Source organism: Cyprinodon tularosa, unplaced genomic scaffold (genome assembly GCF_016077235.1).
Source record: "Cyprinodon tularosa strain WSP-4 unplaced genomic scaffold, ASM1607723v1 ctg531, whole genome shotgun sequence".
Lineage (NCBI taxonomy): Eukaryota > Metazoa > Chordata > Actinopteri > Cyprinodontiformes > Cyprinodontidae > Cyprinodon > Cyprinodon tularosa.
In genome coordinates this window covers 1,031,483-1,175,661 of record NW_024039265.1, presented here as the reverse complement: position 1 = coordinate 1,175,661, position 144,179 = coordinate 1,031,483, and the positions used below count along the sequence as shown (strand labels likewise).

At 39.9% G+C, this 144,179-nt stretch overlaps 4 protein-coding genes across 9 annotated transcripts; 3 read left to right on the top strand and 1 right to left on the bottom strand.

Annotated features, from left to right (window-relative positions):
* Positions 1-31,913: 31,913 nt before the first annotated feature.
* Positions 31,914-43,226, bottom strand: dhrs7cb (dehydrogenase/reductase (SDR family) member 7Cb). The gene is made up of 7 exons (XM_038304314.1): positions 43,069-43,226; positions 38,334-38,490; positions 36,647-36,759; positions 34,275-34,485; positions 34,092-34,184; positions 32,547-32,708; positions 31,914-32,449 (listed from the first exon to the last, which is right to left on the bottom strand). The coding sequence occupies exons 2-7, from the start codon at positions 38,485-38,487 to the stop codon at positions 32,241-32,243; spliced, it is 942 nt and encodes a 313-aa protein (XP_038160242.1). The 5' UTR covers positions 38,488-38,490; positions 43,069-43,226; the 3' UTR covers positions 31,914-32,240.
* A 2,059-nt stretch (positions 43,227-45,285) lies between these two features.
* LOC119796019 lies at positions 45,286-50,615 on the top strand. Its single transcript, XM_038304316.1, has 4 exons — positions 45,286-45,524; positions 45,696-45,978; positions 46,134-46,435; positions 50,519-50,615. Exons 1-4 carry the CDS (start codon positions 45,286-45,288, stop codon positions 50,613-50,615), a joined length of 921 nt encoding a protein of 306 aa, XP_038160244.1.
* Positions 50,004-112,646, top strand: LOC119796028 (myosin phosphatase Rho interacting protein). 4 transcript variants are annotated; one of them, XM_038304336.1, is made up of 25 exons: positions 50,004-50,929; positions 63,283-63,360; positions 63,477-63,542; positions 73,222-73,373; positions 73,475-73,559; positions 73,650-73,827; positions 74,072-74,504; positions 79,187-79,313; positions 80,086-80,190; positions 85,103-85,159; positions 85,444-85,512; positions 85,587-85,676; positions 85,752-85,861; positions 86,602-87,157; positions 88,414-88,551; positions 90,481-93,027; positions 104,065-104,212; positions 104,316-104,433; positions 107,764-107,923; positions 108,030-108,143; positions 108,231-108,317; positions 108,432-108,591; positions 108,679-108,764; positions 111,098-111,159; positions 111,703-112,646. In XM_038304336.1, exons 1-24 carry the CDS (start codon positions 50,807-50,809, stop codon positions 111,128-111,130), a joined length of 5,820 nt encoding a protein of 1,939 aa, XP_038160264.1. In that variant the 5' UTR covers positions 50,004-50,806; the 3' UTR covers positions 111,131-111,159; positions 111,703-112,646. The 4 variants fall into 4 exon arrangements, with proteins under 4 accessions (XP_038160264.1, XP_038160263.1, XP_038160265.1 ...); XM_038304335.1 differs by lacking the exon at positions 111,098-111,159; XM_038304337.1 differs by lacking the exon at positions 111,098-111,159 and having other exon boundaries at positions 50,008-50,929; positions 90,481-90,540.
* Positions 112,647-114,614: 1,968 nt separating this feature from the next.
* si:dkey-94l16.4 (retinoic acid-induced protein 1) lies at positions 114,615-130,508 on the top strand. 3 transcript variants are annotated; one of them, XR_005282407.1, is made up of 7 exons: positions 114,626-114,813; positions 117,809-120,345; positions 123,522-123,615; positions 124,683-124,732; positions 124,835-124,904; positions 127,982-128,043; positions 128,312-130,508. XR_005282407.1 is itself a non-coding variant. In XM_038304334.1 (6 exons), exons 2-5 carry the CDS (start codon positions 117,814-117,816, stop codon positions 124,880-124,882), a joined length of 2,724 nt encoding a protein of 907 aa, XP_038160262.1. In that variant the 5' UTR covers positions 114,615-114,667; positions 117,809-117,813; the 3' UTR covers positions 124,883-124,904; positions 128,312-130,508. The 3 variants fall into 3 exon arrangements, 2 of the variants coding, with proteins under 2 accessions (XP_038160262.1, XP_038160261.1); XM_038304334.1 differs by lacking the exon at positions 127,982-128,043 and having other exon boundaries at positions 114,615-114,667; XM_038304333.1 differs by lacking the exon at positions 127,982-128,043.
* The last annotated feature ends 13,671 nt before the right edge of the window (positions 130,509-144,179 follow it).

Sequence of the window (144,179 nt, the reverse complement as noted above, 5' to 3'; positions counted from 1 at the left end):
CATTTTGTCCCGTAACGCTCGCCGTACTGTTGGGGGGGAGAAGCGGTGGGGGGGGAGATGTTCATGTTGCTGCGGTCTGTAGTCTGGACGTTAGATGTCGCTGAAAATTACACACTGTAGCTTTAATGCTGATACTTACATTTTTTAGTTTATAAATCTAAATATAACTGTTAACTAGGCTTTTTATCGTTCTAACTTTACTTTTTTTTATTAACTTTTTACCTTTATCTTCTTGACTTTTTAACTTTTGACTTTTTTTTCTTGATTTTTTAATTAACTTTTTCCGTTTTTTTCTTGACTTTTTAACTTTTTAATTAATTTTTTACCTTTTTTTCTTGACTTTTTAAATTTTTACCTTTTTTCTTGACTTTTTAATTAACTTTTTACCATTTAAACTTGACTTTTTAACTTTTTAGTGAACTTTTAACCTTTTTTTCTGGGCTTGTTAACTTTTTTCCCAACTTAATTTACAGTAGGTAAATATTCATTCATAATAAGATTTCCAGTCATGTAGCAGTATCTTTGCAGAATGGCTGGATATAGATATTTTGCTTCTGGACCTCACTGAGGGGAAGAAATCCCTTTGTAAGGGGTATGCAAGTGATCAAAAATGGTAATTTGCGCTATAAAGGGTTAAACCTGCTTTCTCCCAGTTGTCAGTGGCAGATTCTGCAAGCCTATGGCGAGAGTTCTCTAGCGTACCTGTTTGTGTTCTGATTTCCTGTCCTTTGGACCTCTAAGCCTGTCTGTTTATGTTTTGATCTATTTGCCTGACCTGTCTTCAGACACCTGCTGGATTCTGCTTGTGTACTGAACCTAGACCTGCTTCCTGACACCGACCTGGATTGCCCTTCAGTACCTCTTTGGATCTCTGATCTTCTGGCTTGGACTCCTGTAAACCTCTTGGACACTAGCTCTGACTTTGCCCTCTGGAAAGTCCTGCCTTCCTTCATCTGCTTGGATCTGCTCGTCATCCAGTTCTGCAGTCTTCAAGGCTTTAGCGTCTGGAACTCTCTGGGCGTCGTTTGCCACCTGCGGTTGGCAGCCATTCGCCTGGAATCCACTCCTTCCTCTGGGCACAGACTGAACTTTAAGACCAGCTTAGTGACTCACACATTCGTAATCATCCTCTGTTAGATTGTTATGGTCATTAACCTGAGTTTTCCCTCTGCAGATTTTCCTGCCTTAGACGCCCTAGCTGCTGAACTGCAGATCTCATGTTTTTTACTAAAAGCTTTTAAGAAATCTGCCATTCTGTTTGCCTTGAATTCTGGATCCTCTGTTCTGAGCCTTGACATCACCTGAATGAGGTTTAGGTAGAACTTATATTGACCATAATATTCACCTATATCAAGCCCCAGGGAAGTTAAGATATATTTTTGCAACCCCGAATCAGGGTTAAATCGGAAGCAGTCAGACGTTCACTCAGTATTCGGTTCAATTCAGTATATTTTAATGGCGCCAACTCAAAACACATCATCTCATGGTACATTGCAGAAACAATTCAATCACTTCATACAGTCAGATTGTTTCAAAGTTTACAATCTAAGAAAAAACAAGCTGGCTGCATCAAATGAATAGCCACTGTGTCGCAGTGAATGAAAATGTGCTCGCATCCCTGCCACAGACACTGTGCTGCACCTCTCCAAAATTTTAGTTGACCGCAGCCAGGAGGCCTCTAATTGGTCAAATCTACATCCGCTCTACATTATGCATACTTCCTGTTTGGTACCTTACCGGCTTGTTTTGTTTGTATGACCGCCAATACAGTAAACGACTCGTGAAGTTGGACCAGCTAGAAGAGCGAGGTGCGCGAGAACGCTGGGACCCTTTCTCCACCTGGATCCCCGCTCTTTTTCACCCTCATGTCCCTCCATTGTCACACAAACTTGCCCCCACTTCCTCACCACCTCGGCCGTATCAGGACCCATAGCTAGTTCCTGATTGTCCCTCTTACGTTGGTGCGTGGAATAACATAGCAAAGACCACCCTTCAATATTGGGCATAATACCAGTGACAAGCTCACTGCGACACACTGCTGCGGGAGGATAACCAGTCCTTAAGAGTGTCATGGGAAATATAAATCTGCACAATTACCGCCCCAATGATGCAATATAAGGGTTTCGACCTTCGGCCCTTGCCAGATGTTGTTAATTCACCGTAATGGACAAAAAAGAGAGACTACCAGTTCGGAGATCGAGGTTCTGCTGACTGTGAGCTGAACAGCAGCATTAAATGACCAGTTAAAGCCAAGCAGTGTGAAATAAATGACAAAAGATCAAATGATGCATCACCTGTTAGTTGCACTGTTACAAAAGTTAAAATAAATTCTGATATGATCCAAAAATGATGTCAAAAACATGTCTAGCAAAAGTAAGACAACCAATGAAACCTAGTTGTGGAGGCAAAAGGTGCAACGTATGATGTAAATGCTTCTTATGAGTTCACCATCAACCAACATGACAATACCAAACATGCCAGCGACAGGTGACCCAGTGGCGGCCGGCCCATAGGGGGCGCTGGGGCACCGCCCTCCCTGATAAGAAGAGAGAAACGTAAAATATATTTTTAGAAATTAACTCATAAATGTCAGTTTTACTCTCTAGACTGTGTAACTATAAGCAAAACAAATTATATAAACAACATTTCGCTATCTACTGTCATTAATTTGTGGATTTCCACAGACAGACTCCTACCGTCTCTGTTCTGGGGGCGCTGATCAGACTGACCCACATTTGCAGAGAATCTGTCAATCATGTACTATTGCTAGATGAATTTAATGGCCAATCAGCGTCTCGGAACTTTATGGTCTTGGGGCGCTGAAAATACTGCACTTTTACAGGCTTCTGAACCCAAGCGCAGGTGCAGACAATTAGAGGGAAGATGGCGAATGTAACGAACGAGATACAGCTTCCACCAAATTCGGTGAGATCCTTATTTATCTACCCGTTTGCCAGAAGAACATCCCTGTTGTAGGATGGTCATGGTTATTGTGACTGTGACGAATCCACCTCGTCGCTTAAAACATCCTCTAACTTTGCGCGCCACACACACATTCCTGTTATGCTGTGTTTGTGAGGACCAATACACTCGCGCTGAGACCGGTAGCTCCATGAACTTAAAACACACAAGCTATTCCTGGTTACCTGCTGGCATATTGAGGGTGCACACTTAATATTTCAGTGGGGTTAGCCGTGTGTGTGTGTGGTATGTGGGGGGTGTGGGTGTGTGGGTGTGTGGTGGGTGTGTACGTGTTTATGCTATGGGGACTTGTCATCTTCAGTCTGGCTGCGTCTTTGCTGGGTTCAAACCCAGTTTGGTGTAATTGAATAAGTCAATGAATCTGTGTAAAAGAATTAAGTTGTAAAAATTATTTGTTTTTGTAAATCAATTGTTTGTGGAGGTAATATATGGACAAAACTGATTAATGAGAAGAAATCAGAAATAAGAGAGCCTGAGGTGAGGGGCTTAAACTATTTAATGAGGGCTGTGGGAAGAAAAGCGGCAATTTTTGTTTTCCGTTTCTTTGTTACATTGCTGGTAACTGGAGGGAGGCTGAGGCCCAGAGTATCTTGTATATGTTTAGTTTCTTTTGCACCCTGTTTTGATTTTTTGAGCTCAATAAATCACCAACACCGGTAACCAGACTGAGCCTGGATTCTTGGAGGCCAAAGAACCCCGTCACAGTGACCCAAATCATCACTGTTACTGTTATTATATAGTAAATTAAATCATTACTGTTAAATTGTATGTATTGTCCAATTGTTTAATCGAATTCTTATTCCGGATTAGTTGGAGACATACACTAGGCTATATCAGCCCCACCAAAAATATTTTTCACCAGCCGCCACTGAGGTGACCCATAGTTCTGTCATCAGTAAATATAAATGTAATTTATAATTTCCGAGTTGCATAATATATAATGCTGAAGCCGAATAAGTTGTGTTGTTTCTATGACTGAGAATTTGTACAAGCGATGCATTCAGGGGATAAACAGTTAAGTGTAAGGTTTACCTTCCTGGAATAGCGATGAGAGAATGCTGCAAGTCTATTGGTTGTAGTAAAAATGGAAGCAGGAAGTAATGCAGCAGCACTGCCATGAGAGTTGCAATGACTTAGCTGGAGCGCTGTGTGAGTGAGATGGGGTCACAGCCCGGACACGAGGATAATCCTTCTTCAAATTGTCAATGACCGAGTCATACCAGTTCACATGCGCCCGACATCATGAATGCGGAGTCTGCTTAAAGTCTTTTCAAGACCTTGCCAGGACCTGGCAAATACTTTATTTCAATACAATTGTAGGATCATCACCCTGAGGGAACAATGTCACACATTTTAAACAGTTTTATTAATATATCTTTACAATAAATCAGTTATTATTCTTATAAAATCAGGTTTGTTTATTGCCTAATTGCAGAAATATTATGACTAATAAAGTCAATTATGACTTGAGGCTACTGCTTAGCACATAAGATAGTTAAAAGGTGAATATAATTAATAAAAGCAAGAGGTGAGCTGATATTGAACCTTAGAAACACTGCATGTCTATAATCGATAGAATTCAATGAGTGATAAAACTGAAAATATGCCTAAAATCGGGATTTGTGTGGCTAAGCTAAAAGTTTCACAGTGTTTAAGATTTGAATAGTTACTTCTGTACTTTTCTCTTTTTTTCATTTTTTAAGACAACAGCAAAAACATGATGTGGTTGAAGATTTCTTACATAATTTTCTATGAGCTAAACCTAACAAACCAAAAACAACAGAAACAGGCATGACTGCAGAACAGACTAAAACAGAAAGGCTGATAGAGCCCAGGAGATGATTAATAGAACCAGGATGGGTGAGTTTAATTACAGAATGCATGGTCGTGAGGTGGTCGTGAGAGGCTGATCACCCCCTCGTTACACCCTGTACACTAAACCACGCACTACGCACGATCAGGCTGAAAGTCGGCCCGATTGAAAAATCGTACAACTGGAAAGTCGCCCTTAAAAGGGCAAACATTCATACAGTGTATGCCCGGCTTAAGGTAAAAGAAACAAAGGTTAAGTAAACTCTCTCTGTGGAACAGAAGTTTCCCTGATTTCAGGTTTAGAAAACTTTTTAGTAAACCTGCTTAGTGAAATGCACCCCTGATCAAACTATGATGGTATTAGTATGGTTTCAAAAAAATACAGTTTTGGGTGGTAAAGCTATTTATAAAACAAAAAGTTTAAAATTTGTTGCAGCATCATTAATTAGGGGGGCCACATGCCGAAGGCATGGCCCACCTACTACTATCTCACATATTTATTCCGCGTATTATACTAGCTTATAGTTCTCCTCGCCACCAAAACTTCGGCACCTAACTAGTCCCGCACGGTTTGGCGGATCGGGCCCAAAGTTGGCACACGCGTCGGGACCAATGGTGCGATGCGTGCTTGTATAAAACTTTCTCATTAGTCCGAAGGTTCGCGAATTATTAGCGAAAACGTCGCAAAAAAAATCCCATAGGAAATGAATGGGGAGAGGGAAAAAAAAGCATAAAAAACAGCACTTCACTGTGTCGGCATACATTCATGTAGAAAAACAGTTTAAAGCTCAGTTTGTAGATAAATCCTTCGTCTATTTAAAACTGAAGACGGCATGTTGATAACTGCTACAGTTTTTGTATAATCAGACCTCAAGCGCCACAAAGTTTTAGCAAAATCCACCCTTCTAGAGTGGAGAGACTGAAAAGCTAGAGTGTGAGGCAGCCGTTTTTTTAAGACCAAAAAACATTTTAAACTCGCCCTCACGGCCACATATTTATAGCTAGAGTCACCATTTTTGGTCAGTTTGTAGACTGAAATCTCTGGACCCACACAATGTCTTCGGAATTACGGTAGGATTAATACTTTTCCTTAAAAACCCTCCAGACCGACCTAAAGTCGATCAAAATCAGAGCCGTTTTTCATTGGTTTTGGAGCAGCAGTGGGGAGAAAAACGAATGACATTATGTGTTTTCAACTCGTCATAAATATTTTTCTGAAAGACACACATACACCAAAGTTGGCATAGTTGGAGTCGAAGGATGGCTGACGCTCACGGTGAAAGAATTTTTTGAATAACTCATACGGTTTTTGCTCAGCAGTCGTTTGTTCGGAGGACATTTTAAGCACCAGAAAGCTGGGTGACAGTGAGCTGCTGTAGCTAGCTCAGTTAGAAGCTAAGGACTGAGGACCCGTTTTTTCTTATTCTTTCTCTTCCCATTCAGGTTGTAGATGACCTACAGCCATGAAAGTTACTCCAATTGAAGACAAGATATAGCTGTCGCTTAGATAAAAAGAATTTTTCAGATATCATTTATGGTTTTTACTCAGCAGTCGTTTGTTCGGAGGGGTGCTTTAGCAGCAAAAAGATGAGAGAGGAGCTGCTGCAGTTAAACCAATGGTAGGAGCAGGTGGGACCCACCATTTTGTTTGTGCTTCGTTTTGGGTTGTGAAAGACCTACAGATATGAAGGTTACCCCAGTCTGAGACAAAGGATAGATGTTTCTTTCACTGAAAGAATTTTTCAAATACCTTTTACGGTTTTTGCTCAGCAGTCGTTTGTTTGGAGGGTAAGCACCTGGAAGCTAGCTGACAGTTAGCTTCTGCAGCAGCCTGCTAGTGTGCAGCTGCTGACATCTTAGTGTGAGGCGGCCGTTTTTTTAAGATAAAAGATTTTGTTCTTGCCTCACGGCCACATATTTGGAGCTACAGTCACCATTTTTGGTCAGTTTGTAGGCTGAAACCTCTGGACTCACACAATGTCTTCGGAATTACGGTAGGATTAATACTTTTCCTTAAAAACCCTCCAGACCAACCTAAAGTCGATCAAAATCAGAGCCGTTTTTCATTGGTTTTGGAGCAGCAGTGGGGAGAAAAACGAATGACATTATGTGTTTTCAACTCGTCATAAATATTGTTCTGAAAGACACACATACACCAAAGTTGGCATAGTTGGAGTCGAAGGATTGCTGACGCTCACGGTGAAGAAATTTTTTGAATAACTCATACGGTTTTTGCTAAGCAGTCGTTTGTTCGGAGCTGTTGCTCCCATTCAAAAAAGCCTGAGAGCTAAGGAACGATAGTGCTGCGCTTTTCTCTCTGTCACTGACAGGCTCGTTAAGCGTTGTCAAGGTAACCCGTGCTTCAAAGAGATTTTACCTCTGCTATTTTAAACAGCACATATTAATCTAATGGAGGGTGAAAGCACTGATTTAACATTGGGAAATGGATACTATATGACTGCTGTCCATGACACTTCCCTTGCCACTCAACACTGATAGACTTTCAAAATAAGACTCCAGGGACCCTACAAAATAAAAGCCTCTATATTTTTTACATATATTTATTGCCCTATATGGCTCAACATTATGACCCAAACTCAATCCCATTTTAGAGAATAGACTCTAGGAGACTGTTTAAAACACAACCTAAGGCAAATTTCAAAATAAAAGCCTCCCATTTCATCTTCATCTACTGCCCTAATAACATGGAAAAAGAGTGATTTAACGATTGGAAAGTCATCAACTATCATTGCTGGGTCTGAACATTTTCTCTAAACACAACTCTGTTGGACTTTCAAAATAAGACTACAGGGACCCTACAAAATAAAAGCCTCTAGATTATACTAATGCAATAATTGATGCAAATGGCTCAACATTATGACCCAAACTCTTCCAGGTTGTTTTTATTAGACTCTAGTGACCTTTTCAAAACACACCCCAGAGCAAATTTCACAATAAAAGTCTCCCATTTACTCTGTAATACAGCAGCTATTCACCTAATAACATGGAAAACCAGTGATTTAACATTTGGAAATGGATTCTATATCACTGCTGGGCATGACCCATCTTTTGATGCACATCCATGATAGACTTTCAAAATAACACTACAGGGACTCTACAGAATAAAAGCCTCTTCCTTATACACACTCATACATTCTGGCATATTGCTCATAGCCATTGGTGATTTCATCACTGCAATGGCTCTTAGAAGGCGGGCGAAGCCCGCCATTGGTGATTTCATCACTGCAATGGCTCTTAGCAGGCGGGCAGAGCCCGCCATTGGTGATTTTTTTCATCGTTGCAAGGGCTCCTAGCAGGCGGGCGGAGCCCGCCAACTGCGCTTTACCCACTGCGGTTCAATATGGACAACCCATATTACCCTTGTGCATCATATGCTGTGCACGTCTATTTCCCAGATTTCAGCACAAGTGGCACACAGCTCTCTTTGCCCATGACCTAGCCCTCTTTCCTTCCCTCAGCAGCCCTCAAAGGCGTAAGCAGTTGGTCTGGGGAGCCCCAATGTCACTTGCCAGGGCCGTATTGGCCCAGTTACCCAGACGGGCAGTAGGTGGCCCCCCTCAAAATTTCTTTAGAAATTTTCTAGTTACTGAGTGCAAACTGGCCTTTCAAATTAGCGAAGGCTATGAATGTCATAGTTTTCAGTATTTGTTTATACTTCACGCTTGTCCATGTGAAAATAAACAATAATGAAAGGAAGTGACATACTCACCCAGTATGGCATCTGAACACCACTGTTCTCCAGCCAACAGATGAGTGCTGGGACTGGCTCCAAGTCCATCCAGCATACTTAGGGACACCAGTTCAGAATCACTACTGAACTAAGATGCATGTTTTTGGACATAGTGAGATAAACTGAGCACTTAGACAGAGGCGATCACAGTCAACAGGTTCTCCATTGATCGCAGAAGTCCCAGGGGTCTCCATAGCTACTGTTAGTGTTTCTGAGGTCATCACAAGCAGTGCCCTGATCCGATCTGATCACACCCCTAAATTGATCAAATAATGGTGCTAATCCAGCCGCACATAATGTATTTTCTTACCCAGAAAAACACAAAATCGATTCAACCACAGTTCAAATAGGGGATCCTATGAAGCTCAAATTTCTGACAATCTTCTCTGAAGCGTTAAATCCTCTCCGCACACAACCAGAATATTATCACAGTAGGGCAAAACCAACCTATGTAAAAAAAAATAAATAAAATAAAAAATGGTTCTCTTCCACTCTTTTTATGCTTTATTTATTATATGTATATTAAATGTACTAGAAAACTTGTAGCTCTAAAGAAATCAATGAAATGTTTGCAACATATTCTTCCCCCAGAAATGCTTCAAATCATCAGTGTGGAAAGGCTTCAAATGAATTTATTTTTCTTACCAAGTGTGTTGCTTTTAACATGGATTTCAATGTAGGGCTAGTTTTTTCTTTCCACATGACAATGTTAGACTGAAGCCCTTTGATTAAAAAGATAATTTTAAAAAATTGAAGTTCGTGAAATTTAAATTAAATCTCTTTAATTGGAATCTCAAAGTTCCATGTTTTACTCTTTGGAAACAGGTGAAAATATTTGTGTGGACTATAAATCTTCCAGTTTGCTAACCCAATGGAGGAGATCTTCTTCCCTGTCTGCTTTACTCTAGACTATGGAAACTATTCCTTGATTGTATTTATGCTAATATTTCTACTATTCTGACAAGAGCATTTGTATAAAGAAACTGGATTATTTATTTCTGTTTTCCTTAATTATACAGCTTGAATTGTATTATGTTGTCTTGTATTGTATTGTATAGAATTTCATTTATCGCATAAAATAAAAACCATCTTGTACTGATTCCAATACTTTTGGGGGGTTCTCTGTCTTTTTTATTATTATTCGCAGCTTTCAGTTTGAGTCATTTTTCTTTTTTCTGTTCCTGTCCTCTGGATGTTTATAAGAACTCTGATTAAAAAAATAAATAAATAAAAAACATGGTGACAGGAATCCAATTTGTAATATTATCTAAGCTCTTTTATATGGTGCTAGATTGGTCTCAGTTTTCACAAATACACATATGTGATTCATACATGCACAGAACAAATCACACAAGCACAAAAAAATCCACACACACTACAATTAAGACCGATCTAACTCTGTGTTTTACTCCCCCATTCAGAAACTTGAAGATTTTAGCTTTTAAATAACGTATCACACATGTGATTTAGGCTTAGAGTTTATCAGTTATTAGCTTTTCTATCTAGGTATGCAAAATAGGCGAATTTCCCAAAAATGAGGAGGTAATTAAGAGGTTAAATAGGTCCAGCCTGACAAACAATCAAGGCTTCACATTCAAGACGGATTTTGTGGATACTAGGAAGTGACCGAAATCCAGCTCAACACCAATTGCATCTCCACACCTTGTCAAGTACGAGCACAAGCTAATAAAACGAGCAGAGGTGCGCTGCAGTTCTATGTTTTGGCCACAGGTGGCAGTATCATTAGAAAACGCTTTTCTATATATAGATAGATATATATATATTAGTGCTGTCAATCGATTAAATTTTTTTAATCGCGATTAATCGCATCAATGCCTGAGTTAACTCGCGATTAATCGCATTTTAATCGCAAATTTTTTTTCTGATTGAAAATCATTTAAATACTCTCGATGACATACAAAAAATACATACAGGCTAGGTTTGTGCCAATGTTCTTTTTTTAAAATGAAAACAGGTCACAGATACTGATTTATGCCATAGAAACATATGGCAAGGAGATGGGGAGGCATGTAGCAAAAAATAACAAATATGTAGCCAAAATAAAGGCCCTGAAAACAGGCTGATGTAAAAGACAGTCTTTACAGTCAATACAGTCTTTTGGACAAAGACAAGCATTTTACCCTATTGCTATAAAATGTAGTACAGTTAACATTAGATGTTAATTAACCAAGATAATAATGAACAATTTTCAATCAATACATCAAAATAGTCTATGCTCTAGAAAGTTACTTTTCAGCCTCTTAACAAAAATGAGAACACACACACACCCACTCACCCACACACAGACACACTCACCCACACACACACGATACCGACCTGTAGCGTACACAGACAGCAGGAGGGCCGTAGCAGATTCCATTTCACCTCAGTAATCAGTTTTCTCAGCGTATTTCAGGTTGCTACTAGTTACCAGACACTCAACTTGTTTGTTGGTGGTGGGGCTTAAAGAAAAGGCACTAGCGTCACCCAGTGTATGAGCGTCTTTTTCCCTTGAGGTGCTCCGCTCTCGAAGCCTATGAGAAATGCATACACTGGGGGAAAATAGCCCCGCCTTCCCGCAGGCTGCAGCGGGATGTACTTGGGAAATTGTACCATAAAACCACATAGAGTTAATCTCACGTTAAAAAAATTATCGCCGTTAAAATGGCCTCGCGTTAACGCGATAATAACGCGATAATTTTGACAGCACTAATATATATATATGTATATATATATGTATATATGTATATGTATATATGTATATATATATGTATATATATATGTATATATATATATATATATATATATATATATGTATATATATACATATATATATGTGTGTATATATACCTATATGTATATCTAAACTTTATTTACAAATACAGAATATACAATTGCAAACAGTCCTATGCTCAAGGTGCTGGGATAACAAATCCACAGGATCCCGTGACAAAAAAAGAGAGAGAGAGAAAAAAAAAACAGTTTAAAAATTAACTGCTTCACTTAGGGTTGTAAGTTTTACAGCTTTAGAGTTTGTTCCAATTTTTAAGGAGTCCAAAAAACATCTTACACAAGCTCTAAAAACAGTGAGGTTGGGTTTGTTTCTAGCAAATTTACAGCCGTGGAACTTCGGCAACAGAATAGAAAAGTTTGTAAGATATTCTTTCTCGGACACACTGTTATCGGAAATACCAAAGTAAACATGTTAGACATTTAAAGGAATAAGTATGTTAAATTCCCAAATAAAGAAAAAGTTGAAGTCACAAAAACATTTTACTGAAAGAGCATTCCCAATATAGGTGACACGGTGACGTGACAAAAGGAACAGTGAGGATAAATATTTGGAAAATATCTATTCAATTTTGAATTAACAGGGTAACACCTGTGTAGAATTTTAAGGGAACCTCTTTACTTTATTTGAGAGAAAAAAACACTCTTGGCAACTCATTAGAAAACTGTCATCCTTTTCACATATAGTGACACAGGAAGTGTTTAGTTTAACGCATGTTAGTTTGTAAAAAAAAAAAAATGACCTGGTCAAAGTTCAGCCGCTCCATTTAACCTAAAACAATTTAAGCCAACTTTCAAATTTTAATGTCCACAGAATCTGCCTCTATAAGGCTACAAAGTCTAATTTTAAATAAGATAAAAATCTGTCTACCTGTTTTTGTGCCTTGCATGATAAAGTTTGGCTTCAGAAAGCTTAAATCACATCCTATTTGATCGGTTACATCAGTATCCTGTATCTGGTAACACAGATTACCCAACAGTCTGCATGTCCTCCAATCAAAAATCCCAAATAACTCGTCCTGCATGCAGCCAGAGCACAGCCAATCAGAAGGTGACGTTTCACTAGCAGAAACGCGTTTACCAGCCGTTCTTTTCAGAACTAGTGATCCGAGACCTGTTAGTGTCCACATAAGAGAGGCACATTTGCACAAACACAGGACCTTTCATTGAGCACGGATAAACAATGCTGTGAGGCCTACGCAGCAGAAAAAACTCCTCCTTAAAAGAACATTAGGATCTCTGCCTCTGCTTTTCTCTACATCCCTTCATACCTTTTTGTCCTCCCTCTCCTTCTGATCGCCCACATGCAAAAGAAGAGAAACAGACCAGCTAAAGTTTAAGCAAGGCTTAGGGTGAAAGTGTTAAAAGGTGTGATTGAAAGAAACACCTGAGGCTTTGATTACACCAAATGTATCTATAGGAGTTAAGGCGAGTAGAGTGTGTAAATTGGGTATGACATGTAATCTGGGTGCCATAAAAAGCCATTTCAGCCTCTGTCCTGATGAGCTGCTTCAGTGAAGACTTGTTTTACGGATGCTATTTTGCTTTAATGTTTCCCCTGCCAACCCTAAGCTCTCCACATAGCGAACAGGGGGCCCTTCTTATTGACAGCCTTTATCAGTTCCTAGTATATTACGTGCTTCTTGTCTCAGGGATGGTCGCTGGATTTCTGAAAGCCTCTATTTCACCACATAACCTTCAACTGGATTTCCTCTTTGTAGATTAAAATGGTTCAATTTCCCAGAGGAGGACGGATGTTGCTCTGCAACTTTTTATTTGTTTATTCATTTTTCTATTTAATCTCTAAATTCTAACTTTTATAAAAAACGTGTAAAGTGGGTTGTTTCAAGGAGATATAGTGTTTGTGTGTTTAAATGTTATGTAAAGGAGCACAACACGCCGCCTAAGTGCTTATAAACTCTAGTTTATAAATGCTAAACTTGCTTTTGTTTCGGTTGAAAGGCAGGTTTTTGTATGTTTATAGATATATTAAGAAGGCCGTGCAGCTGTTCTGTTTTCTTTGACAGTAAGAGCTTTTGACAACAAAAGCTTATGAAGGCTAAACAGAAAATATTTTCCAAATCATCCATAACCTGAATGTGATGCAGATGCCTCTTCTGTCCATGCATGCTTAAAACCACCAGATGAGTGCCCACTGATGCTCAATTTGGATTTTTTGGTGAAATGGATGCATGGATGGTAGTATCTGCACGCATCTAACGATCTTTTCCAACCATAAAAACTCAATCTTTTCACAAATACTGCTCTCCACATCACCATCTGCCATGGTTGTTGTTTATCTTGCCGCTTCTGCGTAGCAAGACGCAGAATATTGACCTTTGACGGGTATTAATGACATTCAGGTCTGATGAATCCGACCTGGCCGTCCGGACACAGGTCGCATTTGAAAAGATCAGATTTGTATTGGATACAGGACCACAAAGCTAAGTGGCCTGTGTTGCATTGGAAAAAATTGGATGTGTGTTGTTCAGAATGCCATGAAAAGATCAGATCCAGGTCGCATATATGCAAAGAAAATCGGATTTGGGTCACTTCAGGCTGCAGTGTGAATGTAGCCAAATAATTGAAGGAATACTAGGACTCTGAAGAGCCTGGAATGTAAAGATGTAATTCAGCCATTTTGCATTTTGCACCATATTTATTTTGCATTGCACTGAAGCTTTCTATAATATTACCATTTGCACCATTATTCTTTTAAGCAAGTTTCCTTTACTCCTATACTGTTTACATGCCGATCATTGCTGCACTTTAAATGTGAGTATTCATTTCTCTGTTGTAAGCTGTAAGCAACCTAATTTCGCTTTGTATACACTGGGTGTAAACAAAATGACAACAAAGTCTAAGGCCATTTCTCAATATGTGTACTTGTGCGTTCTGATGTGCTTGTGTGCTTGTGAAACATCATCAGCCTCAGCCTTAGCACTGTTCCAATTCACAAGAACAAGAAGACTGAGAAAGGACAAAGTGCTGGGATGTTGTTCTCGCCCCTCCGTCTTTATCCAGCATGCATCAGAGCTGACTTGTCCATTCTTGAGATTGACAGCTGTCCCAGCATGCACTGCGGCAGCAGCAGCTTTCAATGGAGCGCTGACAGAGTTCAGAGTATTAAGTTAAAAGTTCACTTTTCTGTTGCCGTTGTTTAATAAAAGTACATTTTTAGACCATTTGAGGCGAGAACATTATACTTTTAAGCTTCACAATATGGACCATTTATTTATTTAGTGTGTAATTTGAAAAAAAAACCTTCAGAGGAGGGCTAATGGCAGCCAGGGCTAATTTTATCCCATCTGCAGCAGCACTCTCTCAGCTTATTGTTTGTGAAGTACCGCTGGCTCTGATGGCGATTCTTTTTGTTTTGTTTAACAAAGGTTAATTTCATTTGTGTTTATTTGACTGTGTTAATTATTATTCCCAGACTAAATGGAAAAAGAAGAAAATGTATTATTATCTAGAGCAGGGGTGCTTAAGTCCAGTCCTAAAGAGCTACGATCCTGCAACTTTTTGATGCACACCATTTTTAACACACCTGAATCAAATGAGTGGCTCGTTATCATGCTTCTGCTGGGCTAGATGAGGGGACTAAGCCTTTCGATTCAGGTGTGTTAGGCTACGTTCACACTGCAGGTCTTGATGCTCATTCCAATTGTTTTGTAAAATCCGATTTTTTTTTGTATTGCCATTCACATTTCCAAATGCGACTTCAATGTTCTCCTGTGTGAACTGCAGTCATGAAACGCAAGTGTCCCGCATGCACGGTAGATGACGCAATGACATCACAGGCCAGCGTGCTCTGTGTTTATGGAAGTAAACATGGATGGTAGTGCCGGAACGCATCTAGTGATCTTTCCCAACCATAAAAACTCAAACTTTTCAAGATGGTTAAACATAAATACTCTTCTTCGCATCATCGTCCACCATTGTTGTTATTTTTCTTGTATAGCAAGACCCAGAATAGTGACCTTTGTCAGGTATTAATGACATTCAGGTCGGATAAATGCGACCTGGTCATTCAGACACAGGTCGCATTTGAAAAGATCAGATTCGTATCAGATTCAGGACCACATAGCCAAGTGGCCTGGTCGCATTGGATAAATTAGGATCTGTTTTGTTCAGACTGCCATGAAAAGATCAGATCAGGTTGCATATCGGCTAAAAAAAATGGATTTGGGTCACTTCAGGCGGCAGTGTGAACGTAGCCTTAGAGAAGAGGTGCATCTAAAAGTTACAGGATGGTAGCTCTTGAGCACTCCTGATTTAATAGGATGTGAAAAGCAGCTCCAGATGAGCCCAGTGTGTAATAATGTGACGATCACGCTTCTGTTCCACTTGACCCATATTTATGCTGCACGCTCCCATTCTCTCCAAGTCCATACTTTTCTGTGTTCTTCTCAAGAACAAACTTGGCGAGGACACCAGTTTGTACTCTCGTTCTTGTGAATTGAGAAACAGCCCAAGACTAAGCCATTTGATTTGGGTGTGCTAAACAAAGAAAACATCTCGAAGCTGTAGTATAGAGTTGCTCGACCCTCCCTTAGCCAAAATGTTCAGTTTTGGCTAAACCCCATTACATTTACCTATGTGTTTAATGCAGTGGCAGCTGGTGGAGTTTTCTCCAGGGGGGAGGCTATAAATTAAAAAAAGACGTATACAAAAAACCAATTAAACGTATGCTAAGTATATTTATATGAATGCCAGCAACAAAAAACAATATTTTAAAACCACTTTATAAACACAAAATTATAATTTCATGTACAGGTTTATTGGTTGGACATGAATTTGCCCATTTGTTGTTGAGAAAAGCAAAGTTCTCAATGACTCTATGGTTGAAGTTCGTCTCCATAGAAAGCGTGGCCAGGGCACTAAGACGATCCTGTTACATGGTGTTCCTGAGGAAGGTCTTGATCCTCTTCAGGGCTGAAAAGCACCTCTCAGATTCAGCTGTGGTCATGGGGGTTGTGATGAAGATCTTCAGCAGAGCCCCAGTCTCTGAGAAGGTGAATATTGTTGCCCATGAAGAGCTGGTAAAGAGCCACAGCACTGCCACTGCAGCTCTTGAACTCGTCATTTCTATAGATGAGAGCCAGCTCATTTTTTCAGCTTGTTCATGTTGAGCAGTGGGTAAGCCTCCATGGTGGTGTTGAGTGCAGCTTCAGGGAACTGGCTGCGTTACTCCTGGAATCTGTCTGCCTGCAGCAGTGTAGCACTGATCAGATGCTTTGTGAAGGCAAAGCTTTTTGCAATGTTTTTTGCAAAATTGTGTCACAAACCTAAAAAAAATAATGTACCAGTTTAATAAAAAAAAAACAAGCTATTAGTCAGATATATATTTTTGTTATATATAAAAACTATTCATTTTCTGAGAATGTGTTTAGTTTAAGAGCAACTCTGCAAATAAACAAAGAAACACAACAAAGAACACAACAAATTATTTTCCATGTTCATTTCATGTTCATTCTTCTTTGCCTTTTCTAAAAAGTGCTTTAAATCAGTCCTATCTGTCTTTATCCATGCTGGGTCAGATCCTGACATTTGAAAAAGGAGGCAGGGAAAGCAGAATAAAGCGTTAGACTTGCTGCATGCAGTTAGTCAAGCCTTGTAGCTAAACCAGGTCCTGGAAAAAGCTTGAGTGTACCGTTTCATCTATCTTTGGACCGCTGATTATTTTGATGTTCAGCTTATCAGCTCTTTCACCTTTCACCTCCAGCTTCTCTTGTTAAGTTTGCTTTAAGGGACTTAATTTAAATTTTCTTGCGCTATTTCTCTTTCTCTCTCTCTCTCTCTCTCTCCAATCATCTCCAACTTCTGCAACTCAAGCTGTCAAGTCATGCACTACTACTGTGAGGACAGTTCCAGTCAGCTCTCCTATCCTTTTGCATTGCAGAGAAGCTACTGCACATGTACAACCTTTAACGAGAGTCAATGGCCAAAGATTTTTGCGCCCTAGGAAGGAAAGACGTCACCAATCTGACGATAAATGAAACATCTTTATTTATCATTGAAGATTAAATATTTATCTTGCAAATCTAAAAATATATTTATATATTTTTGAAATACTTAAATTTTATAATTTAATTTTAAATTATTTTTCATGTCTAAATCAAGGTCATAGGTTGGGTGAGGTTTCCCCTTAGCGCCCTTTATTGGCCAGTCGCCACTGTTTTTCTGTCCTTTTTTGTCATGACAATTTTTGTCATGTTTTTTTTTTTGTTTTTGAGTTTTCAGTTATAATTTGATTCATGTCTTTCAGTGTTTTCTAGTTTATAGGTTTGATTTCCATTTTGCGTTATTTTAGTTATTTTTAATAGTAATTGAGTTACGGTAATAGGTATTGTTTGCCTTCTGCTGCCCTCTTGTGTCAGTCTCTTTTTTCCCTAGCTCCCTTCTAGACTCCTCTGTCCACACCTGCTCCCAATCTGCTGATTAGTCTGGTCTTTGTTTAGTCTCCCATTCAAACACCTCATATTCAGTCACTGTTTGCTTGTGCTTTGTTGTTGTTAGTTGCTTCCTCGAATCTGGCTCCCCACATGAGTTTTCCCTGAAATTTTCTGTTTTTTATACTGGAAAAACGATCTAGAAATGAGTAAAAATGTCTTAAATTAAGTGTTTTCACCCTTAATTTGAGCAGGTAAATGAGATAGTTTGCCAATGGAATGAGTAATTTTACTCTTAAAATAAGATAATTAGGTAATATGCACTTGAAATAAGACGATGCAATTCTGTTTTCTTATTTTAAGTGTAAATTGTCTTGTTCCATTGGCAAAATGTCTCTTTTACCTCCTCAATTCAAGAACAAATGCACTTATTATAAGAGAAAATGACTTGTCTAGATTTAGATTATTTGCAGTGTAGGTTCTTTGTATTTTTTATTTTTGGATGTTTGCCTCATTTTTCTCCTTAAACAAACAAGAACTCATCTCTGCATTTGGGTCCTCAAGCGACCTAAGGGGGGCCTTGTTGACATTTTGATGGAATCTGTCTCACAAGTTGTTGATTTATCCGGCTTCTCAAGAGGGTCACTAGATAATAAACATGTTCCTATTAAAATTGCATGGTAAAATCCCTATGCAACTTTAACATTACTTTGTATTCACTCTCCCCCCAATTACACACTACTCCCACAGAGAAACATGGTAAGGAAAGCATCATGCTATGGGCATATTTCTTCAGCGGGAAGAGTAAAGAGTTTGCCGAGGAGATAAAAGGAGCTAACTACAGATCAATCCAGGTTCATCTCACATCAGAAAAAAAGACGGCAAACATACACCCAAAGGTATAATATATAGGTTTGGTTAGCGGCTATTAATATGTTTTGAAAATTACAACACATTGGTAAATTAAAGCATATGACGCTAAAGTAATCTCAGTTTACACCAATAAACAAAAGTCATCTTTCCTAATAAAATGATTTGAAAATACATTTTGAATACATGTGTATAGATTTTGGAGTTTTTGGAGCTTTTTTTTTTAGCTTTTTTTTGCAATGTAGTCCTGTTTCTCTTACTGTAATTGTTTATTCTCTCTTTCATTCTCTGACATTATAATTGGCTTGGAGCTTTTCTATTTTGCTGTATCTTTCCTGAACGGGGCCGCCTGTGGAGCTGTTTGACAGCTGCCTTTTGCATCTCTTTGCTTCTTTCTGTATGTCTGCTTCCATCTCAAAACCTGGGTCCGCAGATGGCTGCTCACACTGAGCCTGATTCTGCTGGAGATTTCTTCCTGTAGAAAGGATGTTTTTCTCTCCATTGTCACTGCATGCATGCTCGGTATGAGGGATTGCTGAAGATCCAACAACAAAAAGCAAGTGAAAATCGCCGCCATCCAGGGGGAGGATGTCTTGCAAGTCAAGACCAGATGAAATCACCTGGTTTTCCTCTATAGAAATTTTTACACATCTGACTGAATTTCTCTGTAAAGTGAACTGAGGTGACATGTGTTGTGAATTCATGCTATAAAAACAGTCTGAACTGAATTGAATTTTAGATCCAATCTTTCCATAAAGATTTAAAAAAAAATTATGGAGAGGATGAATTTTGTAGCCTATGTTAAAAAACGTATTAAAAACTAACTCATATAAGCTTGTACTCTGCTCAAGTTATTTTTAACTGCGCCAACACAATAAGAAAATTTCCATATACCACTGGTTGAAAACACAAAAACTTTTCTCGGTTTTTTTTGTGTTTCCTTTTTTACTCAAGTTTCAAGACAAAATCTAATTAAGTTGCTTCTTAAAACTGCAATAAGACATCCTGTACAGGGTTCCCTTAGAAGGTCTTGATCCTGCTTCAGGCTGAAGCACTCTCAGATCAGGCTGGGTCTGGGGTTGGATAGATCTTCAGCAGAGCCCCAGTCTGAGAGGGAATATTGTGCCATGAATGGCTGGTAAAGAGCCCACAGACATGCCAGCAGCTCTTGAACTCGTCATTCTATAGATGAGAGCCCAGTCATTTTTTCAGCTTTCAGTTGACATGGGTAAGCCTCCATGGTGGTGTGAGCGCAGCTTCAGGGAACTGCTGCGTTCTACCCTGGAATCTGTCTGCCTCAGCAGTGTGCAGATTAGATGCTTTGTGAAGCACCAGCTTTCATGTTTTTGCAAGAATGTGTCACAAACTAAAAAATAATGTACCAGTTTAATAAAAAATCTAGTATTAGTCGTATATATGTTTTGTTATAGTTCAAAACTATTCATTTTCGAGTGAATGTGTTTATTTAAGAGCAATCTGCAAATTTAAACAAAGAAACACAACAAAGACACAACAAATATTTTCATGTTCAATTTCATGTTCATTCTTCTTTGCCTTTTCTAAAGTGCTTAAATCAGTCTATCTGTCTTTATCCATGCTGGGTCAGATCCTGACATTTGAAAAAGGAGGCAGGGAAAGCAGAATAAAGCGTTAGACTTGCTGCATGCAGTTAGTCAAGCCTTGTAGCTAAACCAGGTCCTGGAAAAAGCTTGAGTGTACCGTTTCATCTATCTTTGGACCGCTGATTATTTTGATGTTCAGCTTATCAGCTCTTTCACCTTTCACCTCCAGCTTCTCTTGTTAAGTTTGCTTTAAGGGACTTAATTTAAATTTTCTTGCGCTATTTCTCTTTCTCTCTCTCTCTCTCTCTCTCCAATCATCTCCAACTTCTGCAACTCAAGCTGTCAAGTCATGCACTACTACTGTGAGGACAGTTCCAGTCAGCTCTCCTATCCTTTTGCATTGCAGAGAAGCTACTGCACATGTACAACCTTTAACGAGAGTCAATGGCCAAAGATTTTTGCGCCCTAGGAAGGAAAGACGTCACCAATCTGACGATAAATGAAACATCTTTATTTATCATTGAAGATTAAATATTTATCTTGCAAATCTAAAAATATATTTATATATTTTTGAAATACTTAAATTTTATAATTTAATTTTAAATTATTTTTCATGTCTAAATCAAGGTCATAGGTTGGGTGAGGTTTCCCCTTAGCGCCCTTTATTGGCCAGTCGCCACTGTTTTTCTGTCCTTTTTTGTCATGACAATTTTTGTCATGTTTTTTTTTTGTTTTTGAGTTTTCAGTTATAATTTGATTCATGTCTTTCAGTGTTTTCTAGTTTATAGGTTTGATTTCCATTTTGCGTTATTTTAGTTATTTTTAATAGTAATTGAGTTACGGTAATAGGTATTGTTTGCCTTCTGCTGCCCTCTTGTGTCAGTCTCTTTTTTCCCTAGCTCCCTTCTAGACTCCTCTGTCCACACCTGCTCCCAATCTGCTGATTAGTCTGGTCTTTGTTTAGTCTCCCATTCAAACACCTCATATTCAGTCACTGTTTGCTTGTGCTTTGTTGTTGTTAGTTGCTTCCTCGAATCTGGCTCCCCACATGAGTTTTCCCTGAAATTTTCTGTTTTTTATACTGGAAAAACGATCTAGAAATGAGTAAAAATGTCTTAAATTAAGTGTTTTCACCCTTAATTTGAGCAGGTAAATGAGATAGTTTGCCAATGGAATGAGTAATTTTACTCTTAAAATAAGATAATTAGGTAATATGCACTTGAAATAAGACGATGCAATTCTGTTTTCTTATTTTAAGTGTAAATTGTCTTGTTCCATTGGCAAAATGTCTCTTTTACCTCCTCAATTCAAGAACAAATGCACTTATTATAAGAGAAAATGACTTGTCTAGATTTAGATTATTTGCAGTGTAGGTTCTTTGTATTTTTTATTTTTGGATGTTTGCCTCATTTTTCTCCTTAAACAAACAAGAACTCATCTCTGCATTTGGGTCCTCAAGCGACCTAAGGGGGGCCTTGTTGACATTTTGATGGAATCTGTCTCACAAGTTGTTGATTTATCCGGCTTCTCAAGAGGGTCACTAGATAATAAACATGTTCCTATTAAAATTGCATGGTAAAATCCCTATGCAACTTTAACATTACTTTGTATTCACTCTCCCCCCAATTACACACTACTCCCACAGAGAAACATGGTAAGGAAAGCATCATGCTATGGGCATATTTCTTCAGCGGGAAGAGTAAAGAGTTTGCCGAGGAGATAAAAGGAGCTAACTACAGATCAATCCAGGTTCATCTCACATCAGAAAAAAAGACGGCAAACATACACCCAAAGGTATAATATATAGGTTTGGTTAGCGGCTATTAATATGTTTTGAAAATTACAACACATTGGTAAATTAAAGCATATGACGCTAAAGTAATCTCAGTTTACACCAATAAACAAAAGTCATCTTTCCTAATAAAATGATTTGAAAATACATTTTGAATACATGTGTATAGATTTTGGAGTTTTTGGAGCTTTTTTTTTTAGCTTTTTTTTGCAATGTAGTCCTGTTTCTCTTACTGTAATTGTTTATTCTCTCTTTCATTCTCTGACATTATAATTGGCTTGGAGCTTTTCTATTTTGCTGTATCTTTCCTGAACGGGGCCGCCTGTGGAGCTGTTTGACAGCTGCCTTTTGCATCTCTTTGCTTCTTTCTGTATGTCTGCTTCCATCTCAAAACCTGGGTCCGCAGATGGCTGCTCACACTGAGCCTGATTCTGCTGGAGATTTCTTCCTGTAGAAAGGATGTTTTTCTCTCCATTGTCACTGCATGCATGCTCGGTATGAGGGATTGCTGAAGATCCAACAACAAAAAGCAAGTGAAAATCGCCGCCATCCAGGGGGAGGATGTCTTGCAAGTCAAAGACCAGATGAAATCACCTGGTTTTCCTCTATAGAAATTTTTACACATCTGACTGAATTTTCTCTGTAAAGTGAACTGAGGTGACATGTGTTGTGAATTCATGCTATAAAAACAGTCTGAACTGAATTGAATTTTAGATCCAATCTTTCCATAAAGATTTAAAAAAAATTTATGGAGAGGATGAATTTTGTAGCCAGTAAACCGAATTTAAACCTAACTCCATATAAGTTGTCACTCTGCTCAAGTTATTTTACTCGCCAACACCAATAAGAAAATCCAGTATTGCTGCGTTGAAAAAAAAGAACTTTTCTCTGGTTTTTTTTGTTTTTTTTTACTCTTTTCAAGAAAAATCTAATTAAGTCTTCTTAATTAACTCTAAAAAATTCTACAACCCTTAAAGTCTCTCCTGCTTCGGTTTCAGTGGCCTGAGGAGACCAAAGAGGGCAGGACCTGATCTGGGGTCAAGGCATCCAAAGACATCAGGCTTTAGAGGCCTTATTGCCCCGTCTGTTTCATCAGCCACCCATCCTCCTGTTGTCACCCCACTATAATTAAGATGAGCCTCATGGTGGGGGGGAGGTGGGGAAAGTTAGCACAGTTGAGTTTATGTTCTTGTTAGCACATCCTGGTGCATCTGCCCAGAGGGCCACCATCGCTATCATGTAGCTCCTGTGTAAAAAAAAGCACCAGACCTACTGACCCCTCCCTGATTGCACAGTGTCAATATTGTTGCATTTTGACTCCCACAGCTCTAATATAATATGCACAGAGATGGATAGCTCATCAGAACCCAATACCTTAAAGCTCAGTGAGGTGGCTGTGGTTCACAAGCACCAATATCACATTGCACTGTACCAAGCGTTCCTTTCACCTTCGCTTTTCCTGTAATATCTGTGATTTTATGTAAAGGAGGCAGTAGCCACTAAATCCTTTTGCTCTTGATGCAGCTTTAGAAAATCTTTAGCAGATTTTTCGTTGCATTAGTGTATGGCATTTTAGAGTCTTTAAAGTATAGACACCATCTTTATACCAAAATGTCTTTTACTTTGAAAAGTCAGAGGCCTCATTGATAAAGCGTGTCTGTGCACAAAAAAAGGTGGTGTAATGTTTTAGTCGATATAAACGTTTTGAGCTGCTTTGCTGCTTGAAGTTAATTAAAAATAATCTGAAAACTGTGAACTGTGCTGTCTAGAAGCTTCTGAAAAAAAAAGTCGTTATGCCATGTCTCCCATCTGGCTTCAGGGATTGCATAGTAGGACAATCATCAGAAGCATGGATGTATAGAGAAAGTCTACCTTTAAATGTTTAAAAAAGAAAAAAACATAGATTCTGGAGTGGCCTATCAAAGTGTCAACTACTATTCGGATGAACGGCAGTAGCATGATTCTAAACAGGCTGTGAATGCGGAGAAAACCTTCAAAAAGGCTAAATAAAAACAAATCCACAAAAGGAGCAGATCAAGATTTCTATGCAGAAATCTAAAAATTGCTGCTAAAGTTTGCAAACATTTGATAACAGTTGCTTATTCAATAGTGTACAAATCAGTGAGGTTATGGGTCTGATATCAACATTTGTTTGACAATCTGAAACATTGAAATGTGACACTGTGAGAAGTGTAAGTAATTTTGCTGTTATTAATGAAATAGTCTTTCCACGACCCAAATTAAAGTTGTAAGGAAATCATATTAAAATGTCTAATCATTCTTGCTTAAACATATATATAAATGTTGTCTTTATCAGACCATATTGTCCCAAAATGTAGAAAATTTCTATAAAAAAAACAATCCTGTCTTAAAATCTGTTTTGTATTTTTTTCATTATCTTATGCAGACCAGTTAATTATACGTCAGCTTGTAGATCTAAATTCGGTCAATCATATATAAACGGTCATCTGTCTATCAAATTTTTTGGTCATAGCATCTTGATTCATATATTGCATATATTAGTCGCAGCTAATATACGCAACGGTTGAAATAAGAAAGAATCATTTCCTTTCCCATTGAGTTCCGTCCCAGTGTTCACGGGGATGGACGTCTGTGTCTTCAGCAGATGTAGAGCTAAAAGAACTGGCAGCGTTGCGAGGCAACATGTACGGCTGTAAGCCTTCTACACCAAACCAAGCTTCTGCCGCCCTGGCGTCCTCTTCAACAACATCTCCATACCCGCTTTCCTCCTCTAAATAGAAAATGTATGACGGAGGAGACTCATCCACGACCTCCAACACAAAACTCTCCTCCTCTTGCATGTTTCCGCTGTCCATAGCGTTCCTTGACAGTGTCGTTTCTAAGTCACCAATGTAGTGCCACTTGGTCCCAAAGGAATTTCCCATTGGGAACCTACTAGCACTAAGTTGCTAACTGGTTAGCAAGATGCTTTTGACAAACCAGCCACAATCAAAGGTGCTTGCAAACCTTCCGCCACAACAATCCCGCCCTCTTGATAAACAACCAGTCACATTCACTTTATTCACTCGTGTAAAGTTGTGCACCACTCGGGAGAATTCAGGAATGCTACGGTTGTGTCATGATCGGTTTAACGAATCTGACCCAAATGCAGAGAATCCACTCAGAGAGCACGGAAAAAGTTTAACAGGTTTATTGAGGGAGTAATACAGGACTTTGATCTCGAACTCAGTGAGTTGGTGACCCGGAACTGGAAGTGAGAAGGGAAGTTCAGTGGTCAGTTCAGGGACTGTGGGAATCTTGGAAGCACTTAGATTATGCAAGAATGGGACTCACGTTTGAGGGAGGGCCTTGATAGTCCTTGAATCCAGTCTGTGTGGGGAATTCAGAGAATAGTGCAGACGTTGGACGGCGGACAGGTTGACAAGCATTGGACCCGGAGGAATAATGCAGCGGACTGTCACTCGGATTTCCGGTGGGTACTAGAACGGAACATGTGGAGGTTTTCCCATGCTCAGTGTAACTTGGTTTTTCCTTCCAAGGGGGAGAAGGTCCAGGAATCCAGTAACACACAAATGCTTCCTGCCGGGGAGCAAAGACAAAAAACTCATTAGACTCAGCTAAACTCAGCTTGGCTAGGGTACCCAAAACTGGCAAACACTCTGGCCTCGCAGTAGTGACAGCCCACTGCTCAAATACTCCTCCAGATAATGGTCCAACAGGCCGCAGGTGTGAAGGAGGGCCAGCGAGGACAGGGAACCACCTGGTGGTGGAGGGGGAAAAAAACACACAAACAACCACAAAAACAGACCACACAAAACTGGATTCCAACAGGTTGGAACAGCCGCTTCCCTACGACTTTAAGAGTCTTTCCAGGGACATGTTCTGAGCTTTTACTGGGGCAGTGCCACTAAAAATAGAACTTTTACCAAACTCAGGACTCACTGGATGGATGAAGAAAATTAAGGCAAATGATAATAACTTTTGGTTATTAAAGAAGGAGTTGCTGGGATATATTCTGGGTGTATCCCGTTAGAGGGAGACCCAGAACCCTTTGGAGAGAACAAATGTCCCATGAGGCCCAGAGGATACCCTTGGATTCCCTGGGAACAGCTTATAGTTGCTGTGAGGAGAGGTGTTAATCTCCACCATGAGCTAAATAATAGAACCATACGGCTGATGAAGCTGGAATTGAATGCCTCCTTAAGTCTCCTCTTTGATTATCGGTATATTTACATATAGAAAGATGAGTAAACAATTTCTAAGACATTCCGTGCTTGTAAGAGCAAATTCTTTAACATTTTAAACTAAGATACTCTAAACCCAGTAAGGTTTCCTGCATTGCATTAAAATCCTTTTCTTACTAACTAAAGTAAAAAAGGCAACAAAGTTCTTATCTTAAACACGCTGTACAGGATTAAACTGTTCTGTCAAGGAATAAGCACAGCATCACATGTCATCTTGATATTTTTTTGTAGTTGCAGAAGTCTTCCTAATCCTTAATCTGCTGTAAAGATTATACATATTGAATCTTAAGGGAAACTTTTTCCTAATCTCTCACAAATCCTCACATATCACAGATCCACCATGTCTTACGTTCCTTTGCTTAAAATATCTCTTCTTACCACGACAAAAGCATCTACAAGAATAAAACCACACTGCCAGCTGTGTTTTATAAGCTTTAATCCTTAGGTATTTTTCAGTTGGGTTCAAACTAATGTTTCTAATGGCCGAAGGATAGAGAGGATCCTGGGATATATTTATGTAACCTGAGAAATTTGAATCAGCTTTTGTGTCCAAAACTTCCCAAAAAAATCTAACTATTTTAAAATAAGCTTTAATCCTAAACCTTTGTTACTTTTAGGATTATCTGCTGAGGACAGAGCTTAGAGGACTTGTTTGGACTTTATAGCTTTAACAAGCAGATCTCTGTTTGAAAGTGAATATTATTCTCTATCCAATGGGGAGTGTTTATAAAGTTTGAACATCTCCATTGAATGTCCACCCATTATCTGTCTATAATCTTGTAGTCATTGTTTAAAGTCGGGCATTTTTCCCACATGTTGCCTTTTCTTAAAACAAAGTATTTTATCAACCACTGACAAAGAGAGAAATTCACCACCTTATCACTTACTACATATGCATCCTGTACAGCTGACGTATTGGCCTGCATAAGATAACGAAGAAAAAAAACAGAATTTAAGACAGGATTTTTTTTTTAAATAGAAATTTTATCATCTGATAAAGAGTACATTTATATACATGTTTAAGCCAGAATGATTTGACATTTGAATATGAGTTCCCTACGACTTTAATCAGAGTTTCAACCAACTCAAATGCCTGGAACTCCTCTCTTGACCGTTGTCTGAACATCCAGCTCCCTTTTTCAAGAGGGAGGCCAGATTCCTACAAGAAGGGGGTCATTCTGAGACTGTAATCAGTTATGACGATGTATCATTACTGTTGTCAAGAGTCTTGAATGAAATAAAATAGACCAGACCTGCTGAAGCAGGACCCATATTAGACTGTCTATCTAGCTTTTAGTTAATTCTACCAACACTCATGAAAAAAACACAGCATCCGGTTAAGGTAACTATGCGTCTTTTTTTAAGTGAAAATCATGGAAGACGTGGTACAATAAACTGAAACATTTGAACCCAACCATCCTGTAAGATCACCATCTATTAGTCTTCCTGCCCAAAACAATATCCAACTACCGGTATGTCTTATTTTGTGCTCTCCAGCCACAGGAAAGGGATGTCCTCATAAACCTATACAACCATCCTTTAAAAATTAGCATCAAGTGTGCTCCAAAAGATTTAAGTGCTGCAACCAGCATCTTACCTAGATAAACTAGTTATAGATACTAGAACAATAAATGCCCATTGTTAGAGAAAAGTGCAAATTAAGGTATTGAGTCTGATCAAATGATGTAGACATCTGCAAAGGCTATGCTGGCTGACATAAAAGAGAAAGTGTTTGTATCTATGGGTTGCATAGTGGGATACACATTTCCAAAGCAATAAGAAAGGATGGACAAAGGAGACATTACACTAATGCTCACTGGAGCAGTAAAGTCTGCCTCCGTCCAATATTTTGAAACAAGAGTCGGCCCCTCTGGTGTTGTAAGTGAAAGCTTAGGGAATCATTACCATGGCCTCTCCATAACCTCAATAAGTCAGGTTAGTGTCAATAACCCGGCCTTTAAAAATTGATAAGGGTGATCACTTTGCTTATAGTGAGACCGTTTTAGAGCAGCGGACGTCCCTGTGAGGTGATTCCCATTCCTAAGGCATGCCTCGCATTTAGGAAGCATCAGCCCTGAATATTGCTTCAGGACAATCATCTTCACTGTGTTTAGGCATTTATCTACATACTGCTCAACAGAGAGCCACAACAGATGATTGAGAGAAACTATTAGGCTTAGATCATCCACTGATACCGCTGCACACCTCGGTGCTTTTCTGTTTGATTTGCCTTCAAGCAGAAATAAATCTGACAATTTCATGCTTGAGATGATACGGTGTGCTCATCAACTAAGTCCTGTTTAACAATAACTCACATACAGGGCAGCCTCACCGCATCTCACACACACAGTCAGTGGTGACAGTGACATATGTTAAATGTGTCTGATCAAAATGCCAATTTGGAGAATCAGGCCAAGTTCTTTAAAGAAACCTTTTCTGTTTGGCATGTGGAAATGTCACAGACCTGCATTTATTCATGTGGACATTAGAGGCGCATTCCTGTCCCGAGGACCCAGGAGACAAAAGATGTGGAACTCCCCTGAGGAGAGTGACCTGGAGGACACAATCACGCATACCAGCTGGACTTGATTCTCAAACCCAACCCCCTACATATATGAACAGCAGAGGGATCCCTGATTGGCTTTACATTTATGGCTGACCAATCTTTGTGACATGTGTCATCTTGAAGGACTGAATATGTTTTTAAAAGAAATGTATTTATTTTTGATTCACTGCTCCTAAAAAAAAACAAAAAATAAAATAAAATAAAATAAACATATGAATGTTGGCATTTAGCAGAGCAAACCTTGACCAGAAAGGGAATTATCTACAAGGATTAAAAGACCTCTTCAGTTCTTTATATGTATTTTTTCCTAGTAAGTGAGTAAACACACAGACCTTTTGCAGGATGGGAACAGATGAGAGCAGCAGTTATGGCAGTGCTGCTGCCATCTAGTGGACAGATGTGTAAAACACAAGCATTTTTTAGCACCTTAAAAGAGTATTTTAAGTTTTAACTTAGGTTTTTAGCTATAAAAAAGTCGTTTTTTATGGATAAAGTTATATAAAAAAAAAAAAACTTTTAAACATAATACATTTTTGTTAAATGACAATGAAATTTACTGTTTTTTAGAGAAATCAAAGAAAAAATGCTCTTATGAGTCTTATACAGCAGCATTTAACTCTATGCAACTATTTTGCATAATTTGTTTAATAATCAAGTTGCTATATTAAAATCTTGTCATTGGTCTTTTATCTAACAGTTTGGCTTTTAATGCACAAATGAAACAAATGTGATAATATATATTCTTTTTATTGACCACCTTCAAAAGATAAAACCGGTTCCTCCGTAGAAACTCACAACGAGTGGATATATTTGCAAAAAAAATCACCTTTGTTTGACATATTTTTCCTCTATGGCAGGTATTTGGTCAGTGTTATCGCCCTAAATCACACACTGTCAAAATACAATACCTTCAAATTTAGGCAGATACTAGAAAACTGTCTACTGCATCTATAAATGCTGTCCAAACAGGTTCCTATGAAGGCAAAAATCATCAGGATGAAAGAAAATGCAGAAAAAAAAATTCCCCATTTAAGAGAATTATAGACTCCTCAGTACATTATAACTTTTTATATCCTTAATAGTAAACATAACACGCAAGATTATTTAAAAAACCCATATGTTCTATTTTTAAGAAAGGAAAAAACATTCTACGAACCAGACATACCATTTTCGTAACGTTATGGTCATCCATTTGTCATTAGATGAGCTAAACAACAAAGAAATGGTTTGTGTTGTACCTAAATGTATCTTTTTATTTATATTTTCTTTTCCCCAAAAATCACTCCCTCAAAATAAAAGTGTTCATCTGTATTAACCCCTTGCTTGCAGATCAATATGCTTCAATCATAAAATTGTGAACACTTGGCCACACAAAAAACAGGTAGAAGGGCAGGAAGTGGCTCCCAAACCGCACTTTGGCGACACTTCAAATAAATCATATGGGCCTCATGTCTAAAGTGACACAATCAGTCCAGCCAATTTTTTGAAAAGCTTGTAAAATACTACACCTTGAATGTATCTCAAACCATTTTCAAATTAGACTTTTCTATTTTGACTGCTTTAGTTAATGATAGACTTTTAAACAAAGTAAATATTACTAGTTAATATTGTTTTAGTGTGTCACATTAACAGGGGAAATATGAAATATGTGAGACTAAAAAGCAACATGCTTGATTTACATTACTGTATTATATTAAATGAGTTTAAGTTAAGTTTATTCACTATCATGATTTTAAAAAGCTGTGTTTTCCTTGTTGCCCTGACATCACACTCATGCTGTCTATCTGCCTTGAACAATATGGAAACATGCAGTTAAGCCAGTGAACTTAAAGAAAAAGGACCAATGTTTTTTACATTAGAAAGTTATCACAATTAAGACATATATGTTGCATTTGATTCTAAAAGTTCACAGATCTGAATGTTTGACCCAGTTTGCTAGGTTAGGTTATAGAAAACCCTTTTTACAGGATAAAATAGTGAAAAGAACAAATAAATGTAATAAAATAAGATGATGTTTTATTAATCTCAGAGATCTTTTGTTGATCAATTTAGTTCACCTAAGAAAACTAAATTTTTTTCACTTAAAATAATTTAAAATATTTTAACATGATACTCGACATGGATATGTTGTACTTGGTTACCAATACATAACACAGCATTTACTTTCTCAGAACCAACGGGTTACTTTATTTCAAGTCACAAACTCTGCCAGGTACTTTCTAGAACCTTTTTTAGCTTTTACAAAACTGTATCCATAACTTACCAGTAACAGAAAAACATTTTAGATCCTTACCAGTTACTTTAATGTATCTTTTCCAGAATTTACCATATACTCTGCACATACTCCCTGGACCGGTGCCTACCTCCAGCCTATGGGGGAAAGGCAGGGTGCACCTTGGACAGGTCACCAGTTTGTCACCGGGCAACAAAGAAACAGACAGACATACAAGCATTTTTTTAACTGTGGGAGGAAGCAGGAGTACCTGGAGAGAATCCATGCATGCATGTTAGAAGAGCAGAAAGACACCGGGCCAGGTATTAAATCCAGATTCTTCTTGCTGCAAGGCAACACTAATACAAACTGCACGGCCCTAGTTGAAACATTTCTAGTTCATAATGTTTCTTGAATGCTCTGGAAAGTACCTGGCCACTCCATACAGGTGTATAATAACCTCTGGAGAAGAAAGGAAAAGCACTGGAACGTGTAAGTTCCAGCTAAGTTATCGTAAATGCAAACTTTAAAAAGTGAACTCCCAGTTTAGGTAAAGTAACCAGTTTTTTCCAAGACATTTGAAGCAAATTGACGTTCAGGTTTTTTTTTTTAGAGCTATACCAATACAGATACCAGTATCAGGCGGGGCTCCGATCCAGCACTAAAATGGTGGTATCGATATCGGCGAGTACCAACAAATAGGGCACTGATACCATTTTTAGAGCCAAAAGTTTATTCAACTATTGTCACCCATTCCAGGTAAGCAATACGAAGTTCTACTGGATTCACTTTGTATTAGTTTTTTTCCTGTTTCACAAAGGTAGCCAGCAGCTTGACAAAACCATGGTGCAATTATTTTACATCCAAGTAGTATGCAGTTCTTCATATATGCACACACATCAATTTCAAACAGATGGCATCGGTATCGACCAATACTGCACAGCCAGGTATTGGGTATCGGGGCCAAAAAATGGCATCGGCCCAACACTATTTTTTTTTACAAAGATTTTGAGAAAAGCATCTAAGTTATTATGGAAGTTCCGAAAAGTCTCTTGCATGTTGAAGAAAGTTTACGTGTTTTTTTAATACAAATTTTCTAAGATGTTACAATCTAATCCTAATTATGTTTTACTCTTCACCGGGAGGTTTTTCATGTAATCACTCATTCTTCTTTGTCAAGATCAAAAGTTATCTCAGAAACTGTCAGGCTGTAAAATAAAACAGTGTGATGTTCTCAAAGCAACCACGTTCGTGTTTGACAATTCTGAGCTACTTCTATCTTTGTCTACTGCATCTGCTCGCCCAACACGGAGTCCTTCACTCCCGCTGCCAACACTGAGAAGAGAAAGGGAGGAAAGAGGGAGCGGAGGTAGAGGGCCACCCTGGGGATGGGGTGGGCCAGCATAACCTCCTTCCTCTTCCTGTTCACCGTCTGCAGAATCTCATTGGCCAGGACCGAGGGCCGCACGCCATGGCTTAGCTGGCTGCTGATATCTGAAGAAGTACAGATGGATTTAGACCTACCCAAGTATTTTTATTTTAAACATTTGGTAAACCTTATATTTTTATCAATTGGTGACATCACACTCACATTTAGCAAAGAGATTTTGTTTTGGAGCTGTCTTCACCGCAGGTGGAGGTTCAGCGGCATTGATGAAGGTGTGGCTGATGGTGCTAACAAGAATCCCGTACTCCTCCACTTCTGCCCTGAGGCAGTCAAAGAAGGCCTGCGCCGCATGTTTGGAGGCAGCATCTGTCAACAGACAGGAGAAATGTCATAACACAAGCTTGTCTGCAGACAAGTCTCATTCCATTCATTACGCATTCTTTGTGTAATTGTTTTGCACCTCGTTGGCGGAAGCCCTCAGGTCTTAACTCTCTACTTAGAAGGTACACAGTAACTAAAAACTATCAATGAGGAAGTAAACGTTTAAAAACCAATCAAGTCTAGACCGAGATTTTAGAAATAGAACAATCTAAAGACACAACACAATCTCTTTGCTGCTGTATTCAGATTTATTCTCTATAATCTAAGCCATGGAGCGAACAGAGAACATTTGCTGTGGGAATTAAAGAAAGATCCTGGCAAGCAATCTCTGAATGCATAAAATAACAGTTGGCCGATAATATTTCCAGGCCTGGGGGAGAAACGGAAAAGGAAAAACAACTTTTGATTAATGACTTAGTTGTCACAATACAGAGGCATCTGAACAAACTCTGTACACTTCGCAAAGTATAATGACCTTCAGTAAATCTTATGGCGCATTTAGACTGAATGCTGTCTCCGTGGTGATTTCCACCAGCACAGCAGGAAGTTCACAGCTCTGCATCAGATGCACAGTGTTTACACCCTGGATGGTGTCATCAAATTGGAGGAGCTCCAGCTGAAACTGACACCCCACCCACCTGAAAAAACTCACTGAAGACACTGAATGGTTATTATATTAAAGAAAGTTCCGGGTTCGATTCCCAGCCAGGGGTCTTTCTGCATGGAGTTTGCATGTTCACCCTGTGCATGCAGAGGTTCTCTCCGGGTACTCCGGCTTCCTCCCACAGTCCAAAAACATGACTGTTAGGTTAATTGGCTTCTCTAAATTCTCCCTAGGTGTGAGTGTGTGTGTGAATGGCTGTTTTTCCTGTTTGTCTCTTTTTTGCCCTGCGATAGACTGATGACCTGTCCAGGGTGTACGCCGCCTCTCACCCGTAGACAGCTGGATGTAGGCACCAGTACCTCTCGGGACCCCTTTTGGGATAAGCATGACTGGATGGTTAGAAGCATCCAGAAGCATGGATGGATGGTTATTGCATAATTAGTGCAGGTTTGGACAATTAAAATGGAAATTTGATCAAATTAAATAAATGAATAAAAAAAAGATGTGCTACTATTTTTTTAGACATCCATTTTTTTGTCACGCTTATCCCAAGCGGGGTCGCGAGGGGTGCTGGTGCTGCAACTTATTTGTTTATTATGTTTGCTAGCTTAATTTTTTGTGTTTCGTGGCCCGATTTTTGTGTTTGCAAGCTTGATTTTTGTGTTTGCAATATTTTTTTGTATTTGCAAAACATTTATGTATTTGCACCACGTTAATTTATTTGCAGTACTTTTGCACCACTGTAAATTTGGGCTGTAACTTACACGAGCTTCTGAATGGGACTGCCAGTCTGCCCTGGATGCTGTTGACCAGAATAACGTGTCCTGATCTTCTGGACATCATCGCCGGAAGAACACCTGCCACAATTTACTGTTAGATAAAGTCCTCCTTAAAAAAGTGTTAAGACTGATATAATCCACCTTGAAGAGTATTTCTAATTATCTCACCTTTGGTGAGAGTGCTTGGGCCAAAGTAGTTGATGTCCATTATATTTCTGTCCATTTCCAGAGAGACGCTCTGAATGGGGGCTTTAAGTTTCACGCTGCTGTTGCAGATCAGCACATCCACATAGCCATAGCAGTCCATGACCTCAGCCACCACATCCTCCATACTGTCCATGTCACTGAAATCCAGGATCACCAGCTTTGGGGCGAATGTCTAAAACGAGTATATTTAAATTATTTTAAAAGAATTAAACATCAAATTATATCTCAAGAACATGTAGTAAAAAAAAAAGGTTAACCAAACTATCAGTGTAGAAAACATCCTTGTTGTTAAACTGATTTGTTGTCTGACTCCACACCGCTGTCTAAAGGTACTCTTGCTATAGGCTTAATATTCTGTGTAGGAGAAGACACATGAGGACAGCGTGCTGTCAGACAGGATATCCTTCTATTGTGCAGAGCAGAGGAAAGGATATCGGGGAAGTGATGACAAAAACGGGTTTCTGATCAAAACAAGGACAGATTCTGATATTCATGGATGCCTATAATATCAGAAACCTGTTAAAAGGCTAGCAGCAGATCAGTGCCTGGAAAAGGCTACAGATGACTGAAAAACAACTTCATAACAGGATAGGCTCGGGAAGGGTTCCAGTCCATTAAAAGACAGCACAGAGACAAATAGGACAAACAACCATGAATTCACACAAACATACCTCAGATAAATTTACAGAGGACCACTGGAGTTAACACTTTTATGTTTTAATGTGTGAGGAAGCTGGAGCATCCAGAGAGAACAAACTTGAACAGCTTTAGTAAATGAATTTATTCCCAACTCTATGGTTGGTCAAACCAGTGGAGGTTCATGCAAAGATTAACTCATATTTTGTTTAAAGTCATAGGGAAGCGGCTGTTCCAACCGTTGCATTTCCGAATCCTCCCGAGTGGTGCACAACTTTACACTAGTGAATGTGATTGGTCGTTTATCAAGGGACCAGGACTGTTGTGGCGGAAGGTTCGCAAGCAAGTTTGTTTTTATGCCGGTTTCTATGAAGCATCTTGCTAACCAGTTAGCAACTTAGTGCTAGTAGGTTCCCAATGGGAAATTCCATTGGGACCAAGTAGCACTAAGTTGGTGACTTAGATATGACACAGAGGTCATGGATGAGTCTCCTCCATCTTACATTTTCTATTTAAAGGAGGAAAGCGGGGATGAAGATGTTGTGGAAGAGGACACCAGAAGCTTGGTTTGGTGTAGAAGGCTTACAGCAGTCCATGTTTGAGCCCTTGCCTCGCAACGCTGCCAGTTCTGTTAGCTCTACGCCTGCCGAAGACACAGACGTCCATCCCCGTGAACACTGGGACGGAACTCAGTGCTAAAGTAAATTATTCTTATTTCTTATTAGAACCATTGCGTATATTAGCTGCTACATATGGATCAAGATGCTATGACCGAAAAAATTTGAATGACAGATGACTGTTGATATATGATTGGCCGAATTTAGGTGTACAAGCTGACGTATAACTAACGAGAAAAAAACAGATTTTAAGACATGATTTTTTTTCTAACTTTTGGGACGATATAGTCTAATAAAGAGTACATTTATGAACATGTTTAAGCCAGAATTATTTGAAATTTTAATATGACTTCCCTACGACTTTAAGAGCAAGTTACAGATAAGTTATATATTTCATCTGGTGCTGAAAAATGCTTTCTAATGCTGCCCAGAGCAAATGCCTGTACAGCCAATATCAAAAAGCAGTTGGTTCAGCACCAATAAAAGAAATATAATGTTATAATTCAATTCAATTAAGTTTATTTATGTAGCGCCAATTCACAACATATGTCATCTCAAGGCACTTTACAGAGATGCATGCAGATCATACAGTCTGATTGATTTAAAGTTTCTCTGTCTAAGGAAGGTAACTATTACTGTTGCACCGATACTGATACCAGTATCGGGCGGGGCCCTGATCCAGCACGAAAATAGTGGTATCAGTATCGGAGAGTACCAACAAATAGGGCACCGATACCATTTTGAGAGACAAAAGTTTATTCAACTATTGTCACTCATTCCAGGTAGGCAATAAAAAGTGCTACTGGATTCATTTTGTTTTAGTCTTTTTTCTGCTTCACAAAAGTAGGCAGCAGCTTGACAAAGTCATGATGGCGATTATTTTACATCCAAGTAGTATGCAGTTCTTCATATATACACACACGCATCAATTTCAAACAGATGCTATCGGTATCGGCCAATACTGCACAGCCAGGTATCGAGTATCAGAATCGGGGCCAAAAAAATGGCATCGGTCCAACACCAGTAACTATGTACCCAACCTCTTGACACCTACCAGTGATCCTTGTTTCATTTTCTCACCTCTCTTGGGTCAGAGTCAGTAATCAAAGAATCATAGAGTGATTCCAGTTTATCCCAGGTGGCTCCACACAGGATGAGCCTGGCACCGGCCTTATGGAAGAGATGGGCACATTCTGAAGAACCAAGCAAAGACATATCAAAGGGCTGTTTGACATTTGGAAAAATATTAAAATAAAATAAAAAACATCTTGAAAACATTAGTAACTATCTGAGCTAATTTTGAGGCAGTTTAGCGAGATTCATTTTAAAGAAACCTGTTGTAACCCTGGAAAAGGCAAACATGAGGTTTTTATAATAGCACAAAACAACTAGCCTAGAAGATAGCATACTGTAGAATCCATATAATTAAACACTGAAACAATTTGTGAAAATTGTATGTTTTTACTTTTGTTTTTGATTACAAATATATTTTTTAATAAATAAAGTTTAGCATAAAACGTAATGTAAAAACCTTTGTTTAGATTTTTTGTCTTCTAATACCTAAAAGTCTAAAATCTGGCACCAGAAGATTTATATTAGTCCACATGCAGACCAGCTCTGGCTATGCAAGCCACTCCCTTAGGAAGGAGTTGGCTCATCTAAAACAAGAAGAGAAGGGAGTAAGGGAAGGTTTTATGAGTAGAAGGATAGTGTTATCAGATAGCTGCTAGAGTATCTGAGTTATGTCAAGAAAGTTCATGAAGGTCAAAAGACATCAGTGACTGCTAATAGACATTTCATACACCAGGCTGTCGGGTTGTTGATGTCACTAACTTCCCACACCCCTAATAGGCCCACATAAGAGACGTGTATAACACCCTGGACTTTGACCCTCAATCCAAACAAAGGAATTCATTGCACTACTATTTACTATTTATTTGTCATGCTACTGTTACTTATTACTTGACCCCATACAAAAAGACTGCTAGCACTATTATCAGGCTACTGTTAGTTATACTTGAACACACTTGCGCTACTTTAATGCTTGTACACCAGGGTACACTATGTGCCTATCTTTGCTCTGGGTACACTGTGTTTTTACTGTCAGTTTCTATTGGTATGTGTGAATGTTTGATATCTCTCTGTCTTGACCATGTAAATGTCAGAAATGTCTTGTGTACACCATGGAGATGGAGAAAAATGCTGTTTATATGTCCCGTACATGTGAAAGAATTGGCAATAAAATAAAACCAAAGCATTTTAGTACAGACATGGACAGGTGGTTGCATGCATGAGGCACAAGGATGTCTCATTGGCCCAGTGTTGTAAAAAATGGTTATTTGAAGGGATATAAAATCACTGTCATCGCTAACAGCATTGTAAAAGCTTCCTGGATGGGAAGCGAAACGTCTTAAAACTTGGAAAGAAAGTCCAGTGGATTGTTTTTTTTTACTTTTTTGGGAATGACATTGTAAAGAGTCTACCCTACTTTCTGTGCAACCAAACAGCTTCATGCAAACCATCAAAGCAACCTATCATTCAAGTCCAGGTAATGCTTTTTTTTTCCTATGAGCCAACCTCACTGTTTTGATTAATAGTCCAATGCTCCAGCCTGATAACACCATCACTCTACTCATAATGCCGTACCCAAGCAATTGACACCTATCGCAGATGACACTTCGCTAAATCTATATTTAAGTGAAAATAGTCAGAACTGACAGATACATTTTAATAGCAATCAAGTATGGTCAAACGTTCGGAAAACTACCAGTTCCGACTCCAGACACAGCATCGGTGATCGCCACCACTTTGTTGCGCACTAAGCTCTTGGACATGAACTGTATGACCTCATTGTAGATGTAGTAAATCCCTGCTGCAAAGACTACCAGCAGGGGCAGCACCATCACCGAGGGGACGCCCATCTTCTGCAGAGAAGAAAAGAGCAAGGGTCAGTGATATGTGAGGTTGGTAGAACCAACAGTCTGCGCTGATTGGACGGCACTGCCAGGAATGCTCCCTACTACAGAAACACAAACACAAAAAGGCAAGTTTCAATTCCATTGTCTCTATAATAGAGTTTGGGACACAGTCGTCACATACATATAGTTAATTGCTGTACCTATCACTTATTTTTCAGAAGAATTTTTACTTTTACTCCCTTAAATATCTGTGCTTTCTGCTCCATATTTCACCGACTCTTTACGTCTATATATATTAATAATGGCATGGTGCAACAGCTGCAACAAAACAGAGGGAAAATTCCGGGTACAAAGACAATCTTTCCAGTTGGAGCAAATATTGTTTATTGAAAGCAACATGGAGAATGACAGGGGGCCGGGACGCTGCAGATGATGGATCAGTTTGTGATGCACAAAACATTCCTCCTCCATTCATCATTTATTGGATTGTAAATTTACATGTCGATTATATTTCAGTTATGGACAACTTACTTAACTAATAAAAACAAATTAATTTTATTTCCGTTTTAGTGCAGCTTTAATGCTGTGAATACCAGAGCTCTAAAAGTATTCAACTGATTATGGCGTACGTCTGTTCAGTTCAATCTATATGACCCTGTCGGAAATTTTATCTTTGACTATAGACTATTGCTTAATGATCTCTCTACAAACACTGTGAGCAAAATAGGAAAATACATTTTCTGTGCATTTTTAAACAGTTTTTAACATTTATTTTATATCTTTTAAGGGAAAAACGTCCTTTTACTGTTGAGTTTAAGTACAATGCGACCAAACTTTTTCCCTTACAGTTTATACTTTTACCAGAGTCTTTAACTTAAATAAAGAATGTGTAACTTGTTGTCACCTCTGGTCTGGGACAGCCCAATTTTATGTTGACACTGTACCAGGAACCCCTCCACGTCAGTCTGAGGGGGAGATAATACCCCAATTTCCACCAATGGGGGAGGGGTGGTTGATTTCATAGATGTAAACTGGGGGTGGGGATGATGCGGACAGAGGTAAATCAGCGGGTGCCGTGTGGTGAGGTGCTGATGACAAAGATTTTATCAGCTTGCAGGGGTTTTGTCCTGCGACATTTCTAAGGGTCGCGACCCCCATGTTAAAGACCTCTTGTTTAAAACAATCCAATCCTTTAGGTTTGTTGTTTTATCTGAATTCCAACAGAGATAGCATGATAATGCAGTAATGTAAACTCATTGTTTGCTCTAGTAGCTTTTTTTTGTTGTTGTTTTTATTGGTCAACAAAGAGAGGAATGCATTTCATGATATCATTGGACCTTTTAAATACATTGTACTGTTGGTTTTCCAAGCATAATTTGACTCACTGTCTTAAGCTAAATTGGACTCCACTGTTGTATCAGGATGAGCAACGGTTTTCAGCCAGACTGTTTGGCACTTGTGGAACCAAATAAGGTGACCCTTCTCTTTTCTTTTGCTTCAATTCCTATTGAGTGACTTACATTTTTCTATTTCTTTGTGTCACAAGCCTACTTTGATCTCCCTTTGCATCTTTACTTGGGAAATTGATTTTAGAGTTGAACAGAACGCCATTATCCTCTATTGTCCCACAGTTGGGAAATCCAGGTGTTATCAAAAGCCGCTAATGGAAGAAAAAAGACTATTACAAACGACATACTCAGATCAAATGCAATGTTCAACTGAGAAGCATGAATTCCAGAAGGTGCATAATAAGGTGGTAATAACTGCATAAAAACACAGCAGACTAGGAGAAAAGTGGATGACGTCTTGATGATGTTTTTTTTTTTTCATGAATGTTCTCTAAACGACCTCTGAGATCCCGCAAAAGATAATATGATTTATACTGAGATTAAATTACACATCGTTGGGTCCTGATCGCTAATTAGGTGCGCCCTAAAGCCAAGTTATTCGCTTTGATTTAATTTAAGAGTATTAAAGCGAAGGGGCTGATTTCTCTTGTTCCATTTCACGTCACAGATATACGCAGTAGTCTGGTTTTTTTTTTTTTTTTAAAAGAAGGGGGATAGTGGATTTTTTTCTAAGCATCCATAGCCTGATTAATATAGTCTATTGACCTAAAGCAATGTGCATGGTATGGTTGTTACATGTCAGGTACGCCTGTCATTGATCTTGACCAAGGCACCTTTCAGTAGAACTGCAGTCAGTCTCTGGACTGGCATGGCTGTCACTGCCCCTACATAGTTAGGGACTAATTTCCAACTGTGATCAGCTTCATAGTCATGGTAGGACACTTCTTTGATTTTATTTATTTAGCTCAGGCTACTAGTAAGTCCGCAGCCCACCGAATGTTGACAAGGCAACATTATTGCTATTATTGTTAATATATAGTGGAAATTTTACACTTTCAGTAATAAAATGTCACAGGGGACGGTATTGGGGGATGGCCATTAAGGGGGATGATTTTTAAGTTTTTTTTTAAGAAGGGGGATGCAATCCCCCCTCATCCCTCCTCAACTCGAGTACTGGATATTGTCCCCTTTTTTATTTTTTTCAAAAATATCATATATATATATATATATATATATATATATATATATATATATATATATATATATATATATATATATATATATATATATATATATATATATATATATATATATATACACACTTCCATTCAAAAGTTTGGGGTCATATAGAAATGTCCTTATTTTTGAAGAAAAAGCACTGTACTTTTCAATGAAGATAACTTTAAACTAGTCTTAACTTTAAATAAATACACTCTATACATTGCTAATGTGGTAAATGACTATTCTAGCTGCAAATTTCTGGTTTTTGGTGCAATATCTACATAGGTGTATAGAGGCCCATTTCCAGCAACTATCACTCCAGTGTTCTAATGGTACAATGTGTTTGCTCATTGGCTCAGAAGGCTAATTGATGATTAGAAAACCCTTGTGCAATCATGTTCACACATCTGAAAACAGTTTAGCTCGTTACAAAAGCTACAAAACTGACCTTCCTTTGAGTAGATTGAGTTTCTGGAGCATCACATTTGTGGGGTCAATTAAACTCTCAAAATGGCCAAAAAGAGAACTTTCATCTGAAACTCGACAGTATATTCTTATTCTTAGAAATGAAGGCTATTCCATGCGAGAAATTGCTAAGAAATTGACAGTTTACTACAATGGTGTGTACTACTCCCTTTACTACTTTGCTACTGTCTATTTCATTAAATAGTACCCACAGTAGCCTGTTTGTGCTGTCCTCTGAAGGGAGTAGTATACACCGTTGTAGGGAATCTAAGTTAAGACTAGTTTAAAGTTATCTTCATTGAAAAGTACAGTGCTTTTCCTTCAAAAATAAGGACATTTCAATGTGACCCCAAACTTTTGAACGGTAGTGTATATATATATATATATATATATATATATATATATATATATATATATATATATATATATATATATATATATATATATATATATATATATATATATATATTTATTTAAGAAACTCTATTAAAGGATTCTATACAGTCTCAAACTCAAACTCTGCAGCCCTTCCCCTGGTTATATAAATTAGTCTTTCCAACATAATACAAGACGCAACCTCCTTTATCCACATATGCCTGCAGGAGTCCAAAATCACTTAAAGTTGACTTGATTTTAGATAAAGTCAGAACAATTTCTTTTCAATATTTTTTTTATATTTTGGGAAGTCCCATCTGCAGTGATATAAAGTACCCTTTCTTTCCGAACAGATACACACCAGTTTTAATTTTTTTTAAATTATGTATTATAAAAAGAAATAAAGCTAGTGGTAAAGCTAAATTTAAAATCTGGTGAATGCTGGGGGTAACACAGCAGAGTTTCTGATATTCCCATAATAGCCAATAGATAATGTTGGCACTATGAAAGAGTTCCTGTGCGTTTGCTCAGGGCTATATAGGGTAGAATATTTAGGTCAACTCCCTGTCGGAGAACTGACACATTTACATTTCAAAGCAGTTGTTGGACTGTTCAGGAAGTAGAGGATAGCATCATCACAACAGCGCATAGGAAATAGTAAAAGCTCTGTTTTTAAATTCAAACATAGCAGAATTTTTTTTCTCACAATGGGTGGTTTTGATCCTGGTTTATATGCAGTTAAAGGATTTTTCTTCTTGTACTCTTGGCTAAATTTCTACCAGATTTGTTGCTCTCTGTAAGGTGAGGGTTCAGATTTGGACTTCTTGCTCAGACACTTTCCATGTAAAGTGAGTTTGAGGTGAACAGCTAAATATATTTAGACTCCACAGACTGTCATCTTTGGAACACTGTCATTGGACACCCTAAAGGCAGCGGACAGAGAGGCTCACATTCAATGTCCAACCTTTCCTGTCCAATCTAACAACTGAAAACATTAAGATGAAGGTTAATCCATGCTGAAATCTTATGATCGCTCCAGAGATCCAATTCCCCTGCTTAGCTGCCTGTTTAGACTAACACATGATCAAGGTTAGTCCGCTTGTGCGTGCACAACTATAGCAACCGCCTAACAGAGGCAAACACTTGTTATCTGTCTTATTATTGGTTGACTTACAGCATGGACAGGGAGCTAATCCTTCAGCAGGACGGGCTGGCTGTTGTTCTTTAATGGATTCAGTGGGGAAAAGAGGCCCTTCTCTTCCCCCTTGTCCATTCACTCGGCAAGGCTCTTCTGTGTGTCTGATCAAGTGCTGTCCTAAGGAGCCCCCCCCCCTCGCCACACACACACACACACACACCAACCCCCCACATGTAGTACAGTATCTGAAGTATTCTTAAGGCTGGCAGGCAGCTGCAGGCTTGAGCAGAGAACCACAGCTTTATCTTCTGACTTTAACACAGTGGAAAATCAAAATATATTATCCTTTATATTAGAACATTATGTGAATTATTACTGACAGACTATTTTGATCTTACTTTTATTATTTGAAACATTATGATGAATTAAATAGTTTTTTTTAAAGCCAAATCAATGTGGTTTCCATCACAAATTTAATTATTTAATAATTTTAAATTAAATTAGAATTAGAATTTAACTTTCAATGTCATTACACTGTCACAAAGCAACAAAATTAACTCTCTGCCTTTGGCCCATCCCCTTGGGGAGCAGCGGGCTGCCATTTTTACGGAGCCCAGGAAGCAGTGTGGGGTTAAGAGTCTGACTAATCCCTGTGAGGAAAAAAGAGAATAAATAATATATTCTATGTCTATTTAGTGATTTTTGATGCTCCACTCAAATCAGATACATTTTTAACAGTATCTGATTCTATATACATATCTATCTATCTATCTATCTATCTATCTATCTATCTATCTATCTATCTATCTATCTATAAAAAAAGGTTGCTTCACTAATAAACATCTTTTATATATTTTACACCTTCACTTCAATAAAAAAACAACTTTTCAATCAAAGAAAAAAGTATTTGAACTCAGAACTATAGTTGAGAGTCAAATAAATACATTTTGGAGTCTCAAATACTTTTTTTCTATTAAAAAGCTATTTTCTATGATTGAAAACGTGTATCATTTCATTGAAGTGAAATTTTTAATGGATTTTTTGTTTCTTTGTTTGAAGAAAATTCTTTTTTGATTGAATGATAAACACAAATCTCCAACCCATTAAATGGTCCAATCAAAAAACAGCATTACTTCAATTAAAAAAGTTGCTTTAAACGAAAGAAACTCGGCTTCTATCAAAGCAAACATTTTCAATCAAAGAAAAGCAGTGTTCAAATGTATTTTTTTTCAGTCTCAGCTATATTTTTGCATTCAAATACAAACTTTCTTTGATTGATTTGTTTTTCATTGAAGTGAAGGTGTTTTTAATTTGAAATATATTTTTTGATTGAAGCAACCTTTTTTAATTGAATAATAAAGACAAAAATCTACCTTCATATGGTTCTACCATAGACAAAAGGGCGCTGGAACGAATAACAATTAGAATTTCTAAAAAGCAAAATAAGTTAACTTTTAAATTTAGTGGAGAGAAAGTTATTAGTTCCCGACAACAAAATTACTGTTACTGAAGTAAAGATAGACAAAGAAATAACCTAAGTACAGTAATAGAGTTAATGTAGTTTGTTACTTTTCACTAGAGGTGGGCGGATCGCTCCTTGGATGGATACCATTGATACCAACGCTGGTATTGATATTGAACAACATTCATTTAACAAGATGAATGCTTTTTATTCTCTCCTGAAGGCACTAACTGCAGCAGATTCACCAGCCTTTAAACATGTTATCTAAGTGGGATTACATGACTTTATTTATCCCACGACAGGGACATTTATAGAATCAAGGCAAAAGACAAGTGCATACAATACAAACAAGATTACATAAAGATTTAAAGATATAAGAGGTGGATTAGGGAAAAAACACACAATGAACATAACATTATTAATATTATTATTATTTACAGTTTTTCTCGATTGTTTACACACAAATATTGGTACTTGAAACACAATGACCACAAAATGTAACTCATGCACCAACCCCCTGAACCAATTCTGCTAAACTACAAGCACAATTCCTGCTTTACACTCAAATTGCAGTTCTAAAACACACTTTTTCCAAAACTCTACACACAATTGTCATGAAGAAAATCTTTTGTTTTCACAAGGAACACACTGTTATTCAAAACTCTAAAGTTAATTTCCCTACTATGCACACTGACTCCTCACATGGGCAAACACCTAACACACATGTTTCCACTCAGCAATCAGAGCTTTAGCATAGAAGGGCAACAGGTGAGCTCTTCTGTTTTGGAGCAATGGAGGCCAATGTTGTAAACAGAGGCAGAGCCAGAGCCAGAGGAGTGAGAGTAAGAGGAGGACGATGGGGAGGACGAGGAAGGCCAAGGACAATCATTTCTGATGAGATCCGAGCAACTTTGGTTGACCATGTGGTCAACCATGGCCTAACAATGAGGGAGGCTGGGCAAAGAGTACAGCCAAATTTGAGCAGGTACACTGTAGCATCCATCATCCGGACTTTCCGCAATGAGAATAGGTAAGAAATCTACTCTCACTACAAAACTGCAGTACTGCATATCAATACAGTACTCAATGAGTACAGTAGTACAGTATTACCTGTGGACTGTTCTGTAGGACATTGTGTTTCGAGTATTTGGGAAATGTATTCCTACACAGTATTTACAGTATTGCACTCTTTGTATTGCAGAACTGAAAGATTACCAACAAGAGGTGGACGGGGCCGTCTTCTGTCTCCTGAACAGGAAACAGAGATCATGAACATGGTTCTTGAAAATAATGCCATTACCTTACGGCAAATACAAAGAAAAATAATAGAAAACAATGAGATATTTCAAAATATTGATAGGGTAAGTTTATCAACGCTGGACCGTGTCTTGCACAGAAATAAACTGAGGATGAAGCAGGTCTACAGGGTGCCATTTGAGCGCAATTCAGAAAGGGTCAAAGAATTGCGATATAACTATGTGCAAGTACGTCCTATACAGTACATTCCCACCTTTGATGCATACTGTCAACATTGTATAAATCATACATATTTCTTTCTATTATATTGTAATCATAATGATTGTGCTTCACAATAGAGACCGCTCCATGTCTACTTCTGATATTGTCATGTGTGTTTCAGAGAGTCCTTGAGCTGGAGGTGGATGCAGTGGAGCACCAGTTCTTCTTCATTGATGAGGTTGGATTCAACCTCACAAAAAGACGAAGGAGGGGAAGGAATATAATCGGCCAGCGTGCCATTGTTGAAGTCCCTGGCCAGCGCGGAGGGAACATCACAGTGTGTGCAGCGATGACCGACCATGGCATCATCCATCACCATGCTACCCTTGGCCCCTACAACACTGCCCATCGGATCACATTCCTGGACACCCTACACAACACACTCATTCCACCAGATCAGATAGACGGCCCAGAGCAGCTCAGGTACGTTGTCATTTGGGACAACGTAAGCTTCCACCGGGCTGCTCTGGTTCATAACTGGTTCACTGACCACCCACGCTTTTCAGTTGTTTATCTCCCTCCATATTCTCCATTCCTCAATCCTATTGAGGAATTTTTTTCTGCCTGGAGATGGAAAGTGTACAACCTAAATTCAGAAACGCGTATACCCCTTTTCCAAGCTATGGAAGACGCATGTGGAGATATAGCAGTTGATGCTTTTCATGGCTGGATTCGCCATGCTAGGCGATATTTCCCCCGCTGCTTGGCCAGGGAAAACATTGCTTGTGATGTAGATGAGGTGCTGTGGCCAGACCGAAACAGAAGAGAGGATGCAGCATAGTTTATTTTGTTTTGTTTTTTTATTATTACAGTAACTGTATACAGTAAAATCTTCTGCACTGTATGTGCAACTTTGTGTCAGTTGGGATGTACACTGTGTACATTGTTTTGTGGGAAAAATAAAAGATGTTTGTTACAGTATATTTGTGTGTTCTGAGTATAAAAACAATATTCTAAAATATTTTACAACGCACTTATGTATTTAATGTCTGTAGTAAGTGTAACACTGAACAAAAAGTCATTATGATGAATGGAGAATGGTGTTTTACACTGAGCACATCAGTGTTTAAATGCTTTTTTTAATTGTCTGTTCATATGATAGTTTGTGTGTGTCATCTGAACACAAAATGGCCTTTTGTGAAGAGATAAAACTGTTTTGAATGTAAAGTTTCATTTTGCAGGAGAATTGAAGGGTTTTGCCCATTGTGTGTGTGTTTGTTGGATTTGTGTGTAGAGTTCTGAGAATACGAGGCATGTTTTCAGAAATGTGTGTAAACAATCCAGAAAAACTGTAATTGTAACAATAAAAAAAAAATCACAAAATCACTGAAAGGTCAACAGTCCTATGATCCATCAAGTTTTAATTTAGTATTGGTATCGTATCGATACGGCGATACTGACCCTGTATTTACTTGATATCGTATCGATTAAAAATTCCCGGTATTTCCCACCTCTACTTTTCACCACTGCGTTTGTGGCAGATCCGTGTGTTTACTCTCATGCCAATTTTAACATAACTCATTTTTGTCACTTTAAATAATATGCTGCCATCATTTTGCACATCTCTGTATTCTATTCTATTTTTAGCTTTAATATTTTATTATCATTTCCACCCTCTTTCTACAGAAGAGAATTAGGGCCACTGAAAAAAAAAGTTAAGTGATTTTTATATTTTTTTTCAGCTTAATATGGGAAAAAAAGTCAGAATTCTGACTTTAATCTCTGAATTCTGACTGAATTCTGAGAGCTAACACTCATGTTAGCATCAAGCTGTAGCCTTGTCTAGAAACTAACTAGCTCTTTTGTTTTAATCACCTGCTCTTACATTAATGAAATAGGATGAAACCCCTTGGGCACGTAAAAAGTCTTCCCACATGCTCCCACATCTCTTCCTTCATGATGCCCTTTAAGATTAAGATCCAGAATTTGGAGATTAAAGTTAGCATTCTGCGAAAAAAAAGTCAGAATCCTGAGAAAAAAAGTCAGAATTCTGAGGAGTAAAAAGTCAGAATCCCGAGACTAAAGTCAGAATCCTGAGAAAAAAGTCAGAATCCCAAGGAGAAAAAGTCAGAATCCCGAGACTAAAGTCAGAATTATGAGACTTAAGTCAGAATCCTGAAAAAAGCCAGAATTCTGAGAAAAAAAGTCAGAATTCTGAGACTAAAGTCAGAATCCTGAGAAAAAAAAGTCATAATTCGGAGGAGTAAAAAGTCAGAATCCTGAGAAAAAAGTCATAATTCTGAGATCAAAATCAGAATTCTGAGAGAAAAAAAGTCATAATTCTGAGGAGTAAAAAGTCAGAATCCTGAGAAAAAAGTCAGAATTCTGAGATCAAAGTCAGAATCCTGAGAAAAAAGTCTGAATTCTGAGATTAAAGTCAGAATTCTGAGAAAAAAAGTCAGAATTCTGAGATCAAAGTCAGAATCCTGAGAAAAAAGTCAGAATTCTGAGAAAAAAAAGTCAGAATTATGAGATTAAAGTCAGAATTATGAGAAAAAAGTCAGAATACTGAGATTATACTGAGATTAAAGTTAAGTGTTCGAAATAAATGATCAATCAAAATGTCAGAATTCTGAGAAAAAGTCAGAATTCTGAGATTAAAGTCAGAATTCTGAGACTTAAGTCAGAATCCTGAAAAAAGCCAGAATTCGGAGAAAAAAAGTCAGAATTCTGAGACTAAAGTCAGAATCCTGAGAAAAAAAAGTCATAATTCGGAGGAGTAAAAAGTCAGAATCCTGAGAAAAAAGTCATAATTCTGAGATCAAAATCAGAATTCTGAGAGAAAAAAAGTCATAATTCTGAGGAGTAAAAAGTCAGAATCCTGAGAAAAAAGTCAGAATTCTGAGATCAAAGTCAGAATCCTGAGAAAAAAGTCTGAATTCTGAGATTAAAGTCAGAATTCTGAGAAAAAAAGTCAGAATTCTGAGATCAAAGTCAGAATCCTGAGAAAAAAGTCAGAATTCTGAGAAAAAAAAGTCAGAATTATGAGATTAAAGTCAGAATTATGAGAAAAAAGTCAGAATACTGAGATTATACTGAGATTAAAGTTAAGTGTTCGAAATAAATGATCAATCAAAATGTCAGAATTCTGAGAAAAAGTCAGAATTCTGAGATTAAAGTCAGAATTCTGAGACTTAAGTCAGAATCCTGAAAAAAGCCAGAATTCGGAGAAAAAAAGTCAGAATTCTGAGACTAAAGTCAGAATCCTGAGAAAAAAAAAGTAATAATTCGGAGGAGTAAAAAGTCAGAATCCTGAGAAAAAAGTCATAATTCTGAGATCAAAATCAGAATTCTGAGAGAAAAAAAGTCATAATTCTGAGGAGTAAAAAGTCAGAATCCTGAGAAAAAAGTCAGAATTCTGAGATCAAAGTCAGAATCCTGAGAAAAAAGTCTGAATTCTGAGATTAAAGTCAGAATTCTGAGAAAAAAAGTCAGAATTCTGAGATCAAAGTCAGAATCCTGAGAAAAAAGTCAGAATTCTGAGAAAAAAAAGTCAGAATTATGAGATTAAAGTCAGAATTATGAGAAAAAAGTCAGAATACTGAGATTATACTGAGATTAAAGTTAAGTGTTCGAAATAAATGATCAATCAAAATGTCAGAATTCTGAGAAAAAGTCAGAATTCTGAGATTAAAGACAGAATTCTCTGATTAAAGTCAGAATCCTGAGAAAAAAGTCAGAATCCTGATGAGGAAAAGTCAGAATCCTGAGACTTCAGTCAGAATTCTTTTTTTCCCATATTAAACTGAAATAATATTTAAAAGTCAGTTAACTTTTTTTCAGTGAGCCTAATGCTCTTCTGTATCTTTCCATTGTACTTATTTATGTATTAATTTAATATTATGATTTATGTGTGGAAGTAAAAACAAAGTGGTTTGTGGTTGTGAAAAAACAACTCTTTAGTAACCCTATCCTGACTGCGGGTGGCGGCAGCTCCCAGTTATCGCGAGATCCCTCCGGATTCCAGGAGGCTGTGTGTGATCTGCTCTCCTCTCCTCTACTCGTCGCTCCGCTGGGAAAGCAGAAAATAAAGCCGCTGCAGCTACTAAGGAGGCTAGTTATGGAAGCGAACCTTTAAACGCTCATTTCCTCCGCTGGGTTTGAGCAGGAACCGCCTCCCTTCCTTCTATTTTTTTTTCTTTTTACCAGGAAGGAAAGGATTTTAACTTTTGGTTCTCTAAAACCTTCGACGTTATAGTAAAAAAAGGAAACGAAGTGAAGTTGAAGAAGCGAGTGAGGAGAGGATTTCATTAGCTGTGTTTGTGCCTGCTAGCCTCTACCGCTAACCGGAGCACTGGATGGACTTCGCATGGAGCTGCCCCTGCTCATGGAGTTTTATAAATAAGCTTTTATTTATGTTTGAGTCCGTGTTGTTGAATGGGCTCTATCTGCCTGCATCTTAACGGCAGCCGTTGTTCCCATCCCACTATTGAGCTTGAGCTCCTCTGGGAAGCTAACAGGATATTAGCCTCCTTCTCCCCTCTTCTCTTTGTGGTTGGAGGCCAGGGAGTGTAAGGCGTTCATCCCTGGGCTGGCTGCTGGAAAGCCTGGCTTAATGGCAGCTAATATCTCCTCCGGAAAGCTGCAGCTGGATTCAGTCTAAACGAAGGGAAGGAAACGTTTGCAGCAGATGCTGAAGTCCGTAAATTGCGTTTGTTAGTTGGAAATGCGTCGCAGCGCTGGAGCTTATTCCAGGTTGGGATAAGAGGAAAGGGGGGAGAAGAGCGGAAAACCAACATTAAGGTCTTTGGGAAATAAAGCGACTCCCAGCTTTTAGAAAACCTGTAAAATATAATGTCTGCTGCAAAGGAAAACAGCTGTAGGAAATTCCAGGCCAACTTCTTCAACAAGAGTAAATGTCAGAACTGTTTTAAACCGAGAGAGCTGCATCTGCTGACCGACCAGGACCTGACCCAGGTGAGCCAGATTCACACCCTGCTTCATGGCTCTTAGATTCTAAAGGATTTGGGCCACTGAAAAAAAACCAACTGATTTTTAAATACTTCAGTTTATTATGGGGGGAAATAGTCTAAATTCTGACGTTAGTCTCAGAACTCTGACGTTAGTCTCAGGATTCTGACTTTAGTCTCAGGATTCTGACTTTAGTCTCAGGATTCTGACTTTAGTCTCAGGATTCTGACTTTAGTCTCAGGATTCTGACTTAGTCTCAGAACTCTGACTTAGTCTCAAAACTCTGACTTTAGTCTCAGAACTCTGACTTTAGTCTCAGAACTATGACTTTAGTCTCAGAACTCTGACTTTAGTCTCAGAACTGACTTTAGTCTCAGGATTCTGACTTTAGCCCCAGAACTCTGACTTTAGCCCCAGAACTCTGACTTTGGTCTCAGAATCTTGACTTCAATCTCAGAATTCTGACAGCTAACAAACATGTTAGCATCGAGCCTTAGCCTTGTCTTAAGACTAAACTAGCTCTCTTGTTTTAATCCCCTGCTTTTACATTAATGAAATTTCATCACGCCGGACTCCTCACGCACGTAAAAAGTCTCCAAATTCCTTCATTTTCCACCAATGTGTTACTGGCCCTCCCAAACTACTTGCATCTTTATCAGTGAAGCTGAGTGCTCCCACATCTGTTCTGGGTGCCCTTTATAATAAAGATCACAAATTCTGAGATTAAGGTCAGCATTCTGAGAAATAAAGTCAGAACCCTGAGAACTTTTTTCCCATATTAACCTGAAATAATATTTTCAAATTAGTGACACTTTCTTTCGTTTTTTTCAACGACCTCAATCCTCTTCTGTAGTTGAACTATCTATTGTAATGATTTTTTTTTAAATTGGAAATATTGAATTGTCCACAAGCTTAAAAACACCACAGAAGCCAATACTGTGGTACCATGCTTAATTAACAGCTTCTTTTAAAACTTAACATTTAATTAAAATGCAACTGTTATTTTAGGTATTTGCAGCACTTATTGTGAGTCCCAGTTCTTTTTGCGGGATTAACTGGATTATTTTACACTGAGGTGGTAAAGAAACGGCAAGTAATTATTTCATTATCTGGAGAGCTGTAAAATTTAAAACAAATATTTGAAAAATTCTTGCTGAAACTTAAGAATCCGGGCCTGCTTAAAGTTGTAGGGAAGTCATATTTAAATGTCAAATGATTCTGGCTTAAACATGTATATAAATGTACTCTTTTATCAGACGGTACTGTTTCAAAATTTAGAAAATTTCTAAAAAAAAAAATCCTGTCTTAAAATCTGGTTGTTGTTTTTCTTCATTATCTTATGCAGGCCAGTTAGCTATACCTCAGCCTGTACACGTAAATTTGGCCAATCATATGTTTACGATCATCTGTCAATCAAATTTTTTCGGTCATAGCATCTTGATTCATATGTCGCAGCTAATATACGCAACGGTTGAAATAAGAATCATTTCCTTTCCCATTGAGTTCTGTCCCAGTGTTCACGGGGATGGACGTCTGTGTCTTCGGCAGGCGTAGAGCTAACAGAACTGGCAGCGCTGCGAGGCAAGGGCTCAAACATGTATGGCTGTAAGCCTTCTACACCAAGCCAAGCTTCTGCCACCCTGTTGTCCTCTTCCACGACATCTTCATCCCCGCTTTCCTCCCCTAAATAAAAAATGTATGACGGAGGAGACTCATCCACGACCTCCGACACTAAACTCTCCTCCTCTTGAATGTTTCTGCTGTCCATAGCGTTCCTTGAAAGTGTCGTTTCTAAGTCACCAATTTAGCGTTACTTGGTCTCAATTAGGGTTGTCACGATACTAAACTTTTCAACTCGATACCGATACTAAGGAAAATATTCGATACTCGATAGCATTTTCGATACCACAAGGATAAAAACAAAGATTCCAAAATTCAACAGAAATATTTTCATTAATAAATAAAATGCAATAAATAAATAATAATAAACAATAAAAACTATATTTTGAGGTTGTTTGCTGTGCACAATATTAAGCAAGCTTGATAAAAAACTTATAAAATTAAAATTAAGTATTCCTTCCTTGGCTATGCTTTGCACACATAATAATGACACTAGCCAAACCGGTTAAGAAACAAAAATAAATCTCAGCAGCTGCACCTCTTACAAAAAAAAGTCTGAAACTGAACAGTGCACAGAATTATTCAATCACGCAGTGTTCTGAAAGTGCATTGTTCTCTATTCTGCACTTTAGATGAATGATTGCTTAGGTGCCGCTGGTGATGGCACTGTATCGATACTTTTAAAAACGAGTATCGTATCCGGATACAACGTTTCAGTATCGATACTTTTTTGAGTATCGATACTTTTGACAACCCTAGTCTCAATTGAATTTCACATTGGGAACCTACTAGCACTAAGTTGCAAACTGGTTAGCAAGATGCTTTCGACAAACCGGCAACAACCAAACATGCCAGTGAACCTTCCACCACAGCAATCCCGCCCCCTTGATAAACGACCAATCACATTCACTTTATTCACTCGTGTAAAGTCATGCTTCACTCAGGAGAATTCGGAAATGCAACGGTTGGAACAGCCATTTCCCTGTGAATATAAGTTACAGCTGCTACACTGAAGAGTGTTGGTTTGCGAAACCTAAATGTGCATTGTTATGGTGCATTAACTGACAGAATTTTTTTTTGTTTTTTTGGTTTTCATCCAATAGTTGAGGATGTTAGGAAAAGATCGCACAGATCCAGCGACCAGCCAGTTTTATCTTTTTACGTAGAAAACAACTCCTAAGTAACGTTTTCCAAAGTACAAAAATTATTTTTAAGTTTGTCATCAATGTTTAGTGATACAATCCATGTTTGATCTGTAGTACTTTAGCTGATTAGATGATTCCTTATTCATTACAACAAATGGGGTTGCCTTTTAATCAAGGCCAATATAGAAGATAAAACCCTTATTTTGTAAGCAGTTCTAGGGTGAGATGTTTAAGGAAATAGGAACCTCCTGCCCACACACACTTTGACAAGTGCAGCTGTAGGTTTAGAGAGTGAACTGACAGCCACACTCTTTTTGCTTTTAAGAATGAGTAAACAGAAGTGTTGATCAGATGTAAAGTCGAGTTCATCAGCAGGGTGCCTTTACAGATGATGTCTGATGCAATCAGTATTTCAGTTTATTTTCTGTGAGTTAATGAGGATAAAGTTTGGGTTAAGTGTTTTCTTTTTTTTTAAAAGAGCTGTTAACTTCTTGAAGCATTATGTCCTTTTCCTTCTGATGGAATCAGCGATTGAGGAAAACCCACGGATTGTCCGATCTAAATCCGTTCGGTGCTTTAAAGGTCTGTTGGAAGAAGACAAAGTAGATCTCTGCGATTAAAGTATGTTTTCCAGCTTTCTCTCCTGGATCATTAGTTTAGTCTGTGATGCATCCAGTAATTGATCCCAGATGGGCTCCTGAATGCAGCGTAACAATCAAACCACGACGTCAGCATCCTCCTCCTCTGCTGGAAGTGCTGGTGTGCAATGCTCCCATTGGAACTTGTGCATCTCTGTATGTGAGGTTAACCCTTTGAATTCCACAGTCTGGATGGAAGGTTTAGGGTTACATCACTTCCTTTAATCTCCCTTTGACCTGACCACCACTGTCTCCTACATCCTGTTTGAAGGCACCCTGTTCTTCCTCATTGTCCCTGTAGCAAAGAGGATTCTTTTGAAAGTCCTCCCACACTGTCCGCGATCCAAGCAGTCTGCAGGGAGCTCACTCGCACAAAGAAGATCTGTGAGCTTTCCAATTGGGACCAACCTCAGGCCAGTTAGATGATCCAGACTGTTATGTAACCCTATGTAGGCAGGATGCAACCTTTAAGCCTTGATTAACAGATCTAAGGCGAAGGTAGGGATTTGTAAAGTAAAAAAATAAATAAAAAATTCTCCCCAGTGTGCAGGAGAGATGAACCCAATAACCCAGATGAAAGAAAGCTCTTCTAGTTCCTTGTAATGCGGTTATAACGCCATGAATGGGTGATTTAGCTAAGTGAATTTGAGTCCTAAATTAAATAGGAGTTGATCGGTGCTCAGGGGGAGCTGCATGGTTCGCTTTGATATTTGGAGGACAACAACCCAGCGCTAACAGTGTCTCTCTGTTAGGCAGTAGGATAAAAGCTCTGAGGGGGCCGCCGCACTAAAGAGCATGTTCTTTTATTACAGACAGTTTGCTCCATAACGAGTTTGTGTCAGGAGATCAAATCCCAACTGTTCAGGCCAGGCAGGGGTGTGACGAAGAAACTGGGGTGGCAGGAAGAGACAGGAGGCATGTGGTCAGGAACCTGACCATTCAGCTTCACTCAGGACGTTCGACCAAACCAACGCTTCTCAAACTCTGCGATGAAAGTTGGTGGGGATGCTCTAAGGGTGGCGGCTCATGCACATATAGGCTACGTTCACACTGCAGGCCTTAATGCTCAATTCCGATTTTTTTGTGAAATCGGATTTTTTTGCATGTCCGTTCACACTTCCAAGTATATGCGACTTGTATGTGATCTACTGTGTGAACTGAAAGCGTTCAACCGAAGTGTCCCGCATGCGCACTCGAGGACGCGATGACGTCACATGTAGCAAGCGTCCTCAGTGTTTGCGGAAGTAAACATGACTCGTGATACCGCAGCGTATATTGCGTTCTTTAAGTTCTTCTCCAACAGGAGCAGGCACATTACGAACGAAATCTTTTTAAGAAGATCAAAAAGAAAGAGAGCCAGATTTCTTGCAATGGCGTTTTGTGGGGCAGTAATAGCAACGTCCGTACAGAGCTCTCACTGAGCTCTCTATTGACTGCTCTCTGTGTTATCTTCCGCCATGGTTGTTAGTTTTTCCCGCCTCCGCTTAGTAGGACGCAGATTAGTAACATTTAGTAACATTTGTCAAGTATCAATGACGTGTAGGTCGGATGAATGCGACCTGGCCGTACAGACACAGGTCGCATTTGAAAAGATCAGATACGTATCGGATTCAGGACCACATATCCAAGTGGCCTGGGTCGCATTTGAAAAAATCCGATCTGTGTCGTTCAGACTGTCATAAAAAGATAGGATACAGGTCACATATGGGCAAAAAAATCGGAATTGGGTCACTTCAGGCTGCAGTGTGAACGTAGCCATAGTTACTCGACCCAAACGCTTGCATTCGTTTTTTGTATTTTCCAAAAATAAGCTCAAACATATATTTATTGAATGCTTTCCTGTTGTTGAGAACACGAGAGAACTATAATACACTGATATTTATAGGTAGTTAGAGAGAGATGCCTTTTAGTGCATTACATATATAGGGCCCAAAACATTAATGTATATAAAAACAAATCTATCAAAATATATCATGCATCCTTAGAAGTACAATTTCAATTCCATCCATCCATCCGGAAAAAATATGCATATGCTGCATTTTAAATATAGCATAGTATTTTTTTTTTAACTGCTAAAGAACAAGCTATGTTTTCTTATAGCTAGTAATCTGTTGGCATTTTTTAGCTGAAAAGGCTCTATATGTCCAATGAACAGATTCTTCGGTGGCATCTCCAAATAAAAAAACAACTAGTTTCGAAACTTTTACTTTAAATCCGACCGCAATTCAGATGTCTAAAGTGACAGGTCCGAGTATGTTAGACCGGTAGGCAGAACATGGGAGCAGCGTGAGAGAAAAAAAAAAACACTAAATCAAAATTTGGCTAAAGTAAATGAGCTGAAAGGGGGGTGTTACTACCCGATCCGTCCCGGAGGCACGATCTGTTCTGTGCATGCGCTATTTGAGCATCCAGATATACATTCGGGTCGTTTTCAATCTTATTTTGTTAAAAATACGTAAATGATTTTCCCTCCCCAAAAATGGTAAACTTACTAAAATATAATGTGTTAAAGGTTAACAATGTAATTTCTGAGAAATAAAATGCCTTAAAATCCTTTCTGTTTTATCACTCGCCTCTGCCTGATCTGCACCGTAAATGGAATCCTACGCTACTTCCGGGAGCCATCTTTTTCGGCTTTGGGTTTCAACATAAATCTAGTCTTTTTGAGTTTTATGTCTTCGTTTCGTTTTAACCTTATGCTATATAGTGCGTAATCTAAAGAAAGAAACAACTACAATGGAGATAAACATGGTTTAATCATATTTTGCTCTGAGCATGTCTGATGATGATGTCAGAGAAGCAGTTTAACAGAGGCCTGTGCTCAAACTCCAGATGAATTGAATGTAAATCTTCAATTCCTACATGATTTATTATTATTTTTTTTTCAGAAGCTAAATGAGAACTACACTAAGTTGGTGTCATTTTAAAACCTCCCACTGCACAATCAGAAAATTGTCAGGGGGGCTTTTGCTGTATTTTTTTAAATCATGGCTACTATTGTTGGGTAGGATATCCTGTAAGTTTATGGGTTAAGGGCAGATTATACTTCTGCTACCGCACACATCAAATGGGTCTGGTCGCGAACCAGTTTTTGCTGGTATGCTTCTGCACTGTAGGTCTGGAATTTCTAGGGACACACAGCAGTTTCCCACCAAAGTGCCTATTGGAGAACTTCAGCAGATGGTCACGAGAACTTCGGCGGCGCCGGCGGGAGCTTTTATCTAACAAAACAACAATGGCGTGTCTGCAAGAAATCATGGAGATAGACCTAGAGTTGCTAGACATTGAAGAGGAACAGGTTCTGTTAATGGAGTTGGCAAAAAGACAGATTAATCTTTTGTCATAGTTGTCCATTGTAGTTGTTTTTGGGTTTTTAAAAATGGCGCACTCTGGCACCAAATTGAGAAGGATGACCACACAGACAGCTGGAAAGGCATACCAAGGACCAATCACAGCTGCTTTTTGTCTGCGCACTTCCACTTGAGGTCTGCGGGGGTTTGTGACCATCCAACGCATAGTCCGGATTTTTTTTAGGTGCGCCACGACAGTTGGAGAACCTCTGCACAGGGGGCGTGGTCGCGCACAGAGACAGATTCTATGGTTGCAGAGGCTATGCGTCAGAAGCATATATTGACCTTAAGGATCTGCTGACACTTTGGTGCCAGAAACCACAGCGTACCTCAGGGGTCAAGTGAAGTCACTGCCTCAGCAGGTCAGAACTATTCTAGAAGCTGATGTGCTCTATTAGAAGGGTGGTCTTAATGTCTCCTGTTTTTTGTTTTTTAATTTTTGTGACCAATCTCAGTCCAGTTATAAAACATATTAAACTTTTCCTGTTTTCATGCAGAAACTAAACAGGTTTTCTTCCAGAAATAGAAATATTCTCCTACAACAGGTTTGTTTACTGTTGACAATGGAGGGGTCATGGATCCACCTGGTATCACTCAGCGGTCTGCTTTCCTTCCTTACATAGTTAGAGATTATTTGGCAGCGAAAAGTAGAAATGATTAACTTTCTTTAGTTTTTGGACAGAGCACTTCTTTTATCCCATAGTCCTAGTTTAATGAGTCAGTAAAGTCTGGATTATTATTTTTCAGCTTTAGAACATGCATTGTTTTTTCCTCTAGCTACCAGACACAAGTCAGTGTTTCACTGCTGATTTTTCCTCCTCATAACTGCAGTAATTTGCTTTGACATGCTGGTTTCAGCTTTTGCAGGAACTCCTGACTGATAATGAGCTGGTTTCCTGGTGCTTGGAGATGATCACAGTTTGTGGGTTTCTTTTTCTCCCTTGAAGATTTTTTTTTTCACAACTGGCCCCAGGTTCCCAGTGGGGCTGAGATCTGAGGACTTTTCTTTGCCCACAAGCCAAAATGTTAGCGTTTTAAGCTTTGGGCCACTTTATCACTCTGGCATTGTGACGCTCTGCTCCAAAATACTGACAGATACAACGCTGAGTGGCTCCTTGGTTGTGGAAAGACTCTCTTTATTCATTGCAGGAAGTGCTTGGTTGAGAAGTCGCCCCATGCGTGGATTTTATTATGATGTCGGGTTGGGCCTGCGGGCGTAAATCAAGATGTTGTTGGATGATGATGCATTTTCCTTCACTTAGTGTCAAAAGGCCGTTTAGTTACCTAAATCTTCTTCTTTTGCGCGAGGATGAAACCTGCATGACTTAGTTTATTTTTTTTAATGGCTTAAATATAGAGAAAGTGAATACTTTTATTTATTAAACCAGTTTAACAAAAAAATTTTGTTTTTTTATCCGACATGATCATTTTGGCATTTTAAGCCATTTTTTAATCAGATGTGCATGCCGCTGTCTCTTTCTGAAGCCAACAAAGGCTACGTTCACACTGCAGGCCTTGATGCTCAATTCAGATTTTTTGTGTGAAATCCATTTTTTTTTTTTTTTTTTTTTGCCATTCACATTTCCAGATATATGCGACTCATATGTGGTCTCCTGTGTGAACTGCAGTCATACAACGCAAGTGTCCCGCATGCGCTGTAGAGGATGCAGTGACGTCACACGCCAGCGTGCTCTGTGTTTACGGAAGTAAACATTGATGTTAGTGCTGGAGAACATCTAGCGATCTTTCTCAACCATAAAAACACAATCTTTCCAAGATGCTTAAACATAAATACTGCTCTCCTCATCATCGTCCACCGTGGTTGTTTTTCATGTCGCTTCTTTATAGCAAGACCCAGAATAGTGACCTTTGTCAGGTATTAATGGCGTTCAGGTTGGATGAATGCGACCTGGTCGTTCAGACACAGGTCGCTTTGAAAAAATTGGGTCTGTGTTCAGACTGCCATGAAAAGATCAGGTACAGGTCGCATATGGGCCAAAAAATAATCCGATTTGGTTCACTTCAGGCTGCAATGTGAACGTAGCCAAAGTTGGATAAATGCTGCCGTTTGGATGCAATAACTGAAATGATGTAAATGCACTTTTTTTTTTCTTTAACCATTGAAGACGTTGTTTTATTGAACGACTTGTAATTAAAAACAGTTTGACTGCTCCCATCCTCTGCGCTCACATAAATTGTGTTATTAGAGTGGTTGTTGTTGTTTGTGTTAAAGCTATATCAGCGCCTGAATTAGGGCTGAGACAATTAATTGGATTAATAGTGATTAAACGATTATACAAATAATTTAGTAATAAATTAAACGTTAATTGGGGTGTAGAGACCCTAAAACGTTCCTTTAGCTAACAGAGCAAAGAGCTCAGAGCAGTAATTATACCAAATATAAAATTAGTTAGCATTTTGTATTTAAGATAAAAATATTTTTTTTGCCGTCGGTCAATTGGGGAGGGTTGCAAGTATCCGGTTCGATCCCCACAGTCCCACTCTGGGTTCCTGAGCAAAACCCTTAACCCTGATTGTTTCCCGGGTGTCAAACCAATGCAGCCCACTGCTCCCCAAGGGGATGGGTTAAAATTTGGAGAGTGAATTTTGTCATTGTGGGACAATAAAGGGATTTACATTAACAAGATGCTCTGTCCAGAACTCCTCAGGTGGAAAAGTTTTACTTTCACCTGGTTTAATTTCGCATAAAGCCTTCTTTAAGGAACCCTTTGCTATCGGTTATGAATCGATTAATAGAAAAAATAACAGATTAATTGATTTGTAAAATAATCGTCATTTGGAGCCCTAGTCTGAATCTTCAGTTCAATCAGAAAGTGTTTTTTAGACCCATACAGCATTACTTCTAAAGCATTACATTGTACAGTAATCGCTAAAGGGTTGAAGGTTTGCTGTAGAAAATGCTTTCAGTGTTTGAATAGACATTAATTATGATGCTGCTGAAAGCTTCAAGCAGTTGGAAGAGTTTGCCAACCAACCACCACATTGTTTGTGTTTATCGTGTATTTAAACATGGAGAGTGTTGTTACCAGAAACAGTTTTCCTCATCCGAAAACAAAAGAACACCAATCAGAGAGTGTTAGGAAGGGCCATGTGCCAGAAACAGAAATGTCTGTGATAGATTGTTTTTAATGTTGATTCATTTCCTAAATGATTCAGACTGTGGTAAAGCCTTTCAGTTCAGGACTTCTAAAGAACAAATCAGAACAGAAGTATGTCCACTGATTGCATCGTGTTGTTAAGCTCTTACGTGGCATTTCACACCTTATCTAGGGTTGATCTATGCTCTGCTTCCTGTTTACATGATGCACATGCTTGGTGTACTGGAATGGAGAGTATCTGGGGTGGATCCTGTGGCCTAAAACTGACGGGGAATCTACGCTGCAGTGTTTACTTCTGAATCTAGAGATCTGTTTGCTCTTCCTTCTTGTTTCTGGAACAGCTGCTCTCTTATAACCCCTACCCCCAGGCCTAATGACATCAGGGCAGGGTTGAGATGGGTTTTTCCTCCTTTGTAGTGCTCCCAAACCCGTTGATTTATGAGCTTCACAGCGTGTCGTCTCTGCAGAATACGCTTCTTTAATGAGTTCAGCTTATTAAGCGTGCTTTAATAGACACGCTTCTACAAGTTCATCCTGGCACGTACGGATTTACTGCAGGCATGCAGTGACACGGAACAACGATGCAGGCAGCAGCAGAATCCCAGACTTCAAATGGGATCCTTCTGCCTTCCAGCTGGTGCTTGGGTTGTGGGGGGGGGACTAATGGTTAACAGTAAAACCTTCAATATGAGGGTTTAGAGGTGCCCTGCTGCTTACCAAGGACAGGCGCCATGTTTGAATGTTTTCAGTTCTGTTGCTGTTGATTCCCTCATATCTTGGCGATTTAAAAAAAAAAAAAAAAAAAAACAGCAACGTCTGGGATTTATGGATTTTATGTGATAGACCAACACCAGGCGTTACATAATTGTGGAGGAGGAATTTAGGATTCTTGTTGTTCCACAGAAATAAATCATGCATGTGCATCTATTTATTAACCCCCATAAGCTGCACCTTTTAGATTAGTCTCTGCCTTAATGCACCTGATTCAAATAATGGGCTGGAGAGTCCTCCTAAGCAGGACTCTGTAGATTTAAGCCAGGCGTACAACCCCGCGGTTTGGTCGTACAGTGCTCACAGAGTTCAGTTCAGAGTTCACAGCTCACGATGTATGTTGCGATTTTGCATGCTGAAAATAAAGCCCCAAAAATAAAAGGCGACAACGTATTTGGACAAAGACGTGGCTGAGCAAACATGGCTACTACGGTCTGTCAATTTTACAGAAAAAACTACATTTCAATCGCACCCCCGCCTTGATTCTGTGTTTTCCTCTGAAAGGAAGAAGTAGTCTCCTTGTTTGCGCACTGAGTGATTTGCCCAATTTGGCAGACTGAATTTTAAACATGTTTGATTTTCTCCCGGCCTCACAATTCCTGATCGGGAGGTGGTCGGGAGAGGCTGTTCGGCCCTTGTTACCCCCTGTGCACCACAAGACGCACAAGGCACGGTCAAAAAATTCTCGCACCACTGGAAAGTCGGCCCGAAAAGGGTAAAAAAAAAACATACAGTGTAAGCCCAGCTTAAGGACCGATACTCGATACCTGGCTGTGCAGTATCAGCCGATACCGATACCATCTGTTTGAAATTGATGTGTGTGACGTATAATAATTGCCATCATGGCTTTGTTAAGCTGCTGCTTTCCTTTGTGAAGCAGGAAAAAGACTAAAACAAAGGGAATCCAGTAGCACTTTTTATTGCCTATCTGGAATGGGTGATAATACTTGAATAAACTTTTAGCTCTCAAAATGGTATCTGTACCTCATTTGTTGGTACTCACCGATACCGATACCACCATTCTAGTGCTGGATCGGGGCCTCACCAGATACTGGTATCGTATTGGTGCAACACTAGTTTTCTCCCTGATTAGATGTTCTGGGTATTTGACCCACTGGAAGGTAGGCCTCCACACCTATCGTGGTGTTTTGTAGGTTTCCCTCCAGGATTACCTTGTTTTTACCCCCATGCATTTTCCCCTCGACTCTGATTAACTTTCCTGTGAATCCTTACAGCATGAAGCTGGATGTGCTTCAGTAGATTTCTACTTTGAATGCTTGATGCTCATAAGAAAAATCTGTGGTGATTCTTTTTTTTTTTCTTTTAAAATTAAGACTCTTGCCTGAATAAACTAAATTAAACACAGGCAGGTCCTGTTTGCTGATTGGATGGCTTCTGATTGCTTTTATTTAGGAGAATACAACTATCTGCTACTAATATCTCAGATTCGTCTCAGTGGTTCTAATGGAGCAAGATGCGAAACATTTTAGTCAGTTTTTTTGTAGGGTATCAAATAGACTTGATGATCCCAGATGTTAACACACTGGTTGTGTGTGAATGCTGCATGTGCCACAGGAACAGATGAACATCTGGATCCTGCAAAACTTCCTTCAATTAAATTCAACCAGCATCTATCTTACTCTGCTCAAGCTCTGCCTCAGCTTTAATAATGATCGTAATTACTGTTCTTTCCCCCTTTCCCTGTTGTTTTTATAGGCCAAGCCAATTTATGCTGGATGGCTGTGCTTGGCTCCTGAGGGAACCAACTTCGACAATCCAATGCAAAGATCCCGGGTAAGAGCCTCATAGGCCCGCAGACACATTTCCAAGCTGTAATTAAATGAGGGTGAGAACAATAGTTCTGTTCTTTTTGGACCTGTTCTGATAAATGTGTGGTGTTTTTCTCTCAGAAATGGCAGCGGAGATTCTTTGTGCTGTACGAACATGGCTGTCTGCGCTTCGCCTTGGACGAGTCGGTGAGTGGCACCTCAAATGCTCCTTCCTTCCTACTGCTGCATGGAGAGCAGGGAAAAAAGCTGGTTATAGGTTCATTCTGTGCTCTGATGCATTTGATGTGGGGGCGGGGTTAAATCCTATTCCAGGATCCCTGGAAACTAATAATGTTTTTTCAAGTTATAGAGTTTTAGTTAGACTTAATTAGAGAATTGGTAGAAACAGAGGTGGTTAAGCCAGCAGTAATTACACTGAACCTTTATCAGTCTGGTTAACGGCCTTTGACTCTAGCCAGGATCTTGCCGGATCAATCGAAGTGCAGGAGGTAGGACTTACGCGTCACTCTCAGCCCCAGAACCACCCATAATAAAAGTTTTTTAGATTTTACTATGGAGGCGCTCCAAGGCAGCGGCCAAGAACAGCTCCTCTCGACAATTTCGCAAAATATTCCGCTGAATACGATACAAACTAAACATCAAACCCGCATCTATGATCGCCAACGCCTGCTGGAGCTGCAGTCACAAAAAGTTTTAAATACTGACATTTTTGACAGTTTAAAATGCTGCAAAGTGCTATGAACAGATGTAAACAAAAGCGGAAAATAACTGACGGAGAGAAAGAGATGCGCGAGACGCAGAAAGCGAGGCTGCAGAGGGGGGCTAACTGCGAAGCTAAAGAAAGATTCCCACAGACTTCCGCTTCCATCAATCCTGCTCTCCAACGTCTGCTGGTTGGAAAACAAAATGGATAATTTCTGACTGAAACTCTCTTCAAAAAAGGAGATATGTAACTGCTGCGCCATCATTCTGACGGAGTCTTGGCTGCGTGCAGCACTACCGGAGCAGTGTTTTGAAATTTTTTTTTTTTCAAGCTATTATTGTCATTACACTGTCACAAGTACAGAGCAATGAAATGATGTATTTAACCCATCCCCTTGGTGAGCAGTGGGCTGCCATTGTTTGGCACCTGGCGAGCATTGTGGGGTTAAAGAAACCAGGTCATCTGTTTGTGTGTTACAGTTAACGCAGATGTACACCCCCACCCCCTTCCGCAGGCACTCTGCATCACTTCTCCAAAATTGTAGGTGACCGTAGACAGGAGGCCTCTGATTGGTCAGTCCTACATCCACTCTACACTGTGCATATTTCCTGTTTGGTACCTTACCGGCTTGTTTTGTTTGTATGACCGCCATTGTGGAAAACGACTCGTAAAGATGGACCAGCTGGAAGAGCGAGGTGCGCAAGAACGCTGGGACCCTTTCTTTTTCCACTTGGATCCCCGCTCTTTTTCGCCCTCATGTCCTTCAGTTGAGGCATAAACTTGCCCCCACTTCCTCACCACCTCGGCCGTATCGATCCACCGCTAGTTCGTGACTATCCCTCTTGCATTGTGGCGTGGAATAACACACTGCAGACCAAACTTCAATATTGGACATAAATCAAAAATATCTGCGACAAGCTCACTGCGACACACTGCTGCAGGGAGGATAACCAGCCCCTGAGGGTCTTTTCTCAGCCACCCAGAGTGGCAGTCTGTGGATGTGGGGCTCAAATTCAGAACCTCTGTATTCCAAACACAATGCCTTAACCACTAAGCTGCCACTCCTCTATAATGATGTCCTAAGTGAGACTGATCTAACTTTAAAAACCTTAAAAACCAACATCTTAAGTGTCAATTTTTCAAATCTTTCACTGGTATCTTTCATGGACTACAAAATACGTGCCGCCTTGAGTTTTTGCGTCATAACCGTAGTTATCTGATCACTTCTAACCTGATGAGGCTGTCTCTGGTAGTCCGGCCTTTAAAATCGAGCTCTACCAGCTCTTTAGACTGATTTGGTGTATACACGGCGTATAAGTCTGGCTGGCCAGGCTAGTAGTAGACATGATTATGGCTGAGAAATGCAGCCCTTCCCCCACTTGTTTCTGTGCATGGCCAGTTTGCTTGGTGAAAATGTTCAGCTTAATTCCAGGTAAAATAAATCTGTTTTGTTTCTGTTGCATCTGTGTACGCCACCAACAGTCACAGTGTGGGAACTACACAAACTCCTCTCATTGCACTTTTGAAGGTGGTGCTTTTTAAAATCTGCTTGGGAGCAATGAGCAGCAGATTTTGTCAAAAATCCTTGAACCGAAACAATTAGCCATTGATTGTCCACCTAGTACAGGCCCGTTACTCAAAAAAAGGATAATTAGCCTAAAAAGGCCTAATCTAATCAATTTGACGTGAAATGATTGTCCAGTATAACTATAGTGTTTTATCTTAAGTTAGCAAAATGTCATATTAGCTTAATGTTTCCGTTTTATGTTCAAAGAATTGTTTCCCCTGTGATAAGATTTAATCAATTTAGGGATTCATAGAGGCAGTTCAGGTACAGCACTTTTTGTACCCTGCAAGGAGATTTATAACATTTTGTCAACAAGCCCTTTAGCAAAACTTCTTGAGAAAAATCTACCCAGCATAATAAAAGCCATTTATGGAAAGGTTGAGGAAAACTGGTGTTGGTGAAAAAGATTACAAGACCAATGTGAGAATATCTTGCCAAGTATATTTCTGTGGCTGTTGCTGTAACAGGGTGGCCCACTTTATGTAAACATTATGTGCGGACTTTTTTGGACTCATAACAATGCTTTCCAGCTCCATTCAGCTCTTTTTGCAGAAGATCTGGTTTGTAGCAGATTGGTAATTGGTACGTGTTTGTGCTTCGCTTGAAAAAAAAAAAAAAAACCAGTGCAGCCGCTGAAAGCTCAAAGCTTAATGAGTCTTAACTCCCCCACAATTCCACTATTTTGCTTCTAATCTTGGTTTTGCGTTGAAGATCCATTCACTTAGATGTGCACTGCAGGGGTTTTCTTTGACGACACAACTGTTCCTGTCTATCCTAGAACGTTTATAGAAGCACCAACCGCCACATCAGCAGGGGTTAAAATGTGCATAGTCAGTGGAAACTGTTAACCTCGGCGTTCCTGCAAAATAAGAAGAATTTGACCTCAGACTTGTTGAATGTGTTGGTGAGAACCGTTTCTAAGGTCGAGCTCTGTAATCTTCAGACTACTGGGGATGGCAGGAACATGCTCTGAGAGGAAAGTGAACTTCTGTTTGTGGTGCTTGTGCGTCGCCAGGGAATGTGACACGGGTGACCAAACCCATAACGGCTGATCTGACTGGAGATTAGGCTGCTTGTGTGCAAACAATGGGGGGCCACACATGCTAGCCAGCCTGCTAGAAACACAGAAGCCTGCTAGAAAAAGAGCGAAGGGCTGCTTCTGGATGGTTTTAGCTGGCCTGTCATTAAGTTTACTTTTTGTCATGTTTGTCTCTCAGTGACAGGAGAAGAGATAGGGCCGAACTTTACAATGGCTTCCTGACATCTTTGCCTTTCAGCCCAGCTCCTGAATTCACATTTGGGGACTCTCTCTCTATGTCTGTGTTGCCAGAGATGACAATGGGAGGAAGCTTAGGAAAATACTGTGTGTATTTCCACTGTGTAATGTGTTTCCAGTGACACCCAGGCTGGTTTGCAGTTGTTTTCCTCTCATTGTAACAACGATTCCCAAAACTGTCCGCCACATTGTCCTTTGGTCTTTTCATCTGCTCCCAGAAACAGGAAGTGGCGGTCAAGGACATTGCCTCTTTGTGCTACCGACCCCAAGGATTGAGTGTTGATACCAACCTGTTCTCTCGTTCTGGATCTCGTTGAGCTTATGGATATTTACTTTATGGTCTCCTACTAACAGTGGAGGGCACAGAGGTGTGTTCCACAGATGGATTTAGAAGCTTATTAGAACACCCCTGTGAAACCTCTCAGAACCCTCAGGATTGCCTTTTCAAGTCTCCTCTAGAATTAGAAGCAATTTGATTGGTTATATAAGCTGAGAACAACCTCCATACGGTTCTGTGATATATTTAAACCCTGACTGTTCCACAATCCTGCTTTAGAAACAACTTAGTACAGAGGAAAGATGAAATGTGCACTTAAAGAAAAGCTTTTATGGTGGGAAAACTGTTTAGGTAATGTGACAAAAATCTCTCCTTTGCAATGGCTCCAGTAATTCACTCCTTCAGAAATGTGACACTATTACTTTGAAGCTATGTATGAGTCTGCACATTAATGTTTTAAAAAAAAAACACAACAGATGTTCCTGCTGCTAATCTAACATTGACTGTTAATCCTATATGTTGTATCTGTAACATTTATTTGTGTATTGAGCCATAGACTAGCATAAAAATGTGGGATAAACACAATTCAAATGTGGTAGCTTTGCTGTTAGCAAACTATTGATTAGAAAATGATATGCTTTTTCCTCTTTGTCTTTGGTAGGAGCACAGATAATCACTAGTTAATTACTAACTACCTGTTAATCTAGAGCCTGACTTCAGCAGCCACTTGGCATGCTGGAAGTTCAGCATTTATACAAATAATTAGAGCAGATCTCTGCTCTAATCTTGTCTCACCTGGGCCTTTTTTCTTAAGGCAAACTGATTTTAGGTTCACAGCAACCAGTTGGGGAGGGCTGCATTTTTGAAAGCACAACTTTTTGGTTTATGTAGCATCACTTGGTGGCTGAACAATTTCTTTCCCATCAGTTTTGGTTTTTACTGTAGATGAAAACAAACCTCAACACTGAAAAATGTACACAGATTTTCGCCGAATTGGGGCCGGCATGCCGAAATGGGGCGGATACCCCGAAATGGGGCGCAAAGTGCTCAGGTTTCATGAACATATCAGCTTTTGACTGACATTTAGCTCCCTCCCCCTGTGCTCTGTCCAGCACATCTCAGTACAGCTGCTGGTTACATTGAAAGTTGTCTAACTTGGGCTAAAATTGGGAATTTAATGAATCAAATTGAATCGCTTTGCTTTAGCAAACTTAACACGCTCAAAAAAAATCCTGGTATGTTTAACGGTACTACCTCACAGTTCACAATGGGTCAATTATAGAACGACACTTTAAATGTGTTGGAATGCTGAAAAGACAGTTATAAAACTCTAAAACCAGATGGGGGGAGGGAGAAGATGTATTTATTTAAAATATCCTTTTGTATATAATATATTAGATGTTTTATATTCAATTAGGCCAAATTAAGTGCTGTTGCTTAATTGCTTGATATTAGCTAAGCTAAGTTAGGTGCCTAATTGTGCTTAAAAGATCAGTTAGTCCTGTAATGATGCTCTAAGCCTCTGGATCTCCACACATCCTCGGAGCGCTGACGTCTCCTGCTATTTTTTGCCGATCAGACGGCAGTCTGTTCGGCCCCACATAACTAGAGTATTTTCACCACAAAAAGAGGGAAAGATGCTCTTCCATCTAAAGCAGCATTCCTCCTAGTTTTCCCTTATTTGGTGAACAGCAGTGCGCTCTCAGGCCCCAGGAACAGAGAGCAGGAGAAAGGGAACGCTAGCCCTTAAAACCCACAGAGGAAACGTCAGATGTGCCCCAGACTCAGACATTCCTCACAATCGGCCCGCCTGAGCAACCTCCAGACTCTGCTGCGGATGCTGATCACAGCTTTTAATAGTGAGTTCTTGGCTTTTGAAGGACGTGAAAACTGTGAGAGAAGTCAGTTTTTCCCTGATTGACTGGCCTGACACTTTGGGCTTGAAGGGTGTAACAGGGAAGTTAGGAGGAGGCTGAGGATGTGTTTTTAGGCTCTCGCTCAGCGACACAGCTGGGTTCTGTCTCTTTAGTTTGGATGAATGAAAGTGTTTTGGAGAACATGCTGCTTATAAAGCAGCAGTTTCCTCTCCAGAGTCTGCTGAGGTAAACTAGCCTGTAGCTCAGCCTGTAAAAGCCTCTTCTAGGATTTATATCATGTATGGAGTGGGTGTACTCCACTTAGTTTCACAGCTGAGCCAAAACCTGGTTTTACTGCTCCTTCTGTAACTTTGTTATTCACTGTATTTTAATTGAATAGAAACCGTCCCACTCTAATGGATCTATATTTGTTCAGCTTCATTTAAGTGATTCCTCCAACATCAGAGAGCTCTTCCTTTGATGTTTTCTCCTCACAGAGATATAAATAGTCCCCCATGTGGATGGCTAGCACAGCAGGAGGAAGCAGAACTGGACCCAGCTGAGTAGAAATGAGACCCAGGATGTATGATTTGTGTTGAAATGATCACTCTGAGTTCTGGATGATGCATCTCTTTGTTTCGGTGCCAGTGGCAGAGGGCTGTATCTAAGCAGCAGTTTTCGTCTGAACTGACAGCAGCAGGATCAGATGGTCTGCAGGAATTCAGGCTCCGCCTCTTAGCAAGAAATAAGATAGAAAAGACATCTGCTTCATCTCAGGAGGCTGACGTTTCTGGAGCCTCATACTTGTTGCATCAACGTTGACTCCTTTAGATACAGGAAATCTTTGTAATGTTTTAATTTGATGCTTTACAGCATACGGCACGCTTCCGAGATGGTTTCACTGTCCATATTAGGAAGGGGAAAATGTAACCGAAGGTTTAAATACTGATGTTCCCATACAGTCTTAGTTACAATTTTCTTCAATATTCCTGTTAATAAAAAAAGCGACAACAGGTATTTGATTTATCTATTTAGTATGTTTTTTTTTTTACCTTTAGTCACAATTAAGATAAAATGTAGTGCCAGAAAACCCTTTTATATCATCTTACATTTTTGTTAAACAAACACATGCAGTATGAAATAAAATAAGTAGCTCAACCCAGTATGTGTCTCCAAAATAATATCTGTCTACCGTAAATATAGTTATTGAACAGATGAGAGCAACCTTAGTTTGTTATGTCTTTTTTTTTTTTTTTCAGGTAATATATATAGGTGTATATATATATACAGTCATATGTTTATATTACTGTTTTTTATCACTGCTGCTTAACTTATCAAGGCTGCACTTTAAAAAATGACATTGTCTAGAGCTGTTTCTTAACATTTCTTTGTGTATAAATTACAAAATTACAAAAAAAATCAGCCTAACTCTAATATATAAGTTAATACACAGGTCATTTACAAATGTTTATAATCATTAAAATTCTTTAATTTTATTTTTTGAATTAAGGCCTCAATTGGCTTTGAAATTCATTAAATGTGATTATTGTAGCATTTTAAATGCTTTTTTTTTTGCTTTTTTTAATTAATAGAAACAATTTCGTCACATATCAAAATTATGCGTGTTTGCGCGGAACTGCTTCCGGTTGATCCTAAAGCCGTATGTTCGGAAAAAAAAAGCTTGAGGCGGAGAAAAGGCTAGAAAATGGGAAAATGTTATATTTATTATATATATCTATATATGAAAGTCATTGTTACATGCTGATTGAATTGAAATAATTTCTAAGAGCATTAAATTATGGTTACTCATTACTATAAAAAAATATGTAAACATTTTGCCTTTAAGATTAAAAGAACTTTTCCGAGTCAATATGCTCTATCCAGGGTTCCTCAAGTGGAAAAGTTTTAGTTTCACCTGTTTTAATTGCGTAAAAAGTCTTGTTTAAGGAACCTTTTGCTGTCCTATTATTAATTGAGATGAATCAATTTGCAAAACAATCTGTACAATCGATAGTTGCAGCCCTAGAAAAGAAGTATGTGAAGTACTTATATTTCCAGTGTGCAGAGATGTGAAATTGTCAATAAAGTACAGGATATGTACTCCAACATACTGTCATAAGGCTCAATTTGCTATGTTGCAATAATCTGTAAGCTAACTGTAATCTAGCTGCCTGTAATCCAACAATCAGTGTTAGGAGACACTGAGCTGTTAGCATCTGTTTTAAACAGCTGGTTCTGGTTGCTCTCAGAGGAATGTTAAAATGTGGCTCCATTAGGTGCATTAACTCACTAAAGCTTTCCCCATCGACCATGCTAATTGTTAGCATGTCTTCCTATAATGTTACAAATGTTGCATGAGGCAATAAGTATCTTTAAAATAAACCTTTTTGGAATAAAACCAAGCAAAATAAGTTGTTTTGACAAGCCTAGTAGACATTTAATTGTTTTTAGCAGAGCTTTGAATGCTAAATATATATTGTTCAGTGCATTTCCTAAGTGCTTCTATCCAGGTTGTAACTAAATTAGCTTAGGAGAGAAAAGTTGAATCAAAGTTTTTAATTATTAAATCAATGGAATTGCTCGAATGGTTTCAGCCCTATAGGAGATCTACTCAGGATTTGGCTTTTTTTTTTATGTTTATTGGGGTTTGATAACGTTATTTAGGGTTCAATAAAACCCCGACTTTTTAATGGGGAGAACGTTTAGGTAAATAAACAAAGGATCATATGGAGCCCATTGGAGGAAATGAGAAAGAGTTAGCAGGTTGCTGATTTAGCTAAAGGTGCTAAGGTTAAATGTGGTTTCTTTTACAGTTTCAGCTATTTTAGAGTAACTTGTCTTGGAAATAAACAATGACCAGTCACTGTAGGAAGCTTTTGCTAAGATACTTTGAATGTTGGTTGTTGAATAGAAAGATTTGAGGTGAATTGATGCTTCTGAAGCATAGCGTCTGCAACTGTCAAATCTGTCTCTGTTTTACAACAGTCGTCAAAAAAAAATCCTGACTATGCGTCAGTTGGTCTCAAACCCGCGCAGACGAAAAGCAGCTGTGATTGGTCCTTGGTATTTCTTTCCGGCTGTCTGTGTGGTCATCCTTCTCGATTCAGTGCCGGGGCGCTCCATTTTTAAAAACCGAGGAACAACTACGACAAAAGGTTAATCGAGGAGGTTCGGAAGTACAATCCGCTGAAAGCTCTTACTTTCTGTATTAAATAGTGAAGCTCACTATTATCTACTAATCTAATCACTGACTGTTTATTTATCTGTATGCATCAACAGCTAGAAATCCACCTTTTCCTCATAGATTGTAGTGAATCTTCAAGGAAAGGGTGTCAAACCGGTTCCAGAAAGGAAGTCATCATGTTCAGATTGCACTCAGTTGATGAGATGACAGGAGTCTGATGTGCGATTGCTTGGTTGGAAAGAAAACCTGCAGCCACACGGAACCCGTTTGAGACCCCTGCTTTAAGGGTTTCATTAAGAGCTTTTACTTCCTGGGTCGTCCTCCTTAATGTTGAACCTTCTGGTGTCATAGATGTCTGGTTCTTCTTTTATTCACACACTGAATTGTTTGGTTTTATTAGAGGAAATTCCTCTGTGCCGTCTGGACGCTCATAATCGTGACATTTTGTGCTTTCCTTATTTGGCAGCTCTTTGGGGTTTGCACACTGATCTTAATAAAGCTGGATCTGTGCTCTTTGTCCTTAAAAGGACCTGTAGGGAGCCTGAGCACCTGTACAACATCTGTGAGACTCAGTCCAGCGAAGGCTGATAAGAAAGCAGCAGGAGACTGGATGCTCAGAAACCGGGCAGTGGTTCTCCAAAACGCCCGGTCTGGCATCTTGAGTGTGTCTTCTCCCCTTTTTCACTCCGTGTGATCGAAATGAGACTGTTTGGCGGGGGAACCGTCATGTCCGTCCTGTTAACTGCTGCCAATTTGAGGCCTGCTTTCTCTTAGGTTTTGAATTCTCAGCCGTTTGGAATGTGAGAGCAGAAGTATCAGTGTTTAGTCAGGCACTCTCCCATCCACAATCCCAACATGGACATTTAAAAACAAACCAAGAACCATCCGGCTTAAAAAGGGTCCCACATGTATCTGTTTATCTTTCTTTTTATTGCAATCTTCACATGCAGCTTCTAATATCACGGTTCTAGAGGTTCACTTTTCATGCTATGTGTCCTCCAGCCGAGCACGCTGCCTCAGGGCACCGTCAACATGAACCTCTGCTCGGATGTGATCGACGCAGAGCCCAAGACGGGCCAGAAGAACTCTCTGTGCATCATCACCCCCGAACAGGAGTACTTCATCCGAGGAGAGAATAAAGAAATCATCAACGGGTAAAACTACTGCTGAATCGGTTGTTTGGCGGGTTGCAGGGAAACGGCGAAGCATTTTGTAGATTTGATTTGTTTTTTGTTGGGTTTTTTTTTTTGTGTAGGTGGAGCGAGCAGCTGATTGTTTACCCCCGAACGAACAAACAGAACCAGAAAAAGAAACGGAAAGTAGAGCCCACCACCTCCCAGGTAAAGCTATCAGACATTATATCCATTCCAGCTATCCCAGTCTGCCTCCTGTTTAACAGTTTTTCTTCGTACTCTGATGTTCTGGTGCAGGAGCCGGGTCCAGCTAAGGTGGCTGTGACTGGTTCTGGAATCCCTGAAGCTGATAAGGCTCCGGACTCCAGCTCCATCATCTGGCAGGAGGAGCTGAACCAGCGGGAGGCTGAGAGCGCAGTGGCCTGGGTTGCTGCCGGTTCTGACCAGCCCCCAGGCTCACCGCTGCCCTCCTCAGGTAGATTCTGTGCTTCTTTTTCACCGAGTTTATGTCAAGAACTGCTTTTCTTTTCCTAAATCTGTTGGTACTTCAATCAATGGGTGGGATTCAGTTGAGTAATTTAATCTTTAAGGTTGTTTTTTTTCAATGCTTAAAGAAAATGTCTTTAGGATAAAGACGACTCATAAGGATTTGTGTCTTAAAAGATGTCCTGTGAATGCTTCTCCTGGCCTTTCTCAGCCTCGTTTTCCTTCATTACCAGGTGACTGTGTGCCTATGGGCCAAGGCTCTGACGGCGGGTCAGTGAACGGTGATGAAGTGGACCGTAGCAGCCTTCCATTGCATGGCTCTGCACCTCAAGCCCCCGGCGGCCCTCTCTCCCCAACGGGGTCCTGCTCCAGTTTGGGAGGCGTTCCACGCTGTCAGTCTCCTTCACCCAGTGACCCCTTCCCCTCCGGAAGCTCCCTGCTCTCAAACGGCTCCCACATCAGCGGCTCAGTCAGCTCCCTGGACTCAGACGCCAGCGGAAGCACGGTCACCAGCACAGACAGCCACCCGGCGGGCCACAGGGGCGGCCACCATGACGCTCCACGCTCCCGACGGCTGGAAGCCGAGGCCAGGAAAGCTGAGAAGAGGAGCCGGTTCAGGAGCCCCGACAGGCAGGAGAGAGAGGCTGTTCTCAGTCCCGAGAGAAGGTAACCAGATAATCCTGACATTTTAAGTTTAAGATTCACGAGAAGTTTAGAATTTTCCAAATTGAGTTTCAGTCAGTATGGTGGAGACCACAGGTCACGGATTAGCAGACCGCGGTCTGGATCAGGACCCACCTGCTTGCTAATCCGGACCCAACCTGATTTAAAACATTTATAAATTACGGCATGTGTCTAATTTCACATTGCTTCTCCTGTTAATACGGTAAAGCCTTCCAGAGCGCCCGGACCAGGCTATACGTGATACAAATTAGCCAATGCTGCTGTCAGTCTGGGTTGCTGCTGCTGCTACTTTTAGATGCAGCAGGCAAACCTGCGGCAAGCCGGGCGATGAGAAAGAAGGAGAAGATTATGAGAAAAAGCAAGCAGAGAAAGTGTGGACTGCTGGAAGAACTGCAAGGAACTGGTGACAGAAAAGTGAAATGGCGTGCTCAAAGATGACCCTGAACATTTTGAATATGTTTGGCTCAACCTGCTGCTGTGAAGCAGGATTCTCCATCATGAATATAATCAAAAATAAATATGGATCCAGGCTCAGAATGAGCACCTTGATATGTGCTTTAGAATGGCTTTGTCTCCAATCAAACCCAGGTTTAAAGCCTTGCAGGGCAGCATAAAGCCAACTGCTCTCATTAAGCCATAAAAAAAAGAATAAAAAAAAAAAAAAAACAACCGCTCAGTTCAGGTGTTTTATAAAATATGTGAATCTGGAGATTGTCTATATACCAAACTGAATGATTGTTTTCTACTTAAAAAAAACAACTTTATTTTTTTATTTAAAGCTACAGTGTGTAATAATTACAGGGATATACAGTCAGAAATGTAATATATTATACATAACTATGTTATTTATCATCATCTACGAGCTCAGCCTCTTAACCTTAATATTTGCGTTGCCTTAGAATTCGTTATTTATAATTACATAGGAGCGGGTCTCGCAGCCATGGAGGCAGACATCTTTGTGCTACGGCAGCGCAGAGCCAACAAACTAGCGATTGCGAGATCGCCAAAATGTCACAACCATGTAGAAAAAATAACGGGTATATTTATTATCTTAAGTCTACATGAAATCTATACCCTACACAGACTAATGAAATACTATCTGTAAAATTATCTATGTAAACAAACCTCATCACTTGAGAAGGTAGGTGATGCGGACGTCGTGGAAGACATTTTGTCCCGTAACGCTCGCCGTACTGTTGGGGGGGAGAAGCGGTAGGGGGGAGACGTTCATGTTGCTGCGGTCTGCAGTCTGGACGTTAGATGTCGCTGAAAGTTACACACTGTAGCTTTAAAAAGTCAATTTATAACATGGATGCATAAAAACCTCATTTTATTAAAGTGTTAACTTCTGTTTAATTTGGATTATAATTAAAAATGTCTCCGGACCTTTACTGGTGGATTTTCTTTATTCAGACCCTGCTGATTTTTAATTGGTTACCCCTGATGTAGTCAATTGAGCTGCTGTTGGAAAGTAAAATAAAAGCTGTGATCAGAACTGGAAACAGATCTCTGATGGAGATATTCCCCAGTTTTCATCCGATTCTTTACACTCAATCAAAGTCGTGTTCTGGCCTGGAGATTCATGAATGAAGGATCGCATCAAGCAGGCGATGTGATGTAAGAGCCCAGCAACCTGGCAACCACAGGTAAAGCCTTTAAACAGAGAGAGATTAGCAGGTTATTGGACTGCTTTATTTGAATCTCTGCTCTGCCCTGATGACGCTCAGCCACAAATAACTCAGCTACTGGATTATCCTTTTACAGACTGAGAGTTTTGAGGTCTGCTGATGATCTCTCAACAACCAATGTAGGACACAAGCGAAAAGGCTGCATCTAATAAAACTGGGACATTTTGGAAGATGAAATGGTTTTCTTTGTTGGTTTAGGTCCTGGACTCACACTGTTAAGTTAATAAACACCTAGAATCCTTAGAATCGTTTAACATTCTTCATCTCAGGCCTTCGACGTGGAGATTAAAGGCTCCGCATGCACCAGAGATTAGAGCATTAAAAACAAATCCAGTAGCAGGAAAGTGAATCTATCACATTAATATCTAAGTAAACATTAATAATGAGGATAAATATCATATTTCTTTATTGTAAACATCCAAGTAAATCCGGCCTCTTATCTTGCATCAGATTAGATGCAGTAGAGATTCCCATTTTCTCATCCTGCAGTTAAAGAAAACAAAAGGAAGTCCACCGCTGGGCGTTAAGCCTCACTCGGTTCCCCTCTCATTTCTTCCCATTTAAGGACAACAGCTTTAGCCTCCAAGTCCCCAAATAAGGGCAACATGTAGGCTAGAGTTATGGAGGCTTTACCCTCCTTCCTCTCTGAGATGTCGATGGCTGTCGTTGAACAAAAGGCCTGCGTGGGCGCGCGCCCCAACGTGAAGTGTATCGTGTCACAGATTGAGGATGATTGCAGATGTGAGAGTAGGCTGATCTTGGATCTGTGGTCCTTCACAGATCGTCCCTGTGAGACGGACTCAGATCTGCCTCTCATATTTAGTTACACTATTTACATTTTAACATTTACTCTGTAAAGTTCAATCACAGCGAGTGGTCCTGTCGTCTGTTAGAAGACTTGAAAATGAGCAGCATTACAGGAAGAAACTGCTTTATTGTCGACACTGCGTGACATTCTCTTTAAGATTTACCCGCATGCTTTTAAAGGCCAGGAGTCGTCGTCTGTTTCCACTGCTGGATCTGTTGAATCATGGCAGTAATTAGGAAGTCCCGTGTTTATTTGAACAGGCGGCAACAGGGACTAAGTGTGCTTCATCTGTCTTTGCCCGTATTTTGAAAAATCGCTCGATCTGTTTTAGCACTTTTCTAATGGCTGGAGAAGTATTTGGCACTCATTACTCACAAATGGACCTGAGGCTTTAATAATATGTTGTGCTGCAGCTCAAAATGGTTTGTTTTGTTTACTCCACTACCTCAGCCGACGTTCCAAGCAACTGGTGCTGAAACTACACTCTGAAAAAAAGAGAAAATGTGAAATATCTGCTCCATGGTGAAGTTTCCGTCTTACTGGCACAGCCTAATAAATGCTACATTTGTTTTCCTGTTTGGAGGTTTGCTTTATAGGATTTTTATTGTTAGTAATCCAGACCAGTCCCAACAAAGTTACAGCGATAAAACAGCAATGGTGGAGCTTTGTTAGCTGGTAGTCAGCAGGGTCCCCCCCAGTTTTTTTTTTTTTTCTTACTGTTCTATTTTTACATAGAAACAGATTGGTTCTGGGAACAGGCTGTAATATCAAAGCATCTGTTTAATAATACTAATTGAACTTAATTGATCTCATATTGGAAACATTTAACTCTGCATGTAACCCATCCGCTTGGGGATGTGTGGGCTGACATGGTGTGGCGCCTGGGGAGCAGTGTGGGGTTAAGGGGCTTGCTCAGAGAGCCGGAATGGCAGCCTGTGGGAACTCAGAACCTCAGGATGCCATCACATTCTAGTCTATGCCCTAACCAATAGTCCACCATCCGCTTTAGAGACAGACTGTTAACGGATGCCTTAGTTTTCCTTAGGCTGCATAATATTAACTTCAATTTGTATTTAAATATTGTTAAAATTTATTTTGTTTTAAATCCCAACTCAGTCACCAGTGGGAATCATGTGGATCCATTTGATTGGAAGGAAAATAGGGGGGGGGGGGGGGGGGGGGGGGGGGGTTTGAATTATCGCAGAAATAGTTGCAATGTTATCTTGATTATACAAGAGAGCGGCGCCAAGCTCTGCTATGGTGGTGATCTGGGAGCGTGTTGATTTCAGCAACACATTTACCTACTTGGAGCCAGAGGTTTCAAAAGTATTCATGTTTATTACTTGAGTACAAGTGTAAATCCTACTGTTTAAAAACACTTTTGTAGAAGTTTAGAGTATCAACTTAAGCTTTTTACTCAGATAAAAGGTCAAAAGAACTATTTTTGAAACTACTTAAAGTATAAAAGTTAAAGTAATGCAGGAAAAAATGTTAAGGACAGATGCTTTACTGTAGTACACTATTAAAGGAACATTTCTCTACAATTCTTGACGGTAAATTACTGGGAATTAATTTTCTTAGTTTTATAACTAATGGTAACAGTGTTAAATTTAACGTTGCGTCATCGTGGAAAACTATTGTTTTGATGAACAATGTGGTACAAGTTGGTGCAGCACCACAAACAAATGAAGACGATGATGACGTATAACTGCTTTCTATTCATACTGTCCCGTAACTTTGCTTGATTATTCTACTAGAATGTGATGGATTAGTGCTTTTAAATTAAATGATTAATTGAATGGATTAATCCTTTTCACCACTGAGCCGTTTAAGTTGTCATGAACCTGATGGTGAGAAGGTGGAAATAAACCCCTAACAGTATTTTATTGCATTGCATGTGAAAGGATGTAATCTACTAATTATTAAGTTAGATTTTTTTTTTTTTTTTAACAAATTTTTGTTTAGGGAAATGGAAGATTAGTTGCTTGTTTGATGGTCTTTTGATCATATTCATAAGCAGCGCCAAGAAATAAAGCATTCACCTTGATCTCTTCCATATGTGAAGTGATGCACAGCAGTAAGGCAACCATAGCTGTGCAGAAGCACTGATCTGATCATTTCCAGGAGGAGCTCTGAGGTGTAACTGAAGTGTGTGTGTTTGTTTTCAGTCGCTCCGGTGTTATTGAGAAGTTCAAGGCCTTGGAGCTGGAGAATCCTGAGAAAATGGAGGTGGAGGAGATGGAGAGAAATGGAGCCAGACAGGGCCGCAGCGAGCACAGACGCCTCTACAGAGAGGTAATGGTAGATCCACCTGGTTGGACGCTGTGAGGTTCATGAACTGTAATCCTGAGCTTTATCACATGGTGGAGGAAAACCATCAGCAGCGGCTTTTCTTTTACCATTACCACCAGCTCCTCCCACACTTTTCCTCTTTTCCATTTTCCTCCTCTTTTCCATCTTTCCCTTCTCCCCTGCTCTCTTTCTGTTGCTTTTTGGTCAAAGGTCAGCAGTCAGTTCCGTATTTATTTCAAGTTTCCATTCATTGTGGAGCTTCCCCTGGTGATTACACTTTCCCTTCCCATCCTGGACCTGTGCACTGACTGAGAGCTGACTTCAGCAGCTCCAGCCCAGTAATGCTGATTGTCCTGGCTCTCTGTTGGTCACGCACTGAGAGAAACGGCATAAACAAACCCAGATAAAGCTGTGTAGGCTGCTGGTGTGCTGAGTAATACGCACTACTAATACGCTGAGTTCTCACAGGCATTCAGAGAGGTGACTGGGTTTTTTTCCTCCCACCATCCAGCTGGGACAGCTGTGATTCGTTTCTGGTTTCTACGCTGCCGTCAGGACAGTGACTGCGATTCCAGCAGACACAGATCGGCCCCTCCTGTTTCTGATTCTTGAAAGCACCAACTTTTACATGGTCGTAGTTTCAGTTCATGATAAAAACTGATAATAAATAAAAGAAATTGAAGGAAGACTGTCTGTTAATTAAAGGATTTTTTTTAAAGGGTATTGTTGAATTACAAACTTAAAAGCCAATCTCTGTAACCTGTGTTCCGTTTAGGGTCACAGGCAGGATAATAACGAGGGTCTGGACTTTCGCTCCACCCTGCCCCCTCTAAGGAGGGCCAAGTCTCTGGATCGTAGGACCACAGAATCCGTCATGACGGTGAGTGTCCTGCTCAGCTACAGTTTCTAAAACTGACGTATATCTGCTGCATCATATACACCAAAGTGAATTATATTATAGTTGAACAAAAATCTCCCACAACACTTATTGATTCAGAAAAAGTAGAAAATGAAATGACCAACTTATGGATAATTGTTTGTTCTTGTAAATTTTTTTACAGGCATGTTTTTAGGTAAAGTTTGTTCTCTTGGGCTAGATTAAAATTAAACACACAGGGTTGTTGTTTAACAGGGTTTTTCCAATTCTGCTGGGGCATCAAAGCATTGTGGTGAAACCTAACTACAGTAGTTGGTGTTGGTGTGCTGTCTGCAGATTTATCCTGGATGCATATTACCAGCTTTCTTAGAGGTTTGATCTATAAACTAAACAAATAAACTAAATAATCAAGGCGTTTGATCAAAACGGAGCAGAGATGCTAAAGTTAGCCTAGCATAACATCTGGAAGAAGATGGGACTTTTGGTGTCGGAGCAAAGCTGCAGCTGTCAGTGAGTTACAATACGTTCTGGAGTGGATCTGTTGACTTGGTTTAAAAAACAGAGTAGGGAGCAAATACTACTGAATGAATGCAGAGCAGGGAGATGGTTACGTTTTTGGCATTTACTAGACATGCAGTTGGCTTTTCAGTTCAGTTTATCTATATAGCTCTAATTCACAAGACATGTGAACTCAAGGAACTTTACAGTTCACCAGTTCATACAGTTAAATTGATTCAAAGTTTTCTATCTAAGGAAAACCAGTTGATTGCATTGACTCATTGACTTAAATACAATCCCTCACACTAAGCATGCCTGTAGTGACAATGGAGAGGAAAAACTCCCTTTTAACAGGAAGAAACCTCCAGCAGAACCAGGCTCAGTGTGAGCGGCCATCTGCCGAGGCCGACTGGGGTTCAAGGAGACAGAAGCAGAGACACAAAAAGCAGCTGTAAAAGGCGGCCCTGTCCAGGAAACCCACAGCCAGGCAGACGAGCTCCAAGCCAGCTCCCATGTCAGAGGATGAAGAGAGCACATCCAGCCAGTCACAGTCAGAAAAACAGGACTACACTGAAAAAAAGGCTGATCTTGAACAGCTATAAACAAAGGTGTTTATGGCAGCAGCACAGCTGATATTTCTCTCCAGGATGGAGTCACAGCCAAACAGGAACAGACGAGGAAAAGCTACTATGAGAAAAAGCAGAGAGAGTATAAAGTTAGAGATTGAATTAACAGATTCTGCAGACTGGGAGAATTGAGATAGAAGGATGAAATAGGGGTCTCTATGTCCTCCAGCAGTCTAAGCCTATAGCAGCATAACTAGAGATAGCTCAGGATAACCTGAGCCACTCTAACTATAAGCTTTATCAAAAAGGAAAGTTAAAAGTAGACAGGGTGTCTGCCTCATGGACTAAAACTGGTAGTTGGTTCCACAGGAGAGGAGCCTGATAACTAAAAGATCTGCCTCCCATTCTACTTTTAGAAATTCTAGGAACCACTAGTAAACCTGAAGATTGCGAGCAAAGTTCTCTGTTAGTAACATAAGGAACAATCAGAATCTGATGGAGCTTGGCCATTTAAGGCTTTATATGTAAGAAGGTTCATTTTAAATTCTATGATGTTCTTGTCTTTGATAACCAAATAAAACCCTGATAACGTCATCTTGTTGGCCTCTTTAGCTTATTATTATGTAAACAGCTGGATAGCTAAGTTAACCTGATCATCAGGTTTTTACATATCCTCTTGGCAAACGCATCCAGTTCTCCAGATTGTTTCCAGTTCGTCAGTCTTCATCAGCTGTCTGCCTGATGCTAACAAAACAAGGCTAAAAGGCAGCTAACGACTTCTGTAACTTAAATCAAAGACTTTCAAGTCCTGCTCAGCTGAAATGTTGCTGTTCTGTTTCTTGTTGTGGTCAAAGTTTCTAATAAATCAGATCAACACATTCTGCTACAAAGTTAAACCCACTTGTTGGCAAACAAATCCTGCAGTCTGAGGAATTAATGTTCAGTCTGACGCTTAGTGACCAATAAATGAGCAGGTTCAGATTTGTTCAGATTAAGAACTTCAAGCGAGACTGTTGGAAGGTCAGGGTGTTCCTGAGCGTCTCTGCTCTCCCAGACAAAGCCTCTCCTGTTCGGCTCTGTTCTGCTAAGCTGCGGGATCTGGGGTCAGCAGCATTTGCCGGGGGCCTCAGCATTACACAGAGAGCTCACTGGGTTCTTGTTGTTTGGGCTGACTGGTCAGAACTGGTTAGGCAATGCTGTCGAGAATTAAACCTTAGGAAATATCTCAGCGGGTATTAACCTCTGCCATTTTGTTTCTAGTTACCATGCAGGTAAATAAACAGTGTAGGAGATTGAGTTGCTTTAATATGAGCTTCTGACTTATTTCTGTTATTTCTGATGTTCCGCTGGCCTTGGTGGTACCAGGGTGAGGTTATTGTTGGCCAAACCTCCACACTGCAGGGGGCAGTGCAGCCCCCGCTGCTCTCTCTCCTTTCCAGGTTATTCTCCTCATTATGCTCCATGCATGCAAATGTTGCTCTTCTTCTTCTCTGTGTGAGAAGAGAACACTGCTTCCTGTGGCCACCAGTTGAACGGATGTCTGTGTTGTTGTTCCCACGGTTTGGACATGCAGCTCACCACTTGGCTCCACTCATGGCAGAAGCTGTCCCCGTTTAGTGGGCGGCATTAAACCGCTCCGTCCCACTGATGCACTGGAAAAAATCGAAATCTAGATAAGTCATCTTTTCTTAAAATAAGTGCATTTTTTCTTTGATTGAGGAGGTAACAGAGACATTTTGCCGATGGAACAAGACAATTTACTCTTAAAATAAGAAAACTCAACTGCATTGTTTTATTAATTTAGTAAAAACACTCATTCCATTGGCAAACTATCTTATTTACCTACTCAAATTGAGGGTAAATACACTTAATTTAAGAATATTTTACTTATTTCTAGATCGTTTTTCCAGTGTAGGGTCAGCTTCTCCCCACGGCTGACCGACTGGGAGTGTGTTGTGTGTCGTTTAGAAAAGTATTCAAACCCTTTTGTCTTGTATGTCATGTTACAACCACTAACACATACAGGAGCAGTTAGTTTGGATGGAAAAAGTGAATGAATTTTTTTTTTTTTTTTTTAACAGGTGTTATTTCAGATCAGCCCCGTATTTATCTCCATTTGTTTCCCTGGATTGTTAACCGACAAGCTTCAGTTATCCCACAGGATGATACTTCAACTATTATGCTTTTAATTATTAAAAGCTAATTTTACTTGTTAAGTAAAATGTCCAAATATTTATTTCAAAAATGTATCTCTTTCTGTATGGGCTTATAAGGACATGAGGCATTCGCTTGCAATTTGATTGACTCTACAGCAATTTATGTAAATCTGAGCTGGATTTTATTTAAGGGCTGAAAACCATATATCACACAGTTTTTACATTTATATCAATAAAACAAATTGAAAACTTACTGCTTTTTTTATTCCACCTCACCAGAGGTGGGTATACTACCCAAAAATACACAAGTAAAAGGTTTAAAAATGACTCGATTGTGAAAAATTCTGGGATAAAAACGCTACATGAGTATGAAGGACCTAGAGATTTAAATAATCAATTTGAAAAGCAGTTGCACATTTTGAATTGAATTATCAAAGAGGGATTGTACTGTTGTATTTAATAATCCATTATTAAATACTGGAATTTGAAAATGTATTTTTAAATCCTATTTCTGAGTGAAAATGTATTGATTATAAATACCTTTCCTATTTACACATTTAAAAAGGTTATTCCTTAATTCTTTAAATTTATTTCACCTTTTATTTTCCAACCCTTTTCTTGCATTTGCTTTTTCTTTTCACTGTCCTCTTTCCATTTACCTTCTGGTCCCAGAGCACACTGAAAACCAGTTCAACCAATGATTGTTGCTCCTCAGACATAACCAGCTCTCTTATTGGTTATTTTGTGATCAAAGGGTGGCAATCTAACCAATGAGGGCTGGGTCCCTCTGAGGAGCATCTCTGATTGGTTTAACTGGTTTTCAGGGACCAGAAAGGTCACAGAAAAGGTAAACTGAGGAAAGTAAAAACAAAAGGCAATATCAAAAAAAGGATTTGGAAATGGAAAAATGAAATTATAGTTTTAAATGTGGGGTTAGGAAAGATATATTAATAATGAGATTTGTGAATTGTCGTTAAATCTCATTTTAGAGACGGGATTAGAAAATGCATACAAATTCCAGTATTTGATAAATGATTAATAAATACAGCTTAGAAGTAATTCAATTAAAAATGTTCAAATAGAAAATTATTTTGAAATTCGACTTAAAATCGCATGATTTAAATGTTACATTTGAAATGGCAGTTTTTTTTTTTTTTTTTTTTTTTTTTTTTTTCAGTGACTCTCCAGGTCTTCCATACTCAGGGACTCAACCACTGATTTAATGGTTTATAAAACAATGTAAAGTTAAACAAGATATAAAGTTAGATAAAACTTCAGGTGTTTCAAAGAATGAAATTAAAAAAATAAATGCACAGTAATTGCACAATAACAAATGAAGGTAGAATTAATATTCTTCAACATATATTTTTTTAGGTATAAAACTTATAAAATTAATAGTTGCAGCATGTTGGAATAGGGCAAATTACTATATACTGTTTACGTTTTTACTGTGTATTTTTTTCCCATTCACTTTTCCATTGTTTGGGGAGGTTTTGATGAAACCTCCAGTAAAACAGTTTAGTGGTTGTAATGTGACAAAACGAAGATGCTTTTAAGGGTGTGAATACTTCACTGAGGACTTCTTTATCATCCTTATTCATCCAGAGGGAAGGAGTAAAGTGTTGCTTTAGCGCAAAGTTCAGCTTTAATTTTCATCTATGTTTTTTTTCTCTGCTGCTTGTTTCTTTGTTTTAGCCCGATTTGCTGAACTTCAAGAAAGGCTGGATGGTGAAGCTGGACGAGCAAGGCCAGGTACGGAGAGTCGCAAGCCCAAAACTGGGAAACGACCCCATGTTTGTTGGTCAAAGAGGCCAGAAGTAGTTTAAGCATCTGGAGGATTCTTGTAGCCTCTTGCATCCTCGCTTTCATGTTTTACCTCCGATGGAATGACAAGACGTTTGCTTTTATATATAAGAGATGAAAACTGCTGCTGCTGTCATGTAGAGCAGGTTTTTATTGACTGCTGGAGAGATTAGCTTTTTAAAATAATTTCTTATGGACTTTATGTGGCCAATCGCCTCTGTTGTCTTTCCTAGTGGAAGAAATACTGGTTTGTTTTGACGGATCACAGCCTGAGATACTATAAAGATTCAATAGCAGAGGAGGTGAGCTCATTCTTCCTTGTTTTGTTTTTAATTTTTTAAGGGATATCCTGTTAATCTTCTTATTCTCCCATCAGGCCTCTGATTTAGATGGTGAGATTGACCTTTCCAGCTGTTACAATGTGACTGAATACCAGGCTCAACGCAACTACGGGTTTCAGATCCATGTATGAACCTTTCCATTTCTGTTGGGCTTGTTCTTTTTAAAGATTTCTGCTCATTATGTGCTAATCTGCGTTCAGACTCAGGAAGGAGTCCACACTTTGTCGGCCATGACGGCAGGAATCCGTAGGAACTGGATCCAGGCGGTCATGAAGAACGTGAGACCATCCACCGCCCCCGATGTGGCCAGGTCAGTAGGCACTCGCTCCGCCCAGTTTGCAATGTCCTGCTCCATGTTGGCTGAACAGCTAAATGCTTTGAGAAAATATTAATCCTAGTTTTTATGGAGGTGGTCACACGCAACGCTTTTAAACATCAACAAAAAGCAGGAAGGCTGAACATACTGCAGCAAAGATGCCTGAATAAGATGCATCAGGTGACATTAGAAAGGTTATTGTAAGGAAAAACATGGCGGCTGAGGTTTACATTAGAAAAGCTTCCAGCTCTAAAGTAGACTGGTTAAGTATAACTTGGCAAACACGTCCCCACTGAAGAGTGTTGCTGTTAACAGAAGCTGTTTGTGCTTCACTGACTGGAAATAAATGTAAATTGTGAAAAACGTAACTGAAAATCTTTCAGGATTCTCTGTAGGGCTCTAGTTTTATAACTATTTCCAGCTTTGCTTTCTCTGTTCCTTTAAACAGAACGACTCATCTTGCCTCATCTGTTTCCATGATCCTAAGCATTTCATATCCCAGGTGTTACAGTTCTGCAGATACCTTTTTGGGTCAATCAGAGCTGTAGCAATGATGTGTCTCTGTTCTTCTGTAGCCCCATTAGGATCTAAGGCACCAGCTACGTTCATAAAGGACAGTTTAGAGAAGTCAATATGAGCGCTGTTCAGAGATGTGATGAGTTGTTCCATTTGATCCCTTTTCTGATGAATTGAACTCAGGATAATATTTCTCATTTTGTTTTCCTGCTCTTCAGCTCAACAGATGATCACGGCTCCTTCTCTGCTTTCGAGGGTCTTGCTAGACCGGATGTAGCTCAGCCTTCCTCCGATGCTTCTTCAGTGGAGAGAGAATCTGCTCCAGGCGTCATCAAAAGCAGAGCGCGAGAGCGAAGGCGAGAAGGCAGATCAAAGACGTTTGACTGGGCGGAATTCAGGCCGATCGCCCAGGCTCTGGCTCAGCAGAGGGCGCAGGAAGCCGAGAGCCTCCAGGCAGACAGAGCTGAGCTTGATCGCAGCAGGAGGAGAGAGGAGAGGCGGAAGAGATACGAAGGTGTGAGCAGCCCTGATCACACGTCTGTTACAGATGGAGGGAGGATAGAGAGCGAGGGCGACGACGGCGTCGAACGCGCCGTCTCTGCCAGCCCCACGTCTCTGCAGAAGCAGCAGAGGGTGGAGGAGGTGATCGAAGAACACTGGAGACAGGTGGAGAAGACGCCCATCCGGGAGGAGAGGAGGGTCCCTCTGCCCAACGCGGCGCAGTCCAGAGAAACCACAGAGCTGGAGCTCCTCCTGGACAGCTACAAGCAAGGGGTACGTTACCCAGAGAGCGCAGACAACAGCCATCATACTGTACTGTATTCTATATCACCTTTAAAGTCGTAGGGAAATCATATTTAAATGTCAAATCATTCTGGCTTAAACATGTATATAAATGTACTCTTTATTAGACATATATTGTCCCAAAATGTAGAATTGAGAATTAGATTAGCATTTACTTGTTCCACGTTTTTGCACAGAACTGCTTCTGGTTAATCGCAAAGCTGTACGTTTGGAAAAGAAGCTCGAGGCGGAGAAAAAGCTAGAGAACAGGGAAAATGCTAATTTCATAAAAAGTGGCTGGAAAACGAGGAATTCAGGACATAACTGCAACCTGTCGACGATAAAGATGACCAAGGATTTTGCCGTAATTGATATATATATATATGAGAGTCATGGATACTTGTTGATGGCATTAAAATTATTTCTTAAGAGCATTAAATGCATTAAATTAGAGTTACTCATTCCTGTATAAACCCTGTATTAGGATTAAAAACATCGTCCCAAGATGGAAATGTCTCACAGAACTTTGTTTAATCGGTTAAAGCACAAACCTACCCCGACACGACTGTAGCTATTCTTCTAAAATGTCCATAAACAGGAAGTGCAGATTTGGGCCAGACGTATATGAAAAATTGTGCAGCTGTAAATACAGCAATATATTTTCCTTGAGATAATTGGCAAAGGAGGGCCTGTATAAAAGATAACACTTTTATTTATTAAGAGAAAATTAAATTTTTCATTTTCTTCTGCTAAACAATGATATATATATATATTACATCTCTGGCATTGTTTAAAGTTTTTAATAAGGCCATATTGGAACATCGATGGTTTATGGTGAATTTATTCTACCTAACAGTGACAGAATTGGCCCAAATCAGAGTTTTTAGCCATCAGTGATCTGCCAGAATACATTTCTTTATAGTGGACAGGAGATTTTTCTGTGGATTTGGCATGCCGTCACATTAAAACACTTTAGCCGGTTTAACAGTGGAATCTGGCAAAATTGTCAGTTTGGCAACAGGGGAAAGTGGTTAATAAGTCTAAGTCTCAGTCTGGTTGGGAGAAAAACAGAGGAAATTTAGGGTGCGGCTGATCATTGTTGTCATTTTATAGCTGACTTTAAAATGGATTAAAGCTGGTATAACAGCCCTGCTGGTGTAGTTTCCATAATAAAAGAAGAACTGAGCATATTTAACTGATGTCCAGTTATTCCTGTTAATTAAACGGTGCAAACGTTTCACCTGCAGATAGAGGACCTGAAGGCCCAGTTGGAGAGCTGTCACCAGCAGCTCCTCGACTCAAACAAGCACAAGCAGGAGCTGGAGCTCCAGCTGAGAATCGCTCTGGAGCGAGAGCAGGACATCCGCTCCGGTTACATCTCCCCGGTGAGTCAGCAGGCGGCCTTACATTTAGTTAGCTCGGCTGTAGCAGATGGTTCAACAGTTCATGAAGTGCTGGGCAGTAACTTCCACCTTTATTGTAACATTCTTTGCATGTTAAGTTAATGTAATAAAACAATAGAAACTAGCATTAAATCTACAGACTCTATGGGTTTGAGGCCTTGCATGAGTTCATTGCATGAATCCAACAATAAAATCCTGTTATTCTACCGACTTTCTAATAGTCTCTACGTTCTCTCTGTTCTGTTTTAGAGCTCATTCTCCTTATTTCAGAAATGCATCGAATACAAACCACAACAGCAATGCCTGCTAGTTGCTAGGGTGACTTGCAGAGGATCATTTCACTCTAATGTGATAAACTTTCCTGCACATTCAATGCTTTCTGTTTAGGATCCACACACGGAGATGCAGACGAACACCAGTTCCTTAGAGCGAGTCTCTCTCGCTCCTTCTATTGTAAATTTACTTTAGGAAATTTGATCCTTAAGGTTCATTCTTCCTGATAAAGTTGGTTCCTTTTCGGCTCACTTTTTCTGCTGTATTGATTAGACATCCTTGAATAAAAAGTTCAGTAGAAGTCAGACAAAAAGGTGAAGAGCTGAATGACCTGCTCCTTTCAAAGACCAGTGAGTCTGAGTGAGCCTGGGTGGGGACATGACAGGCCTTTCATTTTATTTCATTTTTAAACACCACACTGAAAGTGAAAGTCATATTTTTTTATCTTTTAGTATGACCTTCCCCACTGAAGAGTGTTGTGGTTACTGGAACCAGTTTGGTATTTTGCAATCAGACCAGTTCCAGTCATTAGCTAGTGTCCTGGTGAATCTCTATAAAACACAAGATAACTACGAAGAGAATGTTTCACCATTTATTTCACAAATATAAGCTCTCTTCTCTTGTTATTTTTCCTTTTTGTTTGTAATATTTGCTCCAAATCTCAGAGTGACTTCAAATGTTCAGAGTTTGTATTTAATCAGAGTTTTTATTACAGTTAAAGCATTTCCCTTTCCCTCTGCAGTTTTCATCATCTACATTTTAGATATACTTATATAATATTAAAATGAAAAAAAATTAAAAAATGAAGCAAAATAAAAATAAAAAAAAAATTTAAAAACATATACTTTGTTCAAAATGCTGGTGTTTACCTATAGGAGCATTGTGTAAAATGGTAAACCTTCTATTTTTTGTCTAATTAGAGTGAAATATCCTTTGTAGTCATTATTAGATGTTGTTTCAAACCCTAAATAACATCTTTTGTTCTAATTTTTGGCATGGATGTCAGATTCATATCTTCTAATAATTTCTGCAAATCTCATCCTTCTGTTTTTCTCTTAACATTTTCCTGTAGAACTACAGTATATGATGACATAGCTGTGTGATGCCGTATTCCTGTTTATCGATGTAATAAAGGTTTTGGTAAAGCTGAGTTATTGACTGTTTTATATGATTTTAAGATATTTAAGGCTGAGGTGCCACTGCCTGTTTTTTTTTGTCTTGCTGTGAACGAACTGTATGGTTTAAGCCCAGTCCACTACATAGATTAGATTTTAATTAGATGAACACTGTCTCATCAGGAATAAATTGCACTGGTATGAGGAATATACAACCTTTGTATGCCCTCTGTTCTTGAGTTAACCTTCCAGCTGGAACTAATATTGCATTACTTACAACATGATGTAACAAATAACCATTTAACGCGCATGCTTCATTGTGATCAACTAACCTCGGACTTTTGTTTCCTTCCTTCTGCTTTTTTTTGTGCGATAACTTTGAAAGGAAATTAAAAAATAGAGTTGTAATTTTGTTTAATATGTAGGAATCGTAAAACTGATTTGAAAATGACAGCAAAATTATTAGCAAGCTTTTTGTCTCCCCTGCTGTGTGTTAACCAACTGTCTGGTCCCCTTTTCCAAGCTGGAGCATCCTTTGGGTCTGGAGGCTGACGTGACGCCCCAGATGAAGAGGCTCGAGCCGGTTAGTTCTCAAGCACAGAGTTTAACAAAGAAGTACCAGGAGACCAAAGAGCTCCTGAAGCTGCAAGAGCTGAAAAAGCGCAACATGCAGGCACAGCTTGGCCTTTCGCTTTCTCACCCCTCCGCCGAGGAGCCTAACCTTTCTGATCAGACGCCCCCCACCCTGGAAGGCGCTCCCTCTGAAATTGTCCAAAAACGAGTGAGCTTCTTGCTGGAGGACAGTGCAAATGTCATTCAGGAACTGGAAGATCTCCTGTCCGGTGAACCTCTGACTCTGAAGGAGCTCGGAAGTGTGTTGAAGCTTCATACCTTCGCTCAAAGTCCCGCAGGAAATCATGAACTTCAGCAGCTCTTAGAGACTTGGAAATGCCAGCAGGAGACAGAAAATGAAACTTTAAAAAAGAGCTTGGCCAGAGCAGGAGAGAGCATACGAGAATATGAAGCCCGTCTTCTAACCATGGAGGATATGATGGGAAAAGTTCAGAAGCAAAGTTTGGAGAAGCTAAAAAACCCCTACAGCAAAATAGAAAACCATTCAGAGAAAAGCGACGTTACGACAGGTTTGCTCTCCCAGAGGGTTGAGCTGTTAACAGGCGAAAACAGCGCATTAAAACAACGATGTCAGGAGATCGTTAACCAGCTGACGGAAGCCGACAGAGAAATAGACCGACTAAAAGCAGAACTCATCAACCAGCAGGGTGGGAAACAGCATCATCTGGTCTTGGAGGAGCTGAAAAGACTGAAGGCAGAACTGGCAGAAAATCAAGCTTACGCTATAGACAGGGAGTATTATGAGAGAGAGCTCAATGAGAAGTCTTTGAGGCTCCATGAAGCCTTGGTTACCTTGGAGGAACTAGGCAACACTCTTAAAGACACGGAGAAGAAGCTCCAGTTAAAAGAGGCCACACTAAGAGGGCTGGGATTCCAGGCAGACTACGAGGATGAGGACTTGCATCCAGACGAGGAACATTTTAGAGAGCTGCTTGACGCATCTCAAGCCAAGGTGCTGGAGGCCGAGGATAACCTTCGGATCACAGAGCAGCGCTGTGCAGAGCTGGAAGCCAGAAACAATGAATTAGTTGCACTAAACCAGAAAATAGAGCAAGTTAGCCAGGAGAGGCTAGCAGAAGCAGAAAATGAAGTGAGGATTCTAAGAGAGAGGTTAGAAATAAATAGTAGAGATGGACAGAAAGTTAGTGAGAGTGATAATTTAGGAGATAAGCAGGTTGACGAGGAAGGATTCTTAAAGGAAGTGGTAGCTGAGTTGGAGATGAGGTCTGAGGCATTAGATAAAGTCGTAGAGATGTTAGCAAACGTAGATGGTGGCGTAGAGACGATGCTTGGTCTTTTAAAAAGCACTTTATTAGGTTCTTGTAAGGAAGAACCTCTTTGCATCGGTGGAAATGAGATGAGTTCAGTGGTGGAGTGGGAATTCTGGAGCCAGCTGTTGAGAAACACAGAGTTAAAATCCGAAGAACAGAAACAGAGCGGTGTGTCAGAGCTGCTCCAGCAGATAAAGGCGCAGAAGAGCTTGGAGCTGCTGGGGAAGACTGATGGTTCCCAGCGAGAAGATGGTGAAATACCAGTGGATTTCACAACAATGTACAGCTGGCTGGATGATGAAACATATGCTATGATTCTTAGACAGCTAAGAGAAACGTTGGAGAGAAGGTCTCATGATTTGAAGCAGATTGCTTCCAGCCTCAAACTGAACAGAGATGATAAACTTCTTCCTGTGGCTCTAACGAGCTTTGGTTTCATGCAGGAACCTAAAAAGGCTTCCAGATATCTTCTGGATTCCCTCAAAGAAGCATGCTTGGCATATGTGATCGTTAGACTGAAGGCCCAGCATGAAATAGAGTTAAAGCAAAATGAGACGGCAGTGCAGACGGGGAGCCTGAATTGTCCAAACTGTCCTAAATTAAAAGAAGCTGCTAATGATCTCCAGTCCAAGCTGGAAGATCTTCAGAACCAGCTTTCCCTGGCCTCGCCCAAAAAAAGTGAAAGTGATTCTGTGGATCAAACCTCTGAGCTTCAAGACTTGGCAGCCAAGCACAAGAAGGAGTTAGAAGACATAAAAACCAACTATGAGAAGGAAGTTGAACAGTTGAGGCAGGAGGTTGAAAAGGCCAATGAAGCAATGCGCCTTCATTCGGAGAACAATATTAAAGAGATGGATTCCTTGACCGACTGCATGGAGAACCTGAAAAACAAGCACGAGGATGAAAAGAGGGAACTCCTCGAGAGATTCGAGCAGGAAATGGCAGAGTTGAGAAGCACGATGAGCCCGGCAGATGGAGAAGGGAACGAAACGGACGAGCACGCTCCGCCGCAGGAGGCCTCGGCCCAAACGTCAGCCCTGCGGGAGCGCATTCAGGAGCTGGTGAGCCAAGTGTCGACAATGGCCGAAGAGATGAGGCGACGGGACGAGCAGGGTGACGCAAACACCCTGAGGCTGAAATACGAGAGAGACCTGGAAAACCTAAAGGTGGAAGCGCTCCTTGTCGTTGCCGTCCTCCCATCGCTGATGCCTTGTTTTCCTTTGTGGCATTCCCAGATCCCATTCCTTCCCCAACCTAACCACCCCCCCCTCCTAACCCCGCTCTCTGTTCTTTGGCTCCTTGTGTCGTAAACCTTGTTTCCTCTGTGTTGCATGACAACTAACATCCCAAAGGGCTCATGTGACAATCCTTCAGTTGTGGTTGTAGAGCCATCAGCAGCTGATAAACTATCAACCAAAGATCTGCAAGAAGGAAGCACATTAGCCCCTATTCATCCCTAAGATTAAAATAGCAACTTTAGATTATGGAAGCAATGTTAAAACTGTGAAATATAGTGCAAAATTGGAATAACCAGATTTTAAAAGCCTTTAAGGTAACTATTGGCTGTTCACTTCCTCATTCCCTCATCTTTTCCATACTAACTGTTTAACTAAACGTGCTGCTTTTGCTCTATAATAAAGATGTTTTTATTTTTCAGTATTTAAAACCAACAAAGTGAACTTACTAGCTTTTGTCTGTTCCTCTGAAGCATGCAGAACTGTCTTTAGATGTCATTCAGATCATTTATCAGAATAATTGTGTAATGTATGTTTAGAATGAAGGAGTGTATTTGGAGAAGAGTTATCATAGCAGCCTGTTTACGTCTTATTGCATAGTTTTATGCCTTAATTAAAATATAACTACGATAGGCATGCATTGGCGGAACACTGGTTGGCGCACACAACCCATGTCAGAGGCCTTAAGGGCTGGATATCCTCCCGCAGCAGTGTGTCGCAGTGAGTGTGTCGCAGATATTTTTTGATTACTGCCGAATATTGAACCGTGGTCTGCGCTATATTATTTCACACCACAACGCAACAGGGACTATCAAGAACTAGCTGTGGGTCTAGACACGGCCGAGGCTGGGAGGAAGTGGGGCTAAGTTTGTGCGACAATGGAGGGACATGAGGGGGAAAAAGAGCGGGGATCCAGGTGGGAAAAGGGTCCCAGCGTTCTCACACACCTCGCTCTTCTAGCTGGTCCATCTTCACCAGTTGTTTTCCACAAGGCGGTTATTATAGCCAGTTTCACACTGCACTATTTTGCGTTGATCCGTTGCTGCTTGTTATGACGCGCCTGGCGGCTAACGTACCTGTCGATCGCGTGTAAACGTGATTCAAACGATCCTCTTGCAGTACATAAGTTGTTCCAGCCAGATGAACCATTTTGTGCATAAAAAATCATTTATTCCACAATGCACGGCCACAGGGATAACAACGACTCCGCCACAGCGGTCAAAAACTTGTATGCCCTTCCGGATTCAACACCTGTCAATTACCTGTCATCTCTTCATTTATATACTGGAGCCGACAGCCCCATCTAGTGATCACAAACAAAACAAACAAAAAAATAAATAAATAAAAAGAAACAAAAAATACACATATTTGGCTCCAATACACCGGCCCCTAATTGGCATAATAAACAAATATGCCAATTCTCAAACAATAATAATACAGGAGGCAATATGTGATACAAATGCAACATTCATTTAGACACCATACACCATGCAAAGTTTGGAAATTGGTCTCTCGATAATATTGGACTTAGTTTTCAATTTCACTGATCTCACGAAACCACGACTATCTGGAAACAATTCCAGAACCTTTCCAAGAGGCCAGGATCCTCGAGGCGCAGAAGGATCCATTATGACCACAATATCTCCAACAACGAGGTTTTTCCGCTTCTCGTTCCATTTCTGTCTTTCTTGAAGCAAAGGTAAGTATTCTCGAACCCATCTCTTCCAAAACAGATCAGCCAGGTATTGTACCTGTCTCCACCTTCTTCTTCCATACTGATCTTGCGGCGTAAACATTCCAGGGGGAAGTGAAGGCTTTCCTCGGAGCAAGAGCAGATGATTTGGGGTAAGTGGCTCCAAATCATTTGGATCATCTGAGAGGGTTGTAATAGGGCGATCATTCAAGATGGCTTCTGCTTCACAGAACACTGTACTTAGCCCTTCGTCATCAAGAATTTGCTGACGCAGCACTGAGTTAAGTACCTTTCTCACCAGACGAATCATTCGCTCCCAAACACCACCAAAATGTGAAGCGGCAGGTGGATTAAAAATCCAATTTATTTCCACCTGTGCCAAAAAGGACTTTATTGTGTCCTGGTTTAGATTAACAAGAGCTTCTTTCAGTTCTCTCTCAGCACCAACAAAGTTTGTTCCGTTATCAGACCATAACTGTTTAACTTGTCCTCTTCTGCTGATAAATCTTCTCAATGCATTGATGCAAGAATCTGTATCAAGTGTAGCTGCAACCTCCAAATGGATGGCTCGACTTGCCAGGCAAGTAAACAACACACCATATCTCTTGCAACATGTTCTTCCTCTTTTAACTTCAAAAGGCCCAAAATAATCAATCCCTGTATTAAAAAATGGAGGATTGTCTGGGAGAATCCTTGCAACAGGCAAGTCAGCCATTTTTTGCATTAAAGGTCGACTGTTATATCGCCTGCAGATGCTGCACTCACCAATAACCTTTCTCACAGCAGAATTTCCCTTTGTAATCCAGAACCTTTTTCTTACAGCCGACAGTGTATGTGCCCGTCCTGCATGTCCAAGAACCTGATGAAAATGTCTGAGGATTAACTTGGAGATGTGTTGTTCTTTGGCCAGAATTATTGGATGTTTTTCTTCGTCTGGCATTGCACTTCTATGAAGCCGGCCTCCAACTCTTAAAACTTTATCTTCCAAAACAGGATCCAATACATAGATAGGGCTCATACGGCTCACTTTAGAGTTGTGTGACAAGGCTTCAATTTCATGTTGGAATTTCTGCTGCTGACAGTACAAAATGATGAAGATCTCTGCATTTTGAAGCTCTGCCAATGACAAACTTCGACCTTTTGAGTGATTAGTTGTGCTTTGGCGCCTTCTTGTGTTCATCTGATGCACAAACGCATTCTTGTCCATTAAAGGGTCCAGCTGTTTTCTCCTTCTACATTTCTCCTTTAAGACACACTTCAGCCTGAGGTACCAAGCCACTGCTCTTTTAAGTCTTCTCCAGTCAGAAAAATGTGAAATAAGCTGGTCAGTAGGTGCAGGAGTGTTGAGGCCAATGATGTTAACTGCAGCCTCCTTCTTAATCTCTTTGTCGCTGACATCTAATTCTACATCAATCACCCCTTTGGGCCACTTTTCTTCATCTTTCCACAAAAATTGTGGTCCATCCAGCCACATCCTGGTTTTCAGGAAGTCTGAAACTTTCATTCCACGAGACACATAATCAGCAGAATTTTCTTTTGTACTGACATGATTCCACTGAGTAGGTTCAGAGAAATTTCTGATGGTTGCAATTCTATTAGCAACAAATGTGTGAAAGCGTCTGTCTTCATTATTAATGTATCTCAACACAGATGTGCTATCAGTCCAGAACATTGATTTATCCAGTTGCATATTCAGCTCTGCTTTGACCATGGCATCCACCTTCACAGCTAAGACAGCAGCTGACAGTTCAAGCCTGGGAATGGTGATAACCTTTAGTGGTGTTACTCTGGCCTTCCCCATAAGGAAAGCAACATGAATGATGTTTTCATAATTTATCATACGAATATACACAACAGTTCCATATCCAGTTTCACTAGCATCTGAAAAATTGTGCAATTGTGCATGCTTTATGGCTCCAAACCCCACAGGTTTTATGCAGCGGTCAACACTAAATGTGGATAGTAGCTCAAGCTCCTCCAGCCATTTTTTCCATTTGTGCAAAATATCTTGTGGGAGTGCATCATCCCAGCCACAGCTTCTTCTGCACAGTTCCTGCTGCATAAGTTTTGCCTGCAATGTTACTGGTGCCAGGAAACCCAAAGGGTCATATACAGAACTATTCACGGATAACATTCCCCGTCTGGTCAGGGCTTGCTGGTTCAGCTTCATCTTAAACTGGAAGGCATCAGTCTCCACACACCACTGCAGACCCAAAGCTCTTTCCATTGGAAGCTTATCGATATCCAGATCCAACATTTTCAGATCTTTAGCCCTCTGCTCTTCTGAGATGGCCTGCAGAACAACACGACTGTTGCTTATCCATTTTTCCAATGTGAAGCCTCCTTTTTCACACAGAGCAACAAGATCTTTTATCAAATGGATAGCTTCCTCTTCTGTGGCTGCACTTTTCAGGCAATCATCAACATAAAAGTTCTGTCTTACAGTTTCTATGACCTCTGGTGGAAATTCATTCTGATTGTCTTGGGCAGTTCTTCTTAAAGCAAAGGCTGCACAGCTGGGGGACGAGACAGCTCCAAATAGATGGACCTTCATTCTATAAGGCACTGGTTCCTGTGTAATGTCCCCATCTGGCCACCAGAGAAAGCGGAGAAAGTCTCGATCTCCTTCTGGCACCTGTACTTGATGAAACATAGCTTTAATGTCTCCCATTATGGCTATTGACTCTTCTCTAAACCTCAGAAGGACCCCCAACAGAGTGTTAGTGAGGTTGGGGCCTGGCAGCAACTCACTATTCAAGGACACTCCTTTAAACACCGCAGCACAGTCAAACACCACTCGTAAAGTTCTCTTTTTTGGATGGTAAACCCCATGGTGGGGAATGTACCAAATTCTTCCATTGTCACAATGCAAAAGATGCTCAGGTACACGTTCTGCATACCTGCATGAAATTATGTTGTTCATATACTCCACATACTCCTGGTGAAAGTTCTGATTGAACATGAATCTTTTCCTGAGACTTCGTATTCTTTGTTTGGCTACTGCAAAATTGTTTGGTAGACAGACATCCATTCTTTTAAATGGCAGGTTCAAGCAATATTTTCCATCCTGTATTGCTGCAGATGTTTCCATAATATTGAGAAACTTTTGGTCTTCTCTAGACATTTCTTGTTTATCAGTTGATCCTTCACAGAAATCATGATTGTACTGGCTCTTGAGCAGTTCCTCCAGCTTGTTCACTGAAATTCTGTTCACTGTTACAGATGGATCTTCTTGAACACCACTGCTATCCAAGGGCCCATTGACTACCCAGCCAAGTACAGTTCTGACAGCATATGGGCCATTATCTTTACTGTTAATGACTTCCCAAGGTTCTAATAACCTTGGAGCATTGGTACCAATCAACAGATCAACCTCAGAATTTATAGATGGCATTTTAATGCTTGACAAATATGGCCATTTTATTAAATCTTTTGATGTTATCATATCATTTTTGGTCACAGGCATTTGTCTCTGTGTGATAACTTCTGGCAGAGGGCAAAATGTATTGCTCTCAAGACCAGCCACCTCAAGATCACACAGAGAAAATGCTGGACTTATTTTAGATTGGCCCATTGTTCGAAGAAGCACTTGTGTTCGCTTTCCAGTGAGGTTCAGTTGATGCATTAGCCTTTCAGAGCAAAATGTTCCAGTGCTACCTGGATCCAAGAAGGCATATGTTTGGATGGTGCATTGTCCTTTTATTGCTTTAACCTTTACAGGGAGCACTGACAGCATTCCACGATCCTTACCGGCCCCTGTATGGCCACAAGTTGCATTCACAATTGAGGAGGATTCCGATATTTCTGTTTCAGACTCAGGAGAACTTGTTTCTCTTCTTATATGTAGCACAGTTGGATGCCTTTCATTGCAAATTTCACAAGTTAATCGTGCTTCACAGTTCCTGCTGAGGTGGCCCCGCTGCAGACAGCCAAAACATAATCCTTTTCTTCTCAGCAGAAAAACTTTGTCCTTGTGAAGTTTTCTTTTAAATTGTTTGCATTCTTCTAGTGGGTGGGCTTCTGAACAACAAGCACAACAGCAATCACTTCCTCTAGTTGCAGCATGTTGCTGATCAACCTCTCCTGAAGCATTTACAGATGTCACAGTGCTAGCCACTACATTCCCCTTGGTCTTAATCCCAGGTTGCCGTTGACGACTAATGGATGATGTACTGAACCCGTAATCTTGTAATTCTCCAAAAAAAGGATCTGACAAAATCTTAACATGTCGTTCAATGAATGCAACCATATTACTAAATCCTGCCCGGTGTCCAGTTGTCTCCATTATATCATAGGCCTTATTTCTCCAATGCTCTCGTAACTTATATGGCAGCTTAGCAAGGATTGCTCTCATATTTACGGGCATGTCAAGCTCTTGCACATACTCCAGCTCTTCCATTACATTACAGCAGCCACGCAAAAACAAAGAATAACTCTGCAATGCCCTTATATCCTCAGTTCTTATTGTTGGCCAAGACAAAGCCTTGTTAATATATGCAGTTGCAACCTTGTAAGGGTTTCCAAAATGTTCTTGCAATAAAGTCTTTGCTACAGTATAGCCATAATCGGGATCCATATGCTGACAACTGCGCACCAGCTCATGAGGCTGACCTTTAGTAAACTGTTCGAGGTAGTACAAACAGTCAGCATTAGTTGTTTTGGTTTCAACTCCTTGTTCAAAGGCTTTAATAAAGGCTTTGTATTGTAAAGGATCACCATCAAAAACAGGAATGTCCCGTGGTGGGAGAGTCATACTCCGTTGCTGCTTTACTAAGGCTGCTGTGATTTCAGTTTGTCTGCTCATAATGGTAAGAAGTTCTTCAGGTAATTGTAAACTGTTAGATGGTTGGGTTGTACTCTTGTTATGTGGACTCCCAACAGGGTACTGTTTTGTTGCTGTGGTTCTCTTTGATCTTACATCCATATATTTATTTTCCTTTGATGCCAATTTTAGTTCATCTCTTTGTTTAATTTGGTTTACACCATCCTGTTGAGTTGTTGGATTTTCAATTTCATTTTTAGGAAGAAACTCTTTTACAGATGGGTCCAAACTTTGTTTCAATCCCTTTTCCTTTGTTTTCTTTTTATAGTATGAGCTCACTGAGTTTGAAGTTTGTGAGGAACACTCCAGCTTTTTATACATCTCCATCTGCAAGTCAGATTCAGCCAACTCAGTTTCCAGTGCAAGCATCTCTTTTCTTTTCCTCAATTTTTCCTCCTCTTCTTCAATAGCATGTCTTTCCTTTATAGCCTTCACACGGGCCAAAACTGAAGCCCTTTTGGCTGCTGCCTTTAACTTTACAGATGAAGTGATGCTGGAATTAACACTCCTTTGTGAATGTCCACTAACATTTGACACACTGTCAGTGGGATTTACACCATCGTCATCATCATTATCATCATTTTTGCTCATTTCAGTTTGAGAGAGCCACTTATTCACACTAGAAATACACTCATTATTAGAAATCATTTTTGCTTTAAACCATACTTCATGATTTTCTTTTTCATCATGTGGCAAAAAACCCAAAAAAGACTCATGCAAACATTTAGCATCATCACACAACTTAATCAACATATCAAGAGCACTTAAAACTTTTGTTCTTTCACCTTTAGACATTAAATCATGAATTTCATATCTTATATTACCCGTTTTGTTTAATTTTGATTTTCGTTCCTTTTGTAATGTTTCAAGTTTTTCAGCCAAGGCCTTTTCTGTTAATTTAACAGTACGTTTTTGAGTTTCCCCACCGGTAGCCATCTGTTCAATCTCAGTATTTTTGTCCATTTCCATAATGCAAGGGTCCACTTGGAAGAACGCGCGAACAACAACTAATAAATGAGCCTCGAACGCAAAGAGGTATGCCCAATTATTATTTAAACGACGCAGTTACCAATGCATTGGTTTTAATGTGTGCACACAAAACAAAAACAAAAAAAACAAAAAAAGAAGGCCATCAAGGTGTAGCGCTACACATACCTCGTTGGGCGCCTGTTGACATTCCGTGATCCAATCCACGACGACATTCAAAGGTCCAGGAACTCCATCCAGCGATCTGATCCTCCTCAATCTCTGACTGTCACCGCGTCCATATGATCCGTTGCTGCAGCGGCCGCAGCCTGATGCTTAAGCTCTTGTAGCAATAGTCCAAGTGACGAACACCAGCTCATCTCAGCCCAAACTGTCTCAGTCTGCTCCACGTAGTCTCCATTACTTTGTTCAAAGACATCGCAGTTCATCAAAGTTCGAATAACAAAGGGCAAGTTTTTGACAGTATTATAGCCAGTTTCACACTGCACTATTTTGCGTTGATCCGTTGCTGCTTGTTATGACGCGCCTGGCGGCTAACGTACCTGTCGATCGCGTGTAAACGTGATTCAAACGATCCTCTTGCAGTACATAAGTTGTTCCAGCCAGATGAACCATTTTGTGCATAAAAAATCATTTATTCCACAATGCACGGCCACAGGGATAACAACGACTCCGCCACAGCGGTCAAAAACTTGTATGCCCTTCCGGATTCAACACCTGTCAATTACCTGTCATCTCTTCATTTATATACTGGAGCCGACAGCCCCATCTAGTGATCACAAACAAAACAAACAAAAAAATAAATAAATAAAAAGAAACAAAAAATACACATATTTGGCTCCAATAGCGGTCATACAAACAAAACAAGCCAGTAAGGTACTAAACAGGAAATTCGCATAGAGTAGAGCGGATGTATGGAGAGGTGCAGCAGAGTGTCTGTAGAAGGGGCGGGAGCACCATTGCATTCACTGCGACACACGCAGACGACCTGGTTTCTGAGTATAAATCAGCCTTCAGTCCTGGACGTAGCCGACCCGGGTTCCAATCTGGCCTGTGGTCCTTTGCCGCACGCCTCTCCCCCCTCTCTCATACCTGCTTTACTGTCTGCCCACTTTACAATAAATGAGCCACTAGTGACGCAAGAAACCTGGATAAAAATAACTAGGATATAAGTTTTATATACTTTCATTTTGACAAACAACCTGAGGATCTATGCTCCGTTTCATGTTGAACCTACCTTACAAAGTTTGGTGTCAAATCCAGCAAATTAGAGCACAAACTGATCATATATTTTATAGAACAATAAAGGTTCATTGAGAAGTAATTTAGAGACCTATATAAACTATTGATTTAAAGGAACTCCAGCTTTTAAAAGTGCTAATAGATCATTTCCTGTCTCATTTTGCACCCCAACTGGTTTTAGAGTGAAAGTTTGGTTGACCGACTTTCTAAGTCGGTATTTGGAATTTAGGGGCGATTGATCATTTTTCAATAACTTGGAAATTCTGACTTTTAGGAACAAATGAAACACCTCCTTGCATTTTATGTTGTTAGAGGGTCACTATACTGTCACCTGATCTTTATTTCTTACAATTATTCCATACTGATATTTCTGAAAGATTGATATTAAATCACTGCTGGATACCTTTGCCAGTTAATCATAGTTATCCAAAGTATTAAAGAGAAGGAATGGATGATTCACTGTAGTAACTGGTCATAGCTAGCATCTCATCTTTATTTCTACTCTGCAAACATGCTCTAAAAACAAGTAACAATGTCTTAAAATAAGAATATTTACCCTTGGTTTGCATAGGTAAATAAGATGAGGGCGACAGTGGCGTTGGATGTGGGAGTTTGCCCTGTAATCGAAGGGTTGACGGTTCAAGCCCCGACTCCGACTTTCAGTGTCGTTGTGTCCTTGGGCAAGACACTTCACGTGCATTGTCTACTGATGGTGGTCAGAGGGCCCGGTGGCGCCAGTGTACGGCAGCCTCGCTTCTGTCAGTGAGCCCCAGGGCAGCTGTGGCTACGATGTAGCTTGCTACCATCAGTGTGTGAGTGTGTGCGTGAATGGGTGAATGAATGTAGTGTAAAGCGCTTTGGTCAAGTCTCCTAACCTGAATAAAGTACATGCCATTTACCATTTACCATTTGATCTGCCAGTGGAATAAGTATTTTTACCCTTAAAATGAGATAATTATTTATTATGCACTTTAAATAAGAGACTGCAGTTGTTTTGTTTTCCTATTTTAAATGCAGATTGTCTTATTTAGTTGGCAAAGTCCATTGGCTTACTTTGGCTTACTAAGATTTCTATTTTTTTTTAACAAGACAATTTATATATAAAATAAGAAAAAAACAATTTAATTGTCTTATTTCAAGTGTATATTATCAAATTACCTTATTTTAAGGGTAAAAATCCTCATTCTAATCTTATTTAACTACTCAAATTAAGGGTAAATACACTTAATTTAAGACATTTTGACTTATTTCTAGATTCTTTTTGTAGTGTGAACTTTCCACCCTTGTCTGGTGAAACTTTATATAGTGGAAAACTCTAAATTCACCTCTCGTTATTTTTACATTAAAATTGATATAGACCGATAAGTTCTGCAGTTAAAGCTGTGACTAAAATGTCAGTATACCTTATTACTTTGATCAGACTCTTTTAAAAATACCTGTATTTTTCAGCAGAGGCTGCCCATTTACTGCAGGTTAGTTGTTTTTTGTTTGTTTCAAGTAGGGATTATTTTTTTCTAAGGAAAATGTATTTTTTAGCTTCATTCTAGAGGGGAGATAAATGATTTGAACAAACATGAGGACATCCTAAAGGTTTCACACATGTTCAGAGTCCAGCAGGTCTGGTTCAGAGTGAGACTGTGCCCCTGCTGTGACCTGGATCTTTCTAAACACTAAATAAATGACTTCACAAGCTTCTGAAGCTGCTCCGTCGGATGTTGGAGCAGAAGGTTTACATTAGCTCCATGTTGGTGGGGGAGGGGGACTTTTCCACCTCTCCCTAATTCCCTGGGTCAGTTCCCCCAGTGAGGAGGACACTCCTGTGGAAATCTCTCACTCAGAACACACTGGAGTGTTGTTTTGTCCTGTTATTCATGGTGTCCATCAGTGTAGCCCAGCATTCTGCCATCAGTTAGATAAGATTCAAATTCTGCAGATGATGTTTGGATAAAAAGGGATTTTCTTCTTGTTTGACGATTACAGGAAGTGGCAGCTCTTCATTCTTTCCTCCTCCTCCGACCGTCTGTGCCTTTCTTCTCCGTATCGTGCTTCCTGTCGTTCCTCCTAACCCTCTGTCCTCAAACACACTCCTCTTGCTCATGGCTGAAAGACTCTAACCTTGTTATGAAATTTAAAGGGGCATGGATTACCCTCCCCTCAGCCGACATGAGCAGGTACCAAACTTATCTGCAGATAAACTAGAACTGCGACGCTTGTTGTCTTGCAGGCCACCTGTGAGCGAGGCTTTGCCACCATGGAAGAGTCCCATCAGAAGGTGATCGAAGAGCTACAGAGGAAACACCAGAGGGAGCTGGAGAACCTGAAGGAAGAGAAAGAGAGACTGTTGGAGGAGGAAACGGCAGCCACAATTGCTGGTAAAAGCTACCTTCACTGCCTCATGCTGCTGTGATAAAAAAAAAAAAAAAAAAAGACCCAGAGAAATCTCTTCTGACTGTGTTTTCCTGCCTTTTATCTCAGCTATTGAGGCGATGAAAAACGCTCACCGGACGGAACTGGAGAAGGAGCTGGATAAAGCCCGCAAGGCCAGCAGCAACAACGAGAACGCAGATATAGAAGAGATCCGCAGACAGCATGAGTGAGTGCTGCGGTCATCAATCGGAGGCCGGATAAAGCCTCAGTCTCAAGCAGAAGGAGCCCAGTAGACCCTCTAGCCTCTCCTTCCTGTCATTAGCATTCCCAGCTAACTTAGTTTGTACACAAATTGTTGGGATTCTTCTCTCCATTGCTTTAGATGCCCTTACTGAGGTCATGTGTATTTTCAGTAAACTACCATCACCACTTGATTGGCGCCGCTGTTTGTTTTAGAAACATGACAGGCTGTTCTTTCTGCCAACATTGCTTTGAAAAAGAAGCAGCTGCAGAAGTTTGCAGTTCAGGTGGGAAAATCTGTAGAGAGATTGCTGATGGTGAAAGAAAAATAAGTTTTCAGTTTGACACCAGAGGTTTAGGCAACAGCAAAAAGGCCACAAAATGCTATGTGAAAACAAAGCAACATGTGTTTATGTTGCTGCTTTCAATGTTAGAAAGTCAAAGGCTTTTTATTTATTTCTGTATCTATGCTACTTCTAGAAACAATCTTAAGTTCTAATAAAAACCAGCATCTTGTTTTAGCCTCACCTAGCAACGGCGGCCAAAAACACATGATAATATGACATTACTTTTACATCTTACTCTGAAGATAGAGTTTAATACTGAAATTAATCCCACAGACCATAATAATAGCATTAATATGTGCCCAAAAATGTTCACTTGCACTGAAGTACTGCTAAAAACACAGACACATAAAGGTTAGCATGATGCTAATTTGCATATAATACCCCATAGGGATACTAATGCTATTAGCAGCTTAAGTTTTTTTTCTTTTTTCAAACTTAAACAAATTGTTTCTTAAATCTTAGACAAACCCAGCCTTTATACAGAATACCACACAGACAGATGTTTCTAGGCAGATGAGAAAATCAAGTACACAATTTAATGCTGCAGCAAACATTGATTATGTAATTTTGATCAAAATAAGCTTATTTGCATAAAAGTGAAAGACCTCTACAAAAAGCTCAGCCTGGAGGAGCTGGAAATGTGAGGAATTGAGGAGGTATAAACTCATTATTGGATTGAAGTGTCATGGTAGACCAATGATAATGTTTATATCGGAGGTCTTCAACAGGGGGTCCACTGCATGGGGGTCGCGAATGTTTTGGTTGACTAGACTTTTTTTATATTCCCTCCTGCAATTTTTTCCACTAATTGAAATGTCTTTAAATACACATTAACATGTATTCAACACACTGTAGTAAACAGATAAATGGAGGCAGAAGATGTCTTTCAGTTATCAATGCACACATTCAGCGACACACAGGAGCTCTTTCAAGCTGGGCACCGTTTCATTTACAACACCTGTCCCATCAAAAAGGAATAAGAATCAGAAATACTTTAATAATCCCAGGGAGAAACTACTTTAGTTACATTACTCCATCTGTAATAGAGTGACTATAGGACCAGTTTAATATAACACAATTTCATTCAATATATATATATAATTAGGGGTCCCCGCTCCATCTCACCATCAGTTTGGGGGTCCTTGGCCTGGAAAACGTTGAAGGCGCTTGATTTAAAGGAAAATATAAAAGATCTCTTTAAAGGGCAAAAATATTTGCAGAAGAAATTTTACAAAACTGCTGAACTGTATGAAGAAATTAGTTGCCGCCAACTTTACAGCAGTTCAGTTTAGTTTAATTTCTGCTGAAATTGATCTACTGCAAACATGTTAATTTATTCAAACTATAGACTTAATTCATCTAAGCTGATCTCAGTATAAAAGCTGTTGTCAGCGTTGCTAATGTCAGTCATCACTGAGCTGCTGGTTTTCTCCTGATCGATGCACATTTCTTATATGACTAGTGTCCCGATACGATACCCGATACCTGGCTGTGCAGTATTGGTCGATACCGATACCATCTGTTTGAGATTAATGTGCGTGTGTGTATATATGAAGAACTGCATACTACTTGGATGTAAAATAATTGCCATCATGGCTTTTTCAAGCTGCTGCCTACTTTTGTCAAGCAGGAAAAAGACTAAAACAAAGTGAATCCAGTAGAAGTTTTTATTGCCTACCTGCAATAGGTGACAATAGTTGACTAAACTTTTGGCTCTAAAAATGGTATCAATGCCCTATTTGTTGGTACTCGCCGATAACGATACCACTATTTCAGTGCTGGATCGGGGCCCCGCTCTACACTGGTATCAGCTAGGGATGCACGATATAATCGGCCCCCTATCGGTATCGGCCTGTATCGGCCTTAAAACTGAATATCGGCCACCACACCGATATTTAACCCGATATTTGATCAGCTTCTGAGTTTCTAAAGTCTAAAAAAAAAAAAAAAAACTACTTCTTCTTCTTCCTCAAAAACTTCTTTTTTACAGACTTAAAAACTTCTAAAGATAAGGGAAAAAATATTGATACATTAAAATATCACAATATCTTCATATGCTGATATATTGCCATTTAAAAACACCATATCAATCTCTTTTACTAATGAAATATTGCTATATGTCATCATTATGCTACGAAATCCCCCGAAAATTCACAAAATTTTGCCATATTTTTATATGTTGATATATTGACGCGGCGTCGATCTATTTTACTAACAAAATCTCACAAGAATTTGCAAAATATCACAAGAGTTTGTAACAGAACGATGAAATTTCACAAGATTTTGAAAGTAAAATAGATCGATAGCGCGATTTTAAAAATCAATTTGAAATCGGCATATGAAAATATATTTGAGTATATTATTTTTCAAAGTGTCAGAAATGGATAATAAAACAGCTATTTTCAATGACTACTTATATTTATCCAGCTTTAACATCGGTATCAATATCGGTTATCGGCTACATGAGTTTTAAAATATCGGCATATCAGATATCGGCCAAAATCCGAATTTCGTGCATCCCTAGTATCAGCATCACTACTTATGACTTCTATCAACATGTGGCACTTGGTATTTTATCAGAGTATCAAAATAAAGCAGTCAGAGGACTGAAAACACATTATTGTTGCACCCATAAGTCATTTATAGGGATTTAATGTGACTGATTCTATTCTACTTTGATCCAAGTTTAAATCAAAGCAGAGCTGACAGTTTGTTTTGGGGTTTTTTTTTTGCCTTGGACTTTACTTTATATTATCAAAATAAGAGTCTGAATAAAAATAAAAACCCATTTTGAATATTTTACCTTCGGTTTTATAACATGAACATAATAAATTAGTATAAATACTTTGGCCACTCTTTGTCAAACATTATTTCTGTTTGTGCAGCATGGATGGTAAACAGCTGGATCTACCCATCAGTGTGTTGATTCTGTTTTCTCTGTCTCTCTGTGACTCTGCGTCCTGTTTCAGGGAGGAGTTGTGTTCCTTCCAGCGGGAAATCGAAGTGTTATCGGAGCAGTATTCGCAGAAGTGCCTGGAAAACGCCCACCTGGCTCAGGCTCTGGAGGCCGAGAGGCAGGCCCTCAGGCAGTGCCAGAGAGAGAACCAGGAGCTGAACGCACACAACCAGGTGCAGCAACACACCTGTCTGACCAGCGGTTTTACTGCCGCCATCAATGCTGCCTCTTACATTCTGCTCCAGTCTGTGCTGAGCCTCTTCTCTGCACCGTGTTTAGGAGCTGAACAACCGCCTGGCAGCAGAGATCACCAAGATGCGCTCCATGACATCCGAGGATGGAGCCGGAGATCCAAACGTCACAATCCAGGGGAAAGAGCTGTATGAGCTAGAGGTGAGGCTTGGCAGCAACAGCTGTTTCCCTTCAGGAGCTCAACCCCGCTGTCAAAGTGACTACAAGTTTTCTCACTGTTGTTCTCAGGTGATGCTGAGGGTGAAGGAGTCTGAGGTCCAGTACCTGAAGCAGGAAATCAACTCCCTGAAAGATGAACTCCAGGCAGCTCAAAGAGTAAACTTGATTCCTTCTTCCTGACCTCTGTTGAAATGCACAGCTTTCTGGGGGGGGGTTTGCTGAGATGTGCACGAATGCTTTGTGTCTTACTAAGCGAGAATGTGTTTGCAGGATAAGAAATATGCAACAGATAAGTACAAGGACATCTACACAGAGCTGAGCATAGTGAAGGCCAAGGCGGAGCGGGATCTTGGCCGGCTCAGAGAGCAGCTGCAGCTGGCTCACGAGGCGCTGGGAGAGCCGTCGCTGGAGGACATGGAGCGAGGATATGGTACACAAACCCTGCCCGGAAAACAGCCTATGACAAGAAGGCTGCTCTCATAAAAATAATAAAACCTCCTGTTTTTTTTTATGATAGATATCATGAAGTCCAAGAGCAACCCTGACATTTTGAAGATGGCGGCTGCAGCAGCCAAACGCTCAGAGCGTACTCTGAGGTCAAAGGTAGGTTAAACAAACAGCGCTTGCATCAGCCATGCAAATGGAGAGAGCTCTCTCTGAACTGTATCACCATCAGCATGACGTGAAGCAGAAACACATTCCTGCCTCCATCCATCAGGCCTAAGATCCACATTGCTGTCAGTTGCTGCCCTCTACAGGTCACCTGAAAAGTTGCATGCAGCATTGCCTGCCTCCCTGGCTGTTTGATCAGACTGCAGCGCCTTATTGTAGAAACCACAAACCAACATTGATTTATTGAGATTATATGTGATAGACTACACATTAAAAATACGAACACTGAATGTAAAAGGAAAATTACGCTTAATTTATGATTCTATTAATAAAAATCTTGTTAAAGGTACAGGTGAGGATGTTGTTTTTCCATCAAAATAAGTGGTCCTCTTATATAGATTTACATAAGGCCGTCCTAAATGCTCGCCCCCGTTTTCAATTCAATTCAGTTTATTTGTATAGCCCCATTTCCCAACACATGTCATCTCAAGGTTATTTACAGTTCAACAGATTGTCCGGTCAAATTAATTCAAAGTTTTCTATCTAAGGAAAACCAGCTGATTGCATCGACTCATTGACTCCAAGGCAATCCCTCACACTAAGCATGCTTGTAGTGACAGTGGGGAGGAAAAACTCCCTTTTAACAGGAAGAAACCTCCAGTAGAACCAGGCTCAGTGTGAGCGGCCATCTAAATGCCCTAAAATTTAGAGTTTTGGTGGAGAGATGAATTCTAATGAATACGATTTTTACTTGCATGGAGACACGTTTTAGTCCATGTCCTACAGTCAGTGTCCAATTAATATATCCTCTGCTCAGTGGATAGCAATTCCTGCTTTAACTATAAACACCATTCGATATGATTTCTGACAAAACATTAAGAATATGTTTAAAAGTTTTTTTCATTCGTATTTCTATCGGCTTTCTCATCAATTTGCACGAGTTTAAAGCGATGCACACTCTAAACTAAAAGTGCCACATCATTTATCTCTAAAGGGGTGATAGAATGATAAACCGAGTTTCCATTGTCATAGATGAATAACGATAGTTCAGTGGATGAAATGGACGTACAGAGAAGTTCAAACCCCATCATCACCTCCTTTCTCTGCAAATCTCACAATTCTAAACTTCCACTATAAAATGGCGAATCCAAACAGAGCCCTGAGTTGACGTAAACTTGCGGATGTTGCCTTATTTGGTTCTGGCCTATACTTAAGTCACGCCCCGAAATTGACATACAAACCAGCCCACTGGTTCACAGCCCAAGAGAACATGCATAGAGGTAGATGGAAGACACCAGTTTAGCTGTTTAGCCTACAGTTGGGTTTTCTTCTACTAGAATTACAAAGCAGGCAGTTTCTCTATTGAAAATAAGCCAGAACCAAAGGCGTGAATGCAGGGTTCCAGGCTGCGAGGAGAAAGGGGAACATTTTCACAGTCTTCCCAAGGATCGAAGACACTGACAGGCATGGATTATGTTTGTCCATCAGAAGATCCCTGCAAAGTTTGATGCTCAGCTGTTCATTTGCTCCAAGCATTTTAGGGAAGACAGCTTTCAAAATCTTGGACAGTTCAAAGCAGGGTCTGCTGGGCCGCTGACTGGACCAGAACGGGCACTAGAACTGAGCCGTCAGCTTCGGGGCTGGTCAGGGAACCCCGACGGACGGGGGCAGGGAGCCAGCCGGGGACGGAGCGACCAAACCCGACCTGGTGACGGTAGCCTGGACACCGGCGACTCCGTGCTTCCCCCCGCCTGCCATACCCCCCAGACTTTTTTTAAGTATGAAAAGTAGGACATATCTGGGAAAAGGAGGACGTCTGTTCACCCTACCATATCAACAATCTGATGTTTCAGTGAGTGAGTGCTTGTTGCTATGATGCAGCTTTGCTTTTTGTAAACCAACCAATCAGCGCGCAGTTCATCTAAATATTCATGAGCATAACATAAAAGGAAGAAAACCTGTCATTTCATTCTAGGACCTTTAACCAGGCTTGCATTAGGGCTCATAGAACAGCAAATATACCATTTTCAGCCCAACCAATCTTACACAGCCTATTCAGAGACCTAAGGAGCAGCATCAAATACCCTACATAATCATTCTATGACCCCTTTAAATCTGAGCTCTAACTTGTGTTGATCTATCACATAAAATCTGTTTTTAATGCATTTTTGAGTCAAGATGTGGGGGAAAAGTCCAAGGCGCTGTAGATGATGTCTCCATCAGAAATGCAGTCTTAGGATTTTGTTGCAAATAAAACACCACAGTGGTCTAACACACACTTGCTGGTGTGTGTTTGTCTTTCTTTCCTCCCCTTCTATCCTCAGTCTGTGAATCGAGACATGCCCTGGGACAGTTAGCTGGAGACCTCTGCCCTCCTCTGCTTTAGGTAAACCAAAGCAGACACACCCATGGGTCGGTGTAACACACCCTGCTGTCTTCCACTCAAGATCTGACAATGATCGTTAGTCAATGCAGAATTATTTAATGTTCAAAGAACTCCTTAAAAGTAAAAGCTAAGAAACCTACTTGGGTAGATTTTAGAATCACCGAGTGACAAAAGAAAACTAGCGAGGGAAATCCCAGCCATACACTGGAAAATAATCTAAATTTAGATGAGTCATTTTTTTTTGTCATAAAATAACTGTTTTTGTTCTTGGATTTAGGAATTAAGAGACATTTTGCCAATGGAACAAGACAATTTACACTTAAAATAAGAAAACACAATTGCTTTGTCTTATTTCAAGTGCATTTTATCTTATTTTAAGAGTAAAAATACTCATTCCATTGGCAAACTATCTCATTTACCTACTGAAATTAAGGGTAAATACACCTAATATAAGAAAACTTTACTTATTTCTAGATCGTTTTTCCAGTGCAGTGTAGTGAGAATTGCCTAAAATGTTTTTCCTGTTTGTTTTTTTCCCTCTAGAGTCTGAAGGAAGGGCTGACTGCAGAGCAGAGACTCCACCTGTTTGAGAACAAAGACGCTAAGGAGTTCTGACGGCGCCTCATCACGCCTGCCTGCCGTGCTGCATGTTTAGAAATCCACTAAATTTTAGCTCTGCTACGACTTATTTAGAAACACTAAACACTGGTCACTGTTCACGGATCATGTATGTTATTAAAGAAGACACGCTATGAAGTTTGAGTTTCATGTCTAGAGTTTTGCATTCCATGCACTTCAGTTAACTGTGACATTTTCTTTTTGTATTTTCTATGTCTTACTGTAAATAATGTTTTTAAAAAAGAGCATCTGCCGTGCATACACTAAACTATGACTGTGTAAGCTACTGTTTTAACACTATAGACTGTTGCTAGCCAAAGACATTTAGCTGTAATGTTGACTGGCTAAACAAAAAAAACAAAAGTGCATATTAAGAAGTTACACTTGCATACCAGCACTATAGGAACGTCTCCAGTGATCTGGCCGTTGTGGCTCCTCTGCACCTTTATCACGCGTCAGTAAACACAGAATGAACATGCTCGGCTCCATTTGAAGAAAAACAAACATCTGTGTTGCTTCTGTCTTCCAAAGTAAAGAAAAAAGGCGCTAGGTTCACTCAAAACCAACGTTCCTGGAAAGGTAAACTGAATGCTTATGGACAGATTTCCTGACTATAATTTAATTACATTGAATGCTATAGTTTTTGTTTGTTTTGCTCTCACAGCAGTCGTTGGCCCAGCTGTATAGGAGTTGCTCCAGTTGCTTTGTGTTTGTAGTCTTGTTCCGTGGCAGTCCCGTTGTATTTATTTAAATGGCTGGGATTTTTCTTTTTACATTCCCACTCCTCTGTACTCTATTATTGTAAATATAAAGCAAATATACACCAACTGACTACAGGTTTATTAGCAATAAATATTTTTGCACCCTTTTGAAGTGTCTGGTTGTACCAATGTTTCACCTTAATGTTTCTAATGGACAGTATACAGTAAATTCCAGTGTTAAATATGCGGTGTCAAAGTACATGGACTCTTTTAGAGTTATTACAATAACTTGAGTAAGATATACACTAAGTAGAGTTCTAATTCAACACTAATTCCGAGTGGGACCAAAAGCACTATATGAGAGAAGGATTCTATTCTGGATTTAATGGGAAGCTAAAAAAAAAAACTTCCTTCTGTAAATCACAAAATATAGTGTATCAGACCAGTTGGTTTATAATTTAAGAGAATTGTTCTACTATTAAAAATATTTTTAAAAAGTCTGCATGAAATTTGCATCTAGGTGTAACAGTGGGTGCAAAAACAAGGTAGCAGTAAATCAACATAAATATAAAAATGGAGTTAAATTAGGTGAGGTCCAGCTATCGTTTATTATGTTAAACCTTTACCAACTTAATTAGTTCATATATCAAAATTTAAACCTTGGTTCATGACCTAATGTGCAGCTTAAATTGGTATTTTTCTGCCCCTAAAGCTCCCTATGAAACAAACTAAATCACTCCTTTAAGTGATCTTTTGAAGTCTGTGATATTGTTTGATATCTTGTGGCATTGTGAGAAGGGAACGCCACAAAACATTACAAATGTTTCTGAGCTTTCCTATCAGCAAAGCCATCTTTTTAAAATTTAACTGAACAAAACTTAAGATCAATACTTAAGGAGGAAAAAAGGCTTTTCAGATCGCAGTATTTGAGCCAATGTGTCCAGCCCTGCAGGAAGGAGCACGGAGAATGCTGATGATGCATATAACTGACTTCATGTCAATCTCTGCTGTAGGTTCATCTAACGCTACTTCCCTGACAGTTTGCCTAAAACATAAAAATGAAATGCAACAATATTGAACTGTATTAACAAATACAATTAATTTATAAAAAGGCTTATAACAAATAACATATATGTAGGGAGAGATAGAGAATATTATGGAATACGATAGGATAAATGTCATTTAAAAATCACATTTGGAAAGAATAACATAGATTTTAGTTTTTTAAAGGATAAAACGAATACATTTATATTCTTAAATCCTGTCCTTGCATGGAGAGTTTTGGTTTGACTAAATCTGTGCATGAAGAATTTCATCAGAACAATACAGTTAATTATAAATTCCCTTTGTTGATTTCGGGCAATTATTCCAAACTTTATATGGGAACAGGAGAGATCTTTTTTTCCCTCTTTTTTTTTTTTAAGGGATTTTGAGCGCAACCAGTAAAAGAATTCTCTTAAAAAATGTGGGTTTTCTTCACCTCGTCTGTTCCTGTTTGGCGGTCACGCCAACCTGGAAAGAAATATCAGCTGTGCTGCTGCCATCAACTCCTTTGTTCCAGATCGGCCTGTTTCTCCAGTGTAGTCCTGTTTCTCTGACTGTGACTGGTTGGATGTGCTCTCTTCTTCTGATTGCTTTATGATCAGGTGAGCTGTAAAGTGCCTTGAGATGACGTGTTGTAAATTGGTGCTATAGAAATAAACTGAATTGAATTATTACAATGGAAAACGAGGGTTGAATCATCCTCTTCCCCACATAGATGATTTTTTTCTATTTATATTTTGAGCTGATGAATTGCTTGGAATCATAAATGTAATTTAAAGTTTTTAAAATAATTTATTTAGGCCCATGTTGAGGCGGAAGAGAAAACCTAAGATATTTAGTTCATTTTTGGAGTTTGTTATAAATGAAATAAAATATTAAATATTTTTTACTTTTTCCTCTAAAAGCTTTCATGGGATTTTTTTGTGCATTAGAATATTCCCTCAGTCAATGGGTTTTTAAGTTCAGGAATTGAGATATTACTGAGGCAGCCTTGAAATAAATCTATCGATATTTACTATATTAGTACTATATTATACTATATTAGCTATTGCGTAATTTAAGTGATTTATTTTGAAGGTTGAAACCGGAAGTCAGAGATTAAGTTCCAACATGACGCTGCTATCAGAGTAGTCTGTTCCTGGAAAGTGAGTGGATATTTATTTAATGAAGGGCTTTTTTCTCTCCTAGCTCCAGTAGAATTGATAGGAAAAGGAAGTGCTGTTAAAGGAGACACTGGCAATGATGAAATCCTTTCTGAATGTTTAAAAACGCAGAGATTTTTCTCGTCCGGGTAAGTTATGATGAGAAGCCCTCACCTCCGTCCGTCCTGTCTTTGTTTCACCCAGCCGGGCCTTGCCCCAATGCGGACCGTTTACATGAACGCAGTGCCAAACTCCATTAAAGGAATTTTAAAATTTAACAAAATGTAGTTTGTCGCTTTTTTTAGAACAGGTATTTAGAAATGTCAAATATTTTATTCCATTAAAGTTACACATTCTGTTATTCGGAATCAACTAAAATAGGTTAAGGTTAGTTTTTGTGCTTAAACTTTTAGTTTTTCTTTATACTTGCGTTGGATAGTTTCCTCACGCTCGTGAGGAAGAGACAGTATTTTTATGGTTGCAAATTGGCATTTTATTAAATTAAATATTTTTGGTGGAAAAACGGAGGTAGCCGAAATTGCTCTACATAGTTGTCGGTTGGAGGAAATGTATTAATAAATAACTTCACGTCATAATATTTGGTCTTTTTACGAATGTCTTTGAGTTTATTAAATATCCAACGGAAATTGACACGAGGGAAGACAGCCACGGCTAAGCTGGCTAAGCTAACTAGCCTGTCAGTGTCTGTTGCGAAAAGTTAGCTGCTTTTCTATAAAAGTATTCAACTCCTAAAATAACTTATTCAAACTGTTTGCATTTTGAAGTAATCTGAAACCAAGTTTGAGGGTAAATTTGCCGCTCGGTGACTTTATTTTCCTGTGTTTGTTTTTTACTGCAGGATTTAATATCAGGTACACGTCAGGTAGCTAGTTTATGGCAGCGGTGAGACTAAAGGCTCGCGGTTTTACAGTTTCCTTTGCCCCTCAGTTTGGTTTTGGTTAATATGTAGAACTACCTCTGTAGAAAAGAGAAAAACAAAACTTTCTCTTTGTTTGGCATTTCCTGAGCAGGTCACTAGAGGCGGATGGAGATTTAATGCACTCATCCGGGGCTTTCCTGTCATCGACTTTGGGCTTTTATTTATGTTTAATCTGCCGCAGAAGAAATGTTTTGTTTGTTTCAGTCATTTTCTGTCATTTTTAGGCATTAATACGGAAGAGGATTAGGGCCACTGGAGAAAAAAAAAGTTAACTGAATTAAGATGGGAAAAAAAGTCAGATTTCTGACTTTAATCTCAGAATTCTGACTTTTTTTCTAAAAATTCTGACTTTTTTTCTCAAAATTCTGACTTTTTTTTGCTCAAAATTCTGACTTTTTTTTTTTGCTCAAAATTCTGACTTTTTTTTGCTCAAAATTCTGACTTTTTTTTCCTCAAAATTCTGACTTTTTTTCCCTCAAAATTCTGACTTTTTTTTCATGAAAATTCTGACTTTTTTTCCCTCAAAATTCTGACTTTTTTTTCCTCAAAATTCTGACTTTTTTTTCCTCAAAATTCTGACTTTTTTTCCTCAAAATTCTGACTTTTTTTTTCTCAAAATTCTGACTTTTTTTCTCAAAATTCTGGATCTTAATCTTAAAGGGCACCACGAAGGAAGAGAGCGCTCAGCTTCACCTACAAGCAATCATGTTGGCATTATACTGGATAGAGGAAGTCAAACCCCTGAGAATATTAATATGTTCAGATTCAAGTGCAGCATTGACTAGTCTTAAAAATACGTTATCTAAATGTAGGGAGGATATTATGTTAGAAAATTTGTTATCATTATACCGAGTACGTAATCTGGGGATTGATGTTCAGTTTTTATGGATTCCAGCACATAGTGGCATTAAAGGGAATGAGATGGCAGATTTGTTAGCTAAGAAGGGAAGCATCCAACAGGAAAATGTGACATGTGTTGTCAACCAGAAACAGTAGAACGTGTGCTGTTTGAGTGTATTAAATATGCAAGTCAAAGAATATATTTAAGGAAAGGACTGGAACATGAAGGACATTAAACAACTGGACATTAAAAATATCTTCTCAAATAAATCTAGAAAGACAGTACTTAAAATCATGTCATCTTATCTTCAACAAACTGGACTAAACCTAAGGATTTAAGGAAACATAAATAAGATCAAGTAGGTGGCGATAATGCTCTATTTGGTTGCAAGATGCCAGTAAAACAAGAAGAAGAAGCTTCACCTACAAAGATTTGAGTAGTTTGGGAGGTAATTAATGTAAGAGCAGAAGGTGGTTAAAACAAGAGAGCTAGTCTAAAACAGACATGGCTACGGCTTGTCGCTAACATGTTTTATTAGCTGCCAGAATTGAGTCAGAATTCTGAGATTTTTTCTTATACAGAAATAAAGTTTAAAATCGGTTAACTTTTTTTTTTTTTTTTTCAGGTGCCCTAATCCTCTTCCGTACATTAATGAATATTTGCATATATTTTATTGTAATTGGATTTTAGCACCAGACTTCATGTGTCTGTTAATCTGAAATATTGCTATAATCAGTGCTTAGGGATGTTTGTTTCCAAATGCTTTGTTCAATTCAGTTTATTTATATAGTGCCAGTTTACAACATCTCAAGGCGCTTTACAATTCAACCAGATCATACAGTCAGATTGATTTAAAGTTTTCTATCTAAGGAAAATCAGTAGATTGCATCGACTCATTGACTCCAAGGGAATCCCTCACACTAAGCATGCTTGTAGCAACAGTGGAGAAGAAAAGCTCCCTTTTAACAGGAATCAACCTCAAGCAGAACCAGGCTTAGTGTGAGCGGCCATCTCCTGAGGCCGACTGGGGTTCAAGGAGACAGAAGCAGATCTGCTTTATCTGCTTTGGACAAGTTCATTTTCCTCTACTTTTAAGAAATACACCAGTGGCACAGAAAGCAAAACGTCCCCTAGCATGATGCTGCCATTTCTTTTCGTTTTTATGCAGGTATCAATGGTTGGCAAATTTAAAGATTAAATTTATGTTTATATTCCTTTGGATCTTTGTGTTTAATTTGGAGAAATCTAATAAAATGCTGTAAAAAATATCATCCACGCTACCGAGTAAACGGTAAATAGAAAGGCATGCTAATGCTTCAAGATAAATAAAATAAGCTGTTTTTCTTCTTTTCATCTGTTCTAGTTGTTATGGAGCAGCCACCGGGGAGCTTGGAGGATCTACAGCACCAAGGTATCTCCTCCTCCATCATCCCCGGTGTAACTGACTTGAGCAGGAAAGAAGAAGAATGCCTCCTCGCCTCGCCATCTCTCGATGCCTTTCGGAGGGTCAAGGGCTCTGGTTGGGCCCCAAGCCCCAGATCTGCCATCCCTGGCTTACAATTCTCAGACACAGGCTCCTCAGATGTCCCGCTTCGATCAGGGGATCAAATTCAGCCAGACAATGCCTTATCGCACACTACAGTCACTCTGTCCTACGTTAGCAGCTCTCATGTCTTCTCCACTCTCAACTCTTCTCTGTGCAGCGTGTCGCCAGTCAGCAGGTTTTCCTTCCACCCTCAGTGCAACACGGACGACAGGTTAGGGGAGAGCAGCTATGCAGTCAACCAGCAATACCTTGGACAGGAAGAGGAGCCCGTTAACCTCGTCACACAGGCGGAACCATTTTGCTCTCAACCTCAAGTGGCGTCGGAGGAAGATGCAAGAGAGAACCATGTGCGGGAGCCTCCAGAGATCAACGGAGGAGTAATTTCCAGCGATGGAAAGCCGCTGGAAAACGCAAAGTGTTTAGAGAACGGACGGGGCGATCATTGGTCGAGCTCAGGAGCGAGCAGCGAATCCTCATCAGAAGTTCTCCAGGTCGAGGACAGAAAGACCGCTGATGTGTTTTTCGTCGAGGCTGAGAAACAGGACAACATGGTCTCTGACGCCAAAGTGGCCACAGATCTGTGTTCAGTCAGCAGGGAGTACAGAAGTCCTTTGGAGGATCCCGTCTCTCCACCTTCTACCTCAGCAGACGATGTGGAAGATGTGTTTCTCCTTCCTCTGGCCTCCAGCTCACCCAGCGCAGAGGCTTTCTGTCCAGACGCGGCTGACGACGAAGCCACTCAGCAAAGCTCTGCAGTCAGCGATTGTCCCTCAGCGTCAGACCCCAGAGATGAGAGTAAACAGTTGCCCCATGGTCAGAAGGTCCAACCTTTGCTTGATGATCCGTTTGTGTCGGCCGAGCTGGAGAAAAACGCAGCTAGCGTTGTGCCTCACATTAACGGGGAGGCAAATGTGCTGGAAAAGACTTTAAAAGAAAGGAAACTGCCCATGCGCTCTGGGAGAGGAACCCGACTGGAGGCCATAGTCATGAATATAAATTCAAGTCGCTATAAAGTGTCGGGATGCATCCGGGCTGGTAAGAAACCCAGGGCCTCCCAGACGGCAGCGAAGGACACGGCATTCCCCGGTTCTCAGAGGACGCTGCCCGGCTGCAGACGGAGAGGGAAGGCGAAGGCCTCGCTATCACACAGAACAGTTAAAAGAAAAGCTGTGAAAGTAAAAGGCGAACCCAGAAAGGTCGATGCAGGAAGCTGCAATGACTCTACCTCTGTTTCTGGACTCATCAACAGCACAGAAGCGTCAGGCGGCAGCCCGCCTGCTAAAAGACCTCGGTTTGTAAGGCCAAACAGAAAACCCCTGCGCTCACGTCGACGAAGCCCCGCTACATCAGAACCCCTATCCCAGTCTGACTCCCCCTTTCCTGCACATAAGAGCTCAAAGAAGAAGCCAGTGTCGCTCCCAGCTCTCGGACCCTCAGTGGATGTTAAAGCATCAAAAGTTCCTCCCCCTCGGTCGCCGCAAAAATCTTCAAAGGATAACCAGAGTGACGGCAAAAGAAAATCTACTGGAAGAAAATCATCTCCCACCAAGAAGACGAAGGCGACCAAATCCCCAAAACGTAGGAGGAAAAAAGCCAAACGCAGCCAGCCGTCAGCCATGTTCTCCCCAAAGGAGCCTGAGATCAAGCTCAGGTACGTCAACTACAAGGAGGACAGGAAGGAGCTCCGGTCGCACAGCTTCTCTCCGTTTGTCCGTGTCAGTCGGCAGCCATCGTCCCACGCTTTATGCACAATAATGAACTACCCAGAGGAGGTGAAGGCCGACGCCAAGCCGCAGCAGCAGCAGGCTCAGTCCAGCCGCTTCGTCTCCGCCGTTGTACCCAGCACTTCCTGCCTGCAGTTGGGACGGCCGTCCAAGCACGGCCAACACCAGCGCGCTCTCGTCTGCTGCTTGTGCGGCCAGTCGGCCAACTCCATAGACTTGGGGGACCTCCACGGCCCCTATTACCCCGAGGGGTACCGGCCCAATGCCAAAACACCAGCCAGCGGTTCCGTCCTCAAAGAAGACGAGGACGATTCCAGCGATTCGGACTCATCTTCCAGCGGTATGAGAGCCAGACGTTGGGCCTGCAGCCCAGGAGCTCAGCTGAAGCAGAAGGGTCTTCTGGGGAACCGCAGGTGGGCCGGCGGCAGGACCAGAAGCCCTGCAGCCAAGCGGGCCCGACCGGACGCCGGCGCTGCGGATGTGGAGGACTGGTACAGCCCGCCTGTGCTGCCGGTGGAGCCGTGTGAATATTGGATCCATGAGGACTGCGGTGTCTGGTCTGCAGGCGTGTTCCTCGTCAAGGGCAAAGTTTACGGGCTGGAGGAAGCCGTCAAGGTGGCTCAGGAGACGGTAAAGGAAAACTATACTAGCAGAAGTCATCAAAACCACTAGGATCTCTGTTTTATACACAAATAATGTTTAAGTTTAACCGACCTAAGAACCTGAAGCACAGTCAGTTCTCACTCTGCTGAGAGTTTGTTAGGCTATGTTAAGGATTTAAGTTCAACTGTAGAGAAATCCTTAATGCTTTTCTGAAGACTGAAAAAGATTCATCCTCAGATATGTGAGGAGCCACAAAAAGATGGTGCAGAACATAGAATATTGTGTTTCAAGTCGTGACATTTAAATGTCAAATGATTCTCGCTCAGACAGGTATATACATGTACTCTTTAACAGACATTATCCCAAAATTTAGAAAATTCCTATTTAAAAAAAATATCTCTCTTAAAATCTGTGTTTTTTTTTCTTCTTTATCTTCTGCAGGCCAGTTAGCTATACCTCAGCTTGTACACCTAAATTTAGCCAATCATATATCAACGGTCATCTGTCAATCAAATTTGTTCATTCATAGCATCTTAATTCATATGTCGCAGCTAATATATGCAATGGTTGAAATAAGAAATAAGAATTATTTACTTTACCATTGAGTTACATCCCAGTGTTCACGGGGATGGACGTCTGTGTCTTCGGCAGGCGTAGAGCTAACAGAACTGGCAGCGTTGCGAGGCGTTGGCTCAAACATGTACGGCTGTAAGCCTTCTACACCAAACCAAGCTTCTGCCGCCCTGGCGTCCTCTTCCACAACAACTCCATCCCCGCTTTCCTCCTCTAAATAGAAAATGTATGACTGAGGAGACTCATCCACGACCTCGACACAAAACTCTCCTCCTCTTGCATGTTTCCTCTGTCCATAGCGTTCCTTGACAGTGTCGTTTCTAAGTCACCAATTTAGTGCTACTTGGTCCCAATGGAATTTCCCATTGGGAACCTACTAGCACTAAGTTGCTAACTGGTTAGCAAGATGCTTCCGACAAACCGGCCACAATCAAACTTGCTTGCAAACCTTCTGTCACAACAATCCCGCCCCCTTGATAAACGACCAATTACGTTCACCTTATTCACTCGTGTAAAGTCTTGCAACAGTCGGGAGAATTCGGAAATGCAACGGTTGGAACAGCCGCTTACCTACGACTATAAGTTCCTGTTTTTAAGCCAGCTGCCTAGTTCTTTGTCCTGATTGGCCCATGCCTTCCTGGGTCCACCTGCAGGCTTTGGGTTTGTAGTTGCCCCGTATTTTGGACCCAACTCTCTGGGACCAATCAGTAACCTTTTCTATTCTGTTGATTTATCTTCAGGGAAGACTTTCCAGATCTTTCCATGTTTCCTCCTATTGGCTTGCTACAGCTGCTCATAAACTCACTAAATTTTTTCCTTAAGCTGCAGATAATTTCTTTTAAAGCTCAGTCCAGTATAATCACCATGTTTGGTTACTTATTTATTTTTGCCCCCATAAACATTTGAACATCATCTAATGGTGCATTCAGGTGCTGTCGCTCACTTCCACTCGTGTTGCCTCTACTTTAAATCGGCATTGCAGACCCGGATATAACAGAGTGAGTCATGATGTGTTATTTGGTATGGAAAGGCGAACAGCGCCCTTGGATTCACCAGATCCTCCAGAGAGGCTTCCAGTTCGGTGAATCCAGGGATGGTATTGCAATTCTCCTGAACGTGCCTCTACAGAGGGATGACATAACAATTAGTTGCTGGAAATACGTCTGGTGTGAACGCACCTTAAAGGCATTTCAGCTTTTTGTAGGAATCCGATTGGAGCCCAGAAACAAAAGTTTGGGAGTTCTGTTTCAGCAGAACCTGCACGACGATCTTTGCTGCATCCAAGTGGTGAACTTATTTTATTAGATTTAGTTTTTTTGTTTGTTTGTTTGTTTTAACATCAATTCCGCTGCAGCTTGTTTCTGTTGTCCATGTCTTAGAAGTCATGAAAGCGATGAAGGCTGCTTTAGAAAATCCTGGATGTAATAGTCACCTTGACACAACCTCCAGGTTGATGGTTTTTCAGTGTAGTCCTGTTTCTCTGACTGTGACTGGCTGGATGTGCTCTCTTCATCCTCTGACATGGGAGCTGGCTCGGAGCTCGTCTGCCTGGCTGTGTTTCCTGGACGGGGCCGCCTGTGGACCTGGTTGACAGTTGCCTTTTGTGTCTCTGCTTATTTCTGTATCTCTGATTCTGTCTCCTTGAACCCCAGTCGGCCTCTGCAGATCGCCAGTCACATTGCTTGTTTCTCAATTCACAAGAACGTGAGTTCGGACACAGGAAAGTATGGACTTGGGAAGAACGGGAGCATGCAGCATAAATATGGCTCAAACTGGAACAGAAGCGTACTTGTGACGTCACCACACGCTAAGCTCTGGAGCTGCATTTCACGTCCTGTTATTAATAGTCTCTAAATAATAATATATTACTTTTTTCATTTAGTGGGGGAATAATAAAGACGTCAGATAAACACAAATCAAATGAAAACTTCACCAAATAAAACAAAAAAATCGCCATCAGAGCCAGAGGTCCTTCACACATGGCTATGCAGAGAGAGGGCTGCTGCAGACGGGCTAACGTTTTTAATTACTCATTAAATCGGTAAATAGGCCATATAGTTATCTAACCTATCTAAAACGTACTTTTATTCAACAGAGACAACAGAAAAGAGAACTTTAACTTAATACCCTGAGCTCTGTGAGCGCTCCATTGAAAACTGCTGCTGCCGCAGTGCATGCTGGGACAGCTGTTAGAACCGAGAACGGACAAGTCTGCTCTGATGCATGTTTGCCAAAAAGGGAGGGGCAAGAACAACATCCGGGGATCCTGGTCTATTATTCTTGTGTATTGGAACAGTGCTAGGGCTGAGGCTGATGACATTTCACAAGTACACATAATTAAAAATGGCCTTTGAGCCTGGTTCTGCTGGAGGTTTCTTCCTGTTAAAAGGGAGTTTTCCTCTCCACTGTCGCTACAAGCATGCTTAGTGTGAGGGATTGCTGAAGAGTCAATGATTCCTTGCAATCCACTGGTTTTCCTTAGAACATTTTTAATCAATTTGACTGTATTATCTGGTGAACTGTAAAGTGCCTAGAGATGACGTGTGTTGTGAATTGGAGCTATAGAAATAAACTGAATTGAACTGAATCCAGTTGACTCGCCTTGTTCTCTTTCACTTATGTTTTTCCAGATGTGCTCAGCGTGCCACCATCCAGGAGCAACCTTGGGCTGCTTCTTCAAAGGCTGTCCTAACAAGTACCACTATAGGTGTGCTCTGGAGTCAGGTGAGTCAGGCTTTTATTATCCTTAAAGCTGCTTTCCTACAGCAGGACTCAGCAAAAGTATTGAGATTTCCACATTCTGTATGGAGTGAATTTTGCGTCGATATTTTTTGCAAACGTGTTTTATTCATTGAAATTTGAAACAGAAAATGCAATCAAGAAACAAATATTTGAAATTTTTAAACCAAAAAAAGATTTTTTGAGAGTAACTTTGCTTTTTATTTTTTTTTTCATTTATTCTATTTTTCAAAATGTATCTTTAATTAGAATTCACTTGAAGATTTTTGTTTTTCAAATTATTTTTTCAGATTAATTTTACTTTATGTTACATATCAAGTCTAATTTATTTGAGTTTTGGATTATGCAATATGTGTTTTTTTTTCTTTCTTCAAATTACATTTTCCAAACCACATTCTCTTCACTTCTGTGAAAAATTAATACGTTTTAAATCAAAAAATCTAAGAAAACTGCAAAGGTACTATAAAAACCTTTTTGATTGAAACTTTTCAAAGTTACATTTCTGGATAGCATTTCTTTTTTTTTTTTTACTTATTACCAAAGCCTGTTCTTTGCTAACAACAACAATGGAACATTTTTGCATTTTAACCACAGGTTGCATCTCATATGGTTGACCAGCATAAAACGGTTTATAATTTTTAGTGGAAGGAAATTTATATTTTATTTACTAATGAAGATTTAAAGTGTTTAAACAACAGTTTAAAGGGACCTGAAAATAGCTCAATCAGGCAGATCTGTGAACAGCAGATAAAAACAATCTGGATTTAAAGAAATGAAACTAGAATCTGAACCTTTGCTTTATCAATGTTATATTTCTTTCAGTTTACCACGATGTCTGTAGAAAAACCGTAAATCAGTCCGATCTTCAGTAAGGCACTGAGTGTTTGTTCATTTTGAGGACAAACTGAACTGTGAGCGTGAATGTGTCTGGAAATAGCGGCTTTTTGAAGCGGCTCTTGTTTGCAGTAACTTCCGCCTAAAGCCTGAACTCTCACGTGTTTGAACCTTTCAGCTGAATCAGCCTGACAAACATTCTCCTCTTGTTTCTGCAGACTGTGTTCTTATCGAAGAGAATTTCTCCATGAAGTGTAGAAAGCACAAGGTGAGCCTCAGAGGAAACAAATCTATTACTTTAGGTGACAAGTCTGGGAAAAGCAAAAACAATTTGTGTTTTTTTTTGTTTTTGTTTTTTTTTTTTTATCAGAACAAGACGCTGAAAGCCTCTCCAGGGAGCCGACGGGGCGACAGGTGACGGTTTCCACAAACCTCATGAGGTAGGCCTGCCTCTGTGAGCTTTAAGCGCAGCAGGGTTAGAAAAGAACAAGATGGTTTCTGTTTGAGGAGTTGATTTTGTTGTAGTGTTTACAGTCTACTATTAAAGACCTAAAACTGTGTCTACTCGGATCGATTCAAATAGAGAGGATTAAGTCTAAGGTAGACTGAAGGGAGATTTGATTTTTCAGATCATCCAGAGAAAATATGGAAGTGGAAGAAAAATGATGCATGTTTTTTAATACTTTAATTAGTGAGGCGGCCGTTTGTTTTCTGGTTTCCCTTAATTAAATCTGATGGTCCGATCTCCTGAAAATCCCAAGCAGCACCGGAAACGGAGCTGCTCCGGTCAGGGAAGTTCAGGCTAAATCACGTTCAGAAACTCAAACACTTTTTCAAAACGTCTTTTAAAGAAAGTAATCCTGTATTGGCGTGCTCACACCTGGATGATTTAGCCAGCTTATACCAACAAACAAAAAAGTTGGCAAAAACATTGGCGTACGTTGGATAAGTTATGCATAAGTTTTGTATAAGTTATGAGCACACTTAAGTGGGCCGGCATTAGGCAATTTTGAGCATGCTGAATAGTTCTTGACATGGCAGCGTATGATCATACATGGGCCATAATTTACAGGTAAGTTATTGGTAACGCTTTCTTTTACAGTACATCAATAACCTGGTAATGACATAGCAAGTTACACTATATCACTAGGTAACAAGAAAAGCTTTATGGAGAATTGTACCAATTGCTGTGGTTCACATTTTAAGTGAACAAGGTCAAACTTCTTAGATTTCAAACCCTTATTACCAGGTAACTCATATTCATTTTGCAGATGGCAATAAATGAAAGTGTTATCTGGTAAAATGCAGTTTATTACTTGGTGTATAACAGAAAACCAAACCTAGAAGAAAGCAAGCAAATTTTCTTAACTAACGCTTACCGTATTTTCACGAACATAAGGCGCACCGCACTAAAAGGCGCAGTCCCAGTTATGTGTGCCATTTCTGTATTTAACACACATAAGGCGCACCGGACTATAGGGCAGCCTAGAGGCTGCTGATGAAGGGATTTCTACTGTCTGTGCACCGCTGGTATGTGGGGGTCTGAGCGCCTCCGACAGAAATAGTATAGGCCTGATGATAATCTGGATGAACTGACTGCAATTAAGTTTTCAGGTGGATTTTCTCACTTAACATATTAAAACTACTTTATTCCCACTGATCACAGCAAATATAGCTGCAAGATTTAGATTATTTAGATGAAAAAACCTGCCAGCCGCCGCGGTGAACCCGGAGGAGACGCGCCCAGAGGCTGCTGTTGAATTAAGTTTTCAGGTAGAAAAATAGAGCGGGAGCAAAACTGAGTATGATTGTGTTTTATTCATGTATTTATTACAAAGTATTAATCAAACCCATCAAAGTCATCATCCTCTGTTTCTGAATTAAACAGCTGCGCTAAATCAGACATGCCAATTTCCCCTTCTTCGCTGTCAGAGTCACTTTCCGTGCAGCGCGGCTCCTCAGAAATAATGCCGGATTTTGCGAAAGCTTGAACAACAGTGCCAGCAGACACGTTCGTCCAAGTATCTACAATCCATCCGCAAACGGTGGCGTAACTTGCCCGGCGCTGCCTTCCACTTATCCTGAAACTGTGGTCTCTGTCTGTCATCCATCGCTCCCACGCCGCTCGCAGCCTTACTTTGAACGGCCGCTTCACACCGATGTCGAGCGGTGGAAGTTTCTTTGTCAGACCCCCGGGATAACGGCGAGCACAGCGTTTATTTGTTTCACCATGTTTTTCACATTGGCTGTGAGATGGGCACGCATGGAGTCACAAATTTACAGCGATGGTGATGCGTGGAAAAAACCACCTGGTCTCCTCACATACACCTGCCTCAGCCACTCTTTCATCATCTCCTCATCCATCCAGCCCTTTTCATTTGCGTTAATATCATATGTCATCAGAGCGCTGTGTCTGTCTCGCTGTCAGCTCTCAGATCAGCTTCTCTGATTGGTTGATGCGGCGCTTCCAGCAGCAAAACTTAAATTTTTCCATCTCGAGCAGCAGCAGCGTGTTGGCGGCGCGTCAGATGCTCCCGACGTGCTGCGCCTGCTGCTCAAAACGCGCTGCGGGACCTTTTGCTGCGCCTATACGCGCCTCAACCATTGACTTTGCATGTAAACTCGCTGCTTCTGCTGCACCTGCTGCGTCCGGTTCACACCGATGTCAAGCGGTTGAATAACGCAGAGCACATCATTCATTTGTTTCACCATGTTTTTCACATCAGCTGTGAGATGGGCACGCATGGAGTCACAGATTAACAGCGATGGTGATGAGTGGAAAAAAAACACCTGGTCTCCTTACATTCAGCCACTCTTTCATCATCTCCTCAATGAGGTGGTCTCAAAAGTCGCAGTTACAACACACATAGGGCGCACCGCACCAAAGGGCGCACCGCACATTTTGAGGGGAAAAAAAGATGTTTATGTGCGCCTTATAGTCGTGAAAATACGGTAATTACATGTAACTTGAGTTCAGTTTTATATTTGTAGGAGGTGGCCAATAATAGAAAATGTTATGTGGTAACTTGATGGTAATTATGTTACATAGTCACATACAATTGAAATAATATACCTTAATCTTGGAGTAATTACCCAAGAAATGTTTTTCTTGTTACCAAGTACTATAGTGCGCCTTACCATGTTATTACCATGTTAATACATGGTTATTGATGTACTGTTAAAGAAAGCCTTATCAAGTTATTTGTTCATTGACATACGTTCAATTTAAGTTACTCATAAGTCGTGGCGTCTAGCTCTGAGTAACGTGTGCATAACTTATGCGTAACCTATCAAGAACTTAACTCTAACGCATATCAATGTATTTGTCGTGTTCCAGGCGACCGCTGAACGTGTTTCCAACTTGCAGCTGCTGTATAACGCTGTATTGAGGAGGAAATCGTCAGTTCACCTTTCTTTTTTTTTTGTGTGTCTGTCTTTCTGCGGGTGGTAAACAGCTGCTAGGTTAATACGCGATTGCGAAGTTTAGAGAAATCTTCTTCTTGTGCTTTTTATGCAGGCTTGGCGCATTGCTGCCCCCTTCAGGACACTGGCTTGTGACGTCATGGGCATTACACGGCCGTGCGTATGTTATGTATGAGATAGGCTGTCGTTGGACAGAAGTTGTGGGCTCGTTATGAATAGGCTATGCATTGAAATAATATGTAGAAAGTTCAGCATATGCCAGCTTTTTAAAAGATTCTGAGACGTCGGCATAAGTTGGCTAAATCGATTAGCTGCTGTTAGCTGATAGTTACCATCTGTAAAATCAGCTCTTCAGGCTGCTGCTGGTGTTTAGTTCAAATCATGTAGAAATATCTTCATTTTTTTCTGTTTCTAATCCATACAGGGTTCCTCCGACTGACAGCTAGCACCCACAATCCTTAGCGACACCCTCTGCCGTTCAGAGCGACTGTTAAACCAGAGGAGGCTGCCACCCGCTCATCCCCCTCCCCCACCTGTGGACTGCAGGATACCATGTTGTCTTTCGTCTGGTTATTTATATGGGATTGTTGGTTCTGCTCAGATCAATATAAATAATGATCAGATCTATTTAATTTTTTAAAGATTTTCTAAGTATTTGGTTTATTTATTCCTGAACTTTTCTTATGGAGGTTGTTTGTGTGAGTGTGTGTTTTTAGTCTCCTGTGAAAGTTATCAGCTTAGCATTTACACGTTTCCCAAACAGATCTGCGCTTGATTTTTTGCTTGTTTTTTTGTTTTGTTTTTTTTAGGACCTGGTTTACAAGCTGCCATTAAAGGAACAGCTCCAATTTTTTTCAGAATTCTGTGACGTTCCAAGTAATGGCTCCGTTTCCTGAATTCCAGTCAGTTTGAACCAAAGCAACCTATCAGCTTTGACGCTGTATTAGCGACCCGCCCAACAGGCCACTGTTCTCTGGTTTCCTCAGCTGAAAGTTCTTCATTTTAAAGTGGATTGGGTTCGAGATGCGGCGTCCGTAAACGTTCTTTGATCTTAGGTCACATGGACGAGGAAACTGGCACATTAAACAGGTTCATAGACTGAAACTATCCACTAACAGTCCTGTACGCCATGGCTGTGTCCACTTATGGGTTTAAACACATCAGCTAAGTAGTTAATTTTCCAAACATTTCTACAAACTTGTTCCATTAAGACATCTGTCTGCTGCAGATGTGCAATTAATATTCTAGAAAAACAAAAAACATGATGTTAAATGAGTTGGGCTGTGTGCCCTGATGGCAGCAGTTCTGTGTTAATTATCTGGTCTGATGAGTTATTAGAAGCTTTTCTGTCAGTATGAAGTCTATCAGTGTGTGTTTGAATGTATTCTAACAGGAAGCACTCCGCTCAGCGGCGCCGTAGCTCTGCTTGCTACTCACTCTTTGACGCTGGTTGCTTGGTTACCCACAAAGAGACGTCATCGACCGTTTAGTGATGATTTATTAGATTTTTTTTTTTTTTTTCCACTTCAAAGCACTTTGGCCTCCCGCTGTTTGGCTGGGAAACATTAAAAATGTGCCCATGTTATTGTTTTTATTGCCTTCGCTGCCTTTTCAGTAAGTTGGAATCGACTTCCTGGGAGTCCTGTCAGAGAATGATAATCAAATATTCGTCCTCGTTCGGTGAGGTTGTTAAATCTTCAGCTTTCAGCTCTGCAATCAGAGGATCCAAGCCTACAGTTCACTGAAATGTTGAATCTTTTATTTCCTCAAACAGAACCTTCTGTTTAAAAGAAGCCTTATGTGATTGTGATCCACAGAGGTGGGATGATTTTCTCCTCTCTGGGTCCTTGGGTGCAGCAGGAGATCAGGATTCCTTCTCATCCTGAGGAAGGGCTCCCAGCATGCACTTTTTTCTTTTGCCCACCTTGTTAGTGATCCCAGACGACTCCCTGTGGGTAGAGTCTGATGGGAGGATCAGGACTCAGTCTGCCTGGACGTACTTTTACTGCAGTCCATTAGGGGCAGCATGGAGCTGCCTGAGACCACCAGCAGTAGAAACATCTAAGAGGAATCCAGGTCTCCCCTTTAAAAAGATTTAAAAACCTGACAGCAGATCCTTTTGTGCCATCTTTGTTTGTTTCTGTTTTTGTGGTTTGATTGCAGTAAAACAGGTTGTTTCCTTTAAAGCAGTAATCTAAAAGCTTCACCGATTTTTACCAAATACATTTTTGAATAAGTTTTTTTTTATATATTATTGAAATGTTTGCATTTGTTTGAAAAACTGTGCTCTCAGGGCTGAATCTCAGATAGTGTAATGATTTTGTTTTTATCTTTATTGCTGTTACCGCAGCAACACATTGAGCAGGAGGAGTTTTGTTTTTCTGCACCATTAATTTACAGCCTGTCCTGTCCTGGTACACACTAAATGTTACATTCCAGTTCCTTCTCCATCCGCCTCAGTGTTGTGGTGGGGTTTTTTTTTTTTCAGGTTATCATCATAAGAAGAAGGTGGGCAAGGTCTTGTTTTCAGTTTGCCATCGTCTGAATTTATGGCAAGTCTTTGTACCGTATTGAAGAGTATCAGAGGTGTTGTAATTGTGAAAATAAATATTTTGTTCAACCTTCTGGTTTCTGTGTGATTATTATATAAATGATGCTGTAGATTCAGTCAATTTCAGTGTAAAGCTCTTCGAGTTCCTTCAGCTTTCATTTGTCAGAATTTGGAGTTTTATTTAATAAAGGAAAAACATTTGACTTGATAACCTGGGGTCTCTAATAACTTTAATTCTTTGTTTATCTTGTCTGCAAAAGACCTTAACCTCAGCCAGAGTTGAATTAGGCTTGACCTTTGACCTGGAGTCTCAAACGGCATGTTTAGATCTAAATAATCCTCTCAGGGCTCTGGATCTTTCTATGGCATCTTTCTCCTGTTGGAAGATGAACCTCCTCATGTCTGAAGTGTTTTTCAGCCATTTTTCCACCCTGACACTGAAATAGCAAAAAACAGGAGCCTAACCTCCGCAAATGGATGAAAATAGTCAGTTACAATAAGCCTTTTTTTATGCTTTTTGCAATTTTGTTCACAGATAATTTGTAAAATTTGAGTTATGACTTAAAATTTGTACATTTTTAAACATTTGAAGACTTCTAAAAAGTTTAAAGGAAACTTGCACAACGGACACAGAACTTTATCTAGTTTTCATGTGTTTTTGCAGCCGTGGCTCCAGAGATTTTTCTGCAGGTGCTAAAGGCTTTGAGGAATCCTTTGTTCCTACATTTTTTTTTTTCATGCAAACTGATGCAAACAAAAACGGCAGCGTGTTTAAGACACTTAAACTGCAAAAATGAACAATAGCATGCCATTGGTTCTATTTAATGATATAATAGTATAATGTAGAATATATCATGTGCTGTACTTTGTTTCCACAGACCTAAAGTGAATACACCAGCATCATCTGGTAAAGTAGATGTAGGTTATCAAGTAAATTAATGATCAATCTGCAATTACCTAAAGTTAATGAAACTATATGCCTTAAACTTTTTTATTTTTACTTGTATTTTTTTACTTCATTGTGTAGAAATTAAGCAACACATTATATATGAAATAGGTGGGAGGGTCATTTTCCCCCCCAAATAAATAAATATCCAAATATGGCCAAATTAAAATGGCTGCAATTAATAGAAATGAGTTGAATATAAAAGCACAAATATGACCCATTTAGGACATTTATCATGGAAAGCTCTGCATGGGTGACACCAGATGATTGTTTGCCTCCCTCAGTATTTCCATTGTGAATATTATCACATAAATAAAAATTATTTGATACTGTTGGACTAAAACTCACATATGTAATGTTGAAAAGGAAGAAAATAATAGATATTAAGTCACCTTTAGATTAAGAGTAAATTAGAAATGGAAAGCCACACTACAGGACATTTGGACAATTTCAGTCAATGGGATGTTTTTTTTTAAAACATTCATAGTAAGTTTATCTATAGAAGATACTACTATTTGAATTGTATATTTATATACATGTACAAATATTAAATGTACAAATGATTTTTATTTTGGATTAGTGGAGTTTTGTGAGGAAATATTTTCAAAATAAGCACATTCAAGAATCTTAAACTAAGGAAAAAGGATTCTAGAACTTTCTGTGAGTGTTCTGACTTTTCCAGGGGTAATATAGCGCCACTAGCGCCTCCACTGTCACTATTTGCATGTGACTTCTTTGGACCATCATGGTATCCAGTTGTTGCAGACTTATTAGTTCTGGTTGTCATAATTCACACATGAACATGATCTTTGTTAGTCGGGCAGATTTTGTATCTTCGTGGTGTCAGCTGTGCTGCTGCCATCAACATCTTTGTTTCTAGATGTTTGAGATCAGCCTGTTTTTCCAGTGTAGTCCTGTTTCTCTGACTGTGAATGGCTGGATGTGCTCTCTTCGTCCTCTGACATGGAAGCTGGCTGTGTTTCCTGTCTATTGATGTGTTTGCCTTTTACAGTTGCTTTTTGTATCTCTGCTTCTGTCTCCTTGAACCCCAGTCGGCTTCAGCAAATGGCCACTCACATTGAGCCTGGAGGTTTCTTCCTGTTAATAGGGAGTTTTTCCTCTCCACTATCGCTACAAGCATGCTTAGTGTGAGGGATTGCATTCAAGTCAGTAAGCTAATGCAATCAACTGGTTTTCCTTAGATAGAAAACTTTGAATCAATTTGACTGTATGATCTAGTGAACTGTAAAGTTCCTTGAGATGAGACGTCTTGTGAATTGGCGATATAGAAATAAATTAAATCGAATTGTATTGTGTGCCTCACTACTTCAATGATAATAGTTTATTGTTGGGGGGTCTTTTTAATCAACTTCTCCTGTGTGATGTGAAAAGCTCCTTTGAGGCCCCTTTTAATGAAAATGTCTTTGGTTCACCTTTTCAGGGATGAAAGAAAGGCAGTGAAGTAAAACAATGAGTCATATCTTCCATTGCAGGAATATATCTGACTATCTGCTCTACTTTTATTATTAGATTATATAATAAACGACGCCTGTTCTTTCTCACGAGTTATAAATATTGACTAACTGGGTTGGCCGACCAGTTTATCAAACTATAGAACAAATTAATTAATCATACAACAGTGTGATTCACATTCTCATGTTACACCCTTGAAGGAATAACCAGGTGTATTTTGTGTATTTTATTGTCTTTAAAATAACCCCAGTTGTAATACACCTCAACATCAGCTTGTTGTCTTCTTCGTGGGTTTTAATCACTATCAAAATTCGAGTCCACTTCTTGCGCTCACTTCAGGGTAACTCCCCCTGGTGGTGTAAACGGGTATTGGACTTAAGTTGTACTGCAACTCTGAATGTGTTGTACAGTATTTTTTAGAGATAATAAAACTACATAATGAAACATAAAATAAAATAATGATAAATTAAGCCTGTTTGAACTTTTGTGAATTTTACTTGCTTTTCTCATACTATAAAACTTTTTAGCTTAGCTGGATAGCTCTATGGTGCTGATCTCTTACAGCACAAATACTAATTTTATATATAAGACTGTGGCTCACTGTTGGTGCAGCAATGCAAACATTTTTATTTCTAAAACCGTGTGAGAGGTACATTAGTATTTCAAATTGCATATTCTTTATTTTTGTAAATAACTGTAATGTGAAATTATGATTTTAAATTACAGCTGTTGCTACAGAGATTTTTTTTTTTGTTTAAAAGAAATTGTAGGAAAGAATAAACTCATCATGTAATTTGTAATATGCATCTTAAGAGGATTTTTAAACATTGTTTAAAAATCCTCTTAATATGCATCTTATTTTAATGTGTCCCTTATATTGAACTCACTGAAAAGTTTAAAATGCTGTTGTTTGTCGCCATATGCAGGACTTTTCTTTTGCTTTGAACAAAGACCTAGATTTTAGTTTGCTAATGTACGGTGGCCCTGAAGTGCAAACTGCAACTACAAATCTAAAAGCGCAACTACATTAAGAAAAACAAAACTACATAATGCAAAGCGCAACAACATTAAGAAAAACAAAACTAAATAAAGCAAAGCGCAACTACATTAAGGAAAACACAATTACATTAACCTAGCGGAAAAGGTGGGTACCAGTGGGAAACATGAGACATCGCTGATTGGACGACGGCGCCGTTTGATCCTTGAAACGGAAGTTGCGTCGTCTGAACAGTCCAGCTTCTTTTAAGTGTGTCTTCAGTGTACGCAAACTAACTGAAATTTCGTGTTTAGTCTTGAGCATATCCAGTATCACCTCGTACGTATGTCCTGATTCAAAATATTCCTGGATAACGGCAGCTATGTTTGGGGCGCCGACAATATCCATGTTTTCAAAAGCCGCAGCAGGCAGAATGACACTAATGACTTGGATTTCATTTTATTTGAAACAATGTAATTCAGTAAAATGTGACAATTCATGACTTAAAAAAGTTTAAGCCAAAGGATGGCCAGGATGTTAAAGAAGCAATAAAATGCAAGAATGGGTTTGAAAACAGACGACCTCACTTTTTCTTTAATTATGGACAAAACCAGCATAAACTACCAGTAAAACATTATAAAGTATTAAAAGTAGGTTAAGTGAAGTACTTCATAAATTCCAGTTACAATTTTACAATAATATTTAAACTTCCCAAAAGCTGGCGGCTCTCATTCCCTCAAATATAACAAAATATTCCCTCTTTACTCATCTTAGAGAAACTGGGAAACTTGGTTTTAATTGCTTGAGTCCCCAAAGCACCCTATCGGCGGGTGATATGCTGCTTTATAAACCCTCTACTGTGGAGAGAATGATAACAGAATTAAGGGATTTCCTTGTGTCCCCATGAGAGATAAATCATCCAGAGAGGAAAGTTGCTAATATCAAACCAAATCTGGTTTATTCCTTTTTTATTCTAGGAACTCACTCATATCACCTTTTGAAAAGATTTCAAAATGGCTCATAGAAACACTAAATATCCTTGTTAACATTATATACTTGTTAACTTGTTATACTTGTTAACATTAATCCAAATCAATAGTTAGGTTAATATAATATATATGGTATGATCCCAAACAGCTTGTTGTATTTTAATCATTAAGCTACTTTATATGAAAATGAAACTACAAAGTGGACCACCTGTAAAATGTAACAATTGCTAGAATCACCAATTAAAGCTCAATAAAGGACTAAGTGTCATTACTCAGAACAGAGGACCCAGTACTCAAGGCAAGACAGAGATTGGGACAGCTCAAAAAGCATTTATTTAAAACTGGCAGATCGAAATAGCAGTGGGCATCTAAGTCTGGAACCTCTGCAGGAGACAAACACAGGTTAGTGACCATAATAATGGTGGAGGATGATAATGACGGAGGATGATTATCCATGTGAGTCACTAACCTGGTTTATAAGATCAGTCCATAGACAGAGAAAAAGGAAGGATCCAGCCTGAGGGCTGCCAACAAGGGCTACGTTCACACTGCAGCCTGAAGTGACCAATGTTTTTGTCCATATGCGACCTGGATCTGATCTTTTCATGACAGTCTGAACGACACAGATCCGATTTCTCCAATCCGACTCAGGCCACTTGGCTATTTGCTCCTGAATCCGACGCTGGCTTGTGATGTCATCGCGTCCTCTACTGCACATGCGGGACACATGCTGTATGAATGCAGTTTACACAGGAGATCACATACAAGTCGCATATATATTTGAAAAAGTGGACGGTAATGCAAAAAAATCTGATTTAACAAAAAAATCGGAATAGAGCTTTAAGGCCTGCAGTGTGAACATACTCAAGATGTGAGCCAGAGTGTCCCAGATTATCCAGCCCAAGCGAACATGCAGGAGTCCAAAGACAGTTCAGGCAAAAAGATCAGAACAGGAAACAGCCAGGCTCAGTGGTTAAGAGGTAGAACAGGTCAGGATCAAGTAATGAGAAATACTCTAAAAAAACTCTTACCACTGGCTAGAGAGAACAACAATAATCTGGACCTGATAACCGGATTAAAGCACCTTAACTAGAGGCAGGAGCAGGCGGATCAGATGAGCAGTGAGGAGCCATTTTAGTATCATAAGAGCCACAGTTTGAAGATGCATCTCAAAAAGAATAGTATTTGTTGTGTAAGTATATGCCTTCTATAAACTCCACATATGCTTAGTGTCATGATGGGTTCACAAGTGAGACCCAGTTATGCAGAACACCACGGAGACGGAAACAGAAGTAAAAGGTTTAACAATGTTTATTGTTACAAGCACAGAGTTAACCACTGGTTCAGGTTCAGGCCTGGGGAACTGGTTCACTGGAGTCTGCGTGGGAGACAGTTCAGTTAGCGTTTGCTCAGAGGAGTTTGATTCAGACAGTTTCAGATTAGTACCTTGAGGGTTCTTGGTTAAAGTCTTGAGAGGGAAACTGTTGGGTCCGGAGATAGTTTGTTCAGCAGAGTCCGTTAGCTGCTTCAGCGTCTTACTTCTTGAGAATGAGCTGACCTTGGCTTTTGAGTTTCCAGCTCTTAGTCCAGAGCTGCATGGGAATCCAGAGAGAGACTTTAGGTTTGGCTCAGAGGGCAGGCTCGGCAGGTTAAGCTCTTCCTGAGCTTCACAGGAGAAAAACAGGTTTCCAACTGGATCAACACTGCGGCGTTGAGGCAAGGTCTGAAGACAGCTTAAATACTGTGGATCCTCTGATGATGGAATGAGCTCCAGCTGTGCAGGAGGCTCGACTCAGGAGGATCCACGGCGGACTCTGCTGGAGGAAGGTGGTACTTCTCCAGCTCCCAACAGTACCCCCCCCTCAACGACCGCCCCTTGGCGGTCCGGAAGAGGTCGATGGACAGGAACGCTCGTACTCCTCAATCAGGGACGGATCGAGGATGTAAGAGCCAGGAACCCACTGGCGATCCTCCGGGCCGTAGCCCTCCCAGTCGACGAGGTACTGCCAGCCACGACCTCGCCGACGGGAGTCCACGATTCGACGGACGGTGAAGGCGGGATGACCATCGACTTCCAGGGCGGGTGGAGGGGAGTCGGATGGTGGGCACAGAGGACTTGAGACTACTGGTTTCACTTGAGAGACGTGGAAAGTGGGATGAATACGAAGAGACGGGGGCAGTTGAAGGCGTATGGCTGATGGGTTGATGACCTGGGAAATCTTATACGGACCAATGAATTTTGGAGAGAGTTTACGAGACATTCCCTTGAGGGGAATATCTCGAGTAGATAGCCATACCTCTTGGCCCACGGAGTACTCAGGGGCGGGACGTCTTCTGGAGTCGGCGAAACGCTTGGTAGTCTCGGAGGAACGATTGAGGGTAGTGATGGTTTCTCTCCAAATGCGTTGGCAGCGTCTGATGTGTTGGTTGACTGACTGGACCGAAATCTCTCTCTCGTCTGCGGGAAAAAGTGGAGGTTGGTAACCGAGACTGACCTGAAACGGTGACTGGCCGGTGGAAGCAGATTTGAGAGAATTATGTGCGTATTCTATTCAAGTTAGGTACTGGCTCCAGTCGGTGGGATTGTTCGATGTCAGACAACGGAGGGTTGACTCTAGCTGTTGGTTCATCCTCTCAGTTTGGCCGTTGGACTGTGGGTGATAACCGGATGTTAGAGAGGACTTACAGTCGAGAGCGGAACAGAATGCCTTGGGATATGAACTGGGGGCCACGGTCTGAGAGGATCTCCTGGGGAATGCCATGTAGACGGAAGACATGTTTCACCAGGAGCTGAGCGGTTTGAAAAGCCGTGGGAAATTTCCTGAGAGGGATGAGATGACAGGATTTCGAGAATCGATCAACGATGGTGAAGATTGTGGACATACCTTGGGAGATAGGGAGACCAGTGACGAAGTCGATAGCTATGTGGGACCATGGACGCGAGGGAACCGGAAGAGGTTGTAACAGGCCTGAGGGAGGTTGGTGTGAGGCTTTATTTCTTGCACAGGTGGAACAGGCCAACACATATTCCTTGATATCTCTGTGAAGAGTTGGCCACCAGAAGCATCTTGAAATTAAAGCGACGGTTCTACTGACCCCCGGATGGGCGGAGAACTTAGCAGCATGCATCCACTGTATTAGGCGAGATCTGACAGAAGATGGTACATAAGTTCGGTTAGCTGGACCGTTACCTGGGTCGGGTTCTGAAGCCAGGGCGGTGTTAATTAGATCGGTGATCTCCCAGGTAACCACTCCAACTGTACATGATGCGGGAAGGACAGGTTCAGGCGTCTCGGGTTGATCGACGGAGTATAGACGAGAGAGAGAATCGGGTTTTGACATTCTTGGATCTGGGTCTGTAGGAGATAATGAGATTGAATCGTGAGAAGAAAATCCATGGCGGACTCTGCTGGAGGAAGGTGGTACTTCTCCAGCTCCCAACACTTAGCTATAAATAGTTTATTTTTATTTTATTAATAACATCTAATATTTAGAATGTTTTCTTTGATTCTCTTCTCTGTTTTTCTTTTCAGGGGAAAAAGTGCCTAAATTATCAGTCAGCTCAGAAATAAAGCAGCTAAAATCTAAAAGAACAGTTGGTGTAAATTACATTTTAAATTCAAATTAGACAATTTCCCTCTTTCGGGTTGCATTGTTGTTTTGAGAAAATTGATCTCACTAGTTTTGAAAAACTATTTGCAGCTGAAGTATTTGTTGTTTGTTCCTAACGTCTTATCTTCCACAGCAGAAGCAGATATTTGTTTTATTATCGGTAATAAAAGGATAAATCTGTGATCAACTCTGCAGGATTCAGTCTCTGTCAGAAGCTCTGGGAGATCTCTACAAAGAGTTCAACTCCCTGAAGGAGCGTCTCGTCCAGCTCACAGCCAGGTTTGAAGATGTCGAGAAATTTGTGGAGAACGTTCGATCGGGAGGAAAACGTGCAGCCCAAAGCAGAGAGTTCCAGACCTCCAGATGGACGACAGGACATGAGGGAGCAGCAGAAGGTGGAGGTCCACCTGCTGGGAGGAAAACCAGAGTTGTAGTTCGTAGAATCCAGAAACTAGTTGGCTCACAGCACTGATGATGACATCCTGCAGCACAGACCTCATTTCAGATCCTGATTTATTAATGTCAATGTACTTTAGCAGCATCTGAGCCTATGTCTGAGTTTTCCTTAAAGAAAATTATACTTTAGGTCTATGCTGCACAGAGGCGTAGCTAGAATATCCTAATGGTTGGGGGGATGGCCAATGATTGGCTAAGGCCACCCCTGGCCCCCCATCTAGCTCCACCCCTGATGCTGCACCATTAAATGTCCAGATGTTGATCTTAAATATTATTCTTTAACAGATATTTACTACAAGTTAACAACGATAAATGATCAAAATACCACTGAAACATAAAATCACAAGTTTGTCTGCTGTAATACCAATAAAATATATATATATATATGTATATATATATATATATATATATATATATATATATATATATATATATATATATATATATATATATATATATATATATATATATATATATATATATATATATATATATATATATATACACATATATATATATATATATATATATATATATATATATATATATATATATATATATATATATATATATATATATATATATATATATATATACATATACATATATATATATATATACATATATTTTATTGGTATTACAGCACACAAACTTGTGATTTTATGTTTCAGTGGTATTTTGATCATTTATCGCAATGTCTTAATTCAGATATCTAAAATTGTAATACTACGGTGACTAGGCATAATTACGTTCGAGATATCTGAAATTATAATTACTGATGTGTGACGCTTTAAATGACAAATCCGGTGACATAATTTGAGATATCTTGAAAGGAATAGGCCTACTGACTAGTCAAAATGTGATTTAAGATATCTTGAATTATTATTCTTCCTAATCAGAATGTAAATATAGATATCTTAAATTACCGTTCCGGATAGTCAAAATGTGGTTTTGTCTAGTCAAAAAGTATTGTAAGATATCTGGAATGTAATTATGGATAGTCAGACGAAACCGAATTTATGTTAAAACGGCTTGCCATATCCTCCATACAAGTTAATGTTAAATCTGACGTCGTTTTGACCAGTATGAATGTAATTAGAGATATCTCGAATAGGTATTTTGACTAGTCAAAATATAGTTAGATATATATTTAATCGCTAAAACGTCTAGTCATAAAACAATTTGAGATATCTAAAGGCGGTACCACCGAATTCATGTTAAAATGGCTTGCCATACCACATACTTCTCCAACCATTTCATTAAATTCAGAGATAACGCTGCACACTCTGTCAATGTTACTTATGTGCTCGGTTTTAAAGGAACAGGGAAGGAACAGGAAACCCCCAACATGAAATCTTTTTTTGAACAAATTTATAAATATATATAGTTCTTATCAGGCTGATATCTATTGTGACCTCCTCAGAGGCTGATGCTGTTCCAGTCGCTCTTCTGACCCGATCTGTTACTTTGGCTGCGTCCAGCTGTAGGACTCTGAGCCTTTTCCCTCCTCTCTGCTCCCTCTTAGCTTTTAATGGTTTATTATCCATTAATCATAAACCATTAACGGAGCATTGTCTCTAAACCAGACCACCTCAAATTAAAAACTAAAAACCTCGGTGGATGGTGAGCTGAGCTACGGGCTGAGGAGGGAGAGACTTCAAGTTAAGAAACAAAATCGTCCCCGTTTATAAATCCTAAATTCAATTGTTTTTGTTTAAACATTCAAACGGTTTATAACGTTGTGACGTAGTTCGCCGCAGGCGGTCCCAGCGAATGGGAACGCCCCCATACGTCCGTTGGAACTGTGACGTCACAGACATTCAAACATTTTCCTAAAGGGGAGTTAGTCAAATCATTTCCACGAGGAGCAGCGTCGAAGGCAGACTGACTGTACTTTTATCCAACATTGACAATTACCCAGAGGAACTAAAACCAACATCAGGAATGGCTTTTTTAAATGAAACGATGAGCAGAAATATCTCCATCTCCATTCCAAACCCGGAGGAATTAATCCTCCCAGAACTGAAAAGATTATCACCAGCAGAATGGACCCTGCTTATACGGGGTGAGAAAAATTCACAAATTACCGTAGTCCTCGCAGATATTCTCACCAACATATTTCAGAAATGTGTGGAGCAGACGATTAATTTCCTACTTCCAACGATTGAAGAAATTATGGCTGCTAAAACAAAGCCAGAAACCACTGGAAAAATCAATGTGAGATTGAGCAGCCAGATTTCAACAGAAATTGCAAATGTTCTTCAAGCTACACCAGATTTCAGTGCTGAGGGAGAAGAATTAAACGCATTGATGGAAGAGGAGGTCTCCGATAAAGTTACATTTCTGGTAAACGAGATCATAAAGACCCCTGAGTTTTCCGAGGAACCAGCGGTATACGTGAGCAGATGCTTCATGGACCTGAAAAAGTTTAGAAAACTGGTTTTAAACGCAGGTGAATGTGTCAGAAAAAATTTGTGCGGAGTCCGTTTTAATTACCCTGAGAGATACTGGCATTCATTCACAAGAAAGGAGGTTTCAAATTTGGCTTCAGGCCAAGAAGGGACTACATTGCTCTCTTCAGAGGAACGTGTAATGACTCCGTCCTTAGAGGAGTCCGTGACCAATGGCATCGCTGATATAATTGTTAATTCCACAGCCATCTTAGATGAACACGAAGAACCAGAACAATTGGTTGATCAATTTCAAATAGAAGAACTGACAGAGGAAATCAGCAGAACAATCATAAAGGAAATCAGTTCGGGTGGAAAACCACAGAGCCCTGCAGGTGACCCCGCTTTTAACATTGAAAAAATAGTTTTCAACCTCAAAAACATTTTCCGATCAAGGCTCAGAACTGGCAACTCAGATGCAATAACCAAACCTGAATTCTCCCAGTTTGTCAAACAGCAGTTTAAACACATGTTGGCTTCTGTGAGGAAAGCTTTACTTACAGGTGACGCAAAGCTGGTAAAGCTGAACTGTTGTGAATGGAGCCAAATCATTTTCCCTGGATGTACACCGGACTATTCATCATCAGAAGAGGACATCTCAAATAAAATGGACTACAAGGACACAAAATACATTCCCAAAACAGATTATCAAACCATCAAATCTCAAATTGATGTCTTGTGTGCAGAACCTTTGGAAAATCCATTTCTGAGTGACATGATCCAAGATTTTGCAAAGGAACTGACTGATCAATTATACTCAGACATCATGAGGGAGCATTGTAGTAAAATTCCGATTCCTCCAAAAGGAAAGTGGCTGTCAGATTCTGTCCTCTCTGTAAAGAAAACTAGAGGCACTTCTAGGCAGATCCAAATTTGCCCTGAAGTTTTCTATGCCAGAACTGAAGACGAGGTTAAGCTGTTCCTTGGAAAAATCTTTCTTTGGATAAAAACAGAAGAAACGGAGGGGATAAGTGAAGGAGACAAAGTGTGCAGCTTAGTCTCAAAGATCGATGATCTGGTGGAAACATTGTCATGTCGAACGGAAAGCCCAAAAGCCAATGTTTTTCAAGAACTAGGGCCGAGCACACCCCAACCTCAAAATGAAGAAGAGAATTTTCTTTTCCAAGAATTAGGGTCCATCTGCACACTGACAGACAGCAACCAATGCACCCCATGTACATCGGAGGGAGATGCTGACCGGTCTGCATCTGACACTGGTGATTCACTCTTTGCTATTGATAGGAAACCCTTTGTTCTGCCAAAGAAAACACCAGAAACATTTGATGAGAACAAACATTTGGCTTTCTTTGTAATGAACACAATTTTCAATTGTTCAAAGAAAAGAGGCGGACCCCTGACGTCATTAGAGATAAGACATATCTTATCCAAACTGTCGGGAAAGAAAGTAAAGAAACTTGCAGACCTGACTAAAGATGAAAAACTAGTAAAAAAGATCGTTACGGATATCTGCAAACAACTAAGGGAGGAGTATGGCTCGGATCAAGAACTATACAGTGCTATGGCATCAGACACTGTTTGTCCAGTTCAGACTGTAGTGTTAAAATATTTAAGAAGTCATCTTCCAAAACCCCAACCTAGTACCTTCCATGTGGGAATTAGAAATTTTTTTAAGGGCCTGTTCAGAAAAAAGTGATCCTCTACGAGCCTGTAGATGAAAATACGGGTTCGTCTGTCTGTCTGTCTGTCTGTCTGTCTGTCTGTCTGTCTGTCTGTCTGTCTGTCCATCTATCTGTCTATCTAACTGGTTTTCTCCAGGTACTCTGGTTTTTCCATAAAAAACAAACATTAATCTAAGGGGGTATTTTAAATATGCAACCTCAATGGGACGATAACTTTAAAAGCAACAAGAACCGTTTTTTTTATTTTATTTTTTTATACCTGTTAATGGGATGCTATGTGTTTGCACCTTGAAGCTTTCTCTCTCTGGTTCTTTTTCCTAAAAAGAGATCACTCTTGACAAACTCTTTAAATAACACTTCGTAACGTACATGTATAAAATAACCATGAGACATGACAACAGATTTCTATTGTAATCTTACTCAGATCAGAGAAGTTACTTAGGGTCACAGAAGGCAGCTGCTTACCAACCGGGCTCACGTCTAGTGAAGTGGCCACGATTCACAGTTAGAGAAGCATTTTATACAAGTCCAGTCTGCCACATCATCACATCATATATGTTAGCAGATGAGGAGACATCCATGGCTCCGGCCTTATCACAATATTAGATATTGTTCTTAGCTTAATCTGTTTTCAAAATAATATAAAGCTGCATTGGATTTAGAAATATTTTCGACGAAAATTTACAAGCTAAATAATAATTAAGATAACCACACAGATTTGAATTCTCAACCTACAGCCAAGCAGAGTTAGAGGTGAACCAGATGTTGCGGAGTTCTTCAAAATGTGCATTTCATTGTTTAGACTTGATGAAATGAGATTTAACTTTAGATCAAATGAAGGATGGAGAGCTCTGTCCTCAGAAAACTTTGACAAATTCCTTTAGTTTTTTGGGGTTTTTTTTTTTAGAATTACCTTTGTACAGATCTTCAGCAGCTGTTGGTAAAGTTTCAGGTTTAATATGTAAACCAACTTTTGTTTCTATTTCTGTTTTAAAGCAATATTGGGCAGGGTTAGTGTTTCAGGATAACTGAAACAAATTCAGAATAATCACCTCCTGTTGAAGGATGTTAAAGCCAGATTGAGGCATCAGGTTCATAGATATAGCAATATAATAGTCCTGATTAAGGAGGCAGAAAGCAAACAAGAATCCAAGTTTCACATAATCTCTTTTATTAAAAAAAAACTTTAAAAGATGCTG

Excerpts from the sequence above, each read along its gene's own strand:
- LOC119796019 (XM_038304316.1), top strand. The coding sequence starts at position 45,286 with ATGGAGGCCAATGTTGTAAACAGAGGCAGAGCCAGAGCCAGAGGAGTG. Across the intron at positions 45,979-46,133 it reads TGCGATATAACTATGTGCAA|AGAGTCCTTGAGCTGGAGGT; the intron begins GTACGTCCTATA and ends TGTGTGTTTCAG. Across the intron at positions 46,436-50,518 it reads GACGGCCCAGAGCAGCTCAG|GGAGTGTAAGGCGTTCATCC; the intron begins GTACGTTGTCAT and ends GTTGGAGGCCAG.
- dhrs7cb (XM_038304314.1), bottom strand. The coding sequence starts at position 38,487 with ATGGGCGTCCCCTCGGTGATGGTGCTGCCCCTGCTGGTAGTCTTTGCA. Across the intron at positions 36,760-38,333 it reads TGTGTCTGGAGTCGGAACTG|AATGTGCCCATCTCTTCCAT; the intron begins GTAGTTTTCCGA and ends TTGGTTCTTCAG. Across the intron at positions 32,709-34,091 it reads AGTCCCATTCAGAAGCTCGT|ATGCTGCCTCCAAACATGCG; the intron begins GTAAGTTACAGC and ends GTCTGTTGACAG.
- LOC119796028 (XM_038304335.1), top strand. The coding sequence starts at position 50,807 with ATGTCTGCTGCAAAGGAAAACAGCTGTAGGAAATTCCAGGCCAACTTC. Across the intron at positions 85,513-85,586 it reads AAGATTCAATAGCAGAGGAG|GCCTCTGATTTAGATGGTGA; the intron begins GTGAGCTCATTC and ends TTCTCCCATCAG. Across the intron at positions 108,144-108,230 it reads AAGAGCTGTATGAGCTAGAG|GTGATGCTGAGGGTGAAGGA; the intron begins GTGAGGCTTGGC and ends TGTTGTTCTCAG.
- si:dkey-94l16.4 (XM_038304334.1), top strand. The coding sequence starts at position 117,814 with ATGGAGCAGCCACCGGGGAGCTTGGAGGATCTACAGCACCAAGGTATC. Across the intron at positions 123,616-124,682 it reads TAGGTGTGCTCTGGAGTCAG|ACTGTGTTCTTATCGAAGAG; the intron begins GTGAGTCAGGCT and ends TTGTTTCTGCAG. Across the intron at positions 124,733-124,834 it reads TGAAGTGTAGAAAGCACAAG|AACAAGACGCTGAAAGCCTC; the intron begins GTGAGCCTCAGA and ends TTTTTTTATCAG.